General features: G+C 47.1%; 5 protein-coding genes across 13 annotated transcripts; 3 read left to right on the top strand and 2 right to left on the bottom strand.

The window, feature by feature from the left end:
- Positions 1 to 27577: 27577 nt before the first annotated feature.
- On the bottom strand, positions 27578 to 47463 carry MRRF (mitochondrial ribosome recycling factor). Of its 4 annotated transcripts, none has more exons than XM_073314102.1 (7): positions 47444 to 47463; positions 45195 to 45403; positions 44438 to 44593; positions 43058 to 43176; positions 38864 to 38955; positions 32037 to 32196; positions 27578 to 29532 (listed from the first exon to the last, which is right to left on the bottom strand). In XM_073314102.1, the coding sequence occupies exons 2-7, from the start codon at positions 45376 to 45378 to the stop codon at positions 29455 to 29457; spliced, it is 789 nt and encodes a 262-aa protein (XP_073170203.1). In that variant the 5' UTR covers positions 45379 to 45403; positions 47444 to 47463; the 3' UTR covers positions 27578 to 29454. The 4 variants fall into 4 exon arrangements, 3 of the variants coding, with proteins under 3 accessions (XP_073170203.1, XP_073170202.1, XP_073170204.1); XM_073314101.1 differs by lacking the exon at positions 47444 to 47463 and adding an exon at positions 47326 to 47435; XM_073314103.1 differs by lacking the exon at positions 47444 to 47463 and adding an exon at positions 47326 to 47435 and having other exon boundaries at positions 45195 to 45317.
- RBM18 (RNA binding motif protein 18) lies at positions 47435 to 66068 on the top strand. Its single transcript, XM_073314104.1, has 6 exons — positions 47435 to 47565; positions 48106 to 48224; positions 57361 to 57487; positions 59121 to 59207; positions 62820 to 62905; positions 64747 to 66068. Exons 1-6 carry the CDS (start codon positions 47563 to 47565, stop codon positions 64904 to 64906), a joined length of 582 nt encoding a protein of 193 aa, XP_073170205.1. The 5' UTR covers positions 47435 to 47562; the 3' UTR covers positions 64907 to 66068.
- An 8817-nt stretch (positions 66069 to 74885) lies between these two features.
- Positions 74886 to 117541, top strand: LHX6 (LIM homeobox 6). Its single transcript, XM_073314417.1, has 9 exons — positions 74886 to 74985; positions 75616 to 75804; positions 75961 to 76082; positions 97841 to 98061; positions 106533 to 106633; positions 106727 to 106822; positions 109436 to 109610; positions 111416 to 111519; positions 113347 to 117541. Exons 1-9 carry the CDS (start codon positions 74917 to 74919, stop codon positions 113365 to 113367), a joined length of 1098 nt encoding a protein of 365 aa, XP_073170518.1. The 5' UTR covers positions 74886 to 74916; the 3' UTR covers positions 113368 to 117541.
- On the bottom strand, positions 116730 to 134409 carry MORN5 (MORN repeat containing 5). 6 transcript variants are annotated; one of them, XM_073314420.1, is made up of 6 exons: positions 134307 to 134409; positions 132712 to 132859; positions 132036 to 132147; positions 130958 to 131089; positions 122413 to 122502; positions 118161 to 118224 (listed from the first exon to the last, which is right to left on the bottom strand). In XM_073314420.1, exons 1-5 carry the CDS (start codon positions 134351 to 134353, stop codon positions 122444 to 122446), a joined length of 498 nt encoding a protein of 165 aa, XP_073170521.1. In that variant the 5' UTR covers positions 134354 to 134409; the 3' UTR covers positions 118161 to 118224; positions 122413 to 122443. The 6 variants fall into 6 exon arrangements, with proteins under 6 accessions (XP_073170525.1, XP_073170519.1, XP_073170521.1 ...); XM_073314421.1 differs by lacking the exon at positions 122413 to 122502 and adding an exon at positions 130033 to 130098 and having other exon boundaries at positions 118163 to 118224; XM_073314422.1 differs by lacking the exons at positions 118161 to 118224; positions 122413 to 122502 and adding exons at positions 127901 to 127924; positions 130033 to 130098.
- A 137-nt stretch (positions 134410 to 134546) lies between these two features.
- Positions 134547 to 140902, top strand: NDUFA8 (NADH:ubiquinone oxidoreductase subunit A8). Its single transcript, XM_073314140.1, has 4 exons — positions 134547 to 134702; positions 135575 to 135738; positions 137995 to 138160; positions 140659 to 140902. Exons 1-4 carry the CDS (start codon positions 134652 to 134654, stop codon positions 140794 to 140796), a joined length of 519 nt encoding a protein of 172 aa, XP_073170241.1. The 5' UTR covers positions 134547 to 134651; the 3' UTR covers positions 140797 to 140902.
- The last annotated feature ends 653 nt before the right edge of the window (positions 140903 to 141555 follow it).

Genomic DNA, 141555 nt, shown 5'->3' with positions numbered 1-141555 from the left:
CAGCCTCAGGGCCCAGTTCTTCTGGGAGGAGGGAATTTGAGTGACGTGTCAACTTGAACTCTTTTGCCATGATATGTTTTTTTTTTTAAAGGAGGAAATTGTTTGGAAACCAGTATTCTGGGGACTGTAAGAAGACGCGCCTGGCAGGCGTAAGGCCGGGTACAACCTTGTTCAAACGGCAAGGTGTTCTGGGGATTGGAGTTCTTAGAGAGGCCTGTGCCAGTAAGGAACGCTGGGAAAGAGGGCAGGACTATCAATAAGCTCCCAGTCCTCCTCATAGAGAGAGATTAGTGTTTGGGTCTTCAGAGGTGCCAGCTGAGGGAGTGTGGGCATGGACAAACAGAGCTAGAGTGCCCAGGTTTGAGGGTGTGTGTGGTGCAGCAGCGTCTGGGAGGAGGCTGAAGAGGAAGGCTAAGGATTCCCAGGATGATGCTGGTACAGAGCCCCGCTGTGGATAGAGCTGGGGGCTGGTCACCGAGGGGCTTTTCCTTGACAGTTCTTACAGAGGGAGATGAGGAAGGTAGCTCTGGGGAAGGTCAAAGAAACAATGTGAGGCTGGAGAAGATGTCTAGGCTCCAGAGTGCAGCCCCTGATAGGAGGTGGAAATGAATTCCCTTGTGTCTCAGAGGAGTCAGCTCGAGGTGGTGTGATTATACCCTATACAGCAAGAGGGGAGGGCGTCACGCAGACCCTGGGGAGGGGAATGGGCTGCTTTTTGTCTTGCTCAGACCTTGGGTTAGTCCAGGGAGGTGGAGTACTTAATTTGGCTGGACAACTTAACTACCCAACCACTTGGAGGGAAACTGAGGCAGCACAGCTGTACCTGCCTAAAAAGAAGCTGGAAGGGAAAAAAAAGTTGGTATTTTTCTAGTAGTTGCAAGGCTTGTGCCAACACAGGGCTGATTAATGGGCCAGCTCCACCTGCATCAGGAGAGGGCCCAGCTGATAGCAAGGGAGAAGCGAATTAGGCACTAAGTGACTAATTGTATCAACAAGCTGAGCTCCCGCTCCAGCTGGGTGGTCCACCAGAGGCTTCTCTGCCTGATCCCTCCTTACAAGGAGGAGAAACAGGACTCTCTCCCTGCAAGGCTAGGAGAGCCGGGCGGGGGCTGGGGGGGGGGAGCAGCGGGGACTTTGTGGGGCATGTTGGGGGGCGGGGGGAGAATGTGAGAGGTGAATGGCATTGGTGAGCCTGTCTCTAAATGTGTCAACACAAGAGCATGTGTTTCGTAGTGGCCCTGATTATTTGTCTGTCACTAACTCAGCAGCCTGCAATGTACAGGCCCCAGAATGTGTAAACACTCTGAGAGGCTCCTGGTTTGCACTGGAAAAAACATCCAGCCCTCTCCCTGGAAGCATCGCATCGCACGAGCAGGGCAGGGGAGCTGCCAGGCAGTGATGATGATGAGGGCTGAAAGGAGTCATGGAGCCCCATGGTGGGGAAGTTTTTAACCATCATCAATTCCCTGGCACCTCTCCGGTCCTGCGCGCTGTATTGCTCGAGTTCTCGCATCTTCAAGCAGCACTGGGCACTGCACCTCAGTAACTAGTGTGACGGGGCAAGGCCAGATGACTATAGAAAAGTAGTGGGAGATAGATCTATTAGGTCCAGGCTAAACAAATCCCTGGTACCAGGTTAAGTGAAATGGAAGCTGCTCCAGGTCAACTAAGACACCTGGGGCCAATTAAGAACTTTCCAGAAGGCAGGGAGAAGGCTAGGTTGATTGGGACACTTGAAGCCAATCAGGGGCTGGCTGAAACTAGTGAAAAGCCTCCCAGCCAGTCAGGCAAGGGTGCATGTCAGGAGCTGTGGGAGGAAGTTGCACTGTTGGAGAGGCTGAGTAGTACACACCATATCAGGCACAAGGAAGGAGGCCCTGAGGTAAGGGTGAAGTGGAGCTTGAGGAAGTGAGGGCTGCTGTGGGGGAAGTAGCCCAGGGAATTGTACATGTCATGTTTCTAAAAGGTCAGCTACCATAGCTGATATTATTCGGGTCCCTGGGCTGGAGCCCGGAGTAGAGGGTGGGCCTGGGCTCCCCCCCCCACACCTTTGCCCCCTGATTAATCACTGAGATTGGGAGACAACAGAGACCGTGCAAGGAAGGATAACTTCTCCTCCCCTCCCTTGCTGGCTTATGATGGAAATGGCTCAGTAGACTGTGACCCTTGTCTCTAGAGAGAGAAGGTTACGTGGAGGGTCACAGTGAGCCTCTGAGGCTAGTGAAATCCGCCAGGAAACGCGGGACCCACGGAGGCAAGGACAGAGCTTTTTTCACACTAGCTGATGCTGGCTGTCCTAGGCCCTCGGATGAAGGGAGAGCAAAGGAAATGCTGGGCTAACAGACCCTCCTGTAGGCCAAGCCCACCCACGCTTTGCAGCGCTAGGGGAGGGGTTTAGTGTGGAGGACACGGCCCTGTACAGCTGGGGTGTTTGAGTCTAAGCTGAGCAGATGTTCCTGGCAAACGCACGTAAGGTCCCAGCTACTCTGCGAGAAGCTGCTAAAGCGGGACCCAGTTGTGCCACACAGCGCTGTCTGGTCTTGACGAGCAGCTGGGACCGGGTGGCATATTTAGCTGTGTTTGCAGGGCTGGAGCACACTTCAAGCCCTGCACTATGTTGCAAACAGGGTTAGGTGGTAGCCAGGTCCCATGGTGTGGGAGCTCTGAGCTGCAAAGCACAAGGCTCCTGAGCTGGGTGGCGTAGAAGGGTAAGCTGCTCTCCTTCAGGGCAGATCCCAGCTCCTGACTTTCCTCCAGAGATACATGCTGAGGCACTGCCGGTATTGCTTACGTGCTGTCCCCAAAAAGAACATTCAAAAACCAGTCGAGATGAGCTGCTGACTCACTGACTCCTAGCCCAGCAGAGCCTCTGTGAGTGCTGACGGCTTGAATTGTTTATACGCTTCCATGGCCTGTCCAAGCTGCTAGGGATTCTAATGGTGCTGAGGGTGGCTGAGGTTTGGAGTTTAGGACCTTAACTCAGTGGGGGGCAAGAATTATGGGCAATATCCCTCCCCCCATTTTGTTCTAGGTGGTGAAGTGGTTGCTTCCACTGAGTCAAGCTGCTGACTGCAAACACAGCTGATCCAGCAGTGCCCAGCACTGCACACACAGCACAGGAAAGACACTCACATCACTATGCTGTGCAGTTGATTATTAAAGTAAAACGGCAGAGGCCAAGCTCCCCGCTCAGTTATGCCTGTGTCTGTTCCCTCTTTTTCGTGTGGTGAAGGCTGCACGGATGAAAGGGAGGCAGAGTCTGAGCCAAGGCTAGTTGTGACGTTCCCCTGGTGGTATCTGGACCAGAGGTCTGCTAGGTTACTCCAATCCTCAACTCTGGGAGCCAGCCTGACCCTGCTCTGAGAACCCCCTTCCTGGGCTGTTCACACACAGCCTCTAGCATGTCAGCTGCTTCCAGCTACGTGAGTGAGCACTTTTGGCTAGCCACAGCTTGGATTGTGCAACCGAATGACACTAGCCAATGTCTCCAGTCCCAGACACAATCCTAGGAACCTCCATCTTGCAGTATCCAGTTATGCCCACTGGACGCTGCAAGCTTCTATGAGTTCATCAATTTAACAAAGAAATTGATATGTACCGGGCTTGTTATCCCAAGGGGAGTCTCTGACATCCTTCCAACCAAACGCGCTGCTTCAGGTAGAATAAACAAATTTATTAACTACAAAAGATAGTTTAAGATTTTAAGTGATTAGAAGTCAAAGCACAACAAGTCAGATTTGGTCAAATGAAAATGCATTCTGGGCTGATCTTAACCCTTTCAGTGCCCTTATAGACTTAGACACTTCTCACCACAGGCTGGCTGGTTGTCCTTTAGCCAGGCTCTCCCCTTTGATCAGTGCTTCAGTTGTTTGGTGGTGGTGTCTGTAGATGGAGGTGGAAGAGAGCGAGCATGGCAAATGTCTCTCCCTTTTATCATGTCCTTTCTTCCCTCTTGGCTTTGTGCCCCCGCCCCCCAGAGTCAGGTGAGCATTACCTCATTGTAGTCCCAAACTAACCAAGGGAAGGGGGGTGACTCACTAGAGAGTCCAACAGATCCTTTTGTTGCTGCCTAGGCCAGTGTCCTTTGTTTCTGTGAGGCTGGGCTGGGTTTGTCCCAAACATGCCCTCATGAGGTGTGAACTGCCCCTGTGCTCCTGGAGTGTTTTGCCTCAGCTTGTTTTAAGCCATGAGGACACTTTTTCAGCCTCAGAACTATATACATTAAATTACAACCTGTAACATTACTATAACAACAATGCTCAGTGTATCACGAGCCTTTCGAAGACACCTGACATGACAAACTTTGCATTGGATACAAACAATCATATTATAAGGATGAACATGGGGGTGCAGGGTGTCCCCTGAGATACAGAGTGTCACACTAGGAGATTATTCAACCACCAATTCAAGCAGTTTAGAAAAAGCAAAAGCAACAATGCAGCGATTTGCTGATGTTGGGGATTGGAGGCTGGACAATGATGAGGAGTAGATGTCTTGGCTAGGAAAGCCAAAGAGAGAAATGCATCATACTTATAAAATGCTTTAGGAACATTAACTAGAGCAGTGGTTCTCAAAGTCGGTCCGCCGCTTGTTCAGGGAAAGCCCCTGGCGCGCCGGACCGGTTTGTTTACCTGCCGCGTCCGCAGGTTTGGTCGATCGCGGCTCCCACTGGCCGTGGTTCGCTGCTCCAGGCCAATGGGGGCTGCGGGAAGGGCGGCCAACACGTCCCTTGGCCCATGCCGCTTCCTGTAGCCCCCATTGGCCTGGAGCGGTGAACCGCGACCACTGGGAGCCGCGATCAGCCGAACCTGCGGATGTGGCAGGTAAACAAACCGGTCTGGCGCGCCAGGGGCTTTCCCTAAACAAGCGGCGGACTGGTTTTGAGAACCACTGCACTAGAGAATCCCTAGGAGACAAGTACAGCTGCTGCCTTAATTCATGCCATGAAATCACTCCTATCACATGAGGATGATTAACTACTTCCCAGTCCATTAGTAATATCTGCCAGGGATAAAAGCATTTAAACCAGCAAGGCCTGGATAACTTGTGCCCAAGGGTCCTAAAAGAGCTGGCTGAGGAGATCTCTGGCCTGCTGATAATTTTGACTAAGTCTCAGAATATTGACAAAATTGCAGAAGACTGGAAGAGTGCTAATATTGTGCCACTCTTCAAAAAGGGCAAGTGGGATGATCTGAGTAACTTTAGGCCTGATAGCCTGACATTCATCCTAGACAAAATAATGGAAAATTGATATGGGATTCAATTGATAAAGACTGAAAAGATAGGCATATAATAAATGCCAGTCAATATAGGTTTTATGGAAAATTAGACCTTGTCAAACAAAGCTGATTTCATTTTTTGAGATGATACATTTGGTTGATAAAGGTAACTGAGTAGATGTAATACACTTAGACTTGATTTAGGGTTTGTCCACATGGAGATTCACAGCCCAGCTTGTCAGGCACTAAATCTGCAGCTCTCTAGCGTGTCACATGCTAACTGGCCATGTGGGCCCTGCTACCATGCACTTAAAGCTCCGTAGTGTGCTTTGACCTAAACAGGCAGAAGCAGGGTCCACTTGGCGAGTTAGCATGTGACACGCTCGAGCACGGTAGATTTACACCCCAGCTTGCACTCACTAATTCCCCATATAGACATGTCCTTAGTACCACATGACATGCTGATTACAAAGTTAGCAATATAGACTATAAATAGAGCACACATTAATTGGCTTAAGAGCTGACTAACCAAGCGATCTGAACAAGAGGTTGTCAATGGGGAATCATCACCAAATGGGTTTCGTGTGGTTCTGCAGGGATCATACTAAGCCTGAGCTATGGACCCTTTTCATCGGTGATCTGGAAGTAAATATAAACCCACCGCAAGTCCGATTTGTGGGTGACACAAAGATTGGCGGAATGGTGAAGAATGATGAGGACAGGACAGTCATACAGAGCAGTCTGGAGCGCTTGGTAATCTGGGCCCATTCACACACACTATCTTAATGCAGCCAAATATCAAATTCTATGTCTGGGAACAAGGCGTGTAAGCCACACCTACAGAATGGAACCAGTGACTCTGAAAAGGATTTAGGGGTCACGGTGGACAAGCAACTCAACATGTGCTTACTGGGGCAAAAAGGGCTAATGCCATCCTTGGATGTATGAATGGGGGACAAGGGAAGTGACTTATTGTCCGTCTATGGCATTGGTGAGACCGACACTGGAATAGTGCATCCGCTCCTGGTGTCCGTATTTTAAAAAGCATGTTGACAAATTGGAGAAGGGTCAGAAAAGACCCACAAAAATGATTTGAAGGTGGGAGGAAAATGCCTCACAAGGAGAGATTTAAAGAGCTCAGTCTGTTTAGTCTGTGAAAAAGATCGAGGGGTGACTTGAGTACAGTGCATCTGGACCTGGAGAAAATACAGGGTACGAACGGGCTATTTAGTCCAGTGGACAAAGGCAGAACAAGAACCAGTGGCTGAAAGCTGAAGCTAGACAAATTGTGCCTAGTTTCTACTCTGCATGTTTCAACCGTGGTAGAGATTAACAACTGGAACAAGCTCCCAAGGGCAGCAGTGGATTTGCTGTCTCTTGATGTCTTCAGGCTTTCTGGAAGACGTGCTTTAGTCAAATGCTATTGAGCTCAAAGTGGTAGCAGGGTGAAATTTAAGGGGCTGTGATATGCAGGAGGTCAGATCAGATGATCTGATGGTCCCATCTGGCTTTAAACTCTACGGAGCTATGAAAATCATTCAGATGGCTGCTCTTCTACTTGAAAATCACATAATTCTTGAAAAGCAGCAACTGTCTTGCCAGTTACTCATTCTTGTAAAAACATGACCCTGACAAGTGAGTGTGGATAGACACCCGTCAAATGCAGGAGTGAGTAGACGGCAGCATTTAGGGCTGGGGGAAACTTGGGGACAGCCTTATTTCTATGTGGCTGGTCCAAGGAGAGCTGCACGGTTGCTGTAGATGCCAGGATGGGAGGATGTACTTGGGCAGCATCATTTATAGACACACCAGTGTGGACAGTCCTGTTACTATCCGCACTTGCTGAGGGCCTTGGCACCATGCTGTTCCACACCCCAATTCACAAGCAGTTCATGGTGCACCTTTGTACCCTGTTAGATCCCTGCGTATTCAAGGTCCCACCCTGACTGTGATCCTTGTCTGCGGGATCACAGACCCAGCCCCTGGTCTGCACCTTGCCATCACTGGGAGCTGCTCTCCTGGCTCTGCAGGGAGCTGGTTTCCAGGGGGCACTTAGAATCTCACAGCCCTCTCCCTGCCCATCTCCTGAGCTGCCCTCTGGTCACCTTGTATCTGGATTCCCCCTGTTCTTCCTCCTTTCATCGGCCAGTGGCCGGCAGGCTTTGCAGGGGTGGAGAGGGGGGATGACTTGGCACCCTTTCCTCATTCGACCTGGATTTTTCACACAATCTCCTGGTTTTCACTTCCTTGTTGTTCCCCCTTTGCACAGAGTGAGCAAGTGACGCCCGGATCTCTTTCTCTCGGCTCTTTCCAGAGTGGACATGAGTGCTTGTGGGGGAGGGGGCAGCGGTAGGAGGGGGCTTTGCTGCCTCCCCAGTGATTGTTTAACTCAGAGTTTTTCTCTACTTTTCCCTGCCTAGGCACAGCTAGCAAAGGTGTACTAGGGAGGCCACCTGGTGGCGGCGGCTGTGCATTATATGTTCAGTCTTTCTTCTGGGACCATATTTCAGATCTCCCCAGACACTGGCATTTCCCAGACTTGCCCTCTGAATACATTGCTACCTAGCTGGAGTGGACATTTTGTGTCTCGCTTCTGATCTCATTTACATCACAGTAAACCAGGCGTAACGCCAGTTAAATCCGGGGAGTAACCCCATTGTAAAACCTTTCCCAGGGGGACCTTTTCCAGGGGGCTTCCACACATGCATTTCTTTCAATAAAGGAAATAAGCTCTGGCTGCAAAATCCACTTTTTTTCATCGCTCACATCATCATCCTCACCGGGAGGAGGAATTGGTGGGAAATGAAGCAGAGATGAAAATCCTGCTGATCCCCATTCTCGCACAGGGTGGCAGCAACGCACCACCTTTCTGTAAAGCAAGACCTTAAAAGAAGAAGGCGCAGGGCGGGGCAGAAGGGGGACAAGCCAGCCAGCTCCAATGTGGGCCAGGGCTAGCCCAGTGCATCCTGGGCTCCCTCAGCTGTTTTCAGTCTGGACAGATGACTTATGTTTTTGCTCTTTTCAGATGTTAATTCATCAGAATATTGGCTGATGGAGCTGTTGTCCAGAACCTTCGCTCTCTGCCGATGTCACCAGCATGGGAAGATGCTGGCTTCCGGACAGGTCAGTGGCCCCTTTCGTAGCTGCGCTCCCCAACGTGAACTGTGCTGACGAGGCGATTTGCACCAGATGCTCTTGTGCGATGGGGGCCAGTGGAGGCCACGGAGATGAAAAGTCCCGGAGGCAGAGTTCAGGGAAGCTGTTTCCAGGGAGGGCTGCAGGGGAGAAGGCTCTCTGCCCAGTGGGGAGAGTCCCACTGTGTGTTTGCAAATGAGTTTCTCTCTCCCCGGTTTTTTTGAAGGTGTTGTTCAGTTTCCTCTCTTGACCCAGGCAGCTAGCCAAGAACTCAGGGTCATTGTTCCAGTTTGGAGGAGAAACTGGAGACAGGCAGGTACTCCTTTGGGGCAGTGTTTACAAAGAATGTGCAAGGTCCTGTTTCCCTGGATGTAGAAGGAACCAAACAACAGGAGACCGACCGTGTCCTCGCTTGCAGGGCCAAGCCTTTATCAGCCAGCACCCCTAACCCTAGCCTTTCTTTAGGCTTCTCCCAGGGCCACACACCAAGCTTCCACGTGGCCTGCTTCTGTCCCCGTGTCAGCATGTGTCTTTCCCCTCTACGTGTCTCTTGCACATACACACCCAAACAGGTTCACCCGTCCCAGCATCTGAAACCCCGCGGGCCACATGGTTCGGCTTCTGCTCCTATGTCCCTGTACTGTGTGCATCCCTGCTCGTGTTTTACTGGTGGAAGGTGAGCTCCTGTGAGTCCTGAGAAGGGGCGTCTGTTTCTCCTGACCACGTGGGGGTCAGTTCAGCTCCTCGGAGCGAGAGTTTGGATCCAGCCTCACAACCAAACTTCCCCAAAGCTTGGTTCATGCCAATCTCGATTAGCAGCGATGGCACTTTCGACCCCTATGGCCATGTGGCCAGCCAGAGCCTGGGGGCAGCCTCCCTGCCCAGAGCGGGGATGCTATGGCGTGGGGCCAGCTGCTTACGCCCTGGGATTGTAACGAAAAATCAATGATGTTCATTAGGAATTTTTCCCAGGAATCAGAGATGGAGAAGACCTGATTGATCATGTCAACTCTAGTGCCAGGAAGGGCCTGAGCACAGGACTGGGAGCCAGGAAGTTGTAGGTTCTAATCCTGGCTCCTACACTGACTCCCTCTGTGGCCTTGGCCAAGTCACTTTACCTCTCTGAGTAAATGGGGCCCTGATGGCTGGTCATTTGGGCCCCTTCTTTCAGCTGCACAGAAGCCTTCTCCCTGGAAATCCTCTCTAGACACAGGCTCAACCCAGCCATTATCGTTGGCCCGCCCAGTGCACCGAGCTGGGGCAAGCGGCTGCCAGGGTGGGGCCTCCCTGCCAGAGGGTAGGGGAGGAGGAAGGGGATTTGCTCCCTGAGCTCTCCCTGTTGCCTTGACCTGGTCTTGGCCTTTTTGTGCTGGTCCGTATTCAGGCAAATCTCCCATTGGCTTTAGCAAAGCCTTTAGCTGGGTGGCACCAGCAGCTGGGCTGGTTCGATGCCAGCAGCTGCCTGTGGCCGGAGGGGGGGTCTCACGCTCACTGTGTCTGGGAGTCTGTAGGCAGGATGACTTGGTGGGGGGGCCCTCTCTGGCTGAATAACCCTCTGCTCCCCCTTGCCCCATCATGCCTCCTCTTCACACACCTCTTCCCCACCCCCCCACCCCGCTGTATCTGGCACAGCTCTCAGATGTGCTGTTCAGACCCCACCCTCCCAGGCTTTCTCCAGCGCTTGCAGCCTGCCCTCCCCACCCCTGCACTGCCCCCATCCTTCCCTCCTCCTCTCCTACCAGGCTCTCACCTTCCTCTGCTGCATCTCCCCTGTCCTGCCCTGCGCTCCTCCTCCCTCTCTCTGACCCAGCTCTCGCTCCAGCAGCCACCTGCTTATGCCAAATGCCCTGGGTCCTGGCCCCAGGAGCAGCTCTCATTTCCTGCCTTGCAGATGTGACTCCCTGCCCCAGCACCTGGCAGTCTAGCGCGCCCTGCCCTCCCAGGAACACACACGGCGGGAGTTTCAGGCAGGACGAGGCTCTGGGGTGGGATTCCCTCAAACCCAGGACAAGCCAGGGGATTCCTGCAGGGTGAACCTGCATGAGCCCTGCCTGGCTGTAGGTCTGGGGCTGGATTCCGGGCCTCAGAATCCTGGGGCTGATGAGTCCTGGCTGAGGGAGGCAGAGGCTGAAATCCCCTCGAGCATCCCTCTATTAATAGCACCAAACTGCCTCCAAGTGACCTCCCCGCTCGGATTCTAACTGCGGAGAACTGGGTGGGTTCCCCCGGCACCCCTTCCCACGTGTGTGCACACAGCTCCAGGCGCGGCTAATTGCTCACTACGATGGGCTGTTTTTCCTACGTGGTTATCAAGTAACCCAGAGGTGGACCTGACCCCAAGGCAACTTGGTGCGGCCTGGAAGTCAGCTCCATGGACCCAGATGCCAGCAACTGGTGGCCTGTGCCAGGGCTGACTTTGCTCCCACCCCTGTGCTAATGCAGCAGCTAATCCTGAGGTCCCTTTGTCTGCAGTGGGAATCACCCATGGAGGCCGCAGTGGTGGGTGGAGGCTGGTGGGGTCCGGCCCAGAGGATGTATTTTGTGGTCTATCGAATCTCACTCAGCCCTGTGTGCATCTGAATTCTTGAGCCTTAAAGACAGCTGAGCAGATCCGCCTCAGGTTTTCAGGGGCGAAATGGGGGCCCCCTCCTCAATGGCTCCACACACAAAAGCCCTGGGGTGGCCTGGGGAAGCAGCAATCACCCCCAAGTGTCTAACGCACAGCGCTGGGAAACAGGGAGCTGGAGTCTATTCCCAGCTCCGCTGTTAGGTTGCTTACCCACCCTGTGGCTCAGTTTCCCCGTGGGAAATGGATGAGGGAGGATAACATCTAACCTCCCTCCCTGCTCCCGCTGTGCAGCACCCACAAGGGATGGAAAGCTCTCCGGGGGGTGGGGGGGAGGCTTAATTCTCCTTGGGCCCCCTTAGTCCATTTGGTGCATCTGCTTTTGCACGATGCTTTAGACGCCTGATCGAGAGGTGTAACAGCTCTGACTCGGATGGTGGTTATCTGCTGCTGGATTCTGGCAGGGCTGTAGTCCCGGGATCCATTTGGAGGAGCTGGGAGGATGGGGACTTACTGCTGCTGAGTCAGTGTCTGTCTTGGTGGGGAGGTGTGACCCCAGAGCTAGGAACGGTGGGAGAGGTTTACGAAAGGAGAATGCTGTGCAGAGGTACCCCAGTGAGTAGGGGTGGATAAAAGCCACCAAGGGGGAAATCAGGCCAAAGAAAAGAGTCGGTAAGGGAAGAGCAGGTAAAGGAGGGAGGCTGCAATGGGCAGCCCTGGCTAGGCCGGACTAGAAATGCTTTACGCTGACCTCTGGCAAACCTACAGATAGTAGGAGCAAGTGCCCTAGGCAAGGCAGCTTGAAACAAGACCCTAGTCTGGCTCAGCTGGTGTTTGGAACATTAATACCTTGCTCTTGTACCGTGGGTGCTTTTCATCCATGGATCTGAAAGCACTTCACAAAGTGGCTCATGGGGAAGATGGGGAAGACAGAGATGTGGGGAGGGGAAATGAATTTCCCAAAGTTATCCAGCAGGCCAGTGGCAGAAGCAGGACCAGATTCCAGGTCTCCTGTGTCCCTGGCCCACTGCCCTTCCACCGGAACCTGCAGGTTACTTTGTGGCTCCGTATTTAAATATTTCTGCACTTGCTGGGAAAGCAACGCGCCAGTTTGGAAGCACCAGTAAAGCAGAACTTGCCCAACTTCTACATGGTGGAAATGACAGAAATGTGCTAAAGATAAAACCAAATCCCTCTGGGGCTTCTTGGCCCAATTTCAGTCTGTAGCCTTGGTAGGTGGCCGAGTTTTAATCTCCGACCCCACCCCAGCCTGGAGTTGGTAACAGCTGCTGGGCTGGGGTTCTTGGGCCCTCCTATTGTGGTGGGTAGGGAAGTGATAGAGCCCTTTCCGCCGACTCTGGGAGTTGACAGACAGTGTTTAGAAGGCTACAAATAAGAAATGAAAAGCATGGGCTGGACAGGAAGTCTGGTAACTTGTAACTCGATACCCAGGAAAGAAGAACTCAGGAAAATGCTTTCAGCAATCATATTCATCATGGGCTTGCAGCTCAGACTCATTAGCCTCACGGAGTCCAGCTCCAAGCCTTCCTACAGAGGGAGATATATTTATATTTTCAGACAAATAAATGCTTCCAGGTTCTCTGGTAGATATTGTAGGTCAAAGAAGCATCTGATGTCAATTATTCCCGTGGTGTAGGATTCCCCAGGCTTGTTGTTGCCAAGGACAGCGTGGTAACAAACAGGATATGGCGAGGTCTCTGCCATGGCAGAGCTCAGGGGCCAGTTCTCAACCGCCTTGCTCCACACTGATCTTTGTTGCAGCTGCCTCGGCGCAGCTGATCTGACCTGGCTTCCATATTTATTCTCTAGTCCTCTCTGGAAACAGCACAGCACATATGGAGAGGTGGTTCCCCTGGGGTCTGTGGCTGGGATGGGAAGCTTCAGTGCCAGGAGTACCATACAGACTCCTGTGGTGAAATGCAAGAAAGGGGAATGTTTTGAGGTGACTATCCTGCTGCTGGTGAGATCTGTTACACCATGGCAGACCTACCGAACTTCTTCCATCTCTAAGTCCTGCAAGCCAGGAAGTCAGCCCTGGGAATGTCCCAGAAAATGTCTGGGCAGAGCAGCAGCCTAAGAGATTCAGATATGCTCTGGAGAAGCCACTGAAGTTCTGGGTGCTTATCTGAACTGAACCTGACCTCCGACACCATGGCTGTTTTTTCTGTGTGGCTACCTATAAATACCCCATGGTCCTAACCAATGTTTGGGCTCCCTTCCCTGTCTGTTGGAGAGGGAGAGCAGCCGGGGTGGGAAGAGGGATCAGGGTGGGGAATGATGCTACTAGCTGGAAGTGTTAGCAGTGTCGTTCGCCGAGGCAGTGAACACCCCAGTGCCAGGGAGCTGGGATTTGGAAACCCAGATTCCCATGTTCCAGAGCTCTCTGGACCTCTCCAACCTTGGTAAAAACTCTCCATGCTCCGTGCAAGCCCAAGGGGAGCAGGGGATTCCTTTCCTGTCTCCACCTGTACAAATACCCTGAAGGGTTGAGCTTGAAGCAGAGGGTGACTGTTATTTTTGGAGGAAGTTATGATGCTGCAGAAAGAGAGAGGGAGAGAGCACCTCCATCCTGGTCTGATCCTGTCTGGCACTGAGTGCCCTGAATTCCCACTGAAGTCAATGGCAGTGCAGGATGCACAGCACCTTACCCAAGGACCTAATTATCATGATGCCCATTGCCACAGCACCACTATAACACGCAAACCCGTACAGCGTGAACCCTGGCGTGTGTAAGCGTCCGAGGTTCTATCCGGCCCCTCTTGGACCAGTAATTACAGGTGATCTGGGCCTTGGGGCTTTGAGTCTAAAGCCAGAGGGCTAGAACCACAGTGCGGTGGGATGGTATCCATTCCCGCACTAATACCGTCGTAGGTGGGTAAGTTGTTGCTGCATGGAAGAGGCAGGGCTGCTCCCTTCCTGCCCTTGCACTGTGCACAGGGACATGGGAGCATTGTAGAACAGGGTTTTCATCAAATCCAGGAGAGGGGTTATAGCTAAGAGGCTCCTGCTGGATGAAAATAAAAACTGCACTCCAGTGTCAATCCCCACAGCTCCACTGAAGTCCATATCTATGAGCACCACTGAGGGGCTGGCCCTTTGCAGTCTGTCCCTGTGGGTCGATCTCTGGGTGATTCTTGGTCTCTGTGTGTGTCCCAGGTGAAATAAGGAAATCCCCAGCGAAGTGCAGCCTTGTCTCCTAGGGAACAGCACAGACTCCTACAACTGTGGGGTTGGACGGGAACCTGAAGAAGTCAGCTAGTCCAGACCCCTGTGCTGAGGCAGGATCAAATAAGCCTAGACCATCCTTGCCAGGGGTTTGTCCAGCCTGTTCTTAAAAACCTCCAGCGATGGGGATTCCACAGTTCCACTTGGAAGCCTGTTCCACATCTTAACTACCCTTAGAGTTAGAAAGTTTTTTCCTAATATCAAACCTAATCTCCCTTGCTGCAGATTAAACCCGCTGCTTCTTGTCCTACCCCCAAGGGACATGGAGAACTCCTGTCTATAACAGCCCTCAACATATCTGAAGAGTTACCAGGTCCCACCTCACTCTTCTTTGTTCAAGGCGAAACATGACCAATTTTTTTACCCTTTCCTCATTGGTCAGGTTTCTAAACCTTTGATAATTTTTGTTGCTCTTCTCTGGACTCTCTCCAATTTGTCCACATCTTCCCTATAGTGCGTATGGTGCCTGGAACTGGACACAGCCCTTCAGCTGAGGCCTCACCAGTGCTGAGTAAAACAGGACAATTACTTCCTGTGTCTTACCTAGGACACTTCTGTTAATACACCCAAGAATATTAGCCTTTTTTTGCAACTGCGTCAGATTATTGCCCATATTCAGTCTGTCATCCACTATAACCCCAGCTCCTTTTCAGCCACATGACCGCCTAACCAGTTGTTCCCCATTTTGTAATTGTGCATTTGATTTTTTCCTTCCTAAGTGAAGTACTTTGTACTTGGCTTTATTGAATTTCATCTTGTTGATTTCAGACCAATTCTCCAATTTGTCAAGGTCGTTTTCCATTCTAATGCTGTCCTCCAAAGTGCTTGCAACCCCTCCCAGCTTGGTGTCATCTGCACATTTTGTAAACATACTCTCCACTCCATTAGCCAAGTCATCAATGAAAACATGGAATAGTACTGGACCCAGGGCTGACCCCTGTGAGACCCTGCTAGCTGTGTCCCCCCAGTTTGACAGTGAACCACTGACAATTACTCCTTGAGTTTTATATTTCAATCAGTTGTGCACCCACCTTACAGTAATTTCTCCTGCCTTTCTAAAAAACCATTTCTGTTCAGTTTTTATAATAACCAGGCAAAAAGTGGCATCGTGTTACGTGTACTGGGCTTTCAGCCACAGGAATTGCTCTGCGTGAGCATGTTTCTAATTGTTGTAGGGCCTGAATTGACAAAGGCTCCCTGCCACATGGGTTTTTACCCTGTGCACGCTGACACTCAGCGAGAGCAGGCGGAATTGCCTGCAGGGTCGGATTGGTGTTTATATTTAATACATTTATACCACTCACCCCTTTGGGATGGTAGTAATTGACCTAGGCCTTGGCAAGCACCATTCCAAACACAAGTCACATTCTTCAAGGGCCTCCGGAAACGTGTTTGCAGTATTTGTAACGCACCCAGCTGTGTGTGTGGCACAAGCGCAGTGCACAAGTCCGTTGGTGGCTGCAGCTGGGAGCAGTCCCAGGCGGTGGGCACGCTTCTGGAGGTCTCTGGGACACTTGTCACTTGTGTGGAGTGTCCCACCTCCGTTTGCAGGGGAAGGAGAAGAGGGCAGGAGAGTGGAACAGGCTGCACTGGCCCCTGGGAGTGGGTTTGAGGCATAGTGCAAAGACGTGATGGGAAATCTTGTCTGCTAGACAAGAATGGCCCATGAGGCTAATTACAGCTCTGGCTCTGCTCCGAAGATCTCTTGGAGCAGGAACATTACAAATGGCTCCAATATACAGAGTGGGGTTTGTTTGAGAGGATGATTAGAAAGTATGAGCAAGCTTCTTGCATGTGACAGACTAAACTCGGCCTGTTTGAGCGGATCTGGAACCTCTTGCAGAGATGAATGCTGAGCCATTTATAGTCCAGCAGAGCGTGTGGGAGGCTGTCTGTAAACCTTTCTGTGATCCTCATTCTCCCAGGACAGACCCCGAGCGGTGCTGTGATTTGTGCTGGAGTATCTGGCTCCCACAGGCGATACGTGGTTCATCTCCCTGCTGGTTTTCCTGGCCTGTGAGCAGTTTGGCAGCATGTGCTATGGCAGAGCAGAGTGTTTGTTGCGATAGCACATTGCTGCTCCAATACGGACGCTGACGCACTGTAACTTACACCACGGCTCGGCTAGATCGTGCTTTGAACATGGAGCACCAGGAGAGCTGGAGCCCCTGGCATAATTCATTACACTGTACCCTTTAGGAGCAGTGCAATCTCTTCTCCCCCCCGCCCTTCCTCCTCCCAGCATGGCCAACTCTGGTGGCCAGCAAGTGGGGGCAGCAAAGCCAGAGCTTTCCCTGTCCTTTGCCCCCACCCCACCCCTGTCTGTGCAGTTGCCCCATGGAAAAGCCCCTTGGATACATCCCCAGTGCTCCCCCCAGGCACCAGGGCTGCAACTGTGGCTGGCCCTCATGTGTGCCATGCAAAGAGCCAGCCACTTGTACTCCCTCTTATGCCCCAGCACAGCTGTGTAAGGGCAGGGCCCTGTCCAGCCCCTAGAAATCTGCAGTCCATGCATGGACTATCTCCACACCCACTGCAAGCAAAACCAGTGACATTTCTCCCAGCTTTGCATGTGCTGGGCTTGAGCCATCCTGTGAGCATGGCAGGAGGTGCAAGGGGAGTACCATGCACCCATGGGGGCACTTGTGCTGGAGATGGCATTCACACACACCCAGCCCAAATTTAGGTAATTCCTGCCGCTGGGGGTTCTCTGGTGGTCCAGAGGGATCAGCCCCATGCACCGTCTGGCAGAGTAAGGCTTGCAGATAGCCTGCACTGATCTGATGCATGCCCCCAGCTCTGAGGGATCTGCTGTCACTGCAGGCAGTAGCCTAGCCCAGTGATGGAGCCCGTAACAAGCCCGTAACGCACAGGAGTGCTGGTAAGAAACCAGCCTTTACCTCATGGCCCCAGTCACAGGACATGGGCCGGAGTCAGAAGGCCATTACCTGAATAAGGGTCCATAGATGGGAAAACTGAGGCCCAGCAGAGCTTACCATGTGACGTGCTCAAGTTCCCAAAGTGAGTCAGTGACAGAGTCAGGAATGGAACCCAGGAGTCCAGGCACACAGCCGTCTGCTTCAACCACAAGACAACGATCCCCTCTTCTTAAAACATCAGCGAATGCTGCGCTGGACCAGAACATACGTGGTTAGCAGTCGAGAGTCATCTACCCCAGGTAACTGCACGTTTCCACTTCTCCAGGTTCATTACACTCTGGACATCCTTAATGGCCCAAAGGTTAGTATCAGTGAGACCAGAGCCCACGTGTCTGAGGGACCCTGTGCAGAAACCTGACATAAGCACAAGTCATTCAGGATCAATGCAGGGGGCCAGGAAATTGCAACAGACACAAACCTAAATACACTATATTTCCACCCTAGGTAATCAGGAGTTCTCTCATATTCCGACTGACAGCTTAAATGCTTTAATTCTTGCGATGCTGCGTTTCAAGGGGTCCTCTGTGCTGCAGGCTTCTCCCAAACTGGTTTTCAAGTCTGAGATTTGCCTGTAATTTGAAGCACGTTTCATTCCCCTGAAACTAGACAGGTTCCCAGCGGGGGAGGGGAGCTGTGGGAAGGGAGCAATTTACCTTATGGAATTATTTACCTGATTAGAGAGTTTATTTTATAAAAATTGCTTCAGAATGGGGCTGCTCGGCATGTCCAGTGAGGGGAGCTCCCAGGGGGGCCGGGAAGCCTGGAGACAAGTGATTTGTGTGTATAATGGAACTAATCCACCAGTCAATTATACCAATATAGTTCACTGTGGCAAAGTGCTCTGTTCCCATTAATTAAAAATCTGTTAAGACGATTAGCGTGTAAAAGCATCAAAAGAAACCCAAGAGTTTCTTTCCCCTTCTGCCCCCACCCCCAAGCATGAGCGTAGGCATGCCAGATCATACGCATTATTACTGAAATTATTCCACTAAAGGTAAGGGCTTTATAGCCAAAGTAACTACCCACTGCGAACGTGCTGACAAGTCCCTCACACCCATACCAATAGGTCCTTTGAGTTTAATTATAGTTTGTTTAAATTAGCCCTGATTGTTCGTGTGGAGTGTCAGTTTAAAATATATTTTAGCTGTCTTGTTCCCATGTGCCTCCCCTGAGCTGAAAGGGAGGAATGTTACCATCCCAAACAGGCTTTGTGGCCTTCGTAAAGGTGCTTCTTCCTGCGGTTGATTCATTCTGTGTTTGGGGCTGGATGGCTTGAGAGCCTTGGTGGGCCACGTGGGGCCTTTCCCCACTCAGTCACCGGTTCAAAACCAGCCACCATCAGGAGCTCCCGAAAGCTGTTACTGCCGCCGATGCCATGAGGCCTCCTGGACAATGGTCAGGCAAGATGCCCATGGGCCGAGCCCACTGTCCATCATGCTGCTTCTTGTTTGCTTGGACTCCCTCGTCTTGTACCTAGATTGCAAGCTCTTGGGCAGGCACCATCTTGTTGCTGTGTCTGTACAGCGCCTAGCACAACAGGCTCCTGGGCCCTGTGAGATTACACACAATACCCGCTGCCTGCGCGGTGAACTTTGGGTGGATTCAGTCTGGCTGAAAACCCACCGCAGCTGGGAGTAACAGCCAAGGAGACGAGGCATGAACAGGTCAGAGCCTGAACGGTTCTCTGAGCCCCGGCGGAGGCAGGACAGTGTGGGGAAAGCCAGTGCTGTACCCCCAGTGGAGAGGCCGGGACAAGCCTGCTGCCCGGGTGTCTTTCTCTCAGCTCTAAGTTAGTGCAACAATGATTGTGAATTGGCTGCAGCCCCACAGCGATTCCCTCCCTGGACAAAGCAATGGTTACTCTGACTTTCTGGAAGATGTCTTTCATGTTGCAAATCACTGCATGGTGGCTGACACACTGGGGACTGAACCAGGGCCCTCCAGATCTAAAAGCGTGAGCTAAAGAACCAGGCTGTTTAGCTATGGCTGTACCAACCTGATATCCCGTGTGGATGGGGACTTATGGCACACACTCCTTTAGTGCACTATAACTACATAAGAACATAAGAATGGCCCTACTGGGTCAGACCAAAGGTCCATCTAGCCCAGTATCCTGTCTGCCTACAGTGGCCAGTGCCAGGTGCCCCAGAGGGAATGAACAGAATAGGGAATCATCAAGTGATCCATCCCCCGTCGCTCCTTCCCAGCTTCTGGCAAACACAGACTAGGGACACTATCCCTGTCCATCCTGGCTAATAGCCAAGGATGGACTTATCCTCCATGAATTTACCTAGTTCTTTTTTGAACCCTGTTATGGTCTGGCAAGGAGTTCCACAGGTTGACTGTGCGTTGTGTGAAGTAATACTTCCTTTTGTTTGTTTTAAACCTGCTGCCTATTAATTTCATTTGGTGACCCCTAGATCTTGTGTTATGAAAAGGAGTAAACACTTCCTTATTTACTTTCTCCACACCCGTCATGATTTTATAGACCTCAATCATATCTCCCCTTAGCTGTCTCTTTTCCAAGCTGAAAAGTCCAAGTCCTATTAATCTCTCCTCATATGGAAGCTGTTCCAGACCCCTCATCTTTTTTGTTGCCCTTTTCTGAACCTTTTCCAATTCCAATATATCTTTTTTTAGATGGGGTGACCACATCTGCACGCAGTATTCAAGATGTGGGTGTATCATGGATTTATATAGAGGCAACATGATATTTTCTGTCCTATTCTCTATCCCTTTCCTAATGATTCCCAACATTCTGTTTGCTTTTTTGACTGCCACTGCACATTGAGTGGATGTTTTCAGAGAACTCTCCACAATGACTCCAAGGTCTCTTTCTTGAGTGGTAACAGCTAATTTAGACCCCATCATTTTATATGTATAGTTGGGATTATGCTTTCCAATGTGCATTTCTTTGCATTTATCAACATTAAATTTCATCTGCCATTTTGTTGCCCAGTCACCCAGTTTTGAGAGATCCTTTTGTAACTCTTCGCAGTCTGCCTTGGTCTTAACTAGGGTGACCAGCTGTCCCGATTTTATAGGGACAGTCCCGATATTCAGGGCTTTGTCTTAAATAGGTGCCGATTACTCCCCACTCATTGTCCCAATTTTTCACACTTGCTGTCTGGTCACCCTAGCCTTAACTATCTTTAGTAATTTTGTATCATCTGCAAATTTTGCCACCTCATTTACCCCCTTTTCCAGATCATCTATGAATATGTTGAATAGGACTGGTCCCAAAACAGACCCCGGGCTGACACCACTATTTACCTCTCTCCATTCTTAAAAATGACCATTTATACCTACCCTTTGTTTCCTGTCTTTTAACCAGTCACCAATCTATGACAGCACCTTCCTTCTTATCCCCTGGCAGCTTACTTTTTGTAAGAGCCTTTGGTGAGGGACTCTGTCAAAGTTTTTCATTTAAAAAAAAATTGGCACAGAATTTTGATTAAAAGCGGGGGGGTAGGTGGGGAGAGGTCAAAATTCTGGTCTTCTGGTTGCCACCACAGCCAACAGACAAGCTCTATCGGGGCCAACTGCAAAACTGTTCAGTTGAGTCAAAGGGTAAAGTTCCCATGGGAAGTTCAGGTTAGAGGAGGAATTTTTCACCCTGATCTTCTGTAAACAGCTCACTTTCCGAAGTTGGGTGCTGCTGAAGTGTAGTAAGGACTCAACGCACGGGGAAGGATTTTTGTCCTGAATTTGAGCAGGGTCAATGGGATCTGAGTTGTGTAACACAATAGAAGGGCTGGCTTGGGTTAATGTGATCCACATCAGTAAAGAACTCAGCCTTCAAAACTGCTTTGCTGTCCAGGAGGAAGTGGGGGCTTCTGGGAAATTAACTGGGGTCCCCAGTCAGAGCAGGGCAGCCAGACCAACCTCTACAGGACTCTAGGACGCTCCAGTGAAGGAAGTTCATTTGTGGCTCTCCCTGGAAGAGGCATCTCCACTTTCCCCTGGTGGCTCAGATTTATTGTAGGCCCATTGTCCCGAGCAATAATGAGGATCTGTGCCAAGGAAGAGTGATGGTTTGTGTGAATCTGATCCTTCTGCTGACCTATGGGAATAACAGACTTGCATTTCTGGGAGTAGTATGGCCGGGGGGCTCTTCCTAAATGGAACTGAGATCACTAATGTCTGGAGACAGCCTGGGAGTTCTGCTTGAAATCAGGCACCCTCCCCACCCCCGCACCAAAGGGTGACACTTCCCAAGCAATCCAACCTCTCTCCCCAGTGCAAAGTCACAAGCTTACAGAAGTGGAATGTTGATAGTTTCCTTCTCCAGGAGGAATATATATCTTTGGCCACGGAGCCAGCGTCCGAGTTTGACCATGATCGTAGCTGGATCCTGCTGGCTGGGCATGCACTGGGAACTGCATAAAAAATCCACTAGAGGAGCAAGAACTGCAAATGTTTCCTGCCCATTCCCCTACCCCTGCCAGTCCCACTGTCAAACTTGCAAGGGCTTCATGTTTCAATCCCCTGCCCCCCACAATCTGTTCCTGCCTCCTAAATTACAAGTGATAATTTCCTCCTCGGCTCTCGCCAGATTGCGCCATCATTCCCTGTTTTCCCAGTCTCACTGGCCTCTCTTTCTCATGACTAATCTCTGTGATTTGTGCTCCATGGCGCGTTCTGGGACCCAGCTAACATGGAAGAATGAACAACACTATCCAAAGAGAAGCCATGTTTTCTCTAGGCACCAGTTGTCACATTAAGGGAGCTGACAGCCTGCCTTTCCTGGCAGGGAGGATTCTGTAAGCATCTGTGCACTAGATTACCACCTTTGAAATGCAAAAAAACCACCCAGCACTCAAGGCAAGCTGGCGACATCCCCCCCCCGCCCCCCATCAGCCACTTATAGTATCTAGAGAGAGAACACCTATAAATAAGATTCAGATCAGTAAGAATTGTGCAGTCTTGCTTGAGGAACATGATATCTTTGTCCCAGAGGAGGAGGAGGAGGAGGATGAGTAAAGGGTTGTAATGGAAGAACAGAAAGGAGAAAGCCATAGACAAAGAACTGCTTCTGACATCACTGTCTCCTCATGCCCCTCCCTCATTTTAAAGAGGAAAGGAGGCGCAGTTGGACCTCCCTCTGTACCAATGAATGTTTTCTTCATGTCTATGTGGCAGTTGGGAAGGGATGTATATACAGTAGGTCCAGCAACCCTTGACTGCTATACCTTTCACCTCCTGAGACCACTTGGGTTTCTGTAATAATGAGCATGGGCAGTATAAATGATTAGATTATGAATAAAGAATGGCAGACTTAAGCATAAAAAACCCAAAACCCATCGCTGATTACAAACCGGTGTTTGTTTCATTAGCACATTTTGCCAGCCAGTCTTAGTAGTCTGTTTCCTTTCACCAGTTGTCATTGAATGTGAAGTTTCTGGCACGAGCTTTTTTTTCTGTAGGTGTAGTAGGATCACTTGCACCATTGCCCCGATCTTCCATTATTTAATTTGCCTCACGTCTCCTCCCTCTCGTGTGACTCAAGCCCTCTTTCGCACCCGTGCGGTGCGCTTGCGTGTTGGTGGGCAGACCGCTGCTGTATTTTCAACGGTTTTGATCTGTTGTTGCTTAAGCTGCAGAAGTGGGAACACTGCAGCATCTTTAGCTGGGCAAAGAAACTTTTAACATTCGATATTCCAGTGTAGTGTGAGAATAATGCAAATCTTTAGACTCAGGTAAAAAACCTGCAGATTACATTATTTTTTCAGCAACTGGCAAATCCATAAAAAATGGGCCAGGGCGGTCAAATCCTAGCCAGGTGGTAATTCCACCGTGCACACATTAGGCTTATTGATGACTTGTATCCTCGTAGCATCTGGAGGCCCCAGCCAGCCCCACTGTGCTAGGCACTGTACAAGCTTGTAACAAAAAGACAGTCCCTGCCTTCGGGCGACTATAATCCACCCCGGCAGTAGTTGCCAGCAGCCCCCATGGGGTACCTGCAGCATGAGAAACATTGCTCCAAACACCGGCCTCCTGCCCAGAGGGCTGCGGTGCTTTAGTGATCAGGAGGAAGAGATGTTACATTTTCTTTCCAGGCCTCAGCCATTAGAGGGGTGACGTTGGGACAGATCCACGCCAGCCCTCGAGCTGGCCTCGTTCCCTCCAGCAGAGATCAGCGTGCTCAGCCACACGCTAGCCAGCACAGCTGCACACTGGAGGCTGGAGAGCAGCTGTGAATCCTGGGAAAGGTGCAAGGGAACAAGAGTACCTTGCTAGTTCAGTCACCTGCGTTTTTATTGCTGTCCCTCTTTATAGAAGTCCAGGTTTTTGACAGTCCTTCCCTTTCTTGTTCCCAACGCCTGGTGAAACTGGCATCTCCAAGATGGCCATGCCTATAGGACACTGGACAGGTAGCAGGACCGAATCACCTTCCAGAAGAGTAAGATCCTAACCTAGGGTTCTGTAAGAATTCCATAAAGCAATCAGAGATCAGTCTGCTCCCGAGAAAAACACTCACGTTATTTTGTTTCCATTGCTCAGACCTACGCCTGCTGACCCCCTGCTTACATGCCATTGTAGTTATGAAAGGTGGTTTTCTTATGAAACTAACCCCCCACCCATGTTATGCCAATTCACCCAAACTGTCTTTTAGTTGGACTCTTCCTACTTCATCCTTTAGCTCCAGGAGTTGGGTATTTCCCTCTCCTGGACCTTTGTCCATAGCCAGAAACTAAACCCAGCAGACCCTAACTCCTAGTCAGCTAAAGATGACATTTTTCTGGGTTGGACAAGTAGGAAGTATTCTGGTCTCTCTTAAAAGCTCAAATATTATCCCAGAATTGATTTTGTTTCTCTGCATCCCAGGCTTTGCAGCAACTCCTGCTCATTTACATGTGTATTGTGCCGGCCTCCCCGGGTGCTGAGGTCAATTGAAACTCAAGAAAAGAGGAGAAATTTATGCAAAACTGTTGATTGCATTTGTATGTAATGAAATCATCCAATATTCATCTGACTATAGACTCTAATCTGAAAGGAGAACTGAAGGACATAAGAGTCACTGGAAAGCAGTAATGAGCTTCTGTAGTGATTAAAAAAGCACTTGAGCTTTCTGAAAATCCACCCAGAAATCGTGTCTAATCAACACTGAATATAGGTGGCAGAGATTACACAGATACATTTTGCAAAGCTCACTGTCGAAAATGTATGCAAGTTGTAAACTCTGACATGCCATCCATGTTCTGTTTTATACAAATCCAGGAAGCACACAATCAGAGCCCAGGCTCGTCCTCGGTGCGAAGCAATCTCGGTGGCTCTGCTCGATGACTCATAAGGAGTGCAATCACATCTATTTTGAAGAGCAGTGTTGGTTTTTAACTATGTTGAGAGCTTGCAGATTCCTCAGAGTTTTTCCTTCCTTTTGTTTCCAGTTGCAGTTTGTCTCCGCTGTGGGTTTTTCTTTTAAAAGGGGGTTGGAATTTCCCCTGGTCCTCGCTCCAAAACCCATGGCTGTCCTGCCACAATTACGTATTCAATAGCACAGACCTAACCAAGGGATCCTCGATAAGCAAGACCGCCGATGTCCCTCTGTGGGGTGAAATCCCCTCACGCGTGGACACAACATGAGGCCTCTGCTTCACTCATATGTCCCCCCTCAGTCCTCGTTCTCTTGTGAGGTTCTGAATGGAGGGCACTCCTGTCCTTCTAGTGAGGATCTTATATTGCACCCATTGCTGAGCTCTGTGAACCCCCAGGCCCCGTGCTGGCCCTCTGTAGGGGGGTGAATTTTACCTTTAGTCTTTTCTTTATTAACTTGAATCAGAAAGCTCCCTCCCAGGTTATTTAAGATCAATGCCCCAGCTTTCCTTTCCGCAGCCAAGCCAAGCCGGAGCAGGTCCCATCTCACAGTGCTGGGCAGTCTCTGCACAATGGCATTCAAGTGATCTCGGAGCTGTTTCTGGAGGAGCCCAATATTGGTGCTTTCCAAGCAGAAAGGAAGGCACAACCTTGCCTCTGAGTTTATGCCCTAAAAGTCAGACAGGCAGATAAGGGAAAGGGATCAGACAGGTCAGTGGCCAGGATGGGAACACAACAAAATAGGGTTTGAATAGTGCAACGTTGGGCTGTTGGAGATTTTGGGCTTTCTAAGATAAACAGGCAGCTCCTTTCTTCTTTTACATGCTATTTTCTATTGCAATCTCGTAGCTAGCTGGCTGCCCACTGTCATTTGTGACTAAATGACAAATCAGACCCTGGAGACAGTCATGGCAGCCCAATGCAGTCAACATTGTCATGTTCTCTTACACTCAGTCTCAGTTTGGCCCTACGACTCTCATGGCATTGCTGATTTCCCAGTTCTCCTACCGTGGCTGGGATGATCTTTTCCCAAAATTTATCTGCTGGCATTTGCATGTTCTCAGTTGCCTTTTGTTTATTGCCTGACTGGGGGTGAAATCCTGGCTCCAGGGAAGTCAATGGGAGACTTCCCATTAACTTTAATGGAGCCAGGATTTCCCCCTGAATTTCCAGCACCCTCTATTATTTCTGTCTTTGCTGCTACTTGCAGCACGTCACTAAGAGCCTAATCCTGAGGAGGAACTGAATTAAAAGCTGGGGGCCAGACCGGGTATTGCCCTGTGCCTTGTGCAGTCATTCCCACAGAAATGGGCATAGAATGCTGCCATATCACAAGGGTAGCATCTCACGTTCACTTTGCACTAATGCAAACGACCACATAACATGTAGGGCCATGGAGGATCAGGCCCTGAGGATCTGACTGTGATCTCCATTCTCCCCTGGAGTTACTCTGGATTTACACCCGGGAAAGGGAAAAGCAGATCCAGCCCAACTGAGGCCCTCACAGTTCTGCCCAAATTCCGTATTGCAGCGCGTGTAATTAACTTGCTCTTTATTGCCTCTGCCACATGATTAATATGGTTCGGAAAACCAGCCAGAACAGTGATTTCTGTGGCACCTCCAAGGTTTTCTCTTCACAAGTCGACAGCTTGCCACTGATCTTTTCCACTCATTTACCCCCTTCAGCCAGTTCTCCACACCACTGCCTGTGAGAATCCACGTTTCCAGGGCTGCCTGCGAAGTGCTGAGTCAGAGGCTTTCCTGCAGTCCGAAGGGGTAACGCCAATTGGTGTTCCTCTTGTTGGCTAACTCTGTGTGAACGGAAGGTGATCCACATAGCCTGGCATGATGTGTTCCTTATAGGTACATGTTGTTTACACTTGTCCTGCTGTTACCATTCTGATGGGCACAAATTGCAGTGACTGCCAGGCAGTTATGTGAGGAGAATTCAAGCAGATTTTAGCTCTCAGTGCTTATCGGTTTCTTCTCTTACTACTGGTGCCATTGTTTTACGAAGGACGGGTTATCCTAACTTGCATAGCCATTGCTCTTTTTTTCCAGTTTTTAAAGATCAGCCCCCACATCTGCTTTCCACTCCCTTCGCACCCTCTCTGGCACCCTGCTTTGCCTTGATCTTCTGAAAATAACTGCCTGTAGCTTAGTAAATTCATTAGCTGACTGACTCTGCCTAAATGTCCCGTTTGATGGAAGAGACTCCATCCAGTGGAGGTTGGGCATGACTACACCCTTGCTGATGGAACCAATTTCCTCTATTCTTGGCCAGAGGCTGGCAGCCTGCAGGACCCACCACAAGGTGCATGGGCTCAGGGATTCACTCTTCAAGTGGTTCAAAATGCATTGGCCATTGCACGAACCATGCCTAGCCTGTCTGGCATTGTTTGGTGTTATGGGTTTAGTTAATGAGGTGGAGCCAGATGCTATGGTAACGGGGCTGGTACATCTGTAAATGTTCCAGGGAATTTCTCCACCTAATAAGAAAAGGAGCACTTGTGGCACCTTAGAGACTAACCAATTTATTTGAGCATAAGCTTTCGTGAGCTACAGCTCACGATGAAGTGAGCTGTAGCTCACGAAAACTTATGCTCAAATAAATTGGTTAATCTCTTAAGGTGCCACAAGTGCTCCTTTTCTTTTTGCGAATACAGACTAACACGGCTGTTACTCTGAAACCTCTCCACCTAATGGCTCCCAGAAACAACAGGCACTGTCTGGAGCTCCATCAACGGCTTTGGGAGGTATGTGGCGGGCAGCAGCAGGAGCCCATGACCAACCCCCACAATGCCTTTCTCTCCCCACAGGTTTCCTCTAAGCATGACAGTAGATGAGGTGTGCACAGCCAGCCCTGGAATAGGTGAGAGTCGTTGGAATGTCAGGCCGGGTTCGGTCGTGCTGCAATTAGTGGAAGTGCTTCTGAACTCTCATGTCTGCTCCACATAAAGGTGGATCTAGGAGCACGGGCATTGTTCCCCACAGTCACCTTTATGTAGGTACGAGGGGAGCTCTTCTGTTGGTGCAGCCCAGCAGCCTTGGTGACGGGTTAAAAAAAACCCCCAAACCAAAAAACTATTTGATAAATGTCAAAAGAAATAAAGTAATCAGCTGAAAGCAATTTGCTGAGCCGTGTAACCGCCTTGGGCTTACCATTTTCCTTTATTCATTTATCATGATAGACGCTTTCGGCCAAAATACACAAAGCAGAGAAATTGTTGACATGTGGGGCCCAAGTATAGAAAATCTTTCATTCCAGCCCCCGCCCCCTGCTCTGTGGACAAAATAACTTTCTTTTTTTTTTTTTTTTGGTTGTTTATTTAAAGACTACAGAGAACTCGGCGCTGCTCAGAACCAAACGGCCTTTGGAGCAGGGTTACTCCATAATTCATCATTTCCTCTGTTTATGAAGATAAACTGTGTTCTTGGGACGTACCTGCCGATAATGAGGGGCAGGAAGCTGCTACAAAGCATCCAGCATTTAGAGCAAGTTCTGCTCCCCCCATGCCTCAAACCGTGCACATGATTCCCATTGGAAACTGAGACCCTGCAGTCAGAGTGGGGGCCGGAATGTGGCTTTCAGGAGGCGTCTAGCACGGTGCTTTCGAGTTCTCGTTAGGTGAGCTTAGTGCTGGCCAAAGCTGCTGGATTGACAGCTTGGGAGTTTCAAATCTTCTCTGTATCCATGAAACTGCTACAGCCTGGGGAACCGAAATACCATCCTCCCTGCCCCACCCCTCCCAGCGTGCCTCTCTCTACACCTCAACGGGTACAGAGTCATCCAGTCTCCTTGGCTTCTCTGCTAAGGGTGCCAACAGACGTGAGGCTCACTGCACTGTTCCCCCGCAACCTACCCCTGACGTGCACACTGGTCCATTGCGGACTGGCCTGAGCCCATCAACGTGCGTCACACAAGCCATCGAGCTTTGTGGTTTTGCTAGACGTAACTGCAGCCTCATTCAGCCACTAAGAGATTTGGGCTGCTCTGCCAGGTGTGTGCAACCCGTCCAACACATCGAGCTGGGAGCCTTTGCGTAAACAGGGGCCAGGCCACAGGTGAACGAAACGTAAACTCTCCTGCAAAGGGAAGGGGATGGAGTGACAGGGAACTGCCTGGTCTGGATTTTAACGTCTCCTTTTGATTTTATTTTAGCTGAAAACAAACGACCTGGTTCACAGCAGGGCAATGAACATGTGGGTTTCCCTTAATCGCTTCCCTTTCTTCCCCCAGCATTATGGTTAGGGGCAGCTGGAACCCAAAGGAGCCTGGGAAGGCTCCAGGTAGAGCCTTCAGAATTGTGAGGTACATGGGGCCTTCTCTGAAAGGAGGATCCTGCGAGACCAACCTTCTGCTCAGTGTGGCTGGACTCTAGCTAGTGAAAGCCGTGGTTTTTGAGCACTCCTGTTCCGCTGGGACAAATCTATGCAGTGCCCTTGTCCAATGCATGAGTTTCAGCCAAGCCCCTGGGGGAAACACCTGCAGAATGGCAGGCTTTAGGGCTGGGTGGCCCTGCTTGCTGCTATTGACTTTAAGGCCCTGTCTGTATCCAGTAGCAACACTGATACAACACAGAGCAATTGACCCTAGTGTAGACAGGCTCTAAGTGGGAATTTCATGGTAGGAAGTGTAAGAAAGAGATCTGCAAAGGGGACAAACATGCATTAATCTGACAACCCCACCCCTCAGTGCTTTAATGCCAGTGGCAGAGAGAAGCTGCTGCCATGGTGAAGGCTGACAACTAAGAGCCATTGCGCCCAGTATTCCTCAGTTCCTCTTAACCTTATTTTATCCAAATTCAGTTGTCATTGTTTGAATCAATGAAATACAGACTAGATTCACCCACCCCCAACAATGATTATGGGCCAATCCCCTGAGTAATCACAGCATAACTCTGTTCATGAGGTACGACCCAGTCCGTCCTGCCAGTCACACTAAGCTGCTACGACCAAGCATGGAGCATTTGGTCTGTGGTTCTCTGCAGGCCATAGTCACTGCTGACTGTGTCTGTCCAAGCTGCACTCAGCCGAGGAGCTCCTTGGTCTTCCCTGCCAGGAGCTTGTCCATCTCTGCTGCAGTGTCATCTGTCATTTGCTGGATCTGTAGCAACATAACATGGCCTTGAGTTAGATCCTTGTAAAGATGGGACACAGGCAATTCCTAACACAAAGCCCAAGCTCCAAAGCAAGCCAGCAGGCTAAATTCCGTTCTCGGTGTATATCCAGTCACTCCTCTGAGGTCAGTGGAATGTTCTTGTTCTTGGAGTAACTGAGACTAGAAGCCAACTGACTGTATGTGGAAGATCACAAATACATTTCACAAGCTGTCAAAACCCCGACAGATGCATCTTCCCACCAACACAATAACAGGTGCACGAGGAATGGTCTGAGCACACATGTCTTGGAAACGGGATCTCCTGATTTCTAATCCTAGCTCTGACACTATTTCCTGCTGCAGCCTTGGGCAAGTCACTTCTCTGTGCCTCCATTTCCCCAGCTGTAAAATGATAGCACCTCTTCACAGCACAGGCGTGTTGTAATTAATGTTTGGTAAAGGGCACAGAAATGGAACTCAGCACGGGCGTTCTCAGTGGTATAGTTATGGCTGATTGGGTTTGAGCATTGCCACGCGGTATGTCGAGTGACCTGTCTGACTCCTCCATCAGCATCCAGTTCTCCTTTAGCCAGATCCCGTCAGTGGCTGACTCTCCCACACCCACACACACCCAACATTTAACCTACTCTCCGTACAATCCCTGCCGGTCTCTGAAAGGCTCCTAGTGAAAAGCTCTTGGCTGAGACTGATCAGTTGCTCTGCCAAGTCCTTATTTAATAGACCTAACGTGGTGGGACAGTCTGTCGGTGAAACTGGAGGCCACCAGATGTCAGAGCCAGAACGTAAAGGACTCATCTCCTTACTCGTCGTAGCCTTCCTGCTGTTGTAATGAATTGCACAGCAGCAGCCGCAGTCTGCTAGTAGAAGCTTTTGCTTTTATTTGCAAATCGAGTACCAGACTGATTTACTCCCCTCTGTCATGGGGAACGCAGCACTATTCCAAAAGCCCAACCTGGTGCTCCAGAATCATGGTAATAAGAGTGGAGACAGGCCAAAATTTCAAAGGAACCTCCTAAATTGTGGTGGCCAGAGTTGTGCATGCACCTATTTGGGTGCAAAAGCCATGTGTAAGTGTGCGATGGGAATTTGCATGTGCAATACAGGCAGAGGTGACTATTGGGCACATACCATCGCTATTTGTGTGCAAATTTAGGTTCTGCCTGCTCCAATCTTACAGGGCCTATGTAGAAGGGTCTAATATCAATTTGGTCCCCAGTTTCCTAGGATTCCAGGTACGTGGGAGGTGAGCTTGCCTCATGTTGAAAATCCCTGGCACAAGCAAAATCTGAGCTGAGACACTGACCCCACAAATACAAGAAGCCATCTGACTGCTCTGGAAGAGCTCCTCTTTTTGCTTGCACAAACTTTTATGCCAGGAAGTGTTTATCAAAGGTGTCCACAGCACCAGCTTTTGGGCACACTGACACATTCAGAAGATAATTCCTGTTTAACACCAAAACATCCCCATCACGGCAACAGCTAATGCTACTATGGCTTTGTCTATCCCATGAGCTAGGGCTGGGATTCCACGTGCTCTCACGGAACCAGTGCGAGTAGAGATAGCAGAGTAAATGTAATAGCTCAGCCGTGCTTCCAGTACCACTGCCCGTGTTACCACGACTGCACTGCTGTTTATTCTCGCGCTAGCCCAAGCAGGAAAATCCCACCCCTAGCTCATAGTGTAGACGAAGCTAAAGTTAACTTCTACCAGCAGCGAGCATGCAAAGGAGTGCTCTCTGCTATATTCCTAGGGTTTACTGCTAACAAATAATATCTTGCAGTTAGAGGCCTTTATTCAGCAGGGTACTTAGGCATGTGCCTAATCTTAAGCATGAGTAACTGACTTCAGTGAGACTGCCCATCTGCTTAAAGTTAGGTATGTGCTTTAGTATCTTGCTGAATCTAGCCACAAAGCCATAGCATAGTGCAAGGTTACTAATGTTTGATTAGTGTTAATTTCATTGCAGTCAATGGAGCATTGTCGACTCCCACCAGCTGATGATCTGGCCCTATGTGCTTGCAAAGTCTATGTGCACTTACGGCATTGCATAAATGATGGTGATAAAACTGCCAGTGAAGATTCAAGCAGCAGGGCTGGACTCTGGCCACCCTGCTGGCCTGCGTATTTGGCACATGCTGCTACAGTAGGCTTGTCAGGCTACTGAAGGTTTGTGGGAACCTTTACTACCCTCCCCCCTTCAATTTGCACAGGTTCATGCCCCAAAGTTGACTCTAAGTTTCAGGTTTGAACAAAGCCAAAATCGCTCTGCGGAAGGCAGAGAGAGCAGCAGTTATGACTTATTTAAAAAAAAAACACAAAAAAGGGCCAGGCCCACCTCAGCCCCCCCTCAAACCCAGCTCCTAACAAGTGTTTCCTGAAATCTGCGTTTTTGTTACCAAAGTCTAGCACAGCTGGATCTTCTCCCTCATGGCCCTGTCCCAAGGGAGTCAGGAAACATATGCAACGCACTGCTGGGGAGAAAAAATACCTGCTTTTCTACCAGCTTAATGGTGTCTTCAGACACTGTGCTCTTGGCCTTCTTCACTTGGTTCACAGCGTTACTCCGGACCTTTCGCAAAGAGTCCTTACCCTTGTTCGTAAGCTGTTTGGCGAGTTTAGCCAGGCTTTCACGGTGTTCTCTTGTTACCCTAATCAGGGAGAAGTAAAGGGCGTTAGGCGTAGCATGTAACTGATCTGTTCATTGTGATATTATGTGTGTGCAGGATAAACTGGCAAGCTGAGGAAGTACAATCCACTGATCCTGTCCACACTGGCCTCTTTCAAACAGTTCCTCCTGGGTCTGGGACCGACACCTTTCAAACTAAGTCATGTAAGTCTCAGGACTGGAGTGGAAGGCAACAAGCATGGCAGTAGCTTAGGGATTTGGATCAGATCTTATTACGTTTATGGTTTTCTGTGCAGTGCCTGAAAACCATGCTGAAATGTTTAGGCTTTTCTTTTTTGTGCTGCCAAGGCATCTGCAAGAGTGAAGAGGGAATATCAACCTCAAAACTTGAGATGCTGAGCTGAAAAGTTTAATCCTGCTGTAAAGCTGTGAAGGGGCAGGAGGAAACCCCTTAACCTCTCCTTGCAACTGGAATAGTCTGAAAACTATATCTGGGAGTTATACAGCTTACAGGGTGAATCTCTTTATTCAGCCATTTTCCAGTTCTTCACGAGCATGCGGGAACCAGACTGGTATTTCCACTGTGATCGTATTTAACACGCTGTTTGAGAAGAGACCAATATTGCAAAATTTTCTAAAATAATGATTTCAATTTATTTGTATCCAACTCTAGCAGACTGAGGTTTCAAACCAGACTTGTAATTCAGACACTCAGCTCCTCACAGTGGGTCAGGAGCTGCAGACAAACACAGGGAAAACTCCCATGATTCCCCAGTTGCTTCAGTTTCTAGATCAGAAAGGAGAGGCATCTAGGATCCTGAGCATAAGAACGGGGCACTGGAGCTGCAGAGACCCTGTCACCCTCAGAGGCCCTGGTCAAGTCATTTAATCTCTTGATACCTCACTCTCCCAGTGTGGAAAATGGGGCTCTGACAGCACCTATTGTGAGGATTAATTATTTAGTAAATGTTTTCAAAGTGACTTGAAGATGAAAAGCCTGTTGCAAGTGCTACATATCATTAGCAAGAGAATGCCTGTCTGCTAGTGGGAGATATTGCAGAATAAACATTTCACAGGAGTATTTAGAAATTGACTGCAACAGACTAGGTCACTGCAACATTAAAGACAAGGCTCTTCCTGCGCGGAAATCAGGAAATGGGGAGTTAGGGTTCCCATAGCAATGTTAGCTCTGCCTCTTTGCGGGTATTAATTACAAAGAGTCTTTCATTACCCGAGCAGTTTCTGAACCCTTTCCTAGCTCACTCACAGCCTGATAAGCCACATTCCCTTTGGTTTCTTCGCTCCACAGCCAAGTTGCTCAAGGCAGATGTTTGCAGAGGCCCTGACCAATCACAGGCTCATTCATTTATTTCCAGAGCTGATTATTAAATTATTATTAGGAATGAATTTAGTGTCTGTAAAAAGTGCAGCATTTAACAGACCCACAGACCGTAGTCCAGGACAGATCCGCTTCACGACTGCACTGCTCTGTTAACGTGCTGCAGCTGAGGTCTGGAGGCAGGCAGTTTGCCTCCCTAGCCCTTTGTTTCCTCTGCTGAGCTGTGGCCACGGGAAGAGTGACTGTGCCCATAAGTCTGGTGATGGAGATGCCTGGATGAAGGTGACCAGTTTATTTCACACAGGGCAAACATCTGTCATCTTAGACCTGAGCCTGCATTTGAGCCATTGACCTAGGAGGGAGAAACTATGAATCAGAACACCAATCCTTTCAGGGCTTCTCTTCTGAAAGTTATGAACCAGAAAACAGCCACATACCAAAACAGCACAGTCTGTTCATAAGAACGGCCATATGGGTCTGATCAATGTCCATCTAGTCCAAGATCCTGTCCTCCAACAGTGGCCAATGCCAGGTGCTTCAGAGGGAATGAACAGAACAGGGCAATTATCAAGTGATCCATCCTCGGTTGTTCAGTCCCAGCTTCTTGCAGTTGGAGGTTTAGGGACACCTAGAGTCTGCGGTTGCATCCCTGACCATCTTAGCTAATAGCCATTAATGGACCTCTTCTCCATTAATTTATCTAGTTATACTGTTCAGAAATAGGGGTAAAAGAGGTCAGATTCCCAGACAGTGTTTCAGGGGAGCATCTCTGTCTGCTACTCTGGACATTGGAAATTTCTACATGACTCTTTTCACTTACTTCCCTGCTAGGCAGAGGGTGTGTTGGTCTGTGGCTAGAGCTCCCCACGTGCGGTAGATCCAGTTTGTGATTTGCTGCTCACCTCCCCACATGTGTAAATGTTTTGTGGATTGTGCTGAGGGTATCACTCAGCTGCTCAGGGCTGCTGAACCTTTAAGGAAATGTTTGTTTATGCAGTGCTGCCAGATTTCCTATGCTGCTTGGCACAGGGTCACACATCTCCTTGTCTGTCTTTATTAATGCCCATTTCTGTTTAACAATGTGTAGTGACATAGAGCTTTCTTTGTGGGTTTTACATTCCACTGAGATTATATATAGGTTCTGAGCTCCTACCACCAATAATGCTACAAAAACGTCTATTTCTTTCAGGCAGCCGCTGCTCCTGCTAAGGAATTCATCAATGCGAGGCTGCTGGTTTCAAAGGCCATCCATTCCCTTGAACGTGGCGATTCTGGCACCAGATCTGCTAACCTCACAGGTGATCTGGGCACATTTCGTTTTGGATGTAGGAACTGTTGTCCCTATCTCCTCTTTAAAGGGAACTGCTGTAAGAGAAGCCTGAGATGTCTAATCAGAAGTGACGAAAAGGGGCAAGGTGCTTGCCCCTTCTCCGCCTCCCTTTCACACCAGCCCATAGAACTGGCTCTGTGCTGGGGCGTGGACACTCCCCACCCTTGGAACTCCAGGAGGCTCCTACTGGGGTGGTGCCGCTTCACATCACCCCCAACATAGAGCTGCGAGCAGATAACCAGGGCCGAACCCTCGCTATTTAAACCCAATATTTTTAAAAGTGTGCAGGGCTCAGATTGCTAGTGATGTCTCCTCTTTGTTTCTTTCAGTCAGTTGCCAGTTATCCAAACACGGCCACATCTCGATGCTCTCTTATGAGCCTGGGGCACATGCACAAACACAGAGGGAAAACAATGCGGGCCACTTCTGGTCTCTGCTGAAAGACGTTTACATTGGTAAGAATGGTTTTGTATCATAAATTATAGGAATTTCCTGTGAGTGAGAGGGATCAGATAGAGGTACACAGGCGCAACTGGATACTCTGCTTGTATGATTTGAGATACATGTTGAAAGTTAATGTGCAAGATGAATTACCCAGTACTAGGTGAGAATGACATATTTTTGTTATGATGAAAGAATTGGAGTACAAGGTTCCAAAACACTTTGTTTTTTCAAATGACATTTCATGAGCCTGTTTGCCCCATACTGGGGACTGTGGGTACTTCTTAAATAAAAGAATTAAAGCAGAGTCACTGAACTTTCAAATGACTCACTGGACTTTCAGTCAAGTGTGTGTAAAAATATTACTAATTTATAAACAACATCCAGTCTCTCACAATAGATCTAAAAAGAGATGGCTGTAGCCAGGAGGCAATACCACAAAGGGCACAACGTCAGGTCAGATTTGGCTGAGAAATCAAACTGATAGAAATTTTCTCAAGTTTTATTTTTTAAACTGGAACAGAAACTTTTTTTAATACAAATAAACATTGCCCATGCAGTGTTTGCGACACAAACACTGAAGCAGGTTTGTGCCCAAGGCCCTAAAAGGGAAATTGACATGAAAGTGAAAGTAGACAAAAATAAAGGTGACTAGTCTCTATTTGTTGTCTAAGCTGAGGGAAATGCAAAAACAAAACAAATAGAATAGACAGAGAAAAGTAAATTAGATTGTGAAATTTTTCCATTATAATAATCGCAGGCTGTGATCATGCAACTGGATCGATGTGGATGCAAATTTGACCACATGTATCTGGTTGCTGGATCAGGACAGAAATTACCTGTGTTATCAACACCACCTGACATTTGACAGTACAATAGTTGGATTTTTTTTAAAAATGATTTGTAGTCCAATAACGTCACTTTAAAGGGACACTGTCAAACATGATCAATCACATTTCTGTGTGGAAAGTATTGGATTTACTGGAAGTACAAAAAACACCTAAAATAACACTTTCTGAAGAAAGATAAAAGGAAAACATCTCGGGTTTTTTACTATGCACATTTGACATCACTTTTGCATAGTCAATTTCACTGATTCTCTTGACTTGTCAGTGAGTTTTTCCTTTGTAAATATCAGGAAGCAGAAAAAAAATTATAAAAACTTAAAGAATTTAAAAAAATCCAGGGCATACTATTTAAAAAGGTACCTTTATCAAAAACTGGATTTTTTTATAAGTAATTGTTTTGAAACTAATCAAGTTAACACTGTCCCTTTTTAAAGGCTAGTCGAACCTGTTAATATTTAGTCTTGTCACAAGAGAACACGTGGGAAGCGTGAATCTGAACTTATGTGGCAACCTGCTGGTCATCTGTCCTCAGTCAGAACTGAGACTGAGAGAGAGAGAGACTATGTTCTGTTAAACTGGGACTCCCTGACCTGCCAAACACCCAGGAAAAATGAAACTAGGAATGACAGCAGTGATACCCCAGAGGGGACGATGAAATAAGCCGGACAGATTTCCTAGTGCTGACCGTATGGGTAGACAGGCAACATGACTGGAACTCCGCCTCATCTGCAGCACCACAAAAGAAAGTGACAGAACATACACACTTGTTTGACAACACTTTTTTGTTTTTAAAGGATTTACTGATTTCTGGATTTCTTCTCCCCTGTAATTCATATTCACTGAGTGCCCATTAACAATACTGTGTGGCAACCCAAGATCCTAGGCAATTATGAAGATAATAGTGCCCTCCTCTTCCGTCCTGCCACTCCTTAGGAAACAGGGAAGGGGAGAGAGCATATGAAAGAAAGAAAACCAGCAAATGGAATGAAAATTCCACTCAGCTTCCCTCAAAGCAACAGACAACAGCAATTAGAGACTTCTCTGATTGAAATACTTGAAACGTAATGTAATTTCTTTAAGCAGATCTGTAATACAAGCAAACTTTAATTTGTCTATTCTTATCCAAAGTCACCTACTTGGAAATATACATAATATATGGTAAGACTCTATCAGGGGCCCTTATGCAAGTTGTTCCAGACCATTCTCAGAGATGCGGGCCCTAATTCACTGGGCTTGGAATGCCAATTGTCTGTATTTTTGCAACGTTTATGTCTATCTTAGGTACCTATCTGGCCCTCATTCCATAGGACAGTAGTGCCTCACAATCTTTAATTTATAATCCTCACTGCACTCTTGTAAGGCAGGACACGGCTGTTATCCCCATTGTACAGATGAGGACACAGAGAGGCTAAAGGACTTGCCCAAGGTCCCAGGAAGTTTGTGGCAGAGCAGAAATTTGAACCCAGGTCTCCCAAGTACTAGGTTAGTGCCCTAACCACGTGTCTAGATCTGTGGATAAGCATTTATGGAAGTCAGAATGAATAAAAATAAAGCCATGCTCTGATTGGCCTGTTGGGGTTTTTTTTGTGGTGTAATCTGCATAATTAAATTCCTAATAAAACGGAGATACATCACAAATCTTCAGAGCATCCTGATGGGCTGAGGCTGTAACATACACTGATGTCTGCCCCTCCCAGCATCAGCTCTTCTGTGACTGTGGACTTCAGTGGGAGATGGATCAGACCCTAATTCATCTCAAGTACACAACAGATATCTGCCCATAACTATGACAGACATTTTGCCAGAAGCTGGGAATGGGCGACAGGGGATGGATCACTTGATGATTACCTGTTCTGTTCATTCCCTCTGGGGCACCTGGCATTGGCCACTGTCCGCAGACAGGATGCTGAGCTAGGTGGACCTTTGATCTGACCCAGTATGGCTGTTCTTATGTTCTGCACTCCAGTACATTGGTTTGTATCCAGAAGTGAATGGACTTACTCTGGATTCGTACTGCTATAAATACAGGAACTGTTTCAGGCACCACTGTAATGCAGCTGCCTCTGGGGTAGAACTTGACAGCTGTTTAACAGCTGTACAGCAATCCTGCATAGCAGTTAAATGGAAATAGTGAAAGAAGCAGAAAATTACAAGTTCCCTGCTTGGCCATCACTCCCTCCTGCCACTCCTTTGGTGGCTGGATGACGGTTCATCTCCATGTTACTGATTCATCATTGCATCAGTGTGGTTATATGCTGGCGTAACTCCAGCTATTTACAGAAAGGCAGTGGTGAATCAGGCCTTGAACGGGGTACTCAATTCAGCTCTCTTAGGAGAGTTTGACTTTAAGGTGCCTGGCCATTGCCTCTGATGCCTTGTTAAATGCAGCAGCCATCCACTGCCCAACTCCCTTCTGCGCAGGGGGGAAACTGGAAAACAGTGAGGCAGAGCCCCATGTATCAAAAGAATGGATACTGCAATGCTGGAGAATTCGCAGGAACCACTGGCTTGACACTTGGAAGAGGTTCCATCAGATATTTCTTAAAGGCTTGGGTTTTTTTAAATCCCAGATGTAGCAATACGCAAAGCGACTGTGTCAAGACCTTACAGTAACCATGCATTCTTATCCTCCGGAGAATATGCACCAGGATCACAAATGAAATCCACTGCAGCCCATTACATCATCTCACATAACCATGAATTTAGACAGACAGTCATTATAATTACTTACTTAGGAACTGGCACCCGAATTATTATCCCATCTACTTCCGGGTTCAGGTTCATTCCACTCTCCCTTATAGCCTTGATAGCTGCAGCTGTACTCTGTAAACCAGATCAAAAGGTAAAAGGAATTAGTAAATAATTATTACCAGATGCCAGAACTCTGTTGATAGCTGGCAATCCATCTCACCAGAACATGGAAACATTTAGTTCTGTTACCAGTACGATCAGGAAGTTACATTGGTGCAGAGTGCTTTGATCAAATGGAATTGCAAACTACGTCCATTCTTGGTACCAGAGTATTAGGGAGTGGGGAGGGGGAGAAAGCAACAACAAAAGAAAACAGTTTTGCTTCTTTGAAACTATTTGAATGCTTTGAGGCAATGCAGATCAAAACCACAATAAATCCCCATAGGAGAGCCTGGACTGGGGAAAAGGGAGATGAAAGATTCTCTGCCTTTAAAAATTCTAGTTGAATGTTTTACACTAGAAATTGCACAGTGCCAATTTAGAAAAGTTACTAATTTAACTCATGCGGCACTACAATCAAGTTGGGTTAAATCCAGACATTAGTTTGTGGCTGAGGAATGCAACCAGTGCTTTTACAACCAGGCTCAGTTGTATTTATTTAAGTGTCTCATAATTTATTATTTACTTATTATAACTCTTTCCCCGGTGGCTGCTGCATGCCAGCATAATGTGGCAATGCCAGCAATCCAGTACTTCGTTGAAGGCAAGGTACCTGTACACAGGACAGCGCTGGAAAGTCACTTGGCCCAACACAACAGGTATGCTTGGTAAACAGTGAAGTGATCCAAACCTATCCAACAGCTTCCATGTCACATATTATTGGAGTAAAGACAAACAGGGTTACAATGTTACCTAAAGGAACCGGGCTGATGGGGATGAATCCAGTCGTCTTCAACGGTTCAACGCCAGAGATGAATTTGGTACACAGGGCTTGACAATCTATTTAGACCCTGATTCAGCAGAGTACTTAAGCATTTAAGTGCTGTGGATTCACTGACCTGTTTGCGTTGTTTTACAGCATCTATTTGGTACTTGTATTGTCTCAAATGCAAAATAAAGTCAAGTCAAAAGAGCACGAGAGAAAAACACTGAGAATGGACCCAAGCATTCAGGTGCTTGAAGCTAAGCATGTGCTTAAATGCTCTGCTGAATCAGGGCTTTAGACACGATATTTAATAGCCATCTCCCATATTAAAATTCACCTGTAAGAGAACTTCTTGAGGGACCCACTATAATGTTAGAGGGAGCTGCCCTGCTTCATCAGAGCACAGATCCCTTTCTACACAAGTTAGTCTCAAATGCATACATCTTTTGCTTCATTTTATCTCTGTATGATCCATGAAAGACAAACCTGCCTCTTTAACAAAAATTATCCCTTCCAAATGCAAGGTTTGGTTACAATCCTCTCTATCCCATGAGATGTGGTGTGGCATCTTGGAAAGCACGTAATCAGTTCTTGTTTAGTACAGCATTTGGAGATCTGATGTTTCGGGAAGGATGCAAAGAGTGTGCATCATATTCAGAAACAGCAAGCATTAACCGGCCCATTTGAAAGCAACCTCGATCAATCCCAAACTGAACTTTTGTTGGGTTCCACTGTTGAGTGATTTCTGATCAAATAGTCAAACACTGTGGTCACGTTATAGTTAAAATGTCATTTTATCAGACACTCTGGTAGCAAATTTCCATCATGCCCTGTCCATTTATTTCATTCTTTAACATGGGCAATAACAGAAGAAAACTAGCCTAGGGTTTTTTCCCAACAGTATTAAGTTTCCTTAAAGTAGCGCTGCTGTTTCTGCTCTTCTTTTCGTACCATTAACTTTAGCTGCAGACTGCTACAATAGCTGGACAGCTACGGCATGCACCATTCCTCTGCCCAGGCACTCCCGGGCACTGCGTTGCACGTGCATGCAAACGAGCATTGTGTCAATGTGGTGTAAAACACAATTGCGAGCATTTACGTGGACTTAAAAGTTAAGAAATGCTAAAGACATTGAGAACAGAGAAAACCTCTAGTGGATTAGCTCAGCATTTTAAAGCCATAAACATGTGATGTTATAAACCAGTGTCTGGGCTATGGGAAGGAAACGCTCAGTTAAAGCAATATTGTTTAACATATACATTGGCTGAGACAGAGGAAGGGGAAAAATACTACAACATTACCCCCACCCTGTTCCAGCAAATGAACTGTTCCTGTTAGAAAAACAAAAAACTCACAAAACATCTAATTGTTTTTTCTAAACCTTGCACATGACTAAGGCAAACGGGGTTTGGCCCGGGGGTCCATTTCCACTGTGCTTTTCTCTCACATGCTCTTTTGACATAATGTTATTGGGGGAAGTGATAGCTCAGTGGTTTTAGCATTGGCCTGCTAAACACAGGGTTGTGAGTTCAATCCTCAAGGGGGCCATTTAGGGATCCAGGCCAAAAATTGGGAATTGGTCCTGCTTTGAGCAGGGGGTTGGACTAGATGACCTCCTGAGGTCCCTTCCAACCCTGATATTCTATGAATGTTTATTCTTTGTTTGATACAATGCAAGGGTGAGACAGATGCTGTAAACAACACATCCAGGTCAATACGTGCATGAAGTTATCTAGGCATTAACCTATCCTCATACATCCAAGCAGTAGCCCCAGGTTATTTCCGTCAAAGAGATTACATAACTACCTCAGCTAGAGAAGTATAGAGCTGGTGGTCAAGGGTTAAGTGACAGGTTTCAGAGTAGCAGCTGTGTTAGTCTGTATTTGCAAAAAGAAAAGGAGGACTTGTGGCACCTTAGAGACTACCAAATTTATCTGAACATAAGCTTTCGTAAGCTACAGCTCACTTTATCGGAAGTGGTACCTGGTTTGGGGAATAACTAGATTTGGGGTGATGATACAGAGAACCATATTCCATTTCTAAGCATTTGGTTCAAAGCCATTCTCACTTCCTCACTGTGGATGGGCTGAGTCCCACAATGACTTATTCCAACCTTCTCACCTGTAAATTTTGGAGGTTCAGCTCTAGTGGAACCTAGATCTGAACAGCTCACAGGATTGGGCCCATAATTCTTAAAAGTTATCATGCACTGGATATGTTTTAAGAAGCCTTGTGGCATGAAGTGCCCTGTAACGACCTCCTTGGAGATTTTGCTGGCTTAATTAATTGGGAGAAGCCTTTGAAAAATAAAGATAAATAAATGTTGGCTAACATCCAGTTCTAGAGCTGGGGCAATGGCTGACCCTGTGCCCACTAATACTAACTAGGATCTATAGAGCCCAATGGGACACTTTACAGTCACTTTTCTGAGCAAAAGCCCTCTCTGTGGGACTGATAATGGTGGAAATTAAATGCCCAACTTTGCTCCACTATGGGAGTGGCACAATCTATTCAGAAGTGGATATGCTATTTTTGCCACAAACTTTCAGAGGCTGCCATCGACACAAGTGAAAGACAAATAACTTTCATAGGAGCTTCAGTCCTCTACCACCACGTAATGGTTTCATGATATAGACTAGTCTTCATCAGGAGGTGGGCTGGCATAAATAGCAGGACAGATCTAGCATTCTTACTGTATGCATAATTCCTGATGAGTCAATGGGAGGTCGTGTGTGTGCAAAGAGCGCTGTATGTGACACAGATACTGGAGAGGGAAACACCTTTTAGGCCACGGCAAAGCAAAATTCTGCCAAAGCAGAATTTTCCTCTATATTATCTCTAGCTTTATTCAGGCCAGTTTTAAATGACTCAAGTGATAGGAAATTATTCCACAAGGCTAAAAGAGCTCTCTCAGGACTTTCCCCACGATATTGTGCCAAATTCAATCTTGATATAGTGGGTGCATCATGTAGCAATGGCGACATTCCAGCGCTGCTTCGAAGGTGAGGTACCCAAAACACAGGAAAGTGAACACGTACATTCAGTAGTGAAACATTTCATTCTGTGACTGTAAGATCAGGAAGTGATACTGATCCAGAATGAAGTCAATAAGAATTGTGCTAATTCTACTGGGGTGGAATGTGCCCCATTCAGTCTAAATTTTCCTTTGCTCAGTTTCATCCCATTATTCCTACAGTAATTATACTCCTTTTGGTTTTGAAAGGAGATAAAACGCTTGTGCCTCTGAGCTGCTCAGTCCCCTTTTCCTTCCATTTGGATTTTCATATCCCTTCAATCATGTCCACGTACCTCTGGAAAACTAGCCATATTTACTAGAATGAGCTGAGGAGATTTCAGCGAGATTTGTCCAAGCTGGTTTAATGGAAACTTTCCATCGTTTGTTGTCACAGTTATATGATCAAGAGTGCCTGAAAAATAAACCGAAATAACAATGGCATGTCAATATTACACAGCACTTTTATGTTTAAAAAAACTGAACAGCATTGAAATTATAATATGCATTCATACTCCTACTTCTTCATATTATGCATTCAGACATTAGAAGAAAAAACCATATATTTTTAAAATAGGTCTGTTCTTCCCTTGCAGAACAAGCAGTCCTAGTTTGTATTTATATATCCCCCTATGGTTTTTGCAATCCAAACTTCACAGGATTATGCTAGTGCATGAAAACCAGAAAGTGAAACTGACTAATAAACTGACAGAATGAAAATGGTAAAGGAAGAACATAACTAGTAAGGTGGAAATTAAGTATTTAAAATTCTTGCAGTATAAATGATCTAACCTCTTATAACACAGGTACAGGAGATTTATATGATTTTTAAGCTGACGGTGTTCCTCTGTGCCCCCAGATTCTTTCCTAAATCCCCACAGGAGGTGCAGTTCACTGTCTAATTTAAAGTATTTTATTTCACTCTAAGATCCCCTTAATCTGCTTTGTAGTTTCTGCTGCAAAATGTTAACAGGCCAGAAAGCACAGGGGAGACGGGGCACTTTATCAGTATGATTTAAAAAAAAAAATAACTGAGGTTAAAATAAATCGTTAAGCAATTGAGCTGCCCATTCTTACTCCATTAGAGACTGAGTTGGGGTGGTGAATGATCCATATTTGGCCATTGTTTAAGTTTTCTCCCTGAAACTGGATACGCATTACAAATGTGTGTATTCAGTGTGCTAGAGTAACTGTAGCTTGGTCAAATATATTCACGTTTCTTTATGAACACAAAATTCACTGAACAGGGTTTGTAAAGGTCACTAACCACAAATATGCATTGTAGAAGAAGTCTGCATATGCCAGACACCAGGCTGATGGCAATTTCCAAAAGGCTAATTTAATGGCAATTGGATTTTTCCTGCCCTACTGCACCATTAGCTGACAACTTGCTTCTTCATCACATCTGCAAACAGTTCAGTTAGACATTTTTGACATCTCCCACTTACAAAAGCCATTTTCAGGAAGTTATTAACAAAAATGGATTCTTCCTGGTCAAGCTCAGGGTGAAGAAAGTCTTTAGTTGGGGATCTCAAGGTTGCAGTAATTGGGTACCCAGTGAGTAACTCAATAAAAAGAAAATCAATTTACAGAAAATGAAAGACACAGATCTGGGCTGGAAAGGCTCAGCGGATTTATTTATAGACAGTAGAGAATTATATAAGCAAGTTACTGACCTGGTGAGGTTCTTATATTGAGATTTTTCCCGAATTCTTCCTTAAGGGCTTCCATCACTGCCTTCATTTCGCCATTTACTTCCCCGAGACTGATAATATCTTCAACTAAGGCAGCATTAATATTCACTCTAGCTTGGGTCTGCCCTTTACCTTTAGCTGAAAATTGCACACACAATTAATTTCTGTACCACTGACAACACCATGGTCTCTTACTGAACTATCACATTAGAAAACAAAAAGGAGCCATTGCAATTACTTTCAGATTAGTAACTGGAGGTTAGCATAAATTGAAGTATATATTTTTAAGATGGTAAATGATAAGCCTGTGATCCAAAATGTATTTGCACATCATGCGCTGTGTGTTTTGCAACACTAATTTCAATATGGAATGTGAAGATTGCTAATTAATGACCTGATCCTGCAAAGATCTCTACAGGTGTGGACTCTTGCGAGATTCCTTTCCAGATCAGGGATTAATGGCCTTACTCATGCAAATAGTCACCTTGATGGCAACAAGAGTGCTAAGTGAGCATTTTAAAATTAAATTTCAGCTGCGCAAGGACTAAAAATATTAGAGCGTTTTGAAGAAAATAAAATGTTCTGGTCACCAAAATAAAGGTACTTCCCAGAGAAAAAAAGGTGGAAGGGGAATGTTCATTAAGGTGTAAGTGACATCAGGACGGAAATCCTACTTTCAGCAAAGTATGGATACATAATTAGAAATGGCAAATTCTAGTAAAGAGGCTTCTTTCTTTACCTTTGGCTTTCTTGGTAGCTAGATGTCTGGTCAGTATTGTCTGGTGGACCACACACTGCCTGCAGCCATTCAGCATCAGGGTTGTATGCCTCAAAGGTACTTGCAGGGGTGGCCTTACTAGTCCTGAGAGAGAATTATGAAACAGGGGAGGCAGCTGACGGAGACACCTTAATGCCATGGCCATGGCATACAACTACTCTTTCGTTCACCTGGAAAAGCGAAAAATGGGAGATACGAGAACAGTCTTCTACAATCGTCGTGTAAAAATGGTTTCAAGTTTAATATCAAACTGTCAGTCCATGATAATGATCAGAGGACAACAGGCCTGCTTCTGGTCCTAATGAATCAATGCAGTTTTGCTGCTGATTTCAATGGCAGGATGACTGGATCCAATATACTCATATAGCATTAATATTGACATCTGCCAAGGAGATGTGGAGGCTGCATTAAGATGGAAACTCGAAACACAGGTATGACCACATTTTTGACAAGATGCTTTTAAATATGTCAGTCGCATACAGATTTAAACACAAAATTCGGTGGCAAAAAATTTGAGACTCTAGAATCCCTCAATCCCCTTCCTGTTTTTAAAATAATGATGACTATATATTATTTGTATGGCAGTAGTACTTAGGCCAGGACCCTATTGTGCTAGGCACTGTACAAACAGAACAAGACCCTGGGGAAGGTACATCCATCAGTGGCTATTAGCCATGTTGGTCAGGGATGCAAACCCACACTCAGGGCAACACTAAACCTCTGACTGACAGAAGCTGGGAGTGGATCATTCTATAATTGCCCTGTTCTGTACACTTCCCCCTGAAGCTCTGGCACTGGCCACTGTCAGAGACAGGATACTGGGCTACCATTGGTCTGACCCACTATGGCTGTTTTTATGTTTCTTTTGTCTGTTTTGTCCAACTTCTGCTTCCTCTGTGACACTTGGATTCTAAGTTCTCTGGGAGCAGGACTGTTTTCTCTGTTACTTGTCTTTTCTTTACCACACACAATACAACAGGGACCGTTTGTCCGAGCTTCCAAAATGCTCCCACAAAACAAGTAAATAACAATAATAATACACTACTGCCAACCCCAACCGTTTGAATATTATGAGATTGACTTAAAAATACGATTTATTAATAAATAATAAATGTGGGGTTCTTTTATTTTGCCTTCTTGCTTTTGAACCTCTAGGGTACAGATAGGTCACATTTTCAAGCATTTTTCTGTGACCAGGTCAGCCACGAACCTTTGTAAAAAAATTAAATGACAGTTGGGATTCTCCTGAATTCACATGAATCCAGGAGCTGAGACTTACGTAAAAATAACGCCTAGTGCGAGACCGAACAATTGGGAGAATTGGCAACAACTGAAGACGGAAAGACAGAGAAGAATGTGGTGGCAGGTTAGTAGCCACACAGCAATGCTGCCCTGCAGTTTAGGACAGGAAGTGAGGAATACCACACCCAGCTAAAAACAGCAATAGGAAATTAGGCAGGCAGAAGATACTTTCCTGTTTTGGGCTCTGGGGAGGAGTTCACACAGTGATATCAATGCCTGGGGATCTTTACCAGCCACAAGATGCCAGGGGCTGGGTTTTACAGATCACCCCAGGCACCTCATGCTTAACAGACTCCCCCACCTCCCTGACCCTTACACACCCCTTATGAAGCCCTGTGTCAGAAACCTAGGCCAAGAGGGCCCCTGGCCTCAGGAGCACCTCCCCTGCCCACCACTTAACCCTGCCCCACCCCCTGCACTCCAAGCCCCGCCCCCGGTACAAGCCCCGCCCCTTCGCCCACCCCCTGCTCCTGGCGTTCTGCCCCATGGTGCATAGCCCCAACCACTACCAGCCCTGCCCCATAATGCAAGCCCCGCCCCTTATCCTAGAACCACCCCCTGCTCCGGAGCTCTCCCCCATGGTGAATAGCCCCACCCACTGTTCCCCAGCCCCGCCCCGGTGGTACACAGCCCCGCCCCATAGCGTGTAGCCCCGCCCCTGTTCTCCAGCCCCGCCCCCATGGAACACAGCTCCACCGCCCCGCCCCCAGGTGCCCTGCGCTCACGCTGCCTGCACAGTCCCGCCCCCACTCTCAGGCCGCCCCCATGCTCGCTCAGCCCCGCCCCGGACCTTAAGCCCCGCCCACTGCTCTGGTTGCCGTTGCTCGGTCTCCCGGTCCCCGCAGCGCGGCCCCGCGCTCCCACTCGCCGCTCAGCCCCGCGCCGCACGCCGCGCCAACGTCACCCACCTGCGACACGTCCTTACGTCAGACGTTGGCGTGGCGTGCCCCTCCTCTCAGGGAGGGGGCGGGGCCTAGGGGAGTGAAGGCCGCCGCCGCTGGCAGCGCCGGTCTGGAGTGCCGGACCCATGGTGAGTGCGGCCGCCGGCCCTGGGGCCCGGCCCGGCCCGGCCCGGCCCGGCGCCCCCGCCCGGGCCCTGTGAGCCCGGCCTACTCCTGCCAGCGTCGCCCCCGGCCTCACCATGGCAACAGCCCCCGGCCTCGCCCCGCCTCCCCCTGCTGCCACCCCCAGGCTCATGTCCCCCCCCAGCACAGTGTCTAGCCCCCCCCCGGCCTCCTGAGCCCCCCCCGGCCTCCTGACCCCCCCCCCCCCGGCCTGGCCTTTCTCTGTGCCCTCCCCCACCCCGTCCCTCGCCCACCCGTGCCCCTGTGCGAGTCCGGGCCCGCCTCTGGTTTCCTGCGGTGGGGTCACCGTGTCCCCTGCCCGGGCTCCTTTCTCCCCAGAACCCCCCTTGGCTTTCTGTGTCCCCGCTTAAATAAACAGCCCCCGTCCTGGGGTCGCTAACCCGGCCCGGCCCGGGCGAAGGTGGGAGGGAAGCGGCGGCTCTGCTCCCCCCGGGCTGTCTCGCAGCTGTCACTCAGTGCGTCAGGATTTCATTTCTCATACGCAGAGATTGATGGCGGCGGAAATCAAAACCCTGCCTTTGGAGAACGCGTCCATCCTCTCCGAGGGCTCTCTGCAGGAGGGCCATCGGCTGTGGATTGGGAACTTGGATCCGAAGATAACCGAGTAAGTCTGAACTGCTTTAACTTCCGCAAATCGCAGTGCTGGTAACCTGGAGGCACGTTAGGTCTTAATTTGTTGACTTTTGAAGTTCTCAGCTCTGACTGCTGCTCCTCCACCGCACCTGTGTCTCTGCTATCCATTAAAATCAGCAGCATTCAATAATGTATGGCAGATTAAGTATTTCTGGAGATGTCTGGAATATTTAGGAGCTGTTAAGCCTTCAGAGCCTTGTGTGGTACCTTGGCAAAGAGTTAGTGGATAAAGAGGTTAATATACTTGCTTAAAACATTGCCTGTTTCCTGACCCTTGATTCTTTCCTCCATTCCCACTGTATTGCTACAAGTTAGATTAGAAGTTTCCAGCTGCTGCTGAAGACTTGCTTAAGATACTTTAGAAACCAGCTCTAAAGCGGCTAACGTATGAAGTGAGACTTTTCTTGCCATCAGAGTTTAGCAGTTTTGTATGCTTTGCCCAGTCCTAATTTAATTGCTCCCAAACAAGTGCTCATTCTGCTTCCCTTGGGATGCTGTATCTGATGAAGAAAGCTGTAGCTCACAAAAGCTTATGCTCAAATAAATTCCTTAGTCTCTAAGGTGCCACAAATACTCCTTTTCTTTTTGGGTAGTATCTAGTGACTAATGCAAATCAGAGACAGACCATCCAGTGAAAGGGCTGGCTAGTATTGATTTGACTACCAGTTGTTTTTACCCAGCACTACCCACTGTATACTGAAGTGTTAAACTTAGTCCCAAGTGACATTAAAAGAAGTAACTGCAATATCTGAAAACAATATTGAAGATTTACAAGTGTACAGTGGGTGAGACATGCTGGCCCTTTTGGGGGAGAGAAGGATACTAAAGTGTTGACATTTATGACATCCCATCAAGACGGTATCTTAAATAGTGTAATAGTGCCCTTCTCTATTTTCTGATTCAATAACATACCGATCTAGAAGTTAATGTTAATAAGTTAGAGTAGTGGTTTTCAACCTTTTTCATTTGCGGATCCCTAAAAAGTTTCAAGTAAAAGCGTGACCCTCTTTGGAAATCTTAGACATGGTCTGCAGACCCCAGTTTGAAAACCATTGAGTTAGAGCAACAGAGTGCTTAGCCTGAATTGCTGACTTGTTTTCATTTGGATCTCACTGGGTGCCAGGGTAGTACTTGGGTACCACCATGATTCAGTACCTCCTAAAGAGAGGCATGAAATAGTAGGAAAGGGCTCCAGAGATGGACAGCAGATATAGAGTACAGCTCCTGCTGCACAGTTGTCCTGTGAGAGAGTTCATGTAGCCACACTGCAAGTGCATTTGATGTGACGTTTCCCAGAGCCAATTCTCCGACTGGAAATCTGGAGATGAAAAGAATCCTTTTATTTTTCTAAAAATGTGTTCAGGAACTTTAGACTTGTTGCGACACTTTGCGGGAAGATCCAGGTGGTTATTTTGCTATCTTGTCCTTGTCAGCAGTTGGGTGTGGACTAAACAGGGAATTAACTAATTTAGTAACTGAACAGCTGCTATACAGAATATAACATGACCCTAATCTCTTAAGATTTTCTGTCTACAATAAATGTGTAAGCATCACACTTCCCTGGCCTTGGAATGATTAAATGCAAATTAAATGTTGTGGTAACACAAGTGTACATTTAAAATCTCAGGGAAGTAGGTGGATTGCTGTAAAAATATTAGACGCTAGTTGTGTGGTACACTAAAAATCTTAGGAGTTTTTATAGAACAATCAAGGGTTTACACGCTTCAAGTAAATAGGTTTTTTTTCCCTAGACTATTTTATGTGTCTCAGTCATGGAACCAATTTTTGTTCTGCTCCTTATGTTTTTGCAAGTGCTACATTTTTGTTCTAAGTGCAGTTCCTTTTCAGGGAGCAGTGTTCTAATCGTGTCTCTAAGTGGAGTCCATCATTAATGTAATGTCCTCTTCAATCGTTCAGCTCTGGGCTACGGCCACCTCTTTTGCATTAATTACCATTTTTTGCCCCACATTTGTATTTCTTTGGTTTGCCTGCATTCAATAATTGCACAAGATGACATGATTAGATATATGGCCTCTTGGAAATATTTGTTTGTGAAGTCCTTGGGGATTCAGGATGCAGGGTCAGTGTGAGGGAAGGAGTATAATATGCTTGTTAAATAGATTGGCTGTATAACTTCCTCTGACATTCCTTCCTGCGATGTTCTTACATCTTGTTTTAAGACCTTTTGTTAGAGCCTCTTACTGTAGATCATCACTTCAAATCCAGCCCAGATCAATAATGGCTGAACGTTGTTACCATCTGGCAGCTCTTAGGTGATCTGTGTGAAATTAGTTTGGTGTGTCTCAGACCACTTCCTTCTGGTGATCAGATGTTCATTACCAAACAAAAACCACTGTTATTTTGCATTAATTGGTCCACTTGTTGGTAGTCTCCGCTAAGGCAGAGGGCTGAATTCCACTTTCACCCTCGGAGGTGGTCCCTCTATAACAGGATTGAAACATATTGGTGAGTAGATGTGGGTGACTCTTGCCCAGCTGCTACTCATTCTGTACCTGTGCTGAGGAGTTTTTTCCCAGCACTAAAACAGTCACTAAAATAAATTGCACATTATTGGCAATATCTGTTTTTAAATGAATTGTATTCATTTTAAAGTTTTGTAATTCTGGGTTAAGACCTATGGGTATTCTAGTGTTAGCATAACAAAGGTCTGAGTCACAGTTTTGTGAGAGTATTCTGTTCTTCTTTTGCTGAGTAGTACTATACAGTTAAAAATCATTTCAGCAGAGGACACCATTTACAGGGATTAAACAGCCTTTGAGTTTACTTCCGTGCAGCTCCCTTTTTCACTTTGAACTATCAGTGCTGAGTAAAGAAATTGAATCTTTCATGTCACGTCAGTAAAAGTTTACATACAAGAAGAGATCTCTTGGCTCCTGCCTTTTCATGATCACTTCTGAGTTTGACATGTGCTTTTTACCTGCCCTTCATAGGGATCCTAGTTGTGCTTACCAATCAGGAGGACAAGTACATGTGAAAACTAAATGTCAGTCCTTGTTTGCAGCAGATCCCTGTTTTTTCAGGGAATTGCCCACTGGAATTTGTATGTAGCATCTTTTTATAATTGAGTAAAACCATCTTGATGCCAATAGCTGGTGTTCTTCCTTCAAGAACTGGGTTTAAATTTATTTATTTAAATGGAGGTCCCAACTCTGAGTATTTACAGTCATGAAGCCCTTTAAAGACCAACCCATAGCCACAAATTGGGTGCTGTAAAGACAGTAGAAAATATACATGTTTGAGCTCAAATCTCACAGTACAATTATGAATATTAAAAAGTTATAAATTAAGCATAGGGAGTGTTGCTTCCCACAGATTACTAACCACCAGTATGTGAAGTTAAGGAGACTATTGGCTATGCAAAAATGAATCGTGTGGCAGATACAATGGCCATGATTCTATTATGGGACTAGCACAGGATTTCTTCTTTTCATGGTATGTACTGTGTCTTAATAGTGAGATTCCCATGGACATCTCCTCTCCCAGTCATACTTGCACAGACCTCGTCTCCTTTCCTTTGTAATTACATAATATCTCAGTGGCAACCAGTGTGGATAAAAATCAATGATTTTTTTTTTAAATCCGCTTTTTTTATTCAGATTTTTTTTGATAAAATGCTTTTTGAGGAAACAAACCTATCTAAAGGTACTTTTAATTAAGATACATTATAGCTCAAAGATATCTCATCATGGAATAGGGATTATAAATTCGAATTATATAGTATGAGACAATATATTCATGTAATGTTTAAGAAAAGTTTTGTAAATGAGTTCCAGTAGTTCATGGATTAGGGACCCAATCTTATGGGGTTCCAGGGACTTCTGTATAGATTATTTAGGTTAATCTTTCTATCTACTCAATGGGACTCAATTCTCAGTCTAGAAGATACCATCAGAGATGCTTAGTTTTGCAGTTCTCAAACTGTGGATTTTTGTCTCCAAGGATAACATGCTTGTTAACAGCAAAAATGTTTTAAATAAATAATATATAGGGGTGAGAAATAACAGCTCGCCAACCCTATTGTCCCTCTGCAAATTTGTGTACACAGAGTCAATCTCTTACCTCTCTCTAAAAGTGCAAGTTTCAAAAAGTTCAGTGAAAAGAAGATTGTTGGGGGCAGAATAGATCTCGACAAGAAAAAGAAGTCTGGAGATAAATGTAAGAAGGGAGGGACAGGCAGTAAAAACAAAAGTGAAACTGTTTGAGCAGCATATTCCAGAAGTCTTGAGGTCTTCCTGAGTGTAGCCTTCATTGATTTGAGATCTACTATACCATTCTCTCACTAGAAGGGAAAACCTATGATGGCAGCAGGCCATAAAAGAGACCCAGTTGTGAAGAATATGTATTAAGGTTATAACTGCCAACAAGAATGCACTTTTTAATGTAGAAATCCATGATTAAATTGAGTCTTCCTGATTAGTGATTTAAATCAATTGATTTAAATCAAATCCACCCTGATATCATGGGGTAGAGTGGGTTGATTGTTCCTAAAGAGAGGTTGATTCTCACTGGTTGGTAACCATAAAATCATGTTGACTTGCAGTTAAATGTAGTCTTTGTGCCAAATTTGGTGATTCTGTTTGCTAACCAGGAGGATACATGATAATGATGCACATTTATTTAAGCAATTATATATTTTCACATACATTTATTCAGATTCTGAATTCTCAACAACGTTTTTTAGAAAATGGAGAATGACATAGTTTTTGTTTACTAGAGTATGATTTTTTTACTTATGATTTGTATCAAGCTAAATTTGGATGGAAATTGGAATTCAGTTAAAATACCCAGAAAGAGCATTTTAAAATGATTTTTTTAGTTAAAACTATCTCAATTTTGATCAATACATAAGAAAAAATTAATCAAAACACATTTTGTTTTAAAACTAAGTGATTTATTAAACAAAGGAAGTATCTGTAGTTAATGAACTGAGCTGATTGTTTCTAGTCACCATGTCCTTTAAGATGTTAGAACTAGTAGCTCTCATCCTCTCACCTCATTTTTATTCGTAGAGTGGAAGAGGAAAACCAGCTTTCCTGCTTTTTCAGCTCACAATCAGTTTCTCAACTTTAAATTGCCTAGTCATTGCAGTGAAATAGTAAAATAAACTGAAATTAAACAAATATTCTGCACCTGTAGAGCAGTATACTGCTGTCAAAAGCAGGTTTAGCACTTCAACAAACTCTGGTTGTAGGTGCTTAGCCAGTGACTTGCACCAGTTAGTGGTTTGACTTTCTTTAAACTTTGGCAACAAACAGACTGCTTGAACGTTATTTTTATTTAAATGATTGTAATAGATTATAGTAAATTTAGGCCTTTAATACAGGCTGTCATAACTTCAACATTAATTTTAAATTAGTTTATTTTTAAAAGAAAAATGTATTTAATTTAAAACAAATCTGATTTTTAAAAAATCCTTTTTTTCTCCACCCTGTCATGTGACCAGACATCTGTCTATGACTATCAGCAATTCTTCCGGAGACCACCGATTGTTCACAGTCCACAGTTTGTGAACTTTTATTCTAGGAGTTAGAGTGAAGTTCTGGATGTTAAGACATCTGGATTCTGCTCTCTACCACTAACCTGTTACGATGTGATACTTAATCTTGCTGTGCCTTAGTTTACTCACCTGTACAATGAGTGTAACAATTGCCTTCCTCACAGCCGTTGAGGCTTATTGTCTGCAAAACATTCTGAGGTCATTACTTGAAGAGTATTTTGGAAAGGCAAATATTGTATTGACAATGTTACACTTTGTTACCCACTTACACACGTTTTGACTTCCATTTTCTTAGCCATCGAATGTGTGTAAGCTTCTACAGTATGTTTTTCTCCTTCCTCCACTGTGCAGCTACTTGTCTAAGATTCTAACCTAATGAGTTCTACCTAGAAAATAATGTGTACATAAGTTGTTGTTACAGACATTTACTGGCTCCCTATGGGGGAAAATTCCTAGTAATGATAGATTTAGCATGTGGCCCGGTACCTTTTCGGTATCCTTGGGATAGCATTGTTCAGAGGAAGCCTTGAGTGTGTTTGAATAGCGCTCAGGGTGCCAGGAGGAAGGCCAAAGGAAAAGGAAATGGGAGAGCTGCTGGTTTGTCTCACATTTACATCAGATGACAGGAAGTGGAAATTGAGGTTGGCTACAGCAATCTGAGGGGGCCACATCTGTGTGAATAGCTCAAAGCTCCAAGTAGCCCAAGTGGTTGGTCTAATAAAGTTTTCATGCATGGAGTTTTTACAACAGACCACTTTTTTCAGACTACATACTTCCTTGGCAGGTCTTCCTTCACTTCTAAATTTCATTTTGCTTGTAAACCCCATTGGTTAAACTTCTGATTATTATTAATGATCTAAAAGTATCAATAGCTAAAAGGCATATACAGAGCCTGCCATTTTTTACTCATACAAGACTGCAATTCTGGTTGGTTCATCCAGAATAGAATTAGCCAGCATTTGTATAAATTTAGCTAATTGTGGCTTGATGATAAAGGGTGTTTGTGTCAAATGTGACCTAAATATAATCTGCTGGAGATATCTTCCAGATTATTGTATTTTTAGGACATTTACAAACTACCACTCCGCTGCCAAGAAAGTAAAAATAAATAGTCACTATTTGGATGTGTGGGCTCTCACAAGAAAAACAAACTCTGTTCCCTTTGGCAAGGTAGCTATATAAGTTAGGGGTATTTTTGTTTCTGAACAAAATATGGTCAGAAACATTGTTTCCTTCTACTTTGAAACAATATTTGGGGAAAGAACAGTTTGGTCAGGGCTCTATTTTCATACTCCTAAAAATAGCTAAAATAAAACATTACTTAATTATGTGAAAATGGCTTTCAAAAGGCCCTGGAATTTCAACATGTTTCCTGGCTCTGGAGGATGCAACAAGGAATGGTCTCCATATCTTGAGGAATTTAGCATCTCAGGAGTGCACATTCTAGAAATGGATGTTCAGTTGTGTCTGAATTTGTTGATTGGGTAGCATTGGATGCAACAGGAAGGGAGGGAGTGGTGAAGTTTGCCAGCATCTAGTTAATTCCTCCATTTTGCTTAGAAGTTTTCAATATATTTTCTGATGTCTAGTTTGTTCATATTCCCCTGAGCAGCGATTGAGTGTTTACAGGTCTTTTGGAAGAACATAGTGTAGGAAATACCACATCAGTATTTCATCTGTGCTTGTAAGAGGTGGAAGGCTTTTCTGGTAATCAGTTAAAATCTGCTTAATTCCACATCCACCACTGGCCTGAAGGTTTGTTGCACCTTTACCCTCTAACACCACACATCCTGCATGTCCACTTTGGCCAGTCCCGGAAGCTTACTCAGATTCCTGGAACTTTCTTGCCGGTAGCCTGAAAAGATGTTTGAAACAGGTTTTAATTAGGGAAAATATTTGTGCACCCTTGCTATTCATGTGTCTTGCTGAAGGTCCTTGACACGCTGGCAGTTGTGGGTCAACCACTGAATTTGAGTTTGTGCATATGCTGGGGTTTTTTTTTTTCTTTCTTTCATTCAAGAATCTCAGAGTTTTGCAAACATTAAGTGTGAGGTAGAGAGGCAAGTATTCTACCCATTTAATATAGTGGAAAATAGGCACAGAGAGGTCAGGTGAATTGCTAAACCTGTACAGCAAGTCACTGTTAGACCTGGGCATTGGCTCCTAAGAGACCTGATTCAGTTCCCTGCTGTAACTCCTAGGTAATATTTCCTGTTATGGAGGAAGAAGTCTAGCCAGGTGAAGTGTGGTCCAGTTATTTTCTTCTCAAATCAGCTGCCATCATCCAGAGACTGTGGTAGAATAAATGGACACAGATCTGATATCGGGAATTATAACATTCAAAAACCAGTAGGAGAATACTTCAGTCTCCGTGGTCACTCAATAGCAGACCTAAAAGTGGCAATTCTTCAACAAAAAAACTTCAAAAACAGACTCCAACGTGAAACTGCAGAACTGGAATTAATTTTCAAGCTGGACACCATCACATTAGGTCTGAATAAATACTGGGAGTGATTGGGTCATTACAAAACCTAATTTCCCCAATACTAATTTCCCCCTACTATTACTCACCTTCTTGTCAACTGTGAAATGGCCCACTCTCTTTACCACTACAAAAGTTATTTTTCCTCCCTTGGTATTCTACTGTTAATTGAATTGTCTCGTTAGACCGACCTCACACTTGGTAAGGCAACTCCCATCTTTTCATGTATTTATGCCTGCTCCTGTATTTTCCACTCCATGCATCTGATGAAGTGGGTTCTAGCCCACAAAAGCGTATGCCCAAATAAATTTGTGAGTCTCTAAGGTGCCACAAGGACTCCTCGTTGTTTTAACAAAAGTTCAGAGAACTTGCAGAAATCTCTTTAACTCAACCAACAAAATTAGTTATTTTGTTATTGTGTCTAGTGCACTAGCCTGCAAAGCTTATTGTGTGTCTAGTGCACTAGCCTGCAAAGCAGACAAATCAAGTGCAAAATCTTAGTAGTATGTGCAGTTGTGTGGCTGGTTTTTATACTTTGTTTAACAAAACACATTTAATAGTGCAAGATAATGTTAAATTGATGTGCCTGTAATCTTCATGTCCATAGCTGAAATTAAACGGTTAGCGCATGTCAATGGTTATGTGCCTCAACCAGAAACATATCACTAGGTCTCACTGGGCTGACATAAAAGCAAAATTTGACCAGCTTCTTTCTCGTCTTCTGTCACTTCTCAGTCACTTTATGGAGTTTTGTCCTCCAGTATCTGGCTGATTCTCTGATTTTGATGTCAGGCAAATGTCACTAACTCGCAATTTAGCCCAGACTGCAAACCCTTTAGATGGCACTGCTGGGGATGGATTATGTTCTAAGGCTTTTGTGCTGTGAGTTGACAAAACAGCCACTGATGATATTCACAGAGGGATGTTGTGTACTAGACTGGTTGGCAAATATATGGAAGTGAGTGCATACTCTTAAGAGAACACATTTGAGACCGGATTGAAGTCACTGAATTATGTGGTGACTTCTTCACCCTTTTAAAATTTCATTGTTGTAACTTCATGTGCAAGGTTGCCTATAAATGTCTGTGTTGTGTTCGTTCTTTTCAGATACCACCTCCTCAAACTCCTTCAGAAATTTGGCAAAGTAAAGCAATTTGACTTTCTCTTCCATAAGTCAGGCGCATTGGAGGGGCAGCCCAGAGGATACTGTTTTGTGAATTTTGAAACCAAGCAGGTATGTTGGCTTTTTTTCTCTTAACATTTGATCCTTGTGACTGGCTGATTACCTTTACTGTCTAAATTAACTTCATCAACTGAAAGATGAGATGGAAGACAGTAATGAAGGGGAAAAGGAGGTGCCCAGGTGCCTTGCAGTACATAAACCCCTCTGCATACCCATCCCACCCATATGGTGCAGTCCCTAGAAGTAACAGTGGTGCTTCCCCCACCACCTCCCGGGGGCTGTTTTGTTAAAGCTTTTTGACGCTAACTCTAGTAGGCAAGCCATTAGATTTACTGGATGGTAGTCTAGTAGGGTACTAAAGTGCTTGTTGACGACCCATATACATTCTTAGTTTCATATTGTGTAGCATACTAAACCTAGGACTACTGCTGCTGTTTTCTCCCTATATTTTACTCTTCCAGACCCTGATGCTTCAGGAAGACACAAACTCCCACCCTCATACAATTCTCCACCTGTGTAATGCTGTGCATCTGTTGGGAGTGTGGGGAAGAAATATTTCCTTCTGATCCCTGTGGGGTTTATCTTATATTATAAAGCATGGGTTGAAATTTCAGTTACCTGTAGTATCATAGTCACAAATGTTGTCACAGTTCAACTAGGATTGGGTGTAGCTGTGAGGAGCTACACAGGTAAAGTGAGTTTGTTTTGTGCAGCCTTCCTCCTTTGTTGCTGTATCACCAATAAGGAGGTGGGGTAAAGCCACAACATACCGCTTAGTATCACTCCCTTGTGGCTCAGGAAGTAACATTGGAGCACTGATGCATGGAAGGGAGGAACTGGGGAAAATAATACCGCAATGAAGGTTGCTAACAGTAGTGGGATCACTGCATAGAAGCACTGTGGGGCAGCAGAGTAAGTGAAAGATGCTGTTGTAATTCTAACTTTAATGCTTTTTAAAGTAATGAGCAAGAAATTAACTCAAAGTTAAAGCAAACAACATACTAATGACTATAGTCTTCCCCCTTACCCCCATCTTCTGCAATTTTTTAGCAAGCCAGGATGACTTTAATGGAACCTTTTGAAGCTCATTTTTCAGATGCAGCTACAGACAAATAAGCTGGATAGGAAGAAATAGCAGGATCCAGTAGGGCCTGGTCTGGATCAGCCAGTTAATATTAAGGATTCAGGAAATCCATGATGTATTGTGTGGTCTGTGGCTGACCTTCATATTCTGTCTCTTTGTCTCATTCTCAGATCTTTCTAACACTGATTATTTAACAGAGTCCAGGTGTAAAGTCAATAGTTTAGGCAAGCAATACTGAGAGAAATACAAATAGTGAATTGCAGGTGTTTACCATAGGAAACCGAGCAATTTTAAACCTCCTTGAAACACTGTTCCAATGTTCCTTACATCAGGTTCATTGGAAGTTTCTGTGATGCTTTTATTCTGCCTTGAGTAAAAGTTTTCCTTTTGAGTAATCTCTGAAATGGTTTATAAGGGCATTGTAGCTTGCATGTGTGCTTAGGGTTCCCAGAAACACTAACTGAACAGCATCATAGATTGATTCTATGATGCTAGTCAGTTGTCCCTGTAAATCAGTCTTGTACATGGAAGAAAAGGTCCTTGGACAGATTTTGGTAGAAAATTAAGTTGGTTTATTTATTGAACTGTCTTCTGGTGCAGGAAGCAGAACAAGCAATCCAGTGTCTCAATGGTAAGCTGGCCCTCTCCAAGAAACTGGTGGTGCGATGGGCACATGCACAAGTAAAGGTAAGCTTTTGACTGCAAAGCTCGACTGCCTTATGAGGATGCATAATTTGAAACAAAAATCTTCTCTCTGTGCTAGATCAAAAGCAGGGAGAGTTGCATAATTGTCCTTCTCTATACTCTTAACTTTTCACTTCAGCATTCAGAACTTGTGTAAGCTTCTTGTGTGATCTTATTTTCAGCTTTTATTTTGTTCACATCCTGGTATACGAATGTTGCTGCCCATCTTATTCCTTACATATTTTCACCCTTTAGAAATTGTGTACTGAATGTTTTCTGCAGACTGACTGCTTGTCTTTTATCATAATCAGTTGTACGTGATAAATATTAAGAATCAGATTTTTATCAATTGTATTGATATAATCCCAGTAAAATTTAGGAACATGGGAACTGTCCCACAAGAATACACCAGTGATCCATCAAAGCCAGCATCCTGTCTACAACACTGGCCAGGAACTTTAGAAGATCTTAGAATTTCCATAATAATTTGCCCACAAGAGATCAGCTAGTGATGGGCTTATGTCCTGAAGCTGAGGTTATAGATCACTTTTTCTCCCCAGTACTGTTTTTTGGACAGGGTGTGTCACTGATTCTGCATTTCCTAGTTTTTCTGTTCTGCTTCCTAAAGCGCTGCAGGTGGTAGATTCTTTTACTTCTGATTTATAAAACAACACATTTCTTATTAAAAACAAATCACCTTTACCTTTCATTTTAACACATGTTGATTTTGCTCTGAGAGGCACTGTAGTAAGGACTAACAAATTTTGATTGATCAGTACTGATAAATGCGAAGTAATGCACACTGGAAAATGTAATCCCAACTATACATACAAAATGATGGGATCTAAATTAGCAGTTACCACTCAAGAAAGAGATCTTGGAGTCATAGTTGATCTCTGAAAACATCTGTTCAATGTACAGCAGCAGTCAAAAAAGCGAACAGAATATTAGGAACCATTCCGTGGGTGCTCCGGGGCTGGAGCACCCCTGGGAAAAAATAGTGGGTGCTCAGCACCCGCTGGCAGTCCCGCTGATCAGCTCAACCCCCTCCCTCCCAGCACCTCCTGCCCCGCCAGAGATCAGCTGTTCAGCAGCATTCAGGATGCGCTGGGTGGAGGGGGAGGAGTGGTGACAGGAAGAGGTGCGGGGAGGGAGTGGGAGTTTGGGGGAAGGAGTGGAGTGGGGGTAGGGTCTGGGGCAGAGCGGGGGTCAAGCATCCCCCGGGAACTGTGGAAGTCGGTGCCTCTGTATAAGAAGACGGTAAATGCCACTGTATAAATCCATGGTACGCCCACACCTTGAATACTGGATTCAGTTCTGGTCCCCCCATCTCAAAAAAAATATATATTAGAATTGGAAAAGGTACAGAAAAGGGCAACAAAGATGATGAAGGGTATGGAACAACTTCCACATGAGGAGAGATTAAAAAGACAGGGACTTTTCAGCTTGGAAAAGAGATGACTAAGGGGGGATATGATAGAGGTCTATTGAAATCATGAGTGGTCTCAGGAAAGTGAATCAGGGAGTGTTATTTACCCCTTCACATAACACAAGAACCAGGGGTTACCCAATTAAATTAATAGCAGGCTTAAAACAAGCCAAAGGAAGCACTTCACATAATGCACAATGAATCTGTGGAACTCTTTGTTAGGGGATGTTGTGAAGGCCAAAAGTATAACTGGGTTAAAAAATGAATTAGATAAGTTCATGAAGGATACGTCCATCAATGGTTATTAACCAAGATGGCCAGGGGTGTAACCCCATGCTTTGGGTATCCCTAGTCCAATGGGTCTCAACCTATTTACCACTGTGGGCCACATCCAGTACTACCTGTATGGTCCCGAGGATGTCACATGGGCCACAGCTCTGTACTGATTGGGCCGCACGCAGCCCGCAGATGAGAACCACGGCCTAGCCTCTGACTGCCAGAAGCTGGAAGTGGATGACAAGGGATGGATCTCTCAATAATTGCCATGTTCTGTTCATTCCCTCTGAAGCACCTGGCATTGGCCACTGTCAGAAGACAGGATACTGGGCTCGATGGACCATTGGTCTGACCCAGTATGGTCGTTCTCCTATTCCTATCTTTTAATTTCTTCTATATGTGGTCTTTTCCCTGCCATTGGGTTACCAAGTTGTACTTAACAACTATCTTTCATTATTTTCTTTGGGGAAAATTAGATTTTTGGGAGTGACTTGCTGCTTTTAAAAGCAAATTACCCAATGTGGAATGTTACATATGGAATTCCCCCAGCCTTTGTGCTGTGAAATACACACATGTATTTGTGTTGAAAGCTAAGGAAACAGGTAGCCTTGTTAAGGGCCACCGTGTTTTTTTAATTATCAAGCTCTAAGGGCTCAGTACTTTTTAGCGTACATACAAATTCTTGGAAACCCAGTCTCCATTTTTGATTAACTCTAAATTCTGTAGCACTCTCGTAGAATGTTACCCGCTTCTCTATGCATGGAAAATGGTCAGATCATAAATGGAATTTCAGTCAGTACAGCAAATGTTTGCTTAGAGAGGAATTCTGCAGAAAAACCTAATGCACAGGCAGTGTGGGAGTATCGCAAATAATGTGCAAAATACCTTAATTCAGTTTGCAACAGCATTTGCAATTCTCTGAATGGAAAGATTTAACTGCAGGAGGCTTTTGCCTATTGTGACAAGTGTTTATTTTAGGCAATACCAGCACCACGCTACATAGTTTTAAGATGAACAGCCAAGGATTTAAAAAGAAAAAAACCTTACTAGATGCTGTCATTTTGAGCAGTTCTACAGAAAAACAAACCTGAATTTGTGCCAAGTGAAACATGGAAGTAGAACACACTGAAAATATTTCAGGAGGCCCATTGCAGTCAGAAAAGAGAGGCTCACAAACTGCCTTCTGATGACTGGAGCTGGTTCTGAACTGTTGTCGAATGCGTTACTTTTCCACAGCGGAATTCCATATGACTGCATTCGAACAGGAAACAAGTGTTCTGTGTTCCCTTCTGGTTCTGCGGTGTGCTTCTACAAAGGTCATATCTATTAGTACCCTATGGTAGGCTTACCTTGGGCCAGGGGTTCCCAAACTTGGTTCGTGGCTTGTTCAGGGTAAGCCCCTGGCGTGCCACGAGACGTTTTGTTTACCTCAGCGTCTGCAGGTACGGCCGCTCTCAGCTCCCAGTGGCTGCGGTTCGCCGTTCCCGGCCAATGGGAGCTCTGGGAACATATGTTATATGTTCTATTTGGAATATTTCCCCACCACCACACATCATACTCCTAAGAAGCATCTCTAAACATGTTAAATGGTGGTACAATAAACCTTAATGATCCAAAATAAAGTGCACATGGTAATCATATAGCATTCTAGCCATATGTGAACTCCAAATTGAGGCATTTTCAAATAAAACAAATACGTTTGTAAGGGCCATTACATTTTACGGTGTAGCTTAAACTCAAGGCTTTTTGGCAAAAGTTGTACAGACTCTTGCTTGCCAGCAGAATATAAAGTGAGATTAATCCAGGCTGGAAGTGTGTCTGTTGGCGAACCTGGTGTTTCTAAGCCTTTGTCTTCAATTCAAGTTCACTTAAGCAATATCATTACTAAAAGTCTCTTTTCTCACCTGCAGAGATATGATCATAATAAAAACGAAAAAATTCTTCCAATCAGTCTTGAACCGTCTTCCAGCACTGAGCCAACCCAGTCTAACCTAAGGTAGGAACCCACATAATTAAAATGTGGCCAGATCAGTCAGCCCAGGGGCAAAACTCCCTTTGACTTCAGTGGAAGCAGAAATGGGCCCACAATTAGGGTTTTTTGGTTTTGTGTTTTGTTTTCTGGATCCTAACTAAAACAGTCACTTTAACTACTGTATCTTATTGAATGTGGGTCAGGCTGCAAAATAACTGATCTAATGCAGAACAATTTTGACACTTAACTTTTATCTTTATTGATACATGAAACCCCTGATAGTTTTTGGTTTTTTGGTTTTTTTAAGTGTAATGCATCACCATGACCAGGTCCCATGACCACACCTGGCCAAAGATGCCCACATTTTTCAGATGTATTTCAGTAATAGCCATTTGTCTCTATCAGTTTCTGGTAGCCACACTGGGATCACTGTTTTATTAGTGTGTGCACCATGCAATATTCTGAATACTGCAATTTTAGCTGCCCAAGAAACTGTTTCAACCTCTCACACTTACAACTCTAGAAGAACATTCTAGTTGAGAAAAACATGTTTTACTTGATTGGAAGTCAGGAAAGATAATTAATCTTATTAAAAGATAAACGTCCCTTTGTTACACCAGTGGGAAAACTACAAGCCTAGATGCTTCCTTACTTAATTTTGTTTTAGCCTGATCTCTTAAGATGAGTTTCCTTGATGATTTACAAGTTAAATATCTCCAAAGGAATAAACTAGCAGATAACTTTATGCTCTGTTCATCAGATAACAGTTCTGAATCATGGTTGCAAAAGGTTGGATCTAAAAGAGCAGATGCAAGAGGAAAGACTCCATATAAAAAAGTGAGAAGAGATCACTCTGTAGTCCACTAAGAGAAACCATATAATTGAAACTATTTACCTATCACACAGGGAAGCTGTGACGTTTAATATTTTTAAAGCACTTTGTGATCCTTGAATTAAATGTTTTATATAAATGTCTAATTATTCTGTAGCATATAAATGAAGCATTATATGGGGATAGGACTGAGTATAACTGAATTGCCAGTAAATAAAGAAAACTAGGCTGAAATTTATAGAAATTTGCACTAGTACTAGCCAATTTCCACTGGTCACTGTCATTTGGGACTGTTTTCACTGGATGAACATAGGAGTTGTAGTAGTAAACACCCAGTGCTCTGACTGAGGAGTACATTGATGTGAGCTGAAGAAGGGAGTGCCGTCCTGTCCCTACCTAGTAGGAGAGTGTTGGTGACAGAGGGCTCTGGGAGTTTGAGATGGGGCAGAGGAGGAGTTTCTTCCTTTGCAAGGAGCTCTGACAAAGCTGGAAAAACGGTCTCTCTATATTAATGGCAGCATAGTTGTACTCGACCCCAGGACTGGAAAATTCCATTGACTCTGAGCTTGAAGGAAGTGCCTGGCTTGCATTTTTCCCTGCAACTTCTAGTGGCTTTGTATGAGGCTGACTCCTGCATGGTATCATAACTTGCTCAGACTAGTTGTAAAGTAGCATTACTTGCATGTAGTGAGAAGACTTTAGGCATGCTTTCCTGGTTCAAAGCGAACAAGAGAACATCTATTTGTGTGTGTGGTGGGAGGGGATCCTTATTTTGTTGTGCAGTAATGCAGGTCAGATCTCCCACTAGCCAAAATGTACAAAGCATTCAAAATGCAAGTGTACATCAATCTTTATGCTGGTAGATTCTTGGTTACCACCTTTACTTTATGAAGGTAACATTAGCCACCTTCTAACTACTCCTGACATATCTGAATATTCTGATGCAAGAGACATTGGTTTATTTGAGAACATTGTTCAGTCTTTAGTAAAAGACAAACTAGACTTCTCTCTTCCACTTTTTTCCCCTTTCCAGTGTCAGTGCAAAAATAAAAGCCATTGAAGCCAAGCTGAAAATGATGGCAGAGAATCCAGATGCGGAATATCCAACACCACCAGCTTATTCCTACTTCAAACCACCCGATAAAAAAAGGACTACTCCTTACTCCAGAACTGCCTGGAAATCTAGAAGATGATGATTATGAATGGATAATGGTAGCAAGAAAGACTGTTTTATACACCTCCAGTGCTCTTGTCCTTTGTGCTCAGCTGGCACCTTCCTTCCCAATCTCACTGCATATGCTACAGTGTTTTGTAACATAACATTTTAAATTTTCTGATAACTGTGCCGTACTGTCTGTGTATGTACAGAATTCAGTGCTGTCCAGAAAAAATAAGGTTCCATCCAAAACTTGTGACTAACATTTAGACAATCCATGTTGCTAGTCTGGTTTCATTAGTAAGACCAGAAACATTAGCCAGTATGCAGTTAGAAAAGAAAACACAAGGAATGTTCCATTTTAATTCTGAATGTTAAATTTAAGAAAGTATCTCTCTTTTTTTTTTTTCCAAAACGTAGAAAGTGTTCCACTTGGTTTAAATATTTTTTAAGCAGAGGGAAAACACTAAGTTTTGATAAACATTCACTAGTTACCATAAAAAATCCTTTTCATCTTCCATACAACAAACTTAAAATGGGTTTTGCAATGTCTTTTAGCAAATAAAAATGCAATATTTATACACAAGACAGCAAATCTGTTTTACACCTCAATTTAATAAATTAAAGCCAGATCTAAGCATGGGACAGCAAAAGGATTTTAAATGTTAATATTTCAGAACAGTTGTAGAAATGCAAGTGTCTCTTTCAATGCATTGGAATTATTAAATTATTATACATAATTGAATTTACTCTGTGCTTCTAAAATGACAATACTTAAAATATGGATCTTGAAATATCATGTGCAAAACACTAGAATTTTATGGTGTGAAAATGCTGTTTAAAGTTTTTACAGTAGCATATCTAGCATGCATAAATGTAATCCCCCTTAGAAGTTATTCTCCATAAACCAGATGTGACAGTGTGACACTGTAATGTTGCTGCCCCAGAGACATCTGTCAGAAAGACTACCTCAAAAATCCACCCAAACTAGGTTAATTCCTTTTTTTGATTGGTTAGCAAAGATGCTTGGTTATGACTGTTAGGAAAATATGGGTGACTGGGATCTGTGGCATAGTGGTGCAACTGTATGGTAGGGATTATCTTTGCTTTAGAAAGTGTTCAATTTATCTCTAATGGACTGGCATTTCACTTAAAATAGCACACAGCACATCCTGTTCCCTAAACATTCTCTGCAACACCGAAGATCTGAGAAAAGATCCATAAAACTGCAAATGTTTAGTTCCTTTATGTGTACAATATAGTGTTGGATATGCGTGACAAGTGGAAGTTATGATGGAGACAGCTTCATGTACTGTTACAGGAGATGTACTTCTATTTTGTCACGGTGTCCAATCTCTCCCTGCAGGTTCTTATAACCATAATATAGTTTTCTGCCTTGCCAGTCAGGCCTGAATGTTTTACCCAGACTGATAACCATTACATTTCCAAACAAGAGATAATTATACCTCTAAACTGCCCAGGGTTTCTCTCTAGACCAAATGTTTCTCATTTTTATGGCAAACTAAGGTTTGTATGCTTAAAACTGTTCACCTATTTTACAGTGAAATTATAATGACAGTTCTGATAAAATGTCCTTAAAGCTTCTCTACTGTCTGTCTAGAGCATAGTTTCTCACTTGTATGAGAGATGGACTGTTTTCAAAGCCTGGAATGGATCATTGTTTAAAAGTAGGTCTTTAGTGATTGTTTGATTTCTAACTTTTCTTGTTACCCAGGTATCTGAAGAAAGTGAGCCTCCTTTTAGGTTTAGCACCCCTATGAATCACACTGCTGTCTGCTAAAATTTTTTGCAGACAGGGTCTTCGTTTTGTTTTAGGTTTTTACACTTATGTGATATGGTCTCACACTTGCAATCCTCAGAGGATTTAGCTTAATTATTTAAAACAAAATGGTCAATTCTATTTTTAATATGAATTTAGAAATAGCTACATTTGAATCAGGCATGCTGTTGTGTTCCCTTTCGAAAGCTACTGTGATATTTATTTGTATTTAAAATATGATCGTTTGCTGAGGCTCTTACAGCTCTGTGTGAATAAATAGAAGTCTAAACTGTGTATCTGTTCTTTACTAGAACCTAGGAGGGTGAATGACTGGAGTAAATGGACCTTTCAGTTGGTGGGCTCTGCCTATGTTGTAAATGAAACTGTTTGCACTATTGTTAGAAAAAAACTTTGTATGATAATTCAGTTATTGATTGCCATCCTTCAGTATGCCAGGACTCTTACCTTACCTTAGTTTTGACTCGCAGATGAAGATGGTGGCTGCTAGTATGACGACCCAACTCTAGATGATAGCATAAGGGGAAGAATGGCAGGTGTCTGACTTCTAACTAGCTTTTTAGGGACAAATCCTACTTGGAATAGGGCTTACGACCAGGAGTAGCCTCAATAGACTTCAGTAGGACTCCTGGTAGTGCATCTTGTTAGGATTGAGTGCTTTGTTTGCAACAAATCCCTTCCCCTAGAAGCTGAAGGGAAGTTGGCTCTCAGCATTTATAGATTTACGCTTCAACAGTTAATCAGACTAATACAGTCGCTTTCAGACTAACAAATCTCCAACTAACATTTATTTTTAAATGATAAATGTGACACCTTTCACAATGTCCATGGATATTTTTATTCTCTGCCACAATTAAAGGCTTATAGAAGAATATACTGGTAAGAGTGTGTGTGTGCTTCCATTACAGTTATTTTAGTGGATTTCTAATTCTGAGGTACTGGCCCTCGCCTGCCATTTGGAATAGAATATCAAGGAGTTTATAAACTCTACAAAAGCAAAAATAATGTAAGTTTGAATGTTTTTACCTCATACTTAAACTATTTCAAGTTAATATTTGGGTTTTGTTTTTTTTTCAGACAAGGGATTGCTACTATCCTAGTGGCACTGGATGGTAAGGAGATAGAAAGTGTTAAGTAAATCTTCTCTATCGAAGTGAGCACTACAGAACTTTATGGATCATATAGTGTCATAAGCACGCTTTATACTGAAGATAATAGTTCTCCTTTGGTGGTGAGGTCAACCTGTTGTCTCCATTAGGATTTTATGTAGTTAGCTATCATGATTTTAAAAAAAAAATCCATTTTGTACACTGCAGACATAACCTAGAGACTTGGAGGGTTGAATCTATGGCACTGATGTTATCGCTAAGAAAAGGACTGAGTTTTACACTTTGTTCTGAAATCAGTGAAGCTAGTGTCATTATTTTTTCATCTTGCCTCTTCAGGAATCTCATCCTGCATCAATGCACTGCTTCTGGGTTGCCCTTTTAGAGGTGGGGTGACCAAGAATGAATGCCATATGCAAAGGGGCTGGGATTTAACTTTTGTTGTCTTTCAACTCTCAGAATTTTTATTTGTTGCTATATTTTGAACAAGTAAGAGTATATGAAAGGTTATATATATAAACATCACTCATGCGCCACTATCCTTTTGTGGAAGAGAATCGAGATTGCACAAAACACCTTACTTCAGTTACTACATCTCCACCTTGCATTTTGCTGTGATGCTGGGAGTTCCTTTGCCAGACCTGAAGAAAAGCTCTCTGTGGCTCAAAAGCTTGTCTCTCTCACCAACAGGTGTTGGTCCAATAAAGGATATTATCTCACATACCTTGTTACTGAGAAATCTCACGCAATATTGGCTACTATGCTGATTGACACAATCAGCTCTTACTGCCATCACAGATGATCCAACTTTGATTTTTTTGGTGCATGGAAGAAAGGAAGTAAAGTTACTAATACTTGACAATTAATATTTTGCATTCCCAAAGCACTGGGCAAACACTTATTATTCTTCACCAGCCATAGGTAAATAGTGCCACTTTTTGGTACATGTGTGTAACTCAGACTTCAGAGGAGATCCACTCCCTGATCCCAGGTTGCATTTGATTAAGCAACAGCTGGAGTTTGGGTGTCAAAGGAATGAAGGTTTGGTCTCAAGGCCACAGATGAAGGTAGTGATAGAGACTTAGGCCATTGGTCGATACAAGTTAGTCAGTGTAAAGTCACCAGGGCTAGTATATTGCTTGTCTGCCTATGTGTTTGGCTGCTTGTGTCAGTGCTTCATGTTCAGGAGTGCTTTTATTGACACAGTGTGGTGCACTATGGGTAGGTATCCTACTGTGCAACATGCCACCCTCTGGCACGATACCTTTGGGGAATTTTTACAATGTTTTGTGGGGGCTGGGACTGAGGGGTCAAGTTCCCATCATGCAATTTTCCCCTATTCCATAATGTTCATGTTTTTAAAAATCTCACAAAGATGCGCAGCACTTGTCACTGTCTGCCATCTCTGACAAGCTTGGAGCATGCACAGCTCTGCACTGTTGTCATGAATGTTACAAACACAGGTCAAACGATCCTCTAGTGTTTGCAGAGCCGCAGGAAGTACCGTGACAATGGGGGATATGATTTATTTGAGGATAGATTGCTAAGGGATGTGAAAAATAATTCAAGGTGGTGGTTGGCACAGACCAGCTGCAGATGATGGTGTGCCTCTTCTGGGCCTAAGAAATGAGCCCTGACTGCTGGGATCAGGTTTGGGACAATGAGCGGTGGCTGCAGAACATTCAAATTTGAAAGGCCACATTCCTGGATTGGTGCGATGAGTTCGTGCCGGCTCTTCAGCGCATTATCACCAAAATGAGAGCTGCACTGACAGCAGAGAAGTGAGTGGTGATTGCTTCGTGGAAGCTTGCAACAGTAGCAAACTAGTGATCAGTGGGAAATCATTTCGGAGTTGGAAAATCCAGTGGGGGCTGTTGTCATAGGATTGTGGGATTTATGCTCAAATAAATTGGTTAGTCTCTAAGGTGCCACAAGTCCTCCTTTTCTTTTTGCAAATACAGACTAACACAGCTGCTACTCTGAAACCTGGGATTGTGACTCTTGGCACTGTGCAGGGCATTATGGATGGATTTGCAGCTATGGGGTTCCTGATAGGCAGCATACACATCCCTATTTTAGCCCTGACCCAACTTGCCACAGCATACACCAATAGAAAGGGCTAATTTTCTATAGGATGCAACCTTTGGTGGATCACTGGGGATGTTGCACTGATATCAGTGTGGGCTGGTCAGGGAAGGTGCATGATGCTTGCATCTTTAAGAACCCAGGACTGTTAGGAAACTTGCAAGCGAGGCCTTTTTTCCCTGATGGGTGGATTACTGTTGGCGATGTTGCAAAACCAATAGTGATGGGTGGGTGGGCAGTCTACCCCTTGCTTTCCTGGAGCATGAAGCTGTATGCTGGTATACATATACCTTGATGGCTCCAGGGAAAGATTCAACTCCCAGCTCAGCAGGTGCAGCGTGACAGTTGAATGCATTTTTGGTAGATTAAAGGGATGCTGGGGGAGTTTACTAACTAGATTAGATCTTAGTGAGAAAAATATCCCACTAGTTACAGCTGTCTGTTGCGTCCTGCATAAAATCTGTGAATATCCCACATTTGTACAGCTGGTCTGTAGCTGTGCCTGCAAAGACTCTTCTGTCCACAGGCCCAGGAGATCCAATATCTCATGTCTATTCCAGGCAGGAGCCCGTTCAGAGCATGCAGCTGGCCTGGTTGGTTGGTCAGTTGTACACAATAAGGGAGAGCTGCTAGGTGTGCTCACCACGGTGGACAATCAGGAAAAGGTATTTCAAAAAATACATGGGGAAGTTTCTGGGGAGGAAGATGGTGCCTGGTTTCCATGACCCCTGGGCAGTGGAGTTCACAATTGTCACTGTCACAGAGCAACTGCTATCAGGCATTGTGGGACAGCTGCAGGAGGCCCGTTGGGTTTGACGTAGGTCACGTGGTATCTACACTTGCACTGCATTGACCACAGCACATTGACTATGTTTCAATGCCATTCAGGGATGTAGTGTTACTGTGTTGCCAAAATGGGACACTTACAACAGTGGGAGACACAGCTGAGTGTAGACATGTGCCTAAATAGGTTGATGCATGGTGATTTACATTGACCTGACTTTGTAGTATAAACTAGGCTTAAATTGGAGAGCTCCTATCTCTGTGCTGAGTCCACTCCTGATTTCCATAGACAGCAACAGAGAATGCAGAAAAACACTAGTTAGACATAGTTTTTATGCTATGGCCATTCTAATACAGCATCATTCTTTATCTCCTTAATACAACTCAGCATTGCTGTGTACTGAGCAGACTGCTCTTTTATTTTCTCCACATGTTCTCATTCCTTTTCTGAAGAATTCCCAGCTAGTTCAGAACCCATAAGCATGGAGAAGTGACTTAAGTTGTTCTTTCCAGCATCGGTTCCTTTGCACTTGCCTCTGCTCCTGCTGCCACTTTATCCTTCTGTCAGGTCACTGTGGAGAGGCCCAAAGGGCTGAGGGAAGGGTGGACTATTAATCTCCTGTTTGAATTTTCTTGGTTCCCCTCAGTTTTTGTCACAACCCGAATGTTTAAACGTAATGTCTTGTATTTACTCTAAAATGACTTTCATCTGATTTCCCTCTTGCTTACCAATTTAGCTGTCAAAATTAATATCCACGAGTATCCATCTCTAGCTTTCATCATCTCATGTTACTTTCCTAGAATTACTTCATGGTGGAACTGCTGCTGGTTCTCTGCTCTAGAATTATCATGTTACTAATGAAACCCTTTTAAACCAAGATTGCTAGATACAACTGCAATGGAAAAGCTAACTGGTGTGCAGCCAAGCGCGGGCTGTCTCATTTCCAACCTGAGTGTTCTCCTAGCAGAAATCAACAACATCCACAATCTTCAAACAGGGGTGCCTGAAGTTAGGTAACTAAGCAGAGAGTAAAGTAGCAAAATAAGCCCTCTCCACAAAGCAGTAAAGTAGGTCAATGGTGCTGCTTTAATGCTCAACGTTATAAAAATGCAAGATTAAGTGTTTTGAAGGAGTGGGGCCTATGTCCCCATATTTGTTCAGAGGGGAGCAGCCATTGAAACAGATATGGAGACATGCTATTAGCCTATTATTAGAAAAGTCTCTTAAAGTTCAGTGAAAAGTTCAGTGCCTTTGAAAAGCAGGCCCCTTCTTTGGGAGTTGTGGGCATTGTCTACACAAGAAAGTTTCAGTAGGTTAGCTAAGGTGTGATTTTAAACCAATGTCATTACACTGCTGCAAGCCCCTGCCTGCCCCCTCTTCTTTTGATTTAAACCAGGCTTATTGCCCTTTCCCATCACTGTACAAAGGAATTGGTTTAAATTAAGCTGCAGTAAACCACTTAAACCAAAATGAGTGCGTGCACACCCGGGCTAGCACCTGTTTCACCAAATTGGTTTCCAAACCCTTTCAGGTCAGTGGTGTGCCTTTCTTGTGGAGCTCAGTCCCTAATCAAGCTGCAGGTGTCTGACCGTGGCCCTCCAGCCCCCACGTTTGGAAAGGCTGGGTTAAATGAGGAACTGGTGGGGCCTTGTCTACACAGGAGAATTCTACCAATGTCATTAAAAGGTGTGGGGATTCACCCTTACATTGATGCAGCCACCTTCACCTGGATGCGCTTCCTTTGGTCTGAGGGTGCCGCAAACTCATTTAGTTGTATCTGGTCAATTGATTTTAAGCGAGTTCACAGCGGGGATTTCACAGCGGGGGTTAAACTGAATCAAATTGTAGATCAATGTTGTAGTCAAGCTGGTGACACTGTTGCCTACAGGGAAGGCTGCTTGTTGGAAACTAACGCCTCGGTGTAATGAAGAGGGCGAGAGGCTGTTGCTCGCTTATTTAGCCCCCTCTAATGAACAGACTAACTGCTTCCGCACCAGCAGGCCCCATGAGCGAGCCAGTTGGCTTTAAAGAAGGGATAATCCGTAGTACCCCAGGATCCTCGGCCAGGCCCACGGGAACCTCGCTGCAGGCTGGCGGTGCAGGGAGCTGTTTCCCGCACAGGCTCTCCTGCCGCTGCCGTTTTAAAGCCCGCGCCCCAGGGCGCTTTGGGAGCCTAGTGAAACAGAACCACTGACATGGGGGGTGGAATTAATTTCTCTTTGTCCAACTCCCTTCACGGCTATTTCCGCCCCTTGGCCAGGTATCAGCGCTGCACCCCTCTCTCTAGCGGGCCGCTCACCGCTTTTATCGGGAGAGGAGCGGGGTCGGTCCCGAAGAGCCAAATTCCTCCCGGGTGTAGCTCCCTGGAAATGAAAGGGCTCCCCGCAGGGCCGGGCTGGCTGCTAGGAGCGCAGGGCCTAGCGCAAGGCCCCAGAAGGGGGCGGCGGCAGACCCCAGGCCCTGGGAACAGAGGTAAGGTCACTCCCCCGCCTCTGCGCTGGCTCCCTACGAGCTAGGAGGAGAGAGGAGCAGAACCCGCCGGGCCCCTCCCCGTCACCTCCAGCCCTCGCCTCCTATAATGCTGGGGAGACGCGCGGGAGCGCGCAGTCCTCTCCGGTCTCCCAAGGGCGGCAGTGCCCGCCGGCTGGCTGCTGGCTGAGCGGGCCCCGGGCTGGAGCCCGTCCGGGCGGCAGCTCCTATGGGACCAAGGCTCAGCGAGCAGCCCCCTGCTCCCGCCAAGGCCAGTCCCCGCGCCTGAGCCGGCGCCACGTGTCTGTGCCCGGCCCGCTGCCCCTGCAGGTGGCTGCCCGGCCCAGGGCGAGCGACGGTGGGGCGAGCGCCCGGCTCGGCGGCCCCTCGGCGGCCTGCCGGGAGCTCCAGCCGGCTCGCAGCGCTGCCTGGCCGGGGAGAGCCTAACGGGCCTTGGGGGTCAAGACTCCCCGGCTGCCTAGCGCTGTCCGCGGCCTCCTGCCCCAGCGCTGGGGTCCCGCTCGCCCCCCGCCGGGCTGCCCTGGAGAAGGCGCGGGGCGGACCCTGCCCTCGCTCGGCCGCGCGTCCTGCCCGCCGGGGCCAGTGGAAGGAAGAATTTGGAGAAACTTCTCCCGGCAGCTCCAGCCCAGCCAGCGCCGCCGCCTCCAGCCCTGCGCCCGCCTCCGGCCTTCCCTGGCCGGGCAGGGCCCTGGACCCCCTGAGCCCCCGGGGCCAGCGCAGCGGGAGGAGGAAGAGCCGCGTGCTGGACCCGCCGAGTCCCTGCTCGGAGCGGGACGCGTCTCTCTGGGCGCGCCGCCCCGTTCATGTACTGGAAGAATGAGCCCGTGGCCCCGCTCCGCCAGGGCAGCCAGCCCCTGGCCGCCGGCGCCCCAGCGAGGAAGGTGAGCGGGGCAGGGGAGCCGGGCGCCCGGGGTGCTGATCCTGGCTTCTGTTCGTTTGCTCTCCCTGCCCGGCTCGGTGGAGCTGCGAACGGCTCCGTGCCCGGGGGCTGGAAGGTGCGCGCCGGGCGAGGAGACGGAGCCTGCCCAGACCCGCCGAGCCCCGCACGTTTATGCAAATGGCTCAGGAATTTCAAAAAAAGCGATTTAGCAAAGACAGAGGCAAATCAGGAGGAAGCGCTGGGCATTGTCTGCCTGAATAGGGGCTTAATAACCGCAAATGGGCCGGGCTTGGGGGGGAGATGAGAGGCGAGGAATCCAAAAATTGCTGCCCTCTGTACGCTTTAAATATCAGCTGCAGACGGGCTGGTTTTTAAAGCCCAGACCTGGAAGCAGAAAGTGTGTTTGTTTTTTTCCCCTTCACTTGAATGGGGAGGATTTTCAATCCAGGCGCTTTCTGCTGCATTCTGCGTTTCAGAGCGCGGGGGGAAGACTTTCGATTTTTAATTACTACCATTAAAAAAATCAAATTTGCAATTCTTTGGGTGGCCTGATGGATTCCTTGATTGACAGCTGGAATTGACACTCTGGATACCTCTTATCTTGGGCATTTACGGCAATTTCTAATTGCAGGTAGTTTGTGTTTTTTCAGCGCCTTGGCTCGCATGGGAACCGAGCGATTACTTCAAGAGGCCCGGGTTAAGTGCAGGCAGGGAGAGAATTCAATCCACATTCAAATTGCTTCATTAAAGAGACGCAGCTTTTGTTGCAAAGGATTTAAATGGCCACTAGAAAGTTCTTATTTATTGTTTTGAGCTGGTTTATATAGGGTGCCATGAAGCCAAGGCGGTAGAGCCCAGCCGGGTAGAACCCCAGCCAACCTCTCCCGCTCTCTTCTTCAAGGTGATGGCCCAGGACGGCCCCCTCTCCAAGGGAAGCTCCCGCTGCCTGGACAGCAAGCACCCCCAGATCATGGTAAGGCTGCAGGGGCAGCTGGGTGGGAGGTAGCGAGCTGCTGGGACCCAGGAGAGCTGGGGGCGCGCAGGCACCTGCCCCAGTCATGGGGCAGCTGGGGAGTTTGTCCCCATGGGAGCTGGGGCTCCGCATGCAGCAGACGGCAACTCTCTCAAGGGGAGCGAGGGGTCAGCGCCGGGCTCCGCAGAACCGCCTGGGCGCCCCGGGACCTGGCGAAGGTCTGAGCGCGGCCGTGGCGCACCGGCCAATCCGCTGTCCCAGCTCCCCAGTGACACGTAGGGCTTCAGCCTGCTCCCACGGAAGCTTTGCCGCTGGCTTCCAGAGGAGCGGGCTCTGGTGCGCGCTGTCCCCACTCCTTTGGCCCGTGCCCTGCGGTTTAACCCTGGCCCCATGGGACTGGCCCGGCGGAGAGCAGGAAGATGGGGCAGCGCAATGGCAAGGCGCACAGGGGAGGATCCCTCTTCCAGAGCCAGGCTTTGGGGGTATTAATCACAGGGCAGGGTGTGGCTCCGGGGTTCTGCTGCTCGGTCCCGTTAGATCCCAGCAGAAGCCCCACGCAGCGGAGGAATGGGACCCCCGAGGGGCGCTGGGGACTCCCTGGCTGACTGCTTTGGGGTGCTTTCTCCGCAGTCCCAGTCTGACGGAGAGACGCTGCCCAGCACCCTGGATAAGGAAGATGTCCGCTCGGCTCCCAGCACCCCATCCACCCCGTCCGTCTGCTCCCCGCCTTCCTCCTCCTCCTCTTCCTCCATCCCCTCCGCCGGCAAGAACGTCTGCTCCAGCTGCGGCCTGGAGATCCTGGACCGGTACCTCCTCAAGGTGAGCGCCGGGCAGGGCGGAATGGGGCCCAGCTAGGACGGGCCGGTTTGGGGGCCCTGCCTTGGGAGCGGGGACCAGTTGGGCGGCCGAAGGGACTTGCCGGGGGTCCATGCCTGGCCCCAAGCCCAGCTCACACAGGCCCTTTGTCTGTCCCAGGTGAACAACCTGATCTGGCACGTACGCTGCCTGGAGTGCTCGGTGTGCCGGGCCCCCCTGCGCCTGCAGAGCAGCTGCTACATCAAGAACAAGGAGATCTTCTGTAAGATGGACTATTTCAGGTAGGAGACCTGCTCCGCCGCCGAGCCCGGCTGGCCGTGGCACTCCGGGTCCAGCTCTGAATCCGGGCATCTGGCGCCCTTCGGCAGTTTGTGCCTTTACAGGGCAGATTCGGTTTGCGGACTCGCTGTGTAAACGGGGCCTGGTGCGTAGGGCCGGTTCGTCCTTAGCCGGAGTAGCAAAGGGCCCAGTCCGGGATTGGTGATCGTTTCCCTGGAAAGCAGGCTGGTCAGCGCTGGGCTCCCTCCCTCGGGCCCAGGTCTGATCCCTAGGTAAGCGAGGACCTTTTCCTGATCTGTCATGAGGGCTCGATTTAAAGGGCGCTGCAGCCCAGGGTCTAGGCGAGGCTCCCAGGACCAGGCCTAGGGGGAGGATGAGGACTTGCCTGGGACAAGCCCGCTTGAGTCTGGAGTTGTAGGGTGTGCGGCCCACTGTCACTAGCGCAGGAGCTAGAGGGAGAAGCGGCAGATTCTGCTAGTGCCACCTGAGTAAATCCGGAGTGACTCTGCTAAAGTCGCTCCGGTGACTCCGGATTCCCCCTCGTGTGAACGAGCCCGGGATTCTGCTCTCAATGCTTTAGCCGCAGGACTGGCTCCAGGGGCGTGGTCCTGTTGGGACAGTTTCACCTGCAACCCAAACCTATGACTGCAGGGGCAGCCAGTGGACCCGAGGCACCTGCAGCTCCCAGAGACACTGGGCCGGGTGGGGAGTGTCCCCGTGGCCCCCTCTCCTGCCAGGCCGTGGAAATTAGAAACTTCTCCCGAACTCCCTCCAGACTCCGGACCTTGTCCGGAAGGGGATTTTTCTCCTGCCGCAAGGAGGGGCCTGCGCTAATTACTGCAAAACCCCAAGGGAGCGGCACAAGTCTCCGCTAAGGAAGAGACCAGGTCGTCGGCTTCCTTGGACTAAATGCTGGCGGGTGTGTCCCGGCCCGCTGTCCTGGGTCCAGGCTGGCCCCTCTAGTCCCCGCGGGGCGGTTCGGCGGGTTCGCAGCAGGGCGAAGCGCCCAGCCGCCTGGCAGAGGCCTCTTTCTGAGTGTCCCAGGAAGGGATGGACGAGGAGGGTGTATAAGGACAGGCCGACCCCTCCTCCCCCGCCACGACCGCCACCACCCGACCAGTGTAAACGCTGCCTCGCTGTGCGATCGAAGCGCGAGGAGATCCCAAGGTCAGGCGAGTTACAGACCAGCCGCCGCAAAAAGCCGGGTGTCCCGGGCCGAGGCAGAGCTAGGCCTCCCGGCCCCGGGCAGGTGAATCCGGTACAGAACCGGAGCGGTCCGCCAAGAGCATCCCGCTCTCCTAGCCCAGAGGCCAGACTAAACCCGGGGGAGGAGACAGGGCAGCGGGTAGCCGAGCAGTCGAGGGGATCTGCCCCCTGCAGGGAACCCATCCCCGCTGCGGGGAGAGGCACCGTCGCTTGGTTAGAACCAGCCTCTCCAAAGCTGGTGCCTTCCTCCGTCTGGGGGACGTTGCCCGGCGCCCCTTGGCCCTGCAGCCAGCGGGAGAGCCCCTGGGCTGGCCCTGGCGGCAGGGATTATCCCGGCGTTGGGGCCGGGTCCCCTTCGCGGGGCCGGCCGGACCGGGCTCCTTAGGAAGCCAGGTAGGGGATCGCATCTGCCGGGCGGGGGTAGAGGCCCGGCCATGCTGGCTGCCCTGCTCGCGCTAGCTCAGGGCTGGAGTCTCCCGACTCTTAATTCGTGGGATTGCCCCGGGGTCGCTCCCCGGCGGGCTGGGTTTGTCGATGGTTTCATGCCGCCGCCGCCGCCTTCTCTCCCCGGCAGACCTACGAGATCGCAGGAATGCGGCGAGGATCTGCACCGGCTCTAGCTCCCTGCGCCCCCGGCTGCAGGGCAGACAAGGGGTAAATTCGGAGCAGGATGTATCCGGCCCGGACAATGCTCCCTGGGGGGAGAGCCGGGGCGGGAGCCGGCCCCGAGAAAGCGCGCGGGGCTCCCGGTGCAGGGGCGCCGGGAGAGCTCCCCTGTGCTGGCCCCGGTAGCTCAGCGCCCCGGGACCTTGGGGCGCGGAGCGCAGCGACGGGCTGGTCTTAATAAGAGCAGGAGCCAGCCCGCCTCGCTCGCGCTCGGCTCCGGGTCAAGCTGCAGCCACCCGCAAGGTCAGCGGCGCGTCCCTGGGCAGGTACCGGGTGTATTTACCGACCGGAGTGTAGCCCCAGAACTAGGCGCGCTGCAGGCAGGCAGAGAGACCAGGCCCGAGCCCCGAGGAGCTCGCTGTACAGCGGTGCCGGCTCACCGGGGGCCAGACCCAGCCAGAGACCCGGGCTGCTCTGCTCATCCCGGGCCAGGCGGGCGGCGCGGCCTTTCTGCCCTGCAGCGCATAGGGGTCTGGCCGCTCCCTGGGCAGGGTGCTCTCCGGGGCAGCCCCCGGCCCTGGCTCTGCTTCAGCGGCTCCGTGCAGTCGCTACAGGAGATGACAGGGGAGAAGAGGTGCCCAAAGGCCCGGGTGGGGAGGACCTGGGCGGAGCCCCACAGCGCTGGGCTGAGCTGCCGCTGCCTGACGCCTGTGTTGGATACGCACGCCGTGCTGTCCTTAAAGCCCCGGCTCCGGGAGGCTGGGGATTAGAGGCGTGTCTCCGTTTTAAAAGGAAGTTTCCAGCCTTGCGGTTGTGGCGGGAAGTTCGGCAATGTCCCCCCGCGGGCTCCGGCGCCAGAGGCGAACGCCAGGCACCCAGCCCCTCTTTTGTTCTGCAACCCTCCCGCGTCGGGAGCTGATTCAGATTTGTTTAAAACTACTCCAGGCTGGCTGCAGGGGGGAGGGGGGGTCTGGCTGGGGAGGACTTTAGCTGGAGCTCCTGAACTTAAGACTGCAATGCGATCAACTGACTCAAGCAATGGTCTCAAGTTGCAGTGGGGGAGGTCTAAGTTGGATATTAGGAAACACTATTTCACTAGGAGGGTGGTGAAGCACTGGAATGCGTTACCTAGGGAGGTGATGGAATCTCCTTCCTTAGAGGTTTCTAAGGCCAGACTTGCCAAAGCCCTGGCTGGGATGATTTAGTGGGGGATTGGTCCTGCTTTGAGCAGGGGGTTGGACTAGATGACCTCCTGAGGTCCCTTCCAACCCTGGTAGTCTATGATTCTATGACTGGGGGTTGGGGTGCATGGATCTCCTGTCCCTGCTAAGCGGACCTCTTTCTGTCTCTCTAAGGGCCTTCCCCAGCCTTTGCAACCTGTGCACCTCTCTCACTCCCATCCCACTTCTTCTGTCTGGGGGTGTGTCTTTGCAGCCTTTCCTGGCAGCCTTGAAGGAGCTGCCCTTATCCTGGGACACACTCCGGATCTCTCTCTCCCCCTTGTTTATCGTTCAGGGCCTTGCTAGCAGCAAATCATCAGAAACCCAAACTTCTAAATTATGAAGAAATTCTCGTGCATAATCCTGGCTCTCAGAGGCCCACTGGCCAGGTTCCTTAGCTGTACCAGTCACAAGGAATCAGAGAGAGAACACACCCCACCCGCCCCCCGATATTTGCGCGGGTTGATTGTTACTGGCTTCTATTTCTCTCATTGTATGAACTGGAGTTGCATAGGGCGAGAATTAAAAAAAACAACAACCATTAAAGGGGTTAGCTCGATTCATGCCGCCTCTTGTCTCTGTTGGGGGGGGGGGTTGAAAGGGGTTAGGATAGTATTTATTGTCCCCGCCTTTGCAAAAGAAGATTAATTGCAATATTTAAATAGACTCCATTTTAGGGCAATCCTAACTTCTGTGTTACAGTCCTCAAACATCCTAGAACATTGTTAAACACCCAAACAAGCCCACAGCCGGCGGATCGGGGTTTAAAGCCAGACCCGTTTTAGGAAAACACTCTCTGCTCGCAGACTCCGCTTACAAGGAGTGAGATCCCCAACTGGGAGAGCGGCGTTTTTACACTAAAATCGAATCGAAGTGCACCAGCGACTGAAGGCAGCCCAGCAAGTGGGGGAGTGAGGACGGGGGTCCTCCGATCAGTGAGCATGTCCAGACCCTCAGCTGGGTTTTGGAGTTGATGCAAGCGCCTCGCTCTGCATTTCCCCCCCTTTCAGCTTGGCCAGCCCAAAGTTGTTTGCCCCAGGGGGACGGGGAAATCCAAGGCAGGAAATGAGAATGACCTTGTACAAGAGCCGCACACAAAATCATAGCGTCCTGGCGTGTTGGGAGAGGGGCCGGCGATGTGTGCTTAGCGGTGGCAGCTAGGAGCTGGGATGGCGTATAACTGGGGCTGTTTGTCTTTTACAAAGCGATCTTGCAGCGGGGAAGAGCCTTGTAACTGGGCTGGCTCTGGGGGAAACAATGAAACGTGGTGGTATTGTACATGCCGAAAGTGCTTTTTATTCCAGTGGTCTCCAAGAAAGTCGTAAACTGTGGCCCCGGTCCCGCCAACTCTCGAGTGTGGGATGAACTTTACTCGTCCCTTTGAAATCGGTGGGGTTACTGACCTACATGCCCACGGCTCCTCTCAAACGCAGCCACCTCTGGGGAGCCGGCTAGCTTGGCAGCCAGGTGATAACCAACGTGTTGAATGACAACGGTGGGAGGAGAAGTTTTGGTCAGAGACCTGAGCGAGATCCTTCTCTTGTGATGAGTGCCTGGGCTATTTAATGTCCAAATCCAGACAGACATAATTTGTCAGGTCTCCTCTGAAAGGTGTCCGGGGGTAGATGGTGTGTAGAAAACAAGTTATTTTGGCATCTGCATCCGATGAAGTGAGCTGTAGCTCAGGAAAGCTTATGCTCAAATAAATTGGTTAGTCTCTAAGGTGCCACAAGTCCTCCTTTTCTTTTTGAGGATACAGACTAACACGGCTGCTCCTCTGAAATTTGGCATCTGTGTTTTTCATTTACTTCCCTACCATGATTCTGTGGACCACTGGGGAGTGTTGGCGGCCCGGGGTGCCTGGCCTCGCCTGCGGCTGATTGTTTCTCGGATTCTGGTAGAGCTGCGGCTCGGCCTTTGTGTGACTTACACGGGACAGAGAAGTCAGCAGCGACCGTGTCTGGCACGGTGCAGTGTGTGGTGTGTGTTCCCCTTGGAAATATTGGGGCTCTGATTCGGAACCCCTCCCTCAGGGCGGCCTGACTCGTGTGAGCCAGAGCTGCAGGAGTGGGACGCTCTCTGGGTAGAAGGCAGGGGACTCCAGAGATGTGTGAGAGCTTTAACCATGAATATTCAAGAACTTAAATTTTGTGCATGTCTATCGTGAGTCTGGTTTCGTTCAGCCTCCGAGCGCTGCGGCAGCAAGTTATGGCTGAGGGTTTGACTGCAGCTAGAGGGTTTTCCCCTTCAGCTCCTTGGTTTGACAGTTTAGTGGAGGCAGTTAACACGCTTGTGCAGGCTAGTCTGGACACTCCGGCTTCACGTGTTTGTGGCTTTACCCTGGGCTGATCCTGAGGGCCCCTTCATTCCCGGCCCTCCCGAGGCAGGGAACTGGGCTGAAATGCCTCCCAGCCCCAGGGGAATACTTCGGGCCCCGTGGGGAGGATCCGCTCCGCTGTTTCTGATGAACTAATGTTCCGATGCGCTTTGTTTAACGCAGACCATTCCAGAGGGTTCATGTACAAAGAATCCATCTGGGCCTCTGTTGCACGGGGGGTTGCAGCTCCGGGACTGAGAGGTTTGCGGAGAACTAGCGCTATTCTAACCGTGGGGAGGGGACTCGGAACTTGTACAGAGCCATGCGGGGCGGGGGAGACAGTGCGGTGAGTCGCAAGGCCCCGTGCTCCCTGGCTCGAAGCGTGTCCCTTGTAAACCCTGTGTATCGTTTGTGCCCTGGGCCACACGCTGCAGGAGCGGCGGGATGGAGAGAGGGATTTTCGAAGGGGGCTCAGCATTGGCCTGACTGCGCTCCGCTGAAAGGCAATGGCAAAGCTCCCCTTGCCTTCAGTGGGGGCTGATTGAGGTCCCCAAGGAGTACTTGGGGACATCCCACGCGGAAGGTGCAATCAAACTGCAGAGCCTCCCCGGGGCCTGTTTCCCAAGAAACCCCTACTGCCCGAGGCGAATCTCTGCCGGGGGTTACCTGTCCAGGAGGGGTTTCTAAGAAGGCCTATTCTCGTGCTGTCCCCTGAAATCTGTTCCCCGGGCTCATGGATGCAGCTGAGCTGGGGTCTCTCCAGGAGTGGCTGTGTAACAGGGAGTATTAACCGTGGTGTCCCGGCCAAGCCCCGGCTCTGAGAATTACATTTCACCGCCCCAACCCCCCGCCCCGCAAGTGTCAAGTGGATCAGGCATTCTTCTCCCTTTCCTGTCGGGACGGGTGTGTAATTCCGTGCAGCTGGGAAGCAGCTGCTGCGTCCCGCTCGGAGGTAGCTGCATTTCAGTGGGGAAGAAAGTGACTCCCGCCTATGGCTAATTTATATCCGTTCAAGATTGTAAAGTGCTGGGGGATCCCTCCGGCTCCGAGGCAGGACCGAGCGAGGCACCTCAGAGGGAGGTGGGCCATGTGCTGCTTTGCACGGCTCCCCCAGAAGGGCTCTCCGCCCAGGCTTGACACGTGGAGTCACCCCCTGTTTTCAGAGACTGCCCCACTAGCCTGAGCGTAACGCTGCTCGGCCTCTCTCCCGCGCCTGTCCGCCGCCTTTGGCAGCCAGCTCGGGGGCTCCTGCGGGTTCACACCAGACCCTTGCTTGGGTGAGCGGGAGGTGCTGGCTTCTCCCCCCGCGTCAGCAGAGGGTCCATGCCCCGGCCTGCGGCGAGCGTGTGGGAGCTGCCAAGCCCAGGCCCTGGGCGCTCGGAGTCGGCCCGGGGGCAGGAATTCTGTTTGGTGCGTCCTGGCCACATTCCCGCTCGCAGAGCTGCAGCCCTTGTGCCTCGATTCCCCCCGCCGCTGGATGCGGAGTTCATCCCTCTGCCCCCGACTGCCGGGCGTGTCGCTACGTGCTGTCGCACGCCCGAGCCTGCCCCCTCCGCATCCCTGCCCTTTGCGTGGCGCGGGTGGCTGGCGGGCTGTGGCGCGCTTTGGGATCCTTGGCTGGCGGGGGGTGAGCGCTAGAGAGCTGCCGGATATTACCCGTCCCCCAGGCGGAATGCAGGGTATCCCGCTGCGGAGAGGTTGTCTGAGATGTGAGGAGGGGAAGGTCCCCTTGGTGGCCGGAGCGGCGCAGGGGACGCGCACTGGATGTAGCTTCTGGCGCACGGGCAGGGCCAGGTTACAACGGGCATTGGCTGGCAGGGCCAGTTGGGTATTGAGCGGGCAGCAGCAGGGACAGCTCTTTGAAATGGGCTGTCCCAGGGGGCCAGGGGAGGGCGGCTCCGATACCCAGACCATGGGCTTGATCGCAGCCGGTGGCAGGGTTTGACGACACTTGGGGTGCCTGGCTTCATGACCTTCCGTGAGGGGCTGAGAGCAGAAGGGGGGGGGGGTTGCGGGACTGTGCAGGAGCCGGAGGCGGGCACGAGTCGTGTGCACGGCGCTGCGCAGGCCAATCAGTTAACCAGAACTTGCCATCCAAACTAGACGGGGCCTAAGCCGGCGTGTGCGGGGTGAGCGGATGGGGAGGAAGCGCTTAACTCCAGGAGATCGGCTGATTCTTGCAGTCAGACCTTGTTAGTTCCTCTGGGGATGTTACGGCCTTGTGGTACCAGCGCGGGGAGCGAGTATTGGGCGTTCAGAGGCAGCGCTAGTCCGCAACCAGGGACCCTGGCTGGGGCTGTCGGAGGGACCCGAGATTCCCGCGTGGGCTGTCGCTTTGCTGCTTCGGCGACCGAATTTGTAGTGACAGGTCTTGCAGCTTTAGTGTGTGTGTGTGTGTGTGTGACTCTCTCACACACACAGAGTCAGGGTGCAGCCTAGCCACCCCCACCCAGATCAGGGCCCCAGTGTGCCAGGCGCTGTACGGACACTCAGAGATCTAATTTCTGTCCCGAAGAGTTTACAGTGTGACTAGACCAGACAGACAAAGGGGCGAGGAAGTCGCAGGGAAGCGGACGGAACAGTCCTGCTGCAAATTGCGGGCAAACCGCCTGCTGGTGCCATGACTTTTTGTTGTTTGATTGTTTGGCAGTTTGGGTGCCATGGTGAAAAGGGGGTGGACTAAACAAGCCACTGCTCAGGTGACGCCGCAGTCACTCCCTTTCCGCCTGCCCCGGTCACTGTGCGGTGTGAATGCTTCGCTCACTTTACCATTTCAATGATAGGGCGCGGTTGGTTTTTGGGCCTGCCGGGCCTGCGAAATCTGGGTCCTTTCTGGTCTGAGCATGGCCGTGTTTTCCAGCCTGAGGCTCTAGCTCCCGGTTCTAGGGACAATTCAATGCCCGCAGGACTAAAGTCCCTTCTCCAGTGAGCAGAAGGGACCGTGACTAAGCCCCGAGCCGGGGGAGCGAGTCGGGGCCGTTTGCACAGTCGCCTGCGAACAGCAGAGCCGCACCCGCTGTCATTGCTTTGAATAAAACGCGCAAACCTGCTGTCCACAGTCTCGCAGCTCCGCAGCCTAGCGGCAATCGGCCCCGGGGCCAGGCTCCGTTGCTCTGGCTCGCTGGTTAGCCAGCGGGGGAATAATGGAGTTCCTCACCTGGGGCTCGCCTTGGCTCGCTAGCGATGGGGGCCCCGCCGGTTTGGGAGGGCGGGTTGCTGCGGGAGCAGGACTCCGGGAGCGGAGGGATGGGTTTTGCGCAAACTGCGAAGCCCCGGAGCTGCGCGGCCGCAGCGCCATGGGAGAGGGGCTGTGGCGTGTGGGGCCGGCTCTTGCCTCCGGCCAAGGCGCTTTAGAGGGTCCCGGGGGGGCTCGCTGGACAGACCGAAAACCCAGGCGAGCTGGGGGAGCAGGTTGGTGCCAGCCCGTGCCCGGGGGGGGGGTCGTGGCGCGGTTGCCCAGCTGAGTTCGTTACTGCGCCCAGTCACGTCGACCCCCCCAGGCCCCATAGCCGCTGGGCTGGGCGGGGGGGCTCAATCTCGTTTTTCGCTCCTGCAGCCGGGCTGGGGCTTTGCAGGAAGTTGGTTTCCCTCAAGCTGCGTTGGCCCCAGCAGGAGGCGATTAACAGCGAAGAGCGGGGGGCGGGTATGGTCTTGGGGGGACCCTGGCGCTATTAATGGAATAAATATTCCTGCCAGTAAGGAAGAAACTCGTGTGTGTAACGAGTTTCATATGTGCGTGAGGTATGTGCCATTTACCTGGATTTAATGTAAACGCGCCCATGTTATTTCACACACCCAACCGATCTACGTAGAAATTAATTGTATAATTAACATTAAATATAAATTGGGGGCGTGTGATTACTCAGATCTCCTAACACGTTTGCGTTTTAATGGGGGGGGGGTGTCCCTCACCCACATTCGTTCTGCACACGTGCTGTGTATATTTGTGCGAGACACACGCACACCTCACACCGGCGTGTTATGTGCCATGACCGGTGTGTGGGTTGATAGTGTGGCAGCAATCAGAGCCCCCCCCCCGGTCCGTGTGTGTCCATACACAGGGAAGGCGGAAGGTGTGCATAGAGCCGGGGGTGTCTGTAGGGCCGCTGCTCCGCGCTGGGTTCCCTGCGCCGGATTCTTTGCCGTGTGGACAGGGAGCCGAGCTGGAGCGCGAAGCCGGCCGGGCCGGAGTTTCGCGCAGCCACTGCGTTTTAAAATACTGTTCAGCAGGTGCCTGCGCTTCCCGGCTGCTCCCCGCACATCCCCGGGCCAGCTGCAAACGTGGCAGCAATTAGAGTCAGGTCGAATCACCCCCCCCCCAAAGCAATTCCTCCCCCACCCCCCGCAGGGCACCAAGCTGCGAATCTCTCCCGGCCGCTCCGCACCCAGCCCTGGCCGTGCAGCGCCGGACGCAGCGTCCATCCCAACGCACCTGAGCTCCGCCAACAGCGACCCGGACACTGCCCAGCCTTGCCGCTGGGACCTGCCCTTCTCGGCCCGCCCGGCTGCTCTGATCCCGGCTCCGACCCTGTGCCAGCCTGGCCCAGCAGACAGGGCAATCTTGGCTCCATTGGAAGACAAACATCCCGCGGGCCAGGGCTCCAGCCAGGGTGCCCGGGGCAGCTGCCAGCCTGGCTGGTTTCTCGTGTCCGTGAGATCAGTGGGGTCGTGTCCGGGCTGGGCCGAGATGGGGCACCCCATCGAGCCAGCCGCACCTCTGGGTCCCTTCCCTGGGGGAGAAGCGGGTCCCCCCCCCCGCTGGAATTCAGCGTTAGAGCCTGCGGGACTTGGTGTCGGTGCTGCTGGGCTAGACACAACCCGAGAGCGGGCAGCGGCCCTGGCCAGGGGCTAGCCGGGCTAAGGCAGGTCACATCGGGTGCTGGGAAACACCTTTAACAGACAGCCCGTTTCCCGGTCCCTCCCAGGAGCAACGGAGTGTGTCTGGCCGGCCACGCACCGGACTTCGATTGTGCCAGAGATTCCTATTGCAAAACCCAGTGCCAATGACTTGACAAGAGACGCGTTTTTAGTTTGCCCCTGGTCGGACATGCCTCCTGCAAGTGCAGCTGTAGCTGGTGTGTTACCCCCCCGCGCTCTCCCAGGGATTTGAGGGGAATGAGGAGTTTAGTTCGGAGCAGCATCGTTGTCTACAGCGCCAGATTGCTGCGCCCGTTCACACCGCGCTGGGAGAGCCGGCCTCCCCCACCCCGGAGGTGGTTAACTCCGCTCGGTGATTTCTCTCAGCCCTGTGACTCATGGACATGGCTCTCAATCCCAATGGGAAGTCAATGGCAATACGGGCTCTGCGGGATTAAAGTGACAGTAAAGCGAAGTGGAACTGGACAACGGTGGAGATCCGATTCCTGGCGTCCCGCGGCTTGTTTCAGGTGCGAGAAGGTGGCTCCGAGACTTGAGGATCCGAGTTTCTGGGGGGCTCTGCGGTGTTCCGCGCAGGGCATTCAGCAGGGCTTTGGCACGGGCGTGCGAGCCGGTGCACTTTGGTGACCACACGCTTGTTCACAAGCAGGTGCCCAGTAGCCGAGCAGGCGTCACTTCAGGGGTCATTAGGGTTCCTTACAGCTCCCACCTCCTCTTCCTTGAGTTAGAAGAAGAAGAAAATCAAGAGGACCCTGGTTCAGGCCAGGCGTGTCGTCCAGCTTTCTGGTTAACAACCGAGGCGCTCAGCGGGCGGAGGGCATTGAAGGTGCTTTCCGAAGGTGGGGTTTGATTTAAACGTGTCCGTTTCATTTTTAAAAAAGCTTTGGCCCAAGGTTGGATTTTTTTTGAAACCTCTGTTGGTTGGCGACCGAAAACGGAAACGTTTTTTAATTTTTAAAACCAAAAGCTTTGAATTTTTTTTTTAATGAACAAGTTCGGTTTCCAGCTGTTGAAAACAAAACAGAAAACAAAACAAAACAAAAACAAAAAAACCCAATTGTTTTTGTTTTGTTTTTTACAAGAAGCAGAATATTTTGGCAGAAAATAATTTTTTCACAATACAATGGTTCCCGATTGAAAACACTCCGCGGATCGCTAGTCGCACGATTTCAGCGGGCTCCAGCGACCGGGTTTGCTGGCTCTACAAGGCGCAAGGCTAGCGGAAGGGGTTGGGTTGGGTTTGTAAGGAAGGCAAAGTTCTCTCCTTTTTACGGAGCCAGTTCACGGTACCGTTACGACCCCCACCAGCCACAGGCCCGGGAACCAGAAAATGAAAAGGCCCCGAAAACGAAAGTGAGCAAATCCGATCCGGTTTCATTGCACAGACGGCCCGGAACCGGCGGTGCAAACGAAAGGGAAGGATCCGAGTGGGGAGCTCTCCCGGTCTGTTCGTCAGGGAGCTGGAGAGGGCTGGGGCCGGGCTTCGTACGCCAGGAAGGGGCGGAAAAGGGTTTCTGTAGGCGGCTGAGCACCTGCTGAATTAATCGTTTTAACGCTGCTGAGATGTAAATTGTCTTGTGAATGTGTGTGAGGTTGCCTAGGGCTTTGGATAGGCGGCTCCGCGGTTATTTTAAACGTCCAGATAAATAATAATCTGCGATCTTTTACCAGAGGCGAGAATTACCTTATTAAACAGGAGTTTTCTGTTGGTGAGGTTTTCACACACAAATAGTGATTCCCAGGGGGTTAGCAGTTGAATTCTGTGTTTCTTCACTATTCGTGTGTTTTGGCAAATGGTGTGTGCGTCCACTGGCAGCCACTTCTTCAAAGCAAAGAGCACTAGTGTCCCCAAACGCTGAAACATCCGCAAATATATAATTGAATTGAATTAGATAATAAATACATTCTTCTTATTAATTATACTTAGCAAAGAACCAGGTTTTGGGTGACTTGCTGGGAACATAGCAGCCCAACGCCTCATTAACAGACAAATCTCTTTGTTACGTTTTTACCAGTAACTCTGGGGAGTCTGAGTCTTTCACTAAGCAAAATAACTTTATTATTAGCCCTTTAAAAACATTTAATTTCAATAGTTTTGATTTTTCCTGACTGTATGGTACCCGGCAAAGGAGGGCAAATGATCTATTCTGGGTTTTTCTAGACTAGGAAAATATGTGGTGGTGTTAAAACGGCTCAGCCAGCACATTTAAAATCCCATGTTTAAACCCCATTTTGCACCCCGGTGGTTGCCACCCTTTAAAATGGCTTAGCTGGCTGGGGGCAGCCCTGCTCCGGGGCGGCTCCCCGCAGAGATGACATGTCAGATTGCAAGTTGGTCTGCAGCCACCTCTGTACCTGGGGGTGTGAGCTCAGGACAGGGGGATCGCCACATTGCACGTTGCTGTATCTACAGCTGTCTCCTTTAAACACAGGTCTTTGCATTTCATATTTTCCTCATTTGCTCCAGGGGAAGCATTTTTTTTTAAAGCCATGATAGATGAGCACGGGACTGGGGAATGCATTTCCGAATGTAGCACACGTTTGTCTTTATCAGACTAGAAGAAATTCCCATAGGAGCGAAGTGGAGGGAGACAGAAACCAGCCTTGTTTGTTGGTTTAGCCATGTTCAGTCTCTGGCTCCCGGCTGGATGCAGCTCCCTTCTGCTAGGGTGGAAGGATGTGCCTCCCCCTCCCCACAGGCTGAATGTATCATTTCAACGGCACACATTGATTTGAACCTGGCCTGCCCTTTGTGTGGCCAGCCCAGCTGTTGGAATAATGGCAAACAGGCACCTGCAGAAATGCCAGCTGATAATTCTCAGCCCTGCAGAGAATTGCATCCCTTTGCCCAAAAGCAGGGAGCTAAGCAGGCCCTCAGCTAATGGTGATAGGTGCAGTGTAAACACTTGGAGAGATGCTGCTACGTTGTTGAGTGTGGCCTGTAAATACCTAGCGAGAGAGGGGACAAGAGCTTCTCTTCTGCTTGGGATGTCCCTGTTACAGTAAACAGAGATCACGTTAAGATGACGTGTTCTGGTCACCCCCAGCCTCCCCTTGCCTCACTTAGGTGAGGACACGTGGCAAGACAGCCCATTTCCTCCCTGTGAGCAATGCACCGGCTGCCTCATCGGCATTTCCCTGCAAAATTGTTCCCTTTTCCTGTGTCTTGTCAATTGATTGCATGTAGTGACCCGGGGGCTAATTCTTCAGGATCAAAACTGGACGATACAGCATTGAGCAGAATGCTCTGTTCTGAGGGCATGATGCCTCTGCATGGGCCTGAGTCCATTGGCCATGATTTTATACACACCCAGCTGTGCTGGACGGTCCCCGCTGCAGCTGGCAGCCTGCCTTCCCAAGGAGCATGGTGCCATGCGACAGCCAGCAGGAACAGAGGGGTCAGGAGCTCGTCCATGAGCATCTGATGCGGGTCTCTGAGGGCCATTCCAAGCTGAGAAAGCAAAATGGCTGTCAGGAGAGGGGGAACATGGAGTCAGGAGCGCTGGTTCCAGCTCCTAGGCAGACCTGGGGGCATCTCCTCTAGCAAGGGGGGCTAACTCTCCTTCCTGCCTCTCCGGAGTGTTGAATGAATGGCTGCGAAGGGCTGGGAGCCCCTCCGGGGAAGGGCAATGTGCGGGTATAACTGGTAACCATTTGTTCTTCCCGGCCAGGAGTTAAGGGCTCCCATCCCTGTGACTCGGGCCTTGAGGTGGAATCGCTCAGAGAATAGAAGCAGGCCCCTGCAGCCAAGAAAAATGAGGTTTTCTTCTGTGATTTGGGGTAGAAGTTGGACTAAGAAGGTGGTTCAGATGGAGCCTGCTGCATATTGTTTGTGCTGCGGAGCAAGCCCTGGGAGGTTGGCCCCACACCCCGCAGCGGAGCCGTGGCTAGCAATCTTCGGACTTCGGTCACGTGTAAAATGCATGAGGTGGTCTCAGCCTAATCCCTACAGTCGCTGTTGCCATCACAATGTTTGGCACAGTTCAGAGTCTCTAGGGCATGTGAGGGTCCCCGAACGAGATGCAGGATTCAGGTGCTTTGCCAGTCAGGGAGGACTGGTCTTAAACTGTAGGTTGGTCTAGAAATGCCCTGTCTGAGGCAAATGGCTGGGTTGCACCAGAGCTTCTGGAGGCCAGGACTGAGGCACCTTCAGCAGATAGCAGCAGGGTGAGGGAAAGGTCCCAGAATGGATCACGGCAGCCAGGAATGCCGTGTTCTACTGATGGCTCTGCACACTGAGGCCTGGGCAGCTCTCTTTAATCTCCTTTCCCTGTCTGCACAATGGGGTAACAATCTTGCCGGCCTCCCAGGGGGCTGTGAGAATTAGTAAACAAGACGGTGTTGGGAGAAACTGGCCCAGACATCTTAAAGCGCCGTGGCAGGGTTGTGTAATAGAGTGCGGAGAGCCGGCTGGGAAAAGGAGGCTCTACATGGAGTTTGCACTTTCCTATTGCCAGATCTTGCATCCACCTTTGCAAAGCCCAAGATGAGCTTTGGGAACATCACTGCTGTCTAGCTCCTGTTAGCTGTGGTGGTCAGCCAGCCACAAACCACGTGCTGCTGGACCCAACCCAGCAGCTCTTACACACAGTAAGAGACCATCGGAGCCAGTGCTGCTACATGGCAGGGGGTGAGGAGACACAGGACTGAGACTGTAATCAGAAGGATATGAGCTTTTGCCTGGGAAAGCCTCCAGCTTTGTATCTTTCACCTCCTCTTCTAGCATGTCCATGGCTGCCCATCTCCTCTCCAAGGGGCTGGCACGAATCCCATGCAGCAGTGGTTATATAATGCTTGGCATTCTCCGCCTTACGGCACATGCTGTACGGGACGTTCCTGGAGCAGCGATTACAGCCAAGTCCCCTTTTCTGGCTCTCCCAGAGCCCAGGCGGTAACAGGACAATGCCCAGAGGATTTTGTTCTATTTTATTTTCATTCCACTGTTTACAGCAAGGATCTAGTAAAGAAGATCAGAAAGCACCTTGTCCTTGGGGCTGCCGCAGCGCCAGAGGTACAGGCCTGCTGGCATTTCCCGTAGCAGCCTGTTTGGCTGGCTGGCAACGTCCACGCCGCGTGAGAGTTGGTGATTTGGCCTCAGCCCCAGCAAGGGGTTTTTTACACACACGACTTAGTGCTGGTGTCAGACTCACAGCCCGGTATCCAGAGACCAGGTTCAGCACAGAGAGTGACAGAGCGAGTTTCCTCTCCTGCCATCATGCGACAGCCCTGTTCTCAGGCGACCCCGCTCAAGGCGGAGGAGGGGAGTACAGCCTCCATGGCCCACTCCATTCTGCCCCTTCCTGCTGGGGCTGCCCCACGGGAATGTGCTGGGTGTTGTGGGCTCGTTTGTTGGGAGCTAGACTGAAACCGCCAACTCATTCCACGTAGGCGACTGAACGCCAATCATTTCTGGTTACTTCTGACCACAGCCATGACGGGTGACCTGGAGGGGAAAGGCCTCCTATTCCATTACTAATTTCCAGAACCATTCAGATCCCAAGGGTGCTGGATTTCTAATAGCAGACAAAAAAAGCCCAAACAGTTTTTCCTATTGTTCCGGAATGCAGCTTCTCCAAGGCTAGGGATTTTTACAGGGGCTTTGATGCACTGTAAACTTCCCTCTCTCAGTATTTGGGGGGAGGAGGGGGGGACTTTTTTTTTAAAGGCTCTGATTTGGTTTAGAAATGTAGCTGCATGGCCTTTGCAGAGGGGTATGCTGGTGTATGGATTTGGCCCTCCTTGACGTAAGTGCATGGGAAGAAGGGACTGTAACTAGCCAGCCCTTTGAAGGTGTGAGGGTCTGTCAATCTGTTGAGCAGTCCCCGTCACTCCCCAATAGCTGAGTGCCTGGCAGAGCGCTGGAGTCCGGTATGGAAAGTTCATTTAAACTTCTAAACCCTGTTCCCTCACCACGGAAGTGCCTGAGAGTTTTGCCATCTGTTGTCACTTTACATGACAAACAACATGAGGGAATGAATGCATGGGCTCTGTGGGCTCCAAATAATCATGGCTACTAGCTGCACACAGCATGTGAAGTCTGGCTGCGAATACACATGGGAGCTCTGGCAGGCTTCTAAACAAACCTAGAACACAGTGAGCACCACTGAGGGCTCTCAAACTATACAAAGGGATACTACCCTATTCTGATATGCTACACCGTCAGTCTTGGTGGCAACAGGATTGGGCCTACAGACTGCATTAAATCACTGAAAGATTGCATGAGCCTCGTCGGTAAATAACAGCCAGACATTTCTGTACCCCATATTTGTACCCAGTATCCAGTCTGCTTTTGTCAAGTTAGTATTAAGGTGGGATGGGGAGAAGCAGGGCTGTGGTGAGCAAGGAATGTCACAATCAAACCTCTCCTAAATTTCGGCTGGGGGTCAGAAAAAGCCAGCAGATCTGTGGAAAAGTCCAAGGGGCCCGATCCTGTTGCTACTGAAATCGGTGGCAAACTCTCCTTGAGTTTAGTGGGTGCAGGGTTGAGCCTTTGGTTTTCTTCTCTGAGCTGCAGTTTCCCGGAGTTGCACCATTACACCAGGTGGTCTTTAAGCTTCAGCAGCTGGGCAGAGCAGGGGAGGTAACTGATTGGATAGTTGCCTGAATTTCAAATGGTAACGCCTCCCAGTGCATAGGGAATTCAGGCTCTGTCACTGGCCTGGAGCAAGTTCCTTTAGCACCCCTTGTCTCAGTTTCCCATGTGTGAAATGGGATAATGAAACTCTCCTGGCTTTATGAAGTGCTTTGTGCGCTCTGGAGGAGAAGTGTGATTAGATGGGCTAAGACTTTTGGCATTACATAGTGTTATTAATTGGCTTAAGCTTGACCCTTCCCCTTATTTCTCGACAGTTTAGTGTGTAAGCTTGTTTACGTAGCACATTGTTCCAAGTAATCCAAGTTGCAGGAATGATCTGTAGTTCTGAATAGAAAAAAATTAACACAGTTCTTTTGTTTGTGCTTTTATATAAACTGTAAACTGACTTCTTGCCAGCCAATGTTCCCAGCTGAAGTACGTGAGCTAGATCTCTGTGCAACTTCAGCGTAAAGTGTCCTCTCTTGGCAGCCTACTTGTTTTTTTTCTGGTCAGCTATGGTCAGACTCGGAAATTTAGACATTTCTATTCCTCCCATATAGTTTCGTAATTAGTAATTTGAATAGATGCTAGTCTTGTCCCATCTAACTAGCCCAGTGTCTCTACCCTAGCTCTGCAGGTATTCATGCACTGAGAACCTGCATCTGCTTTTACTAACGCCGGTGTAAATTGGAACGAACTCCACCACAGTGGGTGGAGTCGCTCCAGAGAGTGCGATGAGCTTGTGGGCCATTAGAATACTTGGAAATAATGCGTTAGCCAGCACAGAGTGTGAAAGGTTGTTTGGGCAGGGTTGGATTTGCAATGTGCAGGTGATGGGTGGTGAGTCTGGGGTAGCTCTGTGAGGGTTGTAGTTAAATTAACAATCGGTTTATATCATACGGCTGAAATGGTTGAAATTGCTCTGAGCCATGAGATGAGTCTGGAAACATGAAGGGTTTGCAAGTGTCTTATGGTTTTTTGTTTCCCAAAAATCTTTGGGAATAAAAATTGATCCAATAATAAAACAGATCCCAGATTAAGACCAGAAGAGTGGTCAGACTGGTTCAGACCAATGGTCCATCTAGCCCAGTAGCCCGTCTTCCAACTTTGGGCAGTGCCAGATGCTTCAGAGAGCATGAACAGAACAGGGCAATTTTGAATGATCCATCCCCTGTTGTCCAGACCCAGCCTCTGGCAGTCAAAAGTTTAGGGACACCCAAAACATGAGGTTGGATCCCTGACCACCTTGCTATTAGCCATTGATGGACCTGTCCTCCAGGAATTTATCTGTGAAGAAATGTGTGTGAAGAAATACTTCCTTATGTTTGTTTGAAACCTGCTGCCTGTGAATTTCATCGGGTGACCCCTGGTTCTTGTGTTATGTGAAGGGGTAAATAACACTTCCCTGTTCACTTTCCCCATCCCAGTCATGATTTTAGAGGCTGCTATCGTATTCCCCCCGAGTCGTCTCTTTTCTAAGCTGAACGGTCCCAGTTGTTTTAATCTCTCCTCATGTGGATATTTTCTGGTTTATTATCTGTCCCTTTCCTAATTGTTCCTAACATTGTTTGCTTTTTTGACTGCCGCTACACACTGAGCAGATGTTTTCAGATTGTTGAACAAAACTGAAAGGAAGTTTGAGCTATGCAGATGTATGAGACTGAGAATTGACATACACACAAAGCAATGTATTCTGCACCTTCTTGGCCCTTTGTAGCTGGTAGACTGGTAGCAAAAGCGCTTGGCTCAGCTCGGGCATGGCTAACCTGCCACATTTAAATATTGAAAAATGGGAACCGCAATAGCAGAACACACAAGCAGTTCATTTGATGCCGGATCTCCACTGGGGTTATAATGCAGGGATTTAGATGGCCCATCTAGTCTTGTATCCTTTGTCTCCTGCTGATGCTTTAGGCAAAGGCAACAAAACTCACCCCAATAATATTTCTAGACTGTATATGAAGGAAACATTATCTGATATGAGAATAATTTCAGGACTGACATTAACTCTGTTGTCACAAAGAATAGTCTGTTCCATCATTTCATTGCTGCTGGGTTTTTTTTTTTTTTTTTTTTTGCACTTTGTTAAAGAACTATAAACATGCATTTAAAAGAAAAAAAATCAGAAGGAAAATGCAAACTGGACTTCACCGAGCTGGATTTAATGGTCCCCCAACAGTCTCCTGTTCTCTGGGGAGTTGAATGGGACATTTGTATATGAAGGATTTCACATTGATTCTCTCTTGTAAACTATAGAACCCTTTGCAAGCAACAGAGACTTGCACCCCTCAGGCATTATGGATGTCAATGGACGTTCTGGGTTCTGCATAAACCGAAGAATAGTCCTAGACGTACAGCCCAGAACACAGGGCACTTGGGGAACTTTTGTTGCCTTTTCAAGGACATCACATGAAATGACATTTTTGGCATACGTTAATCAACCGACTTTCTTCCTCTATCAGTGAAAAGACTTTTATTTATAAATTAAAAAAAAGCAAATGATGTATATAATATTTGAAAAAAAATGGTTCCGTTCACTGGAATGGGGAAAACGGCTCTAATAAATATCTAGGGCTGGCTGGAATATAATAATTCCATGTAGCTACAATTTTTGAGATTTCAAAATGTTGTTGTTTCAGTGCAGACCTTCTGAAATTTTTCAAGAGAGACAGACTCCAGAAAAGCCAGTAGTTGGAGCACTCAACTGGGATGTGGGAGACCCAGGGTTAAGTCTCCCACACCCCAGATGAGTGTCACGACCACTAGGCAATATGACTATTCTGGGCTCTCTTTCTCCCCCTCCCCACCACAGGAATTCCATCTTGAGCCTGGGAAACCTTCCCAAGGAAACTTTAGCCCAAACGGATAAATTTTTTTGAAACATTTCAGTTTCAATAAAACCGGCTTATTTAGAAGGAAAAAAGTTGTCAACTATTTTTTTGACCAGCTTTACACATTTCCCATCCTAATGTCACATTGACAAAGACCAAAATAAAAAGCCCACAGACTTGAAAGATGATTCATTTAACCACGTTACCTCAACTGCTTGTTTATGAATTTATCATCTGTTAGGCAATTGCCACAGACGGACTTTCAACTCTTATCCAAATGCCTGATCCAAAACCAGAGGTGGATCTTTCAGTTGATTTCAGTGGGCTTTCGATCAGACCTTTAATGCTATTTCTCTTCTGAGAAAAATTGTTCTTCTTAACCTCTGAGGATAGGACAAGAAGCAATGGGCTTAAATTGCAGCAAGGGGGGTTTAGGTTGGACATTAGGAAAAACTTCCTAACTGTCAGGGTGGTTAAGCACTGGAATAAATTGCCTAGGGAGGTTGTGGAATCTCCATTGTTGGAGATTTTAAAGAGCAGGTTAGACAAATGCTTGTCAGGGATGGTCTAGATAATACTTATTCCTGCCATGAATGCAGGGGACTGGACTAGATGACCTCTTGAGGTCCTTTCCAGTCCTATGATTCTGCCTCTGAGTCTCTGACCCCAAGAAACCTATTGAGGTCACTACCTTGCCTGGCCCTTTTGCTTGGCTTTCTCAGGGCTGGAACTTTCTAAATCTCACTAAACTGTTTGGATCTAATAATTTGAAGTGTTTCCTGAGACTGACTCTCACCGGAGCCTGTGTGATAGTGTGCAGGATGGGTGACATCCGGGCCCGACTGGAGCCGTGGGCAACCCCCTGTGACTTCCATGGGGTCAGCATTTCACCGTGGTGGTGGTGGTGGGGGGAAGGTATTTTCCAAAACACTCTGCTTCATTCCCATTTATTTAAATGAGAGCAGAGTTGGGCCAACACCGAATGCTTTGGGAATCCCCTGCTCCCAGCAGGTGGTACAGACTATTCTGAATGCCAGATGCATTTGCCCTACTCGATCCCCCGGGACAGGGCTCTCAAAGCCTCCAACATTCCACCTCCTCTAGCTTCTGAGCTCCTTTCTTTGCAGTGAATGTGCTGAAAGGTGCTGGCTTGGCACCTGGGGGATAAAGGACTCGCTCCCAGAACAGGGGTGGCCCAGGCAGTACCATAAATGCTGCCCCTCACGGGCAGTGCACCTAACCCTGACCGGGGGGGAGAATTCATTCTCCGTGGCTCATCCCTGGCCTCTCAGCTGAGATGGCCAGTGTCCGTGGTGGACCTCTTCTCCTGGGGAGGGGGCTGAGATTTCTCGTGAATTCTTAACAGATGAATACACGTGGGGTTCTCTCCTCTCTACTAATGGCTGTGGGACCCCAAAACAAATCTATCTGCTGGACCTTTGCTTTGGTTGGTTGGCTTAATGCAGCATGAACGGTTATTAGCTCAAGGATTTCTCTGACCCTGTTGCCCGTGGCGTCTGGGCGCGCCCGTGGCACAGTGCTGAGTGATAAGGCCTATGTCAGCGGTGAGACAATGTGGGGGAGGGAATATCTTTCATTGGACCAACTTCTGTAGGGGAGAGAGACAAGCCTTCGAGCTACAGAGTTCTTCTTCAGGTCTGGCCTGGGTAAGCTCTCAGGCTTGTCTCTCTCCCCCACAGAAGTTGGCCCAATAAAAGGTATTGCACCTCCCCCCACCTTGTCCTGGGACTGTCACGGTGACAATAACGCTGCACACAGCTAGGTAAGTGGTGTTCACTCCAGTCCGTGTGCAGCTGGCCTGTATTTAGAGCCATCCCTTCGCAACAATCCAGGGAGGCAGTAAGACACTGACCAGGAGTCGAGAGCCATGCCGCTAACCTCCTGTGTGCAAGTCAGCTGGCTTCTCTGGGCATCGCTTTCCGCTCCCACCCTTCCTCTGGTTTGTTTAGAGCACGAGTTCTCTGAGGGAAGGACTGTCTCTGAGCCTGTGTCTGTGTGGCCTGCCCCACTGATGCTGGTGGGGCGTCATACAGATGAATGACAATCACGGTGCGGCAGCCTGTCTTAGTTCTCACCCTTTCTCTCTGTGTTTGTTTTTTTTTTCCAGTCGATTTGGTACAAAGTGTGCCCGCTGCGGCAGGCAGATCTATGCCAGCGACTGGGTAAGGAGAGCCCGCGGCAATGCCTACCATCTTGCCTGCTTTGCCTGCTTCTCCTGTAAAAGGCAGCTGTCTACTGGCGAGGAGTTTGGCCTGGTGGAAGAGAAAGTGCTGTGCCGGATTCACTATGACACAATGATAGAGAACCTCAAGCGAGCAGCTGAAAATGGTATGCAGACCCTCCGGGATACTCGCTGGCACTGCTCTCTCCTGAGAATGTCACCCTCCATGTTAGTAGAATGGCCGAATAAGCGGATTTTCCCCGCCTTCCCCTCCTGTTCCTTTACTAGGTAACTAAGCCATGGTGCTAGCCCATCTCTGTGTGCATTGATGCTAGGGCCAGTTCAAACAGCCCACTGCTGGACCCCCTGGGAGCGGGGGGTGCTGCTGGACCCCCTGGCTTGAAGTGGTTTCCCTCATATACAGGCTTTGCAGTTTGGTTCATTGGCTCTCAGCACCCCCACTATACAAATTGTTCCAGCAACCCTGGCTGGATGAGGCTTACCTAGAAAGCTGGGCAGTCCAGATGGCAGCAAACACCAACCTCATCATCCCTGGTGGGCAAGTTCTCTGTGGGCAAAATTCCACCCTCAGATGCGTCCGGAATGGACGGGGGCCTGTGTGTGCCCCAGGGCAGAGTTTGAGCCTTTGCTTTAGAGCCCTGGTGTTTTCCAGTTTCTGCAGAGACGTGCCCACAGTCTCCACAGGGTTAAACCTCCCACTGGGGTGGCATGGCCAATTTAACCTATTTGTTTCCCACTCGCCTTGCTAGTTTCTGTACCCCCGGCAGCGCTGAGCTCCATGCAGCTGCTGCTGCTCTGGGTGAGAAGTGGCTGCCCCTTGCGAACAGCCGCCCCATGCTGTCTGCTGCCTCTTCTCCTGCCTTGGAGCCTCCCACTGCTGCCGCTTTTCCCAACTGCCCTGGGGCTCTATCTGTGTGTAGGTGACGTGTCTAGGTGCCACCCGGGAGCAAAACAAGCCCTTTGTTCTCCTCCTCCCTGGCCTTCCAATAGGAGGCCCGAGGCAGACGTTTCCCTAGGCTACCAGGAGCCCAGCAGGATCCAAAGTGGTGACTGAGGTCCTGGAAGAGCCTTGAGGGGCCTAATCTGGCAAAGATTTCGTGGTAGCACTAGGCAGGGGGGAGGGGTGGTGCTGTCATTCTCTCAGCTCTGCTGCCCCCAAACGCACGGGAGGGCCTGGGCGCCGAGAGTTCTCTCTCAAGGAAATGGAGGCCCCGCTCTTGGCTTTGATTGGATGCGTTGTTGCTTGGGTTTGCTGGTCTCCCGTTGTAGCACGCGGGGCAGGAAGCAGTAGGGATTTTGAGTCGGTGAGTCATAAATCTAGAAGATGGGAAACCTGGCAGTCAGACCAAACATTCCCCTCATTTTCCACTGGCCCTGCCCTCCCACGGATCCTGCCACTTCCCAGTTGTGCTGGACTGTGCGCTGACCTTCCCCTTACTGTAAGCACAATTGGAGAGCGAGACAGCAAGGATCTGGTTTCTCAATCAAGTCCCACACCTCTCAGGGAGCAGCAGAGGTCAAATGCAAAACTGAGCAGCTCCCTTCCCCTTGAACTAATTCCAGCTCCCTCTTCCTGAGTGGCAACATTCAAATGGACACAGAAAGAACCCAACTGGCTGAGCTAATCGAACACAGGGCAGTGCGGGGCTGGACTGCACTCAGGGCTGGAGAGTGCTGGTGTTTATATTTTATACCAATAAAATACAGTAAGAACTGGCTGCTGGAAATGAACAAGGCAGCTGGACTGTGAGATGCCGGGGGCTGGGGTGGAAGAGGCTCTCGTGGGAATGGCGAAGTTCGGCATGGATGATGTGGAGGAGCTGGCCATGTGGGGAGTCAAATGAAAGGCCCAAGGGTTGAAAAGTTGGATTGTTTGAGCACCGTCCCTAGCTCTCGTGCATTACGCACAGCTGGTCGGTGGGTGACTTGGGATGTTTGGAGTCTGATGACATTCAGCTTTAGGATTTGGGTCCCTGGTGAGTTCACCTTGAAGTCAGCAAGTCTTGTGAGACGCTGCATTGTAACTGTGCCATGGGGCGAGCTGCTGAGGTGGCATATCCTGGGTTTTAAGCTTCATTGTGACTGTGCCATGGGCGTGAGCCGAGTGTCAGGTCAGGGACACCGTCTGCGTCCCTGAACCTGTGGCAATTTTACAGGTTATTGCCATTAAACCTGGTGTTGATTGAGCCATCTAAACTGCTTTCGCGCCAAAGTTTTTGGTGAAGGGTCTAGAACGCTTTGGAGAGGACGCAAGCTCACAATGCCAGAGAGAGCCTAGCACTGTCCTGCTTTTTTCCTCAGCTTCTCAACTCAGTAAGAGCTGATGCACTGTTCCTTGGCCGGGCATTTCGGAGTGGGAGGGGCCGAGCTGTGCTTTGTTAGTGCCCAGCTGACAGACATGTACAATTACGTGTGCAAAAAACCAGTCTCAGACATTCTGTATCTATGTGGCATATTGAGGGTTAGGCGATAACGCAGCTATGTGAGAAAATACGGGCATATAATAGTTAGCATTTATACAGTGAGACAAAGAACACCGTCCCTCTCGGGTGGCTGGGGAGAATTGCCCACAGCATTGTCTTCAGGTGGTGCTGCACGTTGCAGTTATCACAAATAAGCCAGTAGTATTCTCACAGCCAGAAGCCATTTGTAACGCATTGGTCTGGATGCAGAAAGGCCGGTGGAAATGCCCTGGGAAAGCTAGCTAGATGTGAGGCCCATAACGTGAGCATCACAGTGTCCCTGGCCAATAGAATGGGTGGAGGTGAACGAGTGCTTATGCCATTACAAGGGATTTATCATTAGTCAAGACGAAGACGGCAGGGGTCAGTGGCAGCATCTCTACCAGGGCCCTAGTGCCCCCAGGGAGCCCTGGCCAATCCCAGCAACTGCCTCTCCTGATGCTGAATCTGGGACTGTCCTCTCCTCTTGCCCCAGCATGGGAGCTGAGTGTCTGTCCCTGCAAACTGCGGCGTGGCCTGGTGCCTGCTGAATGTTTGCTTTTGTTATTTGACTGCTTGTGTGGAGTGAGGTGTAGATGCCTGCAGAGTCATTGTGCTGCCAGAGAAATTGTTACTGGAGAAGACCTACCACCTGTGAAGGTGGCCTTCTGAAAGGGGAGAAGGAACGGTCCCAGGAATCAGCAGGGTGCAGGAATTGCTTTGTGATCTAAATGCTCATTTGAAGCTAAACCCCTGTCATGAGGCTGACAGAACATTATTCCCATACGAATGGCTCAGAGGAGGTGCTGTCGGGTGCAGGGAGTCACATGAAGGTTTTCGAAACCCTGCTTGAGCCCTTCCAGGGTGCCACTGGACACAGACAGGTTGTGATAAAAGCAGGCTGTGAAAGCAGGTTGGTCAGTCTCACAGGGCACAGCAGCAGGCCTGTGGCCGGTGCTTGCAGAGTGTCTGACTCTGAACTGAGACGCCTTGAGAGCACTTCTGTTTCACCTTCTGGCGAGCAATGGCCAGACCCCAGCTGTGTAAATGGCGCAGCCCCTTGACTTCAGTGGGACTGACTCCGCAGAGGATCTGGCCCCATGTATCTTATCTGTCGAGTTCTGTGTGGCTCAGTCTGGTAGGTCTCCTCCAGCCCTGGCTGCTATCTCTGTACTGAGACGGAGAGACGCACTTGGGTTTTTCTGCAAAGGTAAAGGTTTAATAGACCCTTTTGGGAGGAATGCTTTCCATGGTACAGTGCAGGTGGGTGAGTCGGGAATCATGGCCTACCCTTGCTCCTGTTTCCACACGTGGCCTCATGCAGCTGGCCTGTTTTTCTGAGGGATGGTGTTGGAGTTCTTGCCTGCTTATCAAAGCAGATTCATTTAGCTCAATTACGTGATTCAAACTGCATTGTGCTACAGTGGTTTTTAATGAAGCTTAATTTTCTCCTAGGGTGACAATTTCTCCTGGCCTGGGCAGAACCTTGGGGCCTCCCTAGTGCTGCACAAACTAAGGCTATTCTGTGGGCTGCAGTTAGGCAGGAGACCAAAGGGCTAATGCTAACAAAGAGACTGTGTGGGAGAGCTGCGTGCAAGGATCGTTACTAGACTGGACTAGGAGTGATCAGGAGAGCTCACAGGGTGCTTGTTTCTTGCCTAGATCATGGACTCTCATATCTTTCCACCAAACTCTTGGAGCACAGAAGAGGCTGAGGAGAAAGGGGGAGGAGGGAAGAGAAGTTTAAATAAGAGAATTTCACATGGGGGAGCTAGTCTTGTCCCCAGTGCCTTCCCCTGCCATTTATTACCCTCTAATTAACATCAGAGCTCTCTGCAGATGAAAGCACTGCCGAAGTGCTAAGTACTATTCTTATTTTTGTTTGCTGGGGAGGCCGGTGTGTGTTTAACTCGGGCGGATGCGCTGTTGAGAGACGTGAATGTGGTGCACCATCCTTGGCTGCATGTGGAAACGATTACCCAGAATGACATGAAAACAATCAGAGAGTGTTTACAAGGTTTAAGCAACGAGATGAAAACAAAATGTCAAATCCGCCTGGGAGGGTCCTGACTCTGGGATGCTTGTTTGCGGGACGTCAGTCCACATGGCAGACCGACGCCTGGGGTACAGCGCCGCTCTTAACAATGCGGGTGTGCTGCTGTGTTTGCTAGGGTTAGCTCTTGGTGGGAAGGGGGCTGCAGGGGGAAGATGCCACTTCCCCTGACATGGGGGTATTGAACGTTGTGATCCCCAGCCGGTATGAATGGGTTGGCTCTCTGGCTAGTGTAAATGGAGTGGTTGGAGCTTCCCCAGTTTACACCAATTGAGATGCTGTCTCTCTCCTGCCGCTTAGGCACAGGGTGGTTGTTCCCAAAGGGAGATCACACCAGCCATGCAGGGCAAGCAGCAGGAGGCAGCCCAGTGGCAGCTGGGCGGAGCGGCTATGCCGCATGATTCTGCAGCTTAAAGCCAGCGTTTCCTGCACTGGAACCAAACAAGGAAACCCTGAGGAGAGGATGGGAAAGGTGTGGAGAGGAGCAACGTCTGGAGAATTGCAGAGGGCCACACATTTCCCCCACCCCAGTAATTGCAAAGCAATTTCTTCTGCACATGAGGTTTTATGTATAAGAAAAATAAACAGATGTTGCTGAAGCCTGAATCCCATTCATCATCCTATAGGAACAAGTCAAACTGGCTGAGAAAGCCCTTCAGTGTGGGCCAAGACAATCACAGCCTGGTGCAGCCTACAAAGCAAACCGCTCCTGGTGCAGGGAAGGGGGAGCTGCTGAACCCCGCTTCAGGCACCCACCCAGTCTGAGCACGGCCAGCCCTAGTGTGCCTGAGGACCCTGGAGGGAGCACTGCACTCAGGAATCACTTCGTAGAAGCAGGTCTTATAGTGGGTGCCGTTTCCAGGACTTTGTGAAAGATGAAGGTTCTAATATTCCCCAGGGGCCTGACGTGACCTCATGCCCTAGGCCCACTCCCTAAAGCTCTTTGTGTCCGGGTGGGCCCTGGCAAGGCACGGCCTGGTTCTGTATTTCAGACGCAAACTGATTCTGGCTGAACGTGCATGAATCAAACGCACAATATCCTTTTCCTCTCCTGTTTTCCTCATTGCAGTGGTTTAGCTGCATATCTCCTGGGAAATACCCCACAGAAAAGCACCCCACAATGGCCGGGGAGGGCAGGGAACCCAGATGACCAACACCACAGGTCTTATTCACTGCTCACTGTAGGAGTCCTAGATCCAGACTTTAGAACTGAGGGGTTTACATTCTTCGCATGGAAGGAGGATTTGGGGGACAGAAGTAGCTGGAAAGACCCCCCCACAAACTACTTACATGGCAAAAATAGTCTTTTAGCCATGGAAATGACTAGTTTTAGCCAGAGAGCTAGTGCAGGGCAGGGGCAATGGATGGTGCGATTCCTGCGTGCTGGCAGCGTGAATGTCCTCCACTCCCACCCCACTTTACACTTCAGTGGGACTCGAGTGGTGTGTAAGTATGCTGGGGAATTTCACCCTGAGACCCCCAAACAGGGACTCCTCTGCTGTGTAGCTGGGGACTTGGCTATCTGTCAGTAAAGCCACATCTCCTTCACGAGACACGCCCCAAGTGTTTCTCGGCACTCGCTTAACTCATTACAATGTTCAGGTTTCCAGGAGAGCTAACAAAGAGGACTTTTCCGACCCCAATTTTTTTTCTCCCCACTGAGCCTTCTTGTTGTGGTGGGTCCCACCTTAATCAGCAGAGCAGAACTACCAAAGTGATTCCAAAGGACTTTGCAAACTGAAAAGTTACAGTAGATGCTGCCCGTGGATTGCAGTGGGGTAATGATTATACCTGAAGCAACAGCCAGGAGCACTAGAACCTGCTCACTGACGGAGGGGATGTTGCCCAGGATTCAGGGTTTATCCTTCTGAAAGTGCCAGGAGACCTTTATCCTCCCGCTGGACAGTCAGCAGGGAGGAGCGGCATGGCCCTTGCTGGAGTGTCTCAGCTGAAGGACAGCAGCTGTAGCCGGGCAGCACTTCTCCAGTACGGCACTGCAGGGTCGCCACTGGGCAAGCGTCTGGGGCTTGGTTCTGACTTTGGGCCGCCCATAGTTAGTGCCAGCACCTGGGCCAGGCTGGCACAGGAGCTATAGGTACTGCAAGGAAGCAAAACATCCAGGGCCAGGCTGATCCCGAATGACTTCCATGTGGCCTGGATTCGGTGCTCAGAGTCAAGAGCTTCGGAATGTAGAGACCTGCTTCTGCTGTGCCTACCGATACCGGCTGGTATGGTATCTAAATGCTTGTCCTTGTTACTGTGCCCCCTTCCTCCCAGTTACCTGATACACCTACTTGTGCTGCGTCTTAATCAGACTGGGATCTCTTTAGGGCAGGGACTGCTTTTTATATTGTTTGTACAGCGCCTAGCACAACGGATCCTGATTGGGGTTCTTAGGCACTAGCCTTAGATAAATCAGAACTGTTCCTGGGGCTGGAGGAGACGGTGCAAAGACGCCTGCTGGTGCCAAGTTGAGATCATCAGTGCTAAGTGGTGTCGCTCTGTTGGGAACTTGCCAGCCCATACAAAGCTGGTGCAGGAGTTATTCAAACTATTTAGTGCCAACATTAATGTTGCAGGCTGACTACGTGACGGGACATGACAGAGGTTTATAAAATCATGGGTAGTATGGAGAAAGTGAACAAGGAAGTGTTATTTACCTCTGCACTTAACACAAGAACCAGGTGGTCACCTGATAAAATTAATAGGCAGCAGGTTTCAAACAAACATAAGGAAGTATTTCTTCACATGATGCACAACCTGTGGAACTCCTTGCCAGGGGTTATTTTGAAGGCCAAAAATATAACCGGGTTCAAAAAGGAACTAGGTAAGTTCATGGAGGATAGATCTATCAATGGCTATTAGCCTAGATGGACAGGGACACAACCCCATGCTCTGGGTGTCCTTAAGACTCTGACTGCCAGATGCTGGGACCGGATAACAGGGGATTATTGCCCTGTTCTGTTCATTTCCTCTGGGGCACCTGGCATTGGCCACTGTGGGAAGACAGGATCCTGGTCTAGATGGACCATTGGTCTGACTCAGAATGTCCGCTCTTACGTTAGGGGACTGAGGTTCAGTTCCCTGCTCCTCCACAGATTGCGTGTGACCTTGGGCAAGTAACTTCGTGTCTCTGTGCCCTCCATCCCCCTCTGTACGGTGGGGATAACAGCCCTGGCAGGTTGTTGGGAGGATAAATCTTGTGAGGTGCTTGGCAATAGGGGCCACGTTTCAGAGAGATGTTAATCAAGGAGGAGAGGACCTGCCTTGCTAACGTCCCTGGCAGGATGCTGCTTCGAGACCTGTTTGAACCACAGAACTTCATATTCCTCAAAAGGAAACACTCGGCACCTGCTGGAAGGGAAATGTCTCCCCCTGGCTGTAGATTGCAGCTGGTGCTTGTGCTAATTGCCAGCCACGATCAGTAGCTAACGCAGGACTCAGCTTTGCAAGCGCATGATTTCTGCACATGTTAAACACCCGGGGGTGGGGGAATCCTGTCCCCTTGTGAGGCCTTGCAGGGGAGCCAAAACCCAGGGTTGGGGACGTGGGAGCAGGCAGGAAGTGCACAGCCCTGGTATGCCAGGGAACCCAGCTCTGTGGGGGCTTCCGGCGCGAGGCTGGGCAACAGGGTCTGTGTTGCTTGGAGCAGATCTAGAGGTGCAGTGACTGCTCCAGCCCTGATTCTTTCTCTTTCCCACGCTCCTCCTGAATTCCCCAGCTTGGGCTGTGCATCGAGGTCAGGGCCTGATCCTGCAGTCGGGCCAAGCTCCTATGCTCTGCAATGGGAGCTGACTTGAATAATGGGGCACTGCGTCAGGTCCCGGGGAGTTGAATCACTTTGCATGACCTAAAATAACTAGTAGCCCAAATCCCGTCAACCCAAAACTCTCCCTTACTGGGCAAGCTCCTGTTTTCAGTGACCTCCCCAGACAGTCATATGGGGAGGGGGTTAATTCTGCTCCGGCTGTATGAGAAAATCCCCTTCTCTTAGACGACTGGTTCTGGGTTCCTGTAAGTGGGCTCTAACTGGCATTCCACCATATACAGCAACCGCATGTGCAAACAGACTGAGCCACAAACCATAGAGATGTGTGCTCAGAACTGTCCTCTCTCCCTGCAGGCAATGGGATCACACTAGAAGGAGCGGTCCCGTCTGAGCAAGACAGCCAACCCAAACCAGCAAAGAGAGCGCGGACATCCTTCACCGCGGAGCAGCTGCAGGTAAAGTGGCCTTGGCGTGGGGTTCTGCCTGGAGTAGGGTTACGTTGCTGGATGAGTCCAGGTGACTGTTCTCCCTGTGTCCATCTGCCCTAGGTCATGCAGGCCCAGTTTGCTCAGGATAACAACCCAGATGCACAGACCCTTCAGAAATTGGCAGATATGACAGGACTTAGTAGGAGAGTCATTCAGGTAAGGGTCGGGGGAGAAGCTCTGCTCTTCTGATGCTTTGCAGTGTTACTTAGTGCCATGCTGTACTGGGGATTTTGCCACATTGAGATTCATGGGAATCACTAGCCTAAATCTCCACAGTCGTCTTACGCATGGTAGGAGTGACCATCGCTGAGTCACTGCTAGGAACTGCCACGCTGGATTAGCTGGATCTAGCAAGTGGTGGCTCCAAGGTGCATGTGTTTGATTGCAGAGTCCGTTAATTGTACCAGCACTGTTCTTCTCCCCCCCCCCCCGCCCTCTCCCTTTTCCCACTCTTTCCTCCCCTTTCCCTTCTCTTCTTTCTTTTCAAATTTGTATAATCAAAGAAGTCTAGCTCCAAGCCAGTGCAAATATATTAAAGGGGGGGGAGTTGCTTTTAATACTGGCACCAACCACTTTACCTTGTCATTGAAAATCTGTCCAGACAACCAAGAACAAACACTCCTCAATACGAAGAAACTTTAGCTGTTCAGTGCATTTCATTGAATAGAATGATAGCAAGGAGCAGCCCAGGTGAAACATTGGAAAACATTAAGGGTGAGGTTTTCAAATGAACGTGGGAGGGACTTCAACAGCCATGAGGAAAATATGTAAGGAAATTGCAAAAGCCATCACAGTGAGGGTGCACTGTATATATTGTGCAGCAAGGCAGTGAAGGTAATAATGATAGAGAGTAAGATAGAAATGCTGCCCAGTGGGTAGAGCACAGGAGCTGGATTCTGTTCCTGGCTGTGATACTGGCCTGGTGGGTGACCTTGAGCAAGTCACTTCACTGCTATGTGCCTCAGTTTCCCCATCTGTAAAATGGGGATGATGGCATTGACGTCTTTTATAAAGCACTTTGAGATCTACGGATGAAAAGCTCTATATAACAGCTAAGTAGTAGCATTGCCTATGCAAGCAGTAAGTACAGTTCCTGTAGGAATCTCACCTTGAACATCCTGTCCCTCTTGTGCATTTATATTCTCAGCTTTAATGTTTTACTGACTTATTTTTGCATGTAAGAAAAACCTGAAAGTCTAAAACAAACCTGTGACTTTCATCCATGTTTGCCTGGCCAAAGGCAAATTTAAATGTCTAGTAGGATGAAATCTAGCTCAAACCTCAGTTACAGGGCTCTTTAATAACCCCAAGACCAATAATAAGTTTCTATCGACCAAGTGGACTATACATTGGGCAATTGCATGTGCAGATTTTTTTTTTCTAAAAAAGGACCTTTCATCAGGAAACAATTTGTCAAGCATAATCCTGTGTGAAACACTTATGTTTCCTTCTCTGTGATCCAATATCCACATTCTCCACCAAAGAGAGAGGGTTTCTCAGAGTCATGGAACATTTGTACTCTGACCTACCTCTGAAAAAAATTAAAAAGGAAGAAATAAAATTAATACTTTAGCACTTTTTAAAAAATGGCCATTCACGTGTATCTTACTGTAGCAGAAAAAGCAGGATTCAGCATCCTAACTACAGCCAGAGGTTACTGGGTGTTGTTTTAATCCAAGCAATGAGATACACACCTATTGGTTTCATTGGACCGGTCTGTACTGCCTGGCTGTACAGTATGAGTCTGTCTCCACTGCAGAGTTAACCCAGGCATTGCCCCAATGCCTCTTCCCCCCCCCCCCGCATGCACACACAAACCTTGAGTCTGAGTGAGGCTTTCAGTCACAATGGTAACTCACTCGCTTTGCAGTGAAGCACTTAAGTATGATAGTCCTCCAAAGCCTTCCCACAATTCTCCCTGTGTGCCCAGAAAGACAAGAAGACAGGTTTCCCCCCGACTCACTGGGGAGGATTCATAGAGTGGCTCAGCTTGCTGCAGCACAAAGGACTCTGGGATGCGCCCCCAGAAGTTCTAGGAACACACACAGGTGAGTGCAGCGCCAGGGAGGCCGCTAAACTCAGGCAGGGCTAGGCTAACCTGGGAGCTCAGATGTTCGTGCCAATCGCCCATGTTCACTCTGCAGTGAAGAGACACACACAACGTCCTGTCTCGGCATGCACTGGACTCCGTGTGAAACCCGGGGTGGACCCTTGGCAAAGGGGAACGTCTTTTTATTTGATTGTTCCAAAGTCCTGGTCAGGAACATGCTAGGGGAACTTCCTAAGATGTTACAATATTGCTACCAAGTGCTTCCACTGAGCTTGGTTCTGAGCACCGAAAGACCAAGATAACAGTTGGTAGCTGTCCATTAAAAATGGGTAGATTTTAAGGCCGGAGGAGACCTTTTATGATCATCTAGTCTGACCTCCTGTATAACACAGGCCATGAAATTTCACGCAGTGATTCCAGCATCAAGCCCAACAGGTTCATCATTGCATTAAAGCTGGATTGTGTCATTTCATGAGCCAAGGCAAATTAATAGTAAAAATGCAGCCAAGGAGCCCTGACGCTCATGCTTCACGGCGTTGAAACTTCTGCTCTAACATATAAAATAAAGGCAGCGAGGTCAGCACAGCGTGGTGGAGGGAAGATTTCCCCATGCACAGAATTCTAAGGAAGCCCCAGGTCTGTTGTGGTCTCTGTGATCGATCAAATCTCAGTGCAGATCTCGCTTGACCCAAATGGTTTGGTTTCTGTTGGCGTTGCAGGTTTGGTTTCAAAACTGCAGAGCGCGCCATAAAAAGCACACACCTCAGCACACGGTGCCGCCTTCTGGAGCCCCCCAGTCCCGGATCCCTTCGTCGCTTTCTGATGACATCCACTACTCTCCCTTTAGCAGCCCCGAGAGGGCCAGGATGGTAACCCTGCACGGATACATAGAGAGTAAGTGTCAACCACACCACGTGGTGTCGTGTACGTGGCGGGGGCAGAAAGGGAGATGGGCCCGCTGGGTAGGCTTGCCAGGTGTCCAGTTTTTGACCAGAACACCCAGTTGAAAAGGGACCCTAGTGGCGCCAGTCAGCACCTCTGATCAGGCTGTTGCAAGTCTGGTTGGCGGTCCTGCGGATCTAAGACAGGCTAGTCCCTACATGTCCGGCCCCGGGCTGCGCCCTGGAAGTGGCCAGCAGGTCTGGCTCCTAGGCGGGGGGCCAATGGGAGCTGGGGGCGGTGCCTGCAGGTGAGAGCAGCACGCGGAGCCTCCTGCCACCCCCCCACACCTCCACATCCCCCTAGGAGCCAGACCTGGCTTAGCCCTGCTGTGCCACTGACTGGGAGCCGCCCAAGGTAAGCCTGTGTCCCAACCCTGAGTCCTGCCCCCAACCCGGGGCTCCCTCCTGCACCCCAAACCCCTCATCCCCGGCCTCACACCCCAGAGCCTGCATCCCCAGCTTGAGCCTGCACTCCCCCACACACCCCAGCCTGGAGCTTCCTCCCGCACTCCAAACCCCTCAGCCACAGCGTGGAGCACCCTCCTGCACCCCAAGCCCCTCATCTCTGGCTCCACACCAGAGCCCGCACCCCCAGCCGGAGCCCTCACCCTGTCCTGCATCCCAACCCCCTGCCTCAGCCCGGAGCCCCCTCTTGCACCCTGAACTCCCCATTTCTGGCCCCCAGTTAGAGACCTCACCACCTCCCCAACCCCCTGGGCCAGCCCAGTGAAAAGTGAGTGAGTGAGGGGGAATGGAGTGAGTGGGGGTGGGGCCTCGGAGGAGGGGTGGGGCAAGGGTTCGGTTTTGGTCAAGTAGAAAGTTGGCAACCCTGCTACTGGGGAAAGTAAGGGCTTTGTAGCAAGAGAAGGTCTGTTCAAAGAAGTTAATGGTGCCATTGCATAGATATCCGCCATCAAGAACTTCCTTGTGAACGTACAGTGCACAAATGGTGCAGATACTCTTCTTTGCAGGTCTGACGTCTTATTAATTGTGGACCATGGTCAGGGGAGCGCCTGATTCCCTATAGAGAAAAGGCCCCTGGAAAAACTCTCTGGCCTTTGGAGCTTTCTGAAGGGTCTATTCAGCCGAGCAGACCAAAGAGCTTAATGCCAGCTGTGGTGGAGAGAATCAGAGAGGTGGAGAAGGGAATGGATAAAGGAGAAGTCCTAGTTATGGTCTTTCAATAGGATCAGTCATCCTCAGCTGAGGTCATTGTATTGGCTTCACGTTGTTGGTCATTATTCCTCCTTCCATTTTCCTTGTAAATTGCAGACGATGGCTAATGACCCTGTAGTTATTACTTAATTTGGAGATGGAGTGGTCTTGTTCCCATGAATGGGATCAGAAGTTTTCTTCCTATCCTTCTAAGTGCTGATTAATCATTTGTGAATGGTCGGTCCCAGAACACCCACTTCATTAATGGGCTGCTAACGTGGGTACAATGACTTCACTGGATCATTTTGCTTTTAAGAAAATCTGAAGGTTTTCTCCCCTCTCTTTTGATCCATATGCACCTTGATAGAAGCTAATTTTTGTTAAGCATCAGTATGCTGGAAACAAAGCAAGGATGTCCAAGTTACTCTTCCTGGACTTTCCTCCTACTACTCAGTCCGGATCAATGTCTTGCTCAGTATCCTGGCTGCCTAGCCTAGAGGGGGTGTGTGTGTTGTTTATAGCATAATGGCAACTAATTTAGTTCTGGCACAAAGAATAATTGATTGAAGGTCACAGAGGCTGAAGCCCTCTTCTCATTCACAGGTCAGGTACAGTGTGGGCAAGTGCACTGTAGACTTCCCTACACTGCTCCACCAGTGCACCTCAAAGCAGACATGGAAGGACCACTATCTAATAGGGGTGAGAAGGTAAATGTAGTCCCTGTTCCAGGCATGGAGTCCAAGCATTAATTGTAGTAAAGTTGTGTATAATATAATTGCCACAGCCTCGTGCTGCCTGTTGTCAGATGAAAGCTATTTCCTGGTGCCACCAACATCCCTCCTTCATCCAAATATCTCCCCAGCTGCTATCAGCTCATCCCTACTGTCCCCATGGCTGGTGACCCTTGATTTACTCACCAACCACTGACAAAATGTCCTTTGTCTGTATGTCTTTCAGCCCCTGGTGTTCTTGTGATGTGTTGGGCTGTTGCACTTAGACTTATTGAAGTATTTTGATTCGTCCTGCCTGATCCACCATCACCCATTTGTTTGGTCTCTTCCCTTTCCGTGTAGTAATGAGCATTTTCTCATGCTTCATTACCCAGCTTTCCATGTGGTTTGTGGTGAATGGGCATTCACATTAACTCTGAGTAGAGAAGGCCTTTGCCATCCACGACCTTTCAGTTTTCCATGAGTTAACATGAAAGAGAAATGCTCCTGGAGACTCTCTGGCATCACTAAAAAAAAAAACCCTCCAACCCTAAATACTAGGCTACTGTGTCTCGAAACAATAACAGAAAACTACTGGATATGAACCAGTGTGGTTCAACTGAACACTGACCATGTTCGGTGTGTGGCTTACTGTTCAAATAAACATTTTACCTAGTGCCAAGACTTTCAAAAATGCATCTAAAATTAGGCTCCTAAGCTTTATTTAGGCAATTCAATGGTGGGTTGATTTTCAAAAGCCTGGGGTGTTCAGCTCCCGTTGGTTTCAGCTTTCAGCACCCATTTCTGAAGACATTGAGCTCTGTCCTTTCTAAGCATTCAGTATTTTGTTTGGCAGCCCTGGATTATCAAACTCTTTGATAAACAGTTCTGATGGCCTTACACACACAAACCCTACTCGTACAGGTCATGCAACTGGTTTCAATTAAACTACTTGCCACTTAAACTACTTGCTTAAGAAATGTCTCAGGATCAGATGCTGAGGGTACAGGGCTGTCCCAAATGCTACTCACCGTTTTAAAACAGTCACTCTGAAGTGATGTAGCCCCGTTGGTCCCAGGATATTAGAAAGACCAGGTGGGTGAGGTAATATTTTTTTAGTTGGTTCAATAAAAGCTATTACTTCCCCCACCGTGTCACTTTAAAGTGGTGTCTTTTTCCAAACATGTGATTTGTAATAGGATTCAACTGATAATTAGAAATGAGGGAGGACCCTACACAAATAAACCTAGGGCCCTGTTTCCATTTGCAGTGAAGAGAAGCATGTGTGCGCTCACTCAGATTGTACTGTTGGGCCAGGCTGCTCTGTTATTGTGAGTAGATAGACTAAAAACAAATTGGTTAAAGTCCTGATCTTATTCTTCAAAAACAAAACAAAACACCTCAGTGACTGGCTGTATGAGAGGCTACCATAGAGCAAACAAAATAACTGCTGACATGAAGTTTGCATAAGGTGTACTATGATTGAAAAGCTAAAGATCTGCCCTTGGTATAAAGCTCATTTTAAATGAAGGCTGCTATTAACATATTCCCATAATCTCCTGTTCCTAACTACTGATCTACACAAGACAACTCTTCTTTCAGGAAGTGGCTTTATTCTGTAGAAAGGGTCACTAAAGCTTAAGTTCAAACCATGTTTTTAGTTTTTAAAAAAGGTTGGTTGATGGGGGAAAATCCTTGATTGCATGAGCCTCTGGTTTCCAGCTGGGAAACATGCCTGCAACTGCTCCCTGAAGACATGTTTCTCTTGAGGCGTTGGCTTGTCTTTGAAAGTAGCTAACTCTCCATTAACGTTTTTCCCGCTAGGTCATCCTATTTCAATATTGACGGCGCGAACTCTTCCTCATCTGTCCATAGCGTTCCCACCACCGCTGACCCTCAGCCGCTGAAACACGGTGTTCAATCGAAGGCAGTTCTGATCAGTCATGCAGGAGAAACTCAATTCAGCATTCTGTTCGCACCGACAGCATCTGACAGCCAATGTTCTTGCCTCCCAGCAGCACTGCCAACAGTCATGGTTTTTGCTTGTTTCTTGTGGACCTGCAGAATGACAATGAGCCCCAAAGGCACTGCCATGCACAGCCCAAGTTAGTGACCCTACTGCACTTTCACTGTTGCTTCCAGCGTCCTGGAACAGGAAAAGATCATTACATGCTGAGCCCGAGGTGGTATTGATTATTACCTAACAATATAAAGAAAGGAGGGAGCAAAGTACTTGGGCCTGATTCTGACTCGCCCCAGTGTAACACTGTTGGTTCCATTAGGTTACGCCTGATGTACATTACTGTAAATGAGATCTGGATCAGGCCCATTAGCTCAGCCACTTAGCACTCATTTGAGCCAAATTCACCACTGGTTGCAACTCTACTGAAGCTAATAGAATTATGCCAGCCAGAAATATGGCCCTTCATCTTCAAAGAGATTTAGAACCACTAATCCATTAACTCTCCCTGCGAGGTAGGTAAGTAAATCTCTTTCTCCCCAATTTACAGGTGGGAAAACTGGGACAGAGGTTGATGACTTCCCCAGGCTCACAAAGGGAGTGGGTATCATGGCCATGATTAGTGCTCAGAGGTTCCTGACTGTCATTCCCGCTCTCAGTGCGTTAGAGACACATCCATCCCAAGGACCATCAGCCACATCTTTTGTTTCCTGGCAGCCTTTTCCTTGGAGCCATTTCTCACTGCTGAATGAGTGATCCCAGGAGTGTATCTGCACCAGACTGCTGGCCACTGTGCCCACTGGGGTTAGGAAACAATACATTTCACTACTAAAATTCCAGATGAAAGTTGTGTCTTAAATACACAGGGCTTAATTCACTCTGACACAGACCCCAGCAGAAGAACCCTAGCAGCAAAAGTTTAGCCAGTGAGAATGGTCACAAGGGCTCTGTACACCAGTACTCCATAGATGTTGTAGCTAGCCTACATCCAAACAAAAACGGGCACTGTCCTGCAGGAGAGTGGGTAGGACTCAGCATATCCCTTACGCAGCCTCTGCTAGCTGGACTCCTCTGGTGGCCCAGCAGCTAGTTAAAGCTGTCCCTACTTGGTGGAATTCCTGATGGCGGGATTCCCGTGAATCAGCCCCCAGCGCTCATCAGCCTCTGCTGGCCCCAGAGGTTCAGTTCCTGCTCCCTTGTCTCAGTGGTGCGTGAATTAAGCCTGTAACTTCTAAGAGATCACTTTACATCTTTTGCTTTACATTTTCAATATAGTGAGAGTGACACTAACTAATTTAAACTGCACACAGGGGGCCAGTAGGAACAAGTGATGGCTGAGCTCATGCAGCAGGCAAGAACAGCGTGGTTTTTTTTGTTTTTTTTTTAAACGGGCCATGCTGCTAGATCTGGCAGCTTCTTTTTCATGAATACCTCGGTCTTTGTTGTACCCCATTTCCGGTGTTTCACGGCTACTCCTGGCTAGTGCTCATTGAGGTGAGAGCACAATGCTCTGACTAGGCCACAATTCAAAATGACAGCTCAGAAAGGGCCAGGCTGTAGAGCACTCACCCCATTCTGGTGAGTGCTTACTCTCACGAGCAGTCGCATTGCAACCACTGAGTAAGGGCTCAACAACCCGGTCCCGAGCCAGGAAAGAAACACTGCAAAGATCCTTCCTAGATAGTAATAATAAAAGATAAACAATATTTGAAATTAGTAGTTGGTCCCTAACAAAATCTCTCTCCTGTGAGTGCTCCAGCCAACCTTGCTGGTGAGATCTGAAGGCAGCTTTTCCAAGAATGTGAGGTCCTAATGTGACCCATCAGTGTGTGAGACCTGTCCCTCTCTGTGCCTGATCCACAGAGGCTGAGTCCACCAGCTATGCAACCTGGCTTTATAGCTCAAGCTGCAGAGACTCCTGCTTTTAGCTATGGAGGTCCCTGGTTCAATTTCCAGTTTCAGTCAAGATGGCAGCCATCACACTACCATTAGGCAATGAGTATTTCCAGCACTGCAGCACCTTTCCTAGTTGTACCCTGTTATCTCACTGTAACAAAGCTTTCTGGCATGTGGGTCTAGCTCATTGCGAGGTGGTGTTCACCAAAGTAACTTTGTAAAGTAAATTACATAATGAGCAGATATGGACTTCTGTTGAGGTGAATATCAAGATCTATTGATCGGAGAAGTAACTGAGCAAAAACAAATCTTGAGATTTGCTGAAATTACAAGTCAATATGTCTCGTTGCAGATATTTATTGTTATGATAATTCAGCTAGGCCAACTGTACCCAACAGCTAGACGTTGTATCCACACTTTAACATTTGAAAGGGCAGATGAAGTTAGAAGTCCATAAAATACTATTATTCACCTCCTGAAAGATTAATAATAGTTTCCATTGAATTCAACCATCATGAGACTGGTGTCTACCCAGCTGCATCTGTGATCTGATTGGTTAATGTGTTCCAGAACTCCAGTATTATTGCCCCTTTGAGGAGGTGAATGAAAACAGATGCAAATTTCTACCAGTCAACGATCAGCCAGATTTTTGTTTTTGTATTAACAACGAGCGAGAGAACGGCAACAGCTGAGCGTTCAGATTGTTGGTATGTGTCACAGCGAGGCTGCAGTGAATTGGTCTGTGTCCACATGAAATGGCATGGATGGTGACATGCTGCTTGGAAGGGCCACTTTCTCCCCCATCTCTGCTTGCTCATGCTAATGAATGTTTTGTTATGGAACTAGTGTAATACAGTAATGGGTAGATGTTCAGTTTACGATGGTGAAGGTGAGACTCCAGACTGTAACTTGACCCCACATGCCATGGTAATTGAGATTTCCACAACACGGTTTTATTGAGGGAGACAAAGATTTGGTGCATTTCTCTTCTGTCTCAGCAGCATTATGAGCAGGAGACTGCGGAATATGTCTGCTAAACAACTACTTAGTTACTGATCAAATTTGACTTGTAATATGTACTGTACATCAAAGTTCTTTTAACTGTTACCACTGACAGGATCAGAATGCAAAGCACAGGGCTAATGTGTAGACATTTCTGACCAAATATATATTGTGTAAGTGGAGTCACCACTAGCTGTGTAGAGAGTATTGCACTGTACAACTCATGCTCAAGGAAGATCTCTTCAGTAAGTAGCCACAGCAGCATTCAGCTTTGCAGAAATCAGACTCTGACGTTTTAAGCCCAAATTGTTTGGAAGAACTGGAAGCAATTCAGCTTGTGCAGTTTTAGAGCTAACTATTGTGTATGGAAAATACTCAACTGTACCAAGAATGTAAGAAATACTCTAATTTATTCAATACTTTGTTTCACAATGCATTTCACATTGACTGTTGCCATTGAACAAAACCTTAACTCAGGTCATTCGCATTCATCTCCTGTCTATAGATTTATTTTTTTTTAAATCCTTCTCATTTACTTAGGTTATTCAGTAATTGCCAAATGGGTTACGGTGCAGTGCTGCAGACTCTGTGTATTACAATATTCCAATGGCTATTTACAAAAAACGTTATAGACCCACCCAATGGGGTTAGCCAGTGAAAGATGAACTTTCCACTAGAATTTAATACGATAAATAAATCTGATGGGAGGAAGGACTGAAAATGGAGTGTGTTAAAATTTAATTCCCAAAACATTTTGTTGATTTTTGGCTCATGTTGGTTAACCCCAGTGCCCTAGCTAATGATGCTTGCACAACGTAATACTCGGGTGGGGGCTAAATCCTGCACTACTGCTGTCACTGATCTATTCAGACCTTGTAATATGAGGCCAACTATACACACTTCTCATAATTTTATTTCAAAAGCAGATCATTTTGTTGTAGCATGTTGCGATTACATGTCTTGGCTACAATGGTTAAAAAAATCCTTTTGAATGAGTGGACAGTCAAGACTAGTATTTATTGAAAAAACAAAAACTAAATTGTAAGCACTTTTTTGTAAAACCAATGTCTGTTTTGTTACATACTTTTAATGTTGTGCTTTGTAAATGTCTGATTTGTGTAATAAATAAAGTTCATGCAAGTAGAAGTGCTGGCACTTACATCAAGAAAATGATGTAATTCCATTTGATTTTTAAAATTATTTTCTGGCTTACTAATCAAACAGCAACCCACCCAGTTTTTCTCTTTTATTATTTTGTTAAAGGAGAGTTCAACAAATGTTCCTGGTAAATGGATATTATTTCCTAGTTAGAAAACCAGTTGTTAAAGAATAACTGGTGTATGTTATTACAATGATCAGTCAATATCAAAGTAGTGAGCAAAAGAAGGGTAAAGAAATACACCAGGACAGCTAACTGGGCCTTGGGGAAATAATGCTAAGCTAGAGCTGAATGCCTTCAGCACTGAATTTCAGGCAGTCTCTTTAGTACATTGTTTTGTATGTTGAGGCTTAATAATGTGTATATATTGATCCTACTACACTGCACACCTCTCAGGAATATTAGGATAAGTATAGTAAGCTTATTTCCATGGCTTCATGTGAACGTAGTTAATTAAATGATCCTTCCAATTTTATTATGCTAACAAAGGCTACAAAACTACATTCACATAATGGTAGGGACTGATCTAAATCCACAAAGACATTCAGACTTAAGGATGAATCAAATTATGTTTTCCAAAATCAGGGTAGAAGCTAAAGCTGTGTTCAGTGTTTAGGTTTATATCCAGTTATTTCATCCCAGCCTTTCCGGCAGGTGCGAATGATCCATTCATGTTCATCATCATCTGAAAGGGAGAAAAAGAAATGGTCAAATCTTATAGATTCAGACCTGCTCTTTGCATAGAGGAGTCCAGATCAGACAGGCAATTTTCTTTGAGGAATAAATATATTTTTAAAATACTTCTTGCTTAGCCAACAGATCCTGGGTACAGTTTTGTTGGCATTTGCCAAGATTCAAACATATATAACAGAAGGAAGCAACACCGGTTTTATGGTAATAGATCTGATCATTAGGCTATCTGATCAAATTAACTGTTTGGAACTCATGCAAAAAATTGTAACACTTCCTTGTATATAGTATAATTTCTGGTCTCATGCTCATTTACAGTGTGATACCAGTACCAATAATGAGGATCTAAAACTTTATCGATGTTGGTGTCAGTTTATGAAAATTGCAGTTGGTGAAAAGTCCAGAGTCAAAGCCCCGGTTTGTTTGAATTTTTTTTTTTTACAGCTCTTCTTCCAACATTATTATACAAAAATGCCACATTACAACAGATAGCAACAAGCTGATGGAAGTACTTTAGACAATCTTCTGCGTCTCCCAAAATTATTCAATGTCTGTCATGTTATCTCTCAGAGAGAGACAAGGTGAAAAGTGAAAACCCAAAAGGCAATTTGGAGAAAACACCTATCCAGCAAAGTGTGAATAGAAATATTTTGAATAATTACAGAAAAGTATAACTTGATAAACATAAGTAGTTAGGGTCTGTCAGTTGAAGGGACTAAAAACAGCCTGTCTGAAAAACCTGTTTGATAGGCTTTTACTTGTGTTGGTGATCAGATAAAAATATTAATTATATCACTTTAAAGAGTACCAGTATCTATTTTCTTATTCAAATGAAACATACTGTAGCAGAGCTACTTCTGTTTACTGTCATCTTTACAAATTCCGATCAATGTTTGCAATTTGTGCTTCTAACCAACCTAGTTCCAAATGTCAAGGATTTTGTAGCAATGTAATCAGCAATGCTTACCTGAAAGAGAACATACTGACCTTGTCAGATATTTTTAAAAAAAGAAACACAGTGCTAGTGAGGAATCAACTTCTGAAGGGAGACTTCTGCTTATGCGTTGGGCCTTTATTATGTTTATATAGCAACCTTTAAGTTTAAAAAGTCATATAAATGCAGCTGTGCTGGTCTAACAAGGAGAGAAGCAAACAAAGGGTATATGGCAAAGAGGTGCCCCTTTATTAAAAACTTAAGTTTGTTCTTAAGTCCCATTGCCTTCAGTGGGCTTTAGATCAAACCCTATCTGCTCGTCTTTTCCTTTTTCTGTTTCCCTTTCCTATTTTCCCTGCCATCTTTGCATCTTTTTTCATTCATGGTCAAGTGGAACAAGTGCAGGCACTCACGGCCTGGGGGTGCTGCTCATGCTGAGCCCTGCTACAGCACCAGTGAATGTAGACTTAACCAAAGCATATGCCCAAGCTTTTGTCCCAAGTCTAAACGGTGGCACTTGTCACAAAACCCTCTACAAACAGCAGTCAGCAATGCTTGTGAATCAGAGGAGGTTTTCCCCAAGAGCACACTACTGTGTGTTACTCTTCTGCACACAGTTACTAATTTATACACACAGCAGTTATTTGAGCTTGTCACCTCTCTCACAATTCCACACTCAGGGATGACGTTTTGTAAAAGCTTACTCTGCTATGAAGGGGGCTGTGGAAAAGACTGCTGTATTGCTCATGATCTCTCTCATTAGTTTAGTCTGTAGATGTGCTTTAACTACTGTAACGCATGATACAGTGATATTTTCATAACATACCCCAAGTGGATACATTGCTTTCTCTGTCCACCTCAGCAAGTATATGATGCATCTTTTGCTCTATTCCTTGGCATGAGTACAACATTAATAAAACACCCAATTATAGTGTTCTTTCTTTCTGTCTTGAAGGAAATAAGCCAGGAGAAAATAAGCACCACCGGAATAACTTTTTAAAAAGGATGACTAAAAAGAAGAGAAAAAACACTGAATTTGTTTAAGGTCTGACACTGAAGTCCTTAGGCGGACACATCCCACTGAAATCTGTGGTAGGACTGCAAAGTTGGCCCCTATGGGTATGTCTACACTGCAATAAAACACCTCCGGCTAGCTCAGGTCAGCTGACTCGGGTTGGCAGGGCTCGGACCATGGGGCTATAAAACTGCAGTGTAGATGTTTGGGCTCATGCTGGACTCAAAACTGTGAGACCCTGCAAGGGGGGAGGCTCCCAGAGCCCAAGACAGGGAGTAATCAATAAATCATGTGCAAGCTGTGATTATTTTGCATGTCAGGTTCTATTTCTGCACTCCAGATGCTCCAATATTATGGAGAGGAGGCCATGAAGTACCTAGATGAGCTAGATAGTGTGCAGACTGTTAGTGTCTATATGATTATGAACCTCCTCAATGTAAGAGTTGTTACTCTGGATTTGTAATAACTGCAAGAAATGAAATTGTCTGTTTCTGTCAAAATGAGGAAATCAATCAAAAACTCCACTTGCTAAACACCACCTGTATCCATTGCTTCCTTTGATAAAGATCATATTGTTTAGGAGAGTTGCATGAAGTGAGCAAACTGCCTTCCTGGTAACGAATCTGCATTGGTCATGTAATTCTGCTGCTCAGCTGACCAATATGAAAGGCACAAGACGTTTTTGACTTCAGTTAATGAGTTTTCAACAGGAGCCTGGTCCATCCAGCTTGATGCAGAAGGAAACTTATTTTTCAATAGACAACATGCATATAAGTCTTTTCTTCTAAGGATTTTAGTCTCTCATCCAGGCCCAGCACCACCATAGCTCAGCTCATGCAGCCATCTGATTCTGTGCACAGTAAGTATCAGCAAATAAGCATTGATAAAGACTACGTACAATTTTCACAAAGACTGAATTGTAAGGAGATGTCCCAATGGAGTCAGTTATTACCAATTTACACTTTGAATAGAAAGAAGAGTTTGTCTGGTGAAGGGACTACAGCACATTGTCCTACCTTAGGGCACCCTCTGCTTCATTTAGAGGAATATAGCAATTACCCCACTGGATCTGACCTGTGATCCATTTATTATTATCTGTATTGCTGTGGTGTCTAGGAACCCAAGTCATGGCCCAGGACCCCCTTTGTTCAAGGTGCTGTACAAACAAAGAACAAAAAGATGGTCCATGCCCCAAAGAGCTACAAATCCAGGTTTTAGTCTCTGACAGTGGCCTGTATCAGCTGCTTCAAGGCAGACGCAAGAAACCTCATAGTGAAGAATTTGCAATAATATGTACACAGGGAAAGCATCTTCCTACCCACTCTCATTTAGCAATTGACTTATACCTAGAATCCTCCTAAGATTTTGACTGCAATAACATCTTGTGGCAATAAGTTCACCCAGTTAAGTAGGCACGGTATAGAAAAGCATTTCTTTGGATAGTTTAAGTTGGCGGCCTTTCATTTTCATTGCATGTCTCCATGCTTTGCATTACGGGAAAGGGATATATAGGCGCAACTGATCTACTTTACCTATACGTCATTATTTTGTATACCTCTATCATGTCCCTCTCTTCTTTGTCTCCTCTCCAAACAAAACCATGGTATCCTTTCTATATTTCTAACCCCATTCAGCACTCATCCGCGGACACCTCCTCTTTCTTTTCCGAAAGCGGGTGACCAGAACGTAACATTTTATTTAGGGTGAGGGTGTGTCACAGGCTGGCATATTTTCAGTATTATTTTCCATCCTCTTTCTTATGCCTCCTAACATTTTATTCACAGCTGAGCTGCACTAAAAAGAAAAGCTGGCTGAAAACGGCATACGGAGCTGAGAACTCACTCAAGTGGAAAAGAAAGTGGAAGTGAGCTGGCAGGGCGCTGTCTGCAAACCTCCACTCACGCTCACAGTCCCACTGACTTCTAATCATTGTCTTCGATGGGGCTGCAGCCCTGGAAGGTAGGTAAAATGCACTGGGAGCCCCAAAAAGAAACAGGGACGCCATATCCACAATGAAGGACCTTGACCAAAATATCTGGAACCTCCAGGACTATTATCCAACTAGTGGCACCTCACAAATATTCCTTAGACTGAGGTAAGGGAAATGAAGGATCCTATTCAGGATAGCTAGAGGAACCACAAAAATATAGATCCAAAGGGGTCCAGGGATTAGCTATGTGTAAAGAGGCAGAGAAATATTAGAACATAAAGAGTTAAGCTATGGTTGAACATACTTTTGCCACGCTAAAGAAGACTGGTTGATAATTACTGTAGTTTTAGGGCTATTTGAATCAGTGCAGCTGCAACCTCTTCAGTAGTAACCCCTGAAACAAGACAAACTGGGTTTATTGTACTGAACAAGTCTTAAAGCTCCTCCCTGATTGTTAATAATTGGCAGCAATGGACTTAACAGCCTCTTGACTACCCTTTTTACACTCTACCTGACTGTGCAGCTAACAATTTAAATCACAGATGCCGATCCTTCTTTGTGGCAGCTGCTTGTTAACTACACGTTCCCCTTTTTCTGTCGCTGGCGGCTTCCATAACCCTGCAACACCAGGGTTAGACTGGAGAATCACATTTCATCAATATTTAAAATGGAATTAAACCTTGACATTTGATTAATGCTACCAGATAGCTTGTTGTAATTACGTTTTTACAAATTGCGATTGTCTGAATATGTTAATATGATTGTCTGAGCACATCTTCACCTTCAGAAGTAATTTTTCTTAAAAAAAAAAATACAAACTCTTTAATCAACTGTACATTATCATCCTGGACAGAATTAGGTAGTGTGTGGTTCTTCACATTGTGTGTTGAATTTTATTTCAGCTCATTTATCTTTAAAAGTTTATTCTTTCTCCGTTTTCTTCAGCAGCATCAGTAGAATATACATTCATGAAATATATTCTGCTAAAATGGGCTACTTTCATGTTCAAATTTTGAAAATAAAGGACATTGCTTTGTATGAAAACATTGATAACATCCAAGGAGGCCAAGTTTGCTTAATAACTTACTCTAAAGTTAGTAAAAAGAAAAGGAGTACTTGTGGCACCTTAGAGACTAACCAATTTATTTGAGCATAAGCTTTCGTGAGCTACAGCTCACTTCATCAGACTAACACGGCTGTTACTCTAAAGTTAGTGAAATCTAATAATTTGCACAAATATAGTTGAAGTCTTGAGGTAAACTGAGGACTTGCTAGGTGAGCCATTAGAATACATCATTTGATTCTTTTGAATGATTTCTGTGCCTTTTTGTTTCCATCCAAACTGTGATACTCTACCTTCCAATCTGCTACAAGCCAACAACAGGCCTCCACCACTCTGCTAAACCGTATTTGCATCTTTCTATAATCTCCCACGGCATTAATACTCGGTGACTCTCACAAGGAGAAAACCATGCACTGTCCCCTTAAACATCCCGTATGTTAGAATGTGATTGTCTGCATCTGTGTTAGGGCCTGATCCTGCAATCCTTACCCACAAGAGCTGTCTCACTGAAGCTAATGTGACTACTAGCATAAGTAAGAGCTACTTTGCCTTGAGCAAAGGTTGCAAAAGAGGGCCTCTGCATTGTCTGCTCCTTGGAACAGAAACTATGTCTTCTTCTAATCTATGTCAGTGCCAAGCATATTCTCAGTGCTTCGTAAATAACGACAGCTGTTCATTGTCTCACATACCTGACTCCTCCCATCATCCATGGTGCAGTTTATCATGTTCTTCCATTCCACAATTATAGCCATCTGTGATAGCATCACATCTACTGCCTCTCCCCAAAATCTCCAGCACCCCCTTCCTTACCACACCTAACTTCAACAACATCAGTGCTGGCAAGAAAATGGAAAATATGTATCCAATTAACCTTTACTTCCACAAGCAAACTCTCACCGTTCCATTTCCATTTAATTGCGTAAATCCAAAATGGCCTCAAAATGAACTTTCCATCTCCTACAAAACTTGTTTTCACACGTACTGTATAGCTGAACACAAACCCCTATACTGTTTGGGTCAAAACTTTCTAAGTGGATTCGCAATGGGATGGCTAACACACAAACAAAGTTGTTGTTCTTGGCATGCTGCTATTTGGAATTTAAACCTTCACAGGTTTCAAAGCGATAATTATATTAGGCTCAGGAAACCACAATGAACAATATATCAGCAAAGGCTACAGTTGTTTACATGATTGCAGTGATTTAGTAATGTGATGCATGTATTAATATTAACACCATGTTAGCCATGCTAGCTGCAGCAGAGAGGGCTAATCATACTGGTTAATAAACTGGTTTTTTGAATGGGGTAAATTGACTAGTAAAACTTAGAAGCCAGATTCAATTTTTAAAAATGCTCTCTAGGTTACATAGCATAGAGTTCTCAATTATAGCTGTAGCTTGCACAGCCTTTAGCTGTGAGGAAGACATAAGTATGTATTTTGCAGTCATGTCCAAAATGTGCTAGATGCTTTCACGGGGAAGACACAGTCCCTGTACGACAGAAAATACAATCTAAAAAGACAACAGCCAGTGAAGGGCGGGGAAAAGGGTACAACCAAAGTGATCAGGGTGATGACAGTCACACAGCACTTCATTCTATGAGATTAGGGTATTTTCTCTTTAAATTAAACACACTGAATTCCTCCCCACCCTCAGTCTTCCCATTCAGCCCCCCTGACTTGGCCCCACAGCAGTCCCCAGTATCAATCCCAGCAATCTTCTCCCTGCTCTCTTATGTTTGGGTTCCTTCTCACCACCCAAAGAGCAGTTTGTTCCTAAGGTAAATAAGTGAGTTAAATAAAGATATTACTTGGTAAGTTTCTTGCTAGTATTGTAGAAGATGGGATTGTGGTATTCCTCAATCCTTACTCCTGTAAGGAATCCCATTGAAAGTCAATTGATCTGTATTATTTGTTAAATGCTGTCTATCAGCTAGACACTGCACAAGACAGACTTTAAGACAAGCCCTGCCCCCAAAAGCTTACAGTTTAGAAGACAGTCACAGGAAGATAAGATGAACTAGGAGACCCAGAGGAAGGGGTTTATAATAACAAATATTCTGTCCCTCTTGTTGATCTAATATTTTCCATATTTTCTATCTGGGGTTTTGGAAGATGGGGGAGTGGGACATTGGGGAGTAGCATGAATATGGGGCAGCACAGAAGAAGATAAATGGTGGGAATAGAAGAAGGGTGGGGAAAGGGGACATCAGGGAACATAATAGGAGACAAGATCCAAGGCACAGTTTGGAGTAAAATCGAGCAACACCTTGAGGTCAAGGGAAGCAAGGGGAGCGACTTGGTCAGATGGCCGACAAGTAAGATACTTTTTGCTATGGCATTTTGGTGGGATTAGACTGTAATATCAGATAGTTCAGAAAGAGGAGTGAGCAGCAGGCAAGGCAGGAGATGACGAGGACAACTGTTTTAGCTGTTTGGGAAAAAAAGCAATAGGCTACTCAGGCTCATAAGGACTACTTGTGTGAGCAAGGGTTACAGGCTTGTATCTATATGTATGTACAGACCTGAGCACAACTTTTTCTTCACCTGTCTTTGCTTGTTTTTAAGGAGAAGTAAGCTTGCCAGCCCCAAGCAGAGAGATGAATGAATTGCAAACAAACTGCATTTGTCACAAAAATATGTAAAATTTAAAATTCACTGGATTTGTCAAATTGATAAAAAAAAAATCCACAAAAAATAGACACAATTTGTTTTGTTCAGAGCCCAGAGGTAAAGACTAAGCACTTCAAATTAATTTCTGCAAAAGCTTTTTTTTTTTTTTCCTAAACAGGTCTGGATCCCAGTCCTTGAAGAACATACTGATTACCAACAATTTTTCAGAGCTTTACAAAAACATTATTTCTTTTGTTGTAGTGAAACGCAGAATCAGCCATCTGGCAATTGCCCCAGAGCTAAAATCTTTTACATGACATATAATTCAAAATGATTAAATATACAACAGCAAATAGCTGTAGCATTGCACTTGAAATAGCATGAACTTTTATTGCCGATCAAAACTGATTTCTTTAGCTTAACAAGTATCCATAGAACAATTATTTGAAGAGCTTTTAAGATTTTCAACAAACAGGAGCTAGAGCTCATTTACATTCAGAATCTTAAATCTAATAAAAGAGAAACAAATATATAAATTACTAAATAATCTTGTCTTATAAGTAGACATTCAAATCACTAGGAAGCTAAGTTCAGTCGAAGAATGAAAATATTATTCTCTTTATGTAGATATTTTGTGGTGAAGGGCTTTTCTTTTCCTGTACCTTTGCAAAGGGCATCTGCCAAAAAAGTTCTCAGATTCTCAGGCAATGACTAGGGGCTAGTCTGGAATCAGAGCATTCACCCACTGCCTACATCAATAGAATGGACAACATCAGAGGAGCGCAGAGGAGAATGATGTTCAGCAAGTAATGTTTTTAAGTTTAACTTGCTGCCTCATATCTAGAAAGTTCCCTAGGTCTGCAAGATTGCCAAGTCCTCGCCCCTCTACCAATTCTGATGTCATCTAGAGTCCCTGGCTGCGAGAATGAGCACACAACCTGCTCACATTTGGTACTTGCTAAGAGCGGTATGGAAAGTAATACACTGTGCATGAGTAACGCATGATTTTCAAATAGTTATGGCTTTATTTCTCAACTACATTTCTTCAGACAAAGCAAAGCCCACATTCCTCACTGAGTACTCTGTACACACCACATCTAAATTGTAAGACAAAGCTCCTGAAGACAGGAAGGGTGCACGACATTCCTCAGAGACTGATGGGGAAGAACCCCCGCCTACCCCTAGGTGGGTGGAGCCATGAGACCCATGCCTGCCCTGCCAGAAGCAGAGGGGCAGGACAGGAAGTATAAAAGGCAGCTCAGTTGGGCGAGAGCCGCTGGAGGACACAGATGTCTCCCGCCCGTCGCTGTGACATAAGCCTGATGGAGACCTCCACTGCGCCGAGGACCTGGAGGTTCTGCCAGAGCCACCTGCTGACAGGAACACCGAGGAGCTGTTTGGGACTGCCATTAGCTGTATACCCCGGGGAGATGGAGGACAACCCTGAGCAACAGGTACACAATGACGGGAGTGTAGGAAATAGCCTAGAGACACCAGACTTTAGTCCAGTTGTGTTGTTGTCTGAATCCAGGTCAGCATGTTTTGACTGGATCCCCGCTGATTCAGTGATGGAACCATCTGCCACTGTTAGGCCCTAGGCTGGCACCAGGTGGAGTAGGGTGGGCCCAGGTCCCCCTACCTCCTGCTGCCAACCCCACCCCTGGAGTGACAGCCTCCCTACCTTAGGCCAAGAGGCCTGCGTTTGTCTGCTGTCTGCCAGAGCTAGGATGTCAGACTATTTGGTGCTCCACTCTGCCCAAGGGCCTGAGCCCCCAAGACTGGTGCTCCCCTGCCTGAGGGCCTGAGCCCCAAGACTGTTTGTGGTCCTGCCCTACCTGAGAGCCTGAGCCCCAGATGGCTTGCTGTCTGGCCCTGTTTAGAGGGCCAGCATCTCAGAGATTGCTAATTCTCCAGTAACCCTTGCCTGAACAGAGGCCCAACTATGTGGGGGCGTGGCCTCCCTCAGATACTGACAGGGAAGGATAGCCACACACATCTACACAATTATTGAATGGATTTTGTCCTTGGATGATCCAGAAGGGATAAATGGAATTTCTTCAAATTTTTCAAGATGATTCACTTCCAGGTTCGTTCAGACCAAGCATGAGAAGTTTCAGTCCCAAGGGTAATGTTAGGAGGAAGCTGCAAGCATGTAATTATTGAGGTTTAGAATTAAAGTGTCATCTCAACCTTCACTATAGTCATATTAGTGACATGTAAATAAACTCTTGATGTTCTAAAAATACAGCAGTTTAAACTACAGAATAAAATAATACTCCTGACTTCTAATAGTAATAATTTACTCAGAAACTCCGCATTTGAGCATTCTGGGACTTTTCTTTTAAGTCACAAGATGCTAGGCTTGTCAAAATCATAACTTGCTTATTAGCTGCTTTGTGACTCCAGCATTAAAAAAACCTTTCCTCTCAATAAATAATAACCTGTCTTGAGTCTCTTGGCCAAATTCTGCTCTTAGTTACACATGTGTGAATCCATAGTTAACCTACTGGTTTCAATGAACCTACCCTGGATTTACACTGGTGTAAGTGAGAGAAGGATTTGTCTCTGCCTCCTCTCTGCCCTCCTCTCTAATGTTCTATAAAGAGACAAAGGTACATCAGATACAATTCCACATGCAGAGGGTCAACCCCAAGGCTTATGCACCATCTAAGTCCCAGAGGAGGGGCAAGGAGAACAGGCAGCAAAGCAGAATCCATCTCAGACTAGGAGAAGCAGGAGCAGGGGTTGCACCAGTTAAGTTAGCATCAGGAGGACGGAAGCAGAAGGAAAGCATATTACATCACAAACATCTTTGTTTTGTTATCAGTGGGGCAGAACTGCTAGTAACACTCAGTTATCCCCTTTCACTCCACCTCCTCAGCAGGGAATGACTTCTACTTCTAACTGTAATTTCTCTTTGAAAACTATGGCATCTAGTGTCTACACTCCCAGAATGCCATAGCTCTCCTTTAACCTTGGAATTTGCTCGCCATTTGACAGCAAATCTAAAATCTCATATTTTATGCTTTTCATTGAAAGATGCAAAACTCTAGATATTCATCTTCAGGTCTTTGTATTGGCCAGTCAATAAAAATGGGGTCATGAGTAAGAGTTCTCAAAGGCTATACTCCTTTAGTGGCAGTAGGAGGGGTCTAACTCCAAAATGACTGATTGAAAAATGTGAACACCATTTCTTCTCACAAATAGGTATTTCTGCATGTGTTTTCATGTCTGCAATTTTGTGTATTAGATGATATTGGGGGGTAAAAAGAAAAGATCCAAAAAGCACATGAACAGACTACAGAAATTTCAGTATATCACCAAGGAAGGTTTATAAACTGAGAAATAATTTCAAATCTTTTTTAAAAAATTGAAATCCTTGTGACTAGTAACACTAGGAGAAATGAAACTATTGCTTTCATTATGCACACTGGACCTGCTCTCAATTACACTAGGACTCCGTTGCACCACTTGGCAGTGAGGGGCCTTAATGTAAATGAGTGTCAGGCCCTCGATATTTGTGAAACTGAAGTCCTGCTAACTGAGGCAGGAATCTCTATGATACTCTGTGTACACACATTGCATTAAAGAAAAGCAACCTGCAACAAATTCAAATGGAGCCTTCTCTGTTCCTTGCTAGAAAGATGTTTTGATTCATTGATTGTTTGGCAGGAGTGTCAGTGCCAAAGGCAGAGTGCCTCCTTTCCCTGCTAGCTCCACCAGCAGTGAAGCAAGCAGCTTCGCAACAAACAAGGGTGAAAGGCTGGAGTATCCTCAAATCCCACTCCCAGACCTGAGGAAGATGGTGTCATTTGGCTAAACCTGTCAAGCTGTTGTAAGAGCTTCCTGAATGCTTCCTACCATCTGCTTTTGATGCTTTCAAGACTTGGACAGAAGCCTGGAGGTTTTCCTGCTTTTTCCTGACCAACCTATAAAGGAATAGTTCTGGATCTGTTCCCTGTCATTCCAACCTCTTTCCTCAGTTTCTTCTTCCTACAGCTGTTTTTTTTTTTAACTGCAGTGGCCTTGTGCCCTGAATTATTTCTCTGGGGGAAGTCAACATTCCTCTGATGTCGAACAAGTGCTGGATCTTTCAATTGTGTTTGTGTTCTTAGAGGAAGGGTATGGCCTACATGATACATTCCTCCTTCACACCCATGTTGACAAATTTAACTTTACGCTAGTATTGGATTCTCAAAGGAATGTTAATATAAAAGAGATCAGAATAATGTACTGCATATTCTACTTACAATTATCTTGTTAGACTGCATTCTATGATGTGATGTTAGTGAATATCGATTGATACAATCTGTAGGCTACAGAAATAAATGTAGCTAAGGACAATGAGTTCAAAGCATACATTTAAAAAACAATAAATTGAATTCCTAGGCGTTCCCGCATGTACTAATCTGTGCAGGTTCCTGTGTTTTTGGAAAGCATTTTACTTATCTTACTCATCAGTAGGCCCACTCTAGTATTTTGGATCAGTGCCATTTGTAATAATCTAAATCAGTATTTATTGAGGGTTTATGAAACAGGCTAAATACTATAGGACATATTTTGTAGCAGATGATACCTACAGTTCTTTTTGTCTCTCCTCTTCCCTGCTCTCCTCCCCCAACACTATATCCAGATTTGTAAATGCACTCAGGACATGATTTCGCAAGTGTGAGCACTGACACAATCCAGCAAGGCACTTAAATATGTCCCTAATTTGAAGCAAGTGAGCAGCCTCACTGCAATCAAAGGGACTATCCCTGTGCTTGAAGTTAAACATATACTTAACTGATCAGGGCAAAGAGCTTGACACCTTGCTGGACTGAGCCCATTGAAAAGATAGATATATATCTTGAAAACACTGTCTTGCTGGGTATCATAATGGAGAATGAGTCTTCCTGGGTTTAAAAGCTATTAAATATGAATCAAATGCATTTATTCATATGTGCCTGTGAAAACATCACTTAGAATTTTGTAAACCATGTGCAGGATGGTTTATGCAACTTTCCTTGGAATTAACTAATTAATACAAACAATCCATGTTGTTTGAAATATTTTAGCTTAGTAGCTGCAGAACTTGAATACAGGTTTTTAAATGTCAGCTATAATCATACACGATTGAATGTATGTGAAACAAAGTCAACTTACACTGAACTTCAAGATGAAAAAAACACATACCTGCATTCCTCAAAAACCTGAGTTTGTAATCAATGACAACTCTGGTATTAGGATTATAGAATCCATCACCACAGTCATAACAGCCTGTTGGAATCGTTCTGGGAGGATCTAAGTTTGTAAGCTGCGAGATACCTGAAAAGACACAGTATAATTTATTAGAAAAACAAAAAATCCCATTTTTTTTACAACTGTACTCTTTTATCAAAATAAATAATGATAATAAATATATATTATTTTACATCTCTGTAACACTTTCCATCACAAGATTTCAAAGCATTTAATAAACTTTACTAAATTAAGATTTCCATCACTCCTATGGCAGGTAATTATTATGACCATTTTGCAGATGGAGAAACTGAAGCACCGAGTGGCCCACCGAGAAAATGTTTGGCACAGAAAGGAAGAGATCTTGGTTACCCTTACTGACAGTCCTGTGATTTAGCCCATAAGACTGATACTATGAACATGCACTGAAAACTCCAAAATGAGTCCAAGAAAGCCTAGCCATGGCTTAAAGAGAAATGTCATTGTTCACTATGCCAATATATTATTCAGTGATTATCACATAATTTTTTCACCTTTTAGTGAAAAGATGAACTAGTAAATGTGTCTAACAGACACATTTTATAGGCTGGACATAAAGTAAGTATATGTTTTCGTATCCACTGAAAATTTGTCATTTTCAAGCCACACATCTCATGTACCATGCTGTTTGTGGACTTCTGTTATTCTTTCAGGTGCTTTAGAACATTATGCAAAATTATGAGTGCAAGATAATATGTTTTCTTTTGTTTTATGTTCCAGCTTTCTGTAATAAAAATATGTCTAGAATGCAGTGAATGTGAAACCCATAAAAGGCTTAATCAGATGTCAGAAATTGCTAGGTTACAATGTCCTGCCCTCATGACATGATCACTCAAGAAGAGACTATTCACCACATTTGTCAGTGTCAAGTGGATGGAGTTCTGAAATAAACCAGAATGTTCCTGCTCCAAGTTACTCATGTAGGTGAATTAGTCTCTCTTAATAAACATAGTTGTTGGTTTAAATCCTTCCGGACACAAATGCAACTCAGTACCTGCTGGTTTTAGACCGGAACAGATTTCTGTATAAAATCTTCTGTCGTAGCCATCACAATAATGCCATTTTTTATCTTTGAATTCAAGACCATCTGCAAAAGTGTATTTCCCCTGCAAAACAAATTCAAGTACCGAACTAATAAGTGTGATGAATGGAGTGAAGAATAACAATTTTTTATATCCATTACCAAGGATGCATGTTATCTGAGAATAAATAATATGTAGTTTTGTTCCACATTTAAGTGCAGATGAAAATGATGCCTGCAGATCCATGAGAACCACATTCCATAACCAAATCATTTCCCTGTTCAGTGGGAAATAGCTATTGTACATGCAATAGGGGAAGCCAAAATTGAGAGTGAAAAATGGGAAAGGTGCTGGTTTGATAGCTTCCACTTCTTTCATGATACAAACATTTCTGAATGTACAGTCTTTGAAACAGAGAGAATTTCCCCTAAAGCATATTTGCAGTAACCTTTGGGAGCAAAGGCGTTTTAACTTGCTTTTGAGTACAGAGCAGAGATCAGACTTTAGATAAGATGGGCATACCCCCACCCAATCAGTTTCCTATGACTGCCACAGGGGTTGGCATAGGTGAACTTCCAACCTCCTCGTGTTCTATTCCTATGTTTCTAAGCCTTCAGGATCACATCTAAAGGACTAGTGATATAATACCTCTTTCGATATTCCGCAGTCCCAGATTCCTTCATATTTGCTTCTATTAGGAAAATACAAGGTTCCTTTGCCATGAAACATTCCATCTTTCATTTTGCCATTATATTTGGTTTCAGTTGGGAGAGTATAGCAGCCTTTCCCTTCAATCCTGTGAATGATAATCAGGAATTGTTTAAGAACACTTAACCAGATGTCCAAAAAGGCAAAACAACTGACGAAGAAGGCCTTACTGGTTAAAAAATTGACCTGGTTTAGAGGGGAAGTGAAGGGAGCTATAAAAATAATTTTAAAAATCAACAAATTGAAGGAAGGGGAGATTGATAGTAATTAATATAAATCAGAAGCTATGAACGGTAGAAAATTGATGACCATCTTTAAGCACCCTTAGAAAGGGTGGATAATAATGGCTGTTATTTACAAGGCAGCTTTCATCCAACAACCCCCCCAAATATATTTCAAACTGGATTTACAAACAGGGATCAATGTACCCACCATTTAACCACAGCCATTTCTGGGGCTTAACAGTCCATAGCAACATCACCCAAAAGTTTAGGATAGGATGTGAAAACACTTTTTGCAACAGGAACTACAAGTGGAATGCTAGGGAGACAAAACTGAATCAGCCTTTAAGAATTTGGCCAGGACAATAGGGCAAACACCCCTAATTTTGAAAAAAACAAAACATCTGCCATGGGATCTTTAATAACCATAAGATGTCGGGTTTACATCTGATCCAAAATGTGGTGATGATGACAACAGCAGCAAAGCACCCTCTATCAGCAGGCTGTGGCCTTGGAAGGACGCGTGCAACCTACTGAATCACCAACATCATTTCCTGTAGCATTTGTACGCTACTTACAATTAGTAATAGGACATGTCCTAGACTCTTCCTCCCACTCTCCAGTGTCTCCAGCGAGGCAGTGTGGTTGAGTGATGAATAACATGAAGTCGGTTTATCCTCACATCCCTCAGCATGGTAACTTTAGCCCCATTTTTCAGACAGTGATGCAGAGAAGTTAAGGCCCAGGTTTTCAAAGATATTTAGGCTCCCACAGATGCACACGGGTGCCCAGTGGGATCTTCAAAAACACCTAGATGCCTAACTGCCATTGATCTCAAGGGGAGTTGGGAGACAGACGATGGGGCACTTTTGAAGATCCCACTAGGCCTATGTGCACCTCTAGGTGCCAAAACACCGTTAGAAATCTGGCCCTAAGTGACTTGCCCAAGGCCACTGGAAGCTGTTTCAGGAGCAGGATGAGACCGCAGCTACGCTTCACTCCCCATCCTGGGCTGTGCCTCTCTCGCATTAAAAGGTCCCAATTTCCAAAGAGGTCCTAACGCAGTCTTGTCCTTCCACTCCTGCAATTCTGTGGGCACAAGCAAGTGGGCGTGCAAGGATAGTGCATCTCGGAGCTTTCCCACTTGGGGGTTTTCACACCCAGAGATTTCCACGGCCTCAGATTGTTCTCGCTGGGGAATTTTCATACCCTGCGTTTCACACAAGTGCAATGGCCCAGCACTGTGGGGTGATGGCCCAGCCCTGTCCCCCCGTTCCCCAAGGCTGCCCCTCCCCCCTCAGCCCCAGCCCCCACCTGCCATGCACATAGTCTCCGAGGTAGGTGCTGCCCGTGACCTCCATGGGGCCCGCCCGGGACGCGTCCTGCCCTGGGCTGGGCTGGGCAGCAAACTGTCACCATGGTAACAAGCCGGAAGGCGGGGCATGAGGAGCAGGAGCAGGCGGGGACAGAGAACAAGCCCCGCCCCCTGCGTAGTCGGCGCGCCGCTGACCCGCTTCTCGCTCGCTCGTCGGTGGCGCATGCGCACGAGTTCCGCGAGACCTGGTGGCGCACGCGCAGTGGCGTGGGGCCTGCCGTCCGTAGCGGGCGGGCGCGGAAGGGGAGCTCAAGGAGACCGGGCCGCGGGCGAGGGCTGGCGCCATGCCGGGCTCGCTGGAGGTGCCCTCGCTGGAGGAGCTCGAGGTGCCGGAGGTGAGAGCTGTGCCAGGCTGTGGGGGTTCCCGGCGGCGGAACTTGCCCTAGAGCGGACGCCGAGCGCGCAGGGGACCCGAAACCCTTCCGCGGCCGCGTAAATCTGGGCCCGAGTCCCAGCGGCCGGGTGCGTCGTGAGGGGCCCGACCCTGGGCCTGACACGGGGGAAGGGGCAGCCTCCGCCTTCCTCTCCGTCTCGCTGCCCCTCGCTACAGCCACGGCACGCCCGCCTCTTGAGTGCCGCGTACCGACGGGCTCCCCTCGCCTCAGAAAAGAGACACGGGCACTGGGAAAGGGTCAGAGAAGGGCAACGAAAATGATGAGGGGTTTGGGACGGGTCCCCTAGGAGGAGAGGTTAAAGAGGCCGGGACTTTTCAGCTTGGAAAAGAGGAGACTAAGGGGGGCGGGGGGATATGACAGAGGTCTGTAAAATCACGAGTGGTGGCTTGGAGAAAGGGAATAAGGAAAAGTTATTTACTTGCTCCCGTAACATAAGAACGAGGGGCCACCCAATGAAATTAATGGGTAGTAGGGCTTAAAACAAACAAAAGGAAGTTCTTCTTCACTCAGCGCACAGTCAACCTGTGGAACTCCTGGCCTGAGGAGGTTGTGAAGGGAACTGGACAAATTCATGGAGGTTAGTTTCATTAATAGCTATTAGCCAGGACGGGTAAGGAATGGTGTCCCTCGCCTCTGCTTGTCAGAGGGTGGAGATGGATGGCAGGAGAGAGATCACTAGATCGTTACCTGTTAGGTTCACTCCCTCTGGGGCACCTGGCATTGGCCACTGTCGGTAGACAGGATGCTGGGCTGGATGGACCTTTGGTCTGACCCAGTGTGGCTGTTCTTGCGTTCCTCCCCCAATGCCTCAGGTAAGCGTCAGCTCCTCCGTGCTGAAAGCTGCAGCCCATCACTATGGCTCGCAGTGTGACAAGCCCAACAAGGAGTTCATGCTGTGCCGCTGGGAGGAGAAGGACCCCCGGAAATGCTTAAAGGAAGGAAAGCAAGTCAATCAGTGTGCACTGGAGTTTTTCAGGTAAGAGTCTCAGGTGGCTTTTCAAATTCAGTTTTAGGGCTGGATGCTGCAGATCTTATTTAGGCAAAACTCACATTGAAGTCAATGAGATTTTTACTTGAGTGTAGCCTGTAGCATACATGGTCCCTATCGAAACCAAGATGAAAGTATTAAAATTAAATATATATTTCATGCTTCAGCACTTTGACACAATACACACACTTTTTATTTTTAATTAGTGCTTCAAAAGAGTATGGTAATGAAGTGAGCATGTGCTGTATGTTGCTACCTGTCTGCTTAAGGTATTTACGTAGGAGGAGAGAATCTGTCCTGAAGTGTCAGCTGGCATAGCTTCTACCTGTGTGCTACCATTTACACAAGCACTACAATAACAACTTTCTTTAGTTATAGCTAAGATGATCATGGTATTCTTAAACTTTTGTTGAGGTGCTGTTGCTGTTCCCTAGACTTGAACTCCTGAGGGTTGGAGGCAGTGCTTCCTCAGTGGAGCGTGTCAGTGGTGGAGACTACTTCCTCTGCTAGTTGGAAGGCAAAGTATTCAATAGTTTTCAGTTGTTCATAAAACAGTGACCCACACTCTTTCTGTTATATTGACTTCTCTTGCTTGCGCTCAGCCTCAAGGCAAGTTGGCTTTGTTTGAAAGTCTGAAGATGGTGATCAGGAGTATCTGGGCTTCAGTAACTTGTGACTATACTTTTAAAAATGTCAGACTTGTTTTGTGAGTTGCTTTCCCCATCCTTTGTCATCTTGGGGCACAATGATGCAAACATTTAAATAAATACAAAACTTTCCTCACATGACTGAAATCATACGCGTAGAAATGTTTGGAGGATCATAGTCTTAGAGGCAGAGCACCTTTTTGTATGTGTTTGTATAGCACCCAGCAAGGTGAGGCTCGATCCTGATTGAGGCCCCCGGGTGCTATTGCACTACAAATATTAATAATAGATAAGGCTATGTTTTAGTCACGGGTATTTTTAGTAAAAACCATGAATAGGTCACAGGTTGTAAACAAAAATTCACAGAATTGTGACCTGTCCATGACTTTTATTAAAAATACCTGCCCTGACTAAAATTTGGGCAGGGGGCCACGGGTATTCTGGGGGGTAGGGGGGTAGTCCGTGGGTGCTGGGGGATGTGGCCCGGGACCCCCACAGGTACTGGAGGGAACGTGGGCTGGCAGGGGCTTCCTATCCTGCTCCGTGTCCCTGCAGCTCCTAGGTGGCAGAGGCAGGGGCTCTGCTGCTCCCGCCACAAGTGCCGGCTGCCACAGCTTCCGTTGGCTGGTAACTGAAGCCAATGGGAGCTGCGTGGATGGGGCCTGCAGGCGTGGGCAGTGTGCAACGCGGAGCCCCATCTGCCGCCTATGAGCTGCAGGGGGGGCCATGCCAGTGGGAGCAATCCGGGGAGCTCCCCATCCCTAGGTAAGTGTCCCCAGGCATTCCCCAACCCCCTGCTCCAAGCCCCTTCCCACCCACCCAAACTGCTGCTGCTGGCCCAGGGGTTGCCGAGCTCGGGCAGCCCCTGAGCCAGCACCAGCCATGGCAAAAATTACAGAGGTCATGGACGGTCACGGAATCTGTGACCTCCATGACAGACCCGCAGCCTTAATAATAGACCTTAAGCGGATGTGTCTTACTAAGCTCAAAAAAAAAAAAAAAAAATCTAACTAGTTGGAAGCAGTTAAGTATCATAAACAGAGCATTCACATTATATTATTAAAATAAGCATGCACTAAGTGAGATGTAAGAATGTTGTCTGAAAGCTGACTGAGCTTAACAGTCATATTAATGACTAAGGTGCCACAAGTACTCCTTTTCTTTTTGCGAATACAGACTAACACGGCTGTTACTCTGAAACCTGATATTAATCATTGTATTGTAGTTATTTAAAGGGTAATACAGACCTGTATTGAGATCAGTGTGGAATTATAAATTCATATGCTTAGACTGTAAGCTCTTCTTGACAGGGCGTAGTAGTAGTCTGTGAAATGCCATACATATGCGTCATAATTTTTTTATTTATTGCTTATCTTTCTTTTATCTATTTCTTTCAAAATTACCAGGCTTTAACAATTTTATGAATACCATCTGGAAATTAAACTTTGCAAATAACTACTGAATGGCAACCAAATGGAAATTGGTTCATGCATTTTGGGCTGGAGTGAATGGGAGAGTGCCAGCTTTGCAAATGTAGCTCTTATAAGCTACCTTGTCTTTTCCAAAATAACACCTTGTCGTTTCCTTTGTTTTCTAGGAAGATTAAGGCACACTGTGCAGAACCTTTTACTGAGTACTGGACTTGTATTGATTATACCAACCTTCAAGAGCTTCGTCGTTGCCGAAAACAGCAGCTGGCATTTGATAATTGTGTGCTGGAGAACTTGGGCTGGGTGAGACCTGATCTGGGAGAGCTGTCTAAGGTAATTAGGAAATCCTGTTCCATGTCTTCATCTCCTTTTTTACTGGTTATTTCAGCTCCCTTCTCTCTGACCTCCTAAAGTCCCTGTTACCCAGCGTGTGCAGAGTGCTGCTGGTGTTCTGATGTTCACAGAGACCCACAGATTCATCACCTTATCCACCCAGGTCCTATATGGTCCCCTTTACTGTAATCTTGAAGTGTATCTACTGCTTCTCATTTATTTGAGAAACTAGTTCAGAATTGTGCTGCTACATTTTGAAAGTATTCTATGTACTTGTTCCACTTTGCTTCACATCTTCCCACTCTTCATGCATAATATTTTAAACTACTTTTAACTGTTTTTAAACAGACTAGATTTCCAGGTGAACACAGTCTCAGCACTTTTGATACAAGAACCTCCTCTGCAATGCTTGTGATCTGGGATAACCCCCCTGTATTTCTCCATCTCATTTCAGATCTAGTCTGAAAAACATCTTTCTGTTGTGTATGCCTCATCTCTTTCTATCTACTATTTTTAATCAGCTGTTACGTTTAGTTCTGTAAAGCATTTTAGGATATTCTGTGTGAAAGTTGTGTCGCAATAAATATAGCGCAGAGTTAATAACTTCTCCACTGTAACAGTGGATTTATTTCTGGTTTAATAGGTGTAGCAAGGGACTGGACTAGACGACCCAGGAGGACAATTCCGGTTCTAGATCCCTATGTAGCTTTCATATTGTCTTGAATTCAGCTTTCCTTTCTCATGTACCAGTGTTCCATTTGTCAGTTCAATATAATGGAAAAAATGTTCCAGTGTACTGCATGACACTCTTTCAGCTCTTCCTTAACTGGATGGCCAGATTCTTCTGTCTGTTTTATTAGCGTTCCCCTCTTATACTACTTTTAAATTACCACTTCTACTGCAATGGAAGTGGCAAGTTATTGATGAACTCTCAACCTTCTGTTGAAGCCTGTGGCAGAATTGTAGAGGCCTTTTAAGCACACTCTGGGGTGGGGAATCTTTTATTATGAACTCTTTTTCCTATCACCAGCGGGAGAGTGAATTTGTGTTGGGGGGTGGAGGGTGAGAAAACCTGGATTTGTGCTGGAAATGGCCCACCTGATGATCACTTTAGATAAGCTATTACCAGCAGGACAGTGGGGTGGGAGGAGGTATTGTTTCATATTCTCTGTGTATATATAAAGTCTGCTGCAGTTTCCACGGTATGCATCCGATGAAGTGAGCTGTAGCTCACGAAAGCTCATGCTCAAATAAATTGGTTAGTCTCTAAGGTGCCACAAGTACTCCTTTTCTTTTTGCGAATACAGACTAACACTGCTGTTACTCTGAAACTTTTTCCTACAGTGTGTGCTTACTTTGGTGAGAGGTTCTTTTCTTGATCTGTTACTAATAATACTTGAGTGCTTGTAAGTTTTTTTTTAAAAACAAAAATGCTTACAGTGGAACTCAGTAAATTTTCAATTAATTAAATTTTTAATATGTTAAAAGAAAAAAGGATGGCACAAAATAAATGCCTGCTACCATAGATGCTAAGTGCGGGGAAAAATGTCTGGCTAGTGATGGTTCTCTCTAATGTATGCACTACTGTTCCATTGATTTGCTTATGCTGGTTCTTTTGTATATTTGACCTTGGACTGCAGGAAAGGATGTGCTGGGTTTGAAATGGACACTTCCACTAAAAATTTGATACAAATTTTGTTATGTGGATAATCCTTTAAGAATTGCCTTCTTATACAAGTAAAAATACAAGTTTAGGCAGCATTGAGCATCTGTTAGGTTTTTTTTCTATGCTTGATTTTTGAGACAGTTCAGGTGCTTAACCTCAAACAGCTAAAACAGGAACTTCTTGTGCATACTTGTGTATACTTTGACTTTATCTGCAAAGTAGCAGCTTTCAAAGGTGCTGAGGTTTTGGCCTACTGTTGACAAGACAAAATTCTTCTCTCGTACGCATGTAGCTCCACTGAAGTCAAGGGGGTTGTATTGGGTGTAAATGGGAGCTAGACTTTAAATTAGAAGCTTACCTTCAAGAAAGTGCTTAAGCTATTGAGTTTAAAAAAAAATAAAAAATTGTGTAACCCTTGACACATGCGTTGTTCTCCTAAGTGACCATATTATTGTACTGTTTTTGCTTTATCTTACTCTTCCCTGACCACTCTTTGATTTCACTCCTTCCTGCTTTTCTTATCCTAATCTAGATTATAGAAATGTGTCCGAGTCCTTTCCTTAATGTACCCTATGTATCTGTGACAGTCTATCACTGTGAATCATTTGGCCCACTTAACTATAAGGTGTCCTACTAAATACTTGCAGAGTCTTCAAGCAATATGTGCTGAATTATTAAGCATTTGATTAATTCTACTAATGGGTGGTTTCTTTTTCTGCTGCATGACGCATTAAAGCCACATGTATTGTTTCTCCTCGAAGCTATTAGCTTAGTGTAGTTTTGTCTATTAAATACTACAAGAAAAATTCCAGTGTACTACTTTTCCTTCCAGGTCACAAAAGTGCAGACAGACCGACCTATCCCTGAGAATGTCTATCATTCCAGACCAAGACCAGAGCCAAGTCCGCCCATTGAAGGAGATTTGAAGCCTGCTAAATATGGCAGCAGGCTTTTTTTCTGGAACTGGTAAAATGGGACCGACAACTCTATAGTAAGCTCTGTTCTTTGCAAATGTAAATTATCTTGTCCAATGTGTATTGGGTGCAATCGTTAATGATTAAAAAACCCATAATTCACCTGGCGTGGTAGACTTTTGTATATACATCACATGAGCTCAGGAACAGTGTCCCCTCTACTGTTGTGTTTTTTTTGCCTTTTAAAATGCTTTTTAGAATTTTATGGCCTTAAAAGATGATGTCCTTTTAGCCACTTAACACAGTCAGTTCTGTCGCTAAAGTCAGTTATTCAGCAACGAGAATATAAGATTTATGCCAAGATTTGTCAAACAGTGTATGTAAGTATGGTCCAGTTCTTTTATTATATTCTTACTAAATATTAAAAAAAAAAATGGGAGAATGCAAAATGAATCGAGCCGGCTCTTCACTGTTCAGATTTCCAGAATTTGCATTAGTGGTTTATATACTTGTGCCTCCAAGTATCCATCTTCTTTCCAACAAACCTCCTTTCTTATGAGATTCCAGTTCAAACAAGCCAGATAGGAGCCTAACAGGTCACCAATTTAGATACACAAAGCTACTGATGATCTCTGCGTGTGTGTCTATGTGGTGGTTCCAACAAACCTCTTATGAAGGTGACTAATCTGCAGAGGTAAAAACTGGTGACTCAACCTCAAATTTGGGATTTGATACATAAATTATTTTTTTCAAGTAGTTAGTCCATGCTTCCTAGATTGCTGGTTAGAAATTCATTATTATTTGAGATATCAAGG

The sequence above is a fragment of the Lepidochelys kempii genome, chromosome 16, assembly GCF_965140265.1.
Source record: "Lepidochelys kempii isolate rLepKem1 chromosome 16, rLepKem1.hap2, whole genome shotgun sequence".
Lineage (NCBI taxonomy): Eukaryota > Metazoa > Chordata > Testudines > Cheloniidae > Lepidochelys > Lepidochelys kempii.
Note: the sequence above shows the minus strand (reverse complement) of the source record. Positions and strands in the feature narration are given on the sequence as shown.

Coding starts and splice junctions, on each gene's coding strand:
- MRRF (XM_073314102.1), bottom strand. CDS start 45,378: ATGGCCATGGCATTAAGGTGTCTCCGTCAGCTGCCTCCCCTGTTTCAT. Junction 44,594..45,194: donor AGCTACCAAGAAAGCCAAAG/GTAAAGAAAGAA, acceptor TGCAATTTTCAG/CTAAAGGTAAAGGGCAGACC. Junction 32,197..38,863: donor ATTCGGGTGCCAGTTCCTAA/GTAAGTAATTAT, acceptor CTCCCTGATTAG/GGTAACAAGAGAACACCGTG.
- RBM18 (XM_073314104.1), top strand. Junction 48,225..57,360: donor TTGGATCCGAAGATAACCGA/GTAAGTCTGAAC, acceptor CGTTCTTTTCAG/ATACCACCTCCTCAAACTCC. Junction 59,208..62,819: donor GGGCACATGCACAAGTAAAG/GTAAGCTTTTGA, acceptor TCTCACCTGCAG/AGATATGATCATAATAAAAA.
- LHX6 (XM_073314417.1), top strand. CDS start 74,917: ATGGCCCAGGACGGCCCCCTCTCCAAGGGAAGCTCCCGCTGCCTGGAC. Junction 75,805..75,960: donor TGGACCGGTACCTCCTCAAG/GTGAGCGCCGGG, acceptor TGTCTGTCCCAG/GTGAACAACCTGATCTGGCA. Junction 109,611..111,415: donor CCTGCACGGATACATAGAGA/GTAAGTGTCAAC, acceptor TCTCATTCACAG/GTCAGGTACAGTGTGGGCAA.
- MORN5 (XM_073314418.1), bottom strand. CDS start 134,353: ATGGAGGTCACGGGCAGCACCTACCTCGGAGACTATGTGCATGGCAG. Junction 132,860..134,306: donor GGAGACTATGTGCATGGCAG/GTGGGGGCTGGG, acceptor TATCATTCACAG/GATTGAAGGGAAAGGCTGCT. Junction 131,090..132,035: donor TTCCGGTCTAAAACCAGCAG/GTACTGAGTTGC, acceptor GTGTCTTTTCAG/GTATCTCGCAGCTTACAAAC.
- NDUFA8 (XM_073314140.1), top strand. CDS start 134,652: ATGCCGGGCTCGCTGGAGGTGCCCTCGCTGGAGGAGCTCGAGGTGCCG. Junction 135,739..137,994: donor TGTGCACTGGAGTTTTTCAG/GTAAGAGTCTCA, acceptor TTTGTTTTCTAG/GAAGATTAAGGCACACTGTG. Junction 138,161..140,658: donor ATCTGGGAGAGCTGTCTAAG/GTAATTAGGAAA, acceptor TTTTCCTTCCAG/GTCACAAAAGTGCAGACAGA.